Below are 144179 nucleotides of genomic sequence, written 5' to 3'. Positions count from 1 at the left end.
AACAAGGCTTGCACTCTTTGCCCCCCCCCCCCCTCCTCCCTGTGATTCGGTGACATTGGAGAGCCAAGAGCCACTGTAGTGTACTGTAGGGGAATCAGTGGGGTCTGTCCTGTGGCCTTGAGGAATTCAGCAGCAACACAAGTATAAATACAAAACATCAACAACCAGCTGCTCTTTACTGAATCTTACAGTAAATATGTCAGCTGTTTGAGGATATTGCTCTGAATTCCCAATTTAACTCAAGTTGTGTGAAGGCGTTCACTGCAATATGTTACACTTCAGTCATTCAAACAGTCACATTCTTTAAAAAGTTATTCCAGATAGAAAATGACCTAAACAAGATTTGATCCAGCTTTGAAACTCATACAAAAATCACACCATTAGAGGCCTGTTAACCAGACCCATTACAGATCTTTTTTGGGGTCTGCGTGTGAGACCGTCGGGCCGACCCAGTGAACCCGCGGCAGAGATTAAGTGGCGAGGGCACCACTGTTTGCCAACACAATAGGCCACGACCCTGAATCTCACCAATACTTCAAGCAGAGGGCGATCTGGTAATGGGCTCGTGGGGTTATAGGTTCTAGGTTCTGGAGGGGGGGGGCTCGTTGTGTTATTGTCTCTGTCTCTCTCTCTCTCCTCATGCAGACGGATGTGATGCACCAAAACGTCTTTGATTATGTCCATGTGGACGACCGACAAGAGTTCAGAAGACAGCTCCACTGGGCCATGAACCCCAGCCAGCACCACTTAGTCTCAGGAACTGGTGTGTATATAAGTACCAGCAACAGTATGGGGGGGGGGGGGGTTACGGGGGTTTAGTAGAGGGAGGCCCTCTGCCTAGTAACAGAGTGAGTGAGTAACGAGTACTGATTCATTAAACAGACTAGACTGCAACTGTTTATTCGTTTTGAAGAAAAAAGAAGAGTCACTGTTATCAAATGTTATTCTCTATTCACAACAACCAAGCAGACTCTGTGATTAATGGCCAAAGTATGAGTGGAAAGTTCCCACTAAAACTATGATGCCTCTCCACGCCAGAGATGGTGTGTGTGTGTGTGTGTGTGTGTGTGTGTGTGTGTGTGTGTGTGTGTGTGTGTGTGTGTGTGTGTGTGTGTGTGTGTGTGTGTGTGTGTGTGTGTGTGTGTGTGTGTGTGTGTGAGAGAGAGAGAAAACATAATTTACTCTGCAATGTTCACTTGTACGTATTTTTTAGGTCTTGTCTACTGTACAAAACTGGATTTTACATCTGCATTGTAGTGAATATTTGTCTTTTTCTATACAGATGAAGACTTGGTGGTGAGCAGCCTGTTTCATTCTCAGGAGACGGGGGGAGTCGCTCCTGAGTTCTCTTGCTTTCTCAACCGTTGTTTCATGTCCCGCGTGCGCTGCCTGCTGGACAGCACCTCTGGCTTCCTGGTGAGTCAGATGAACCCTGCCAGAGACCCCAGCCAGCCACGATGCTTCTAATGAGAGCTGACTGGGATTAACTTCCCCAGAAGTTTTTGCTGAAATTGTAGCTTGAGTGTAGGTATAAATAGAATGTGCCCCTATCCCTATCCCGCACGTAACAGGCCAAGGGATTTGGTGCTTGGACACAGATGTATTTGCTATTTAGAGCCGTTGGTCCACCTCCCATAGGTCTGACGATCAGTTTGGAGGTTTGGATATAACAGTGGAAATTGATGTGGCTTGAAGTTGGAAAGGTCAACAGAGTTCCTCCTGTCAAACGGTGTCACAAAGTGCATTTTCTTAATCCAAGTAAAGTGACCCAGGATGGTCATAATGGTTCCTGACAGTGTCATAAAGTGTTTAGTCTGAAAGTTATTTCAAATATGATGTGGGAGTAGAGAGAGATAAAAATAAAAATAATGTTTAAATGACTGTACAGAATTCAGTGTCCCGGTGTCACAACTATGGTCGTGCTGTTAATTCTCTAGGCTTGTTGTGACTGAATGAAAACTTGGCTTTGTCTCAATCAAATACGTTATTTTTCCTCATTAATTAAAAGTGCTGAGATCGACAAGTTGTATGCCATAATTAATTTTTGTACATTATTATTTCGCTTCAAAGTATAGGCTTCTAAATGGCATCTGGCAAAAAATAACTTATTTGACATGACCATGTTCTTTAGTGTGCACTAAAACACTTCACTTTGTAACCTCTGACCTCGTCTCCCTCTGACAGACCATGCAGATCCAGGGCCGACTCAAGTTCCTCCAAGGACAGAAGAGGAAGTGGGGCTCGGGGGCCCCGCTACCCCCCCAGCTGGCCCTGTTCTGTGTGGCCGTGCCCCTTCTGCTGCCCTCCATCACTGAGATGAAGATGAACAACATGATGATGAGGGGCAAGCACAAGAGTGGAGGGGGCATCAGCACTACACTAGAATATAGGTAAGGAAGGGGGCATCATCACTACACTAGAATATAGGTAAGGAAGGGGGCATCATCACTACACTAGAATATAGGTAAGGAAGGGGCATCATCACTACACTAGAATATAGGTAAGGAAGGGGGCATCATCACTACACTAGAATATAGGTAAGGAAGGGGGCATCATCACTACACTAGAATATAGGTAAGGAAGGGGGCATCATCACTACACTAGAATATAGGTAAGGAAGGGGCATCATCACTACACTAGAATATAGGTAAGGAAGGGGCATCATCACTACACTAGAATATAGGTAAGGAAGGGGCATCATCACTACACTAGAATATAGGTAAGGAAGGGGCATCATCACTACACTAGAATATAGGTAAGGAGGGGGGCATCATCACTACACTAGAATATAAGTAAGGAAGGGGCATCATCACTACACTAGAATATAGGTAAGGAAGGGGGCATCATCACTACACTAGAATATAGGTAAGGAAGGGGCATCATCACTACACTAGAATATAGGTAAGGAAGGGGGCATCATCACTACACTAGAATATAGGTAAGGAAGGGGGCATCATCACTACACTAGAATATAGGTAAGGAAGGGGCATCATCACTACACTAGAATATAGGTAAGGAAGGGGCATCATCACTACACTAGAATATAGGTAAGGAGGGGGGCATCATCACTACACTAGAATATAGGTAAGGAGGGGGCATCATCACTACACTAGAATATAGGTAAGGAAGGGGGCATCATCACTAAACTAGAATATAGGTAAGGAGGGGGGCATCATCACTACACTAGAATATAGGTAAGGAAGGGGGCATCATCACTACACTAGAATATAGGTAAGGAAGGGGGCATCATCACTACACTAGAATATAGGTAAGGAGGGGGCCTCATCACTACACTAGAATATAGGTAAGGAAGGGGGCATCATCACTACACTAGAATATAGGTAAGGAAGGGGGCATCATCACTACACTAGAATATAGGTAAGGAAGGGGGCATCATCAGTACACTAGAATATAGGTAAGGAAGGGGGCATCATCACTACACTAGAATATAGGTAAGGAAGGGGCATCATCACTACACTAGAATATAGGTAAGGAAGGGGCATCATCACTACACTAGAATATAGGTAAGGAAGGGGGCATCATCACTACACTAGAATATAGGTAAGGAAGGGGCATCAGCACTACACTAGAATATAGGTAAGGAAGGGGGCATCATCACTACACTAGAATATAGGTAAGGAAGGGGGCATCATCACTACACTAGAATATAGGTAAGGAAGGGGCATCATCACTACACTAGAATATAGGTAAGGAAGGGGCATCATCACTACACTAGAATATAGGTAAGGAAGGGGCATCATCACTACACTAGAATATAGGTAAGGAAGGGGGCATCATCACTACACTAGAATATAGGTAAGGAAGGGGCATCATCACTACACTAGAATATAGGTAAGGAGGGGGCATCATCACTACACTAGAATATAGGTAAGGAAGGGGGCATCATCACTACACTAGAATATAGGTAAGGAAGGGGGCATCATCACTACACTAGAATATAGGTAAGGAAGGGGCATCATCACTACACTAGAATATAGGTAAGGAGGGGGCATCATCACTACACTAGAATATAGGTAAGGAAGGGGGCATCATCACTACACTAGAATATAGGTAAGGAGGGGGCATCATCACTACACTAGAATATAGGTAAGGAAGGGGCATCATCACTACACTAGAATATAGGTAAGGAAGGGGGCATCATCAGTACACTAGAATATAGGTAAGGAAGGGGCATCATCACTACACTAGAATATAGGTAAGGAAGGGGCATCATCACTACACTAGAATATAGGTAAGGAAGGGGCATCATCACTACACTAGAATATAGGTAAGGAAGGGGGCATCATCACTACACTAGAATATAGGTAAGGAAGGGGGCATCATCACTACACTAGAATATAGGTAAGGAAGGGGGCATCATCACTACACTAGAATATAGGTAAGGAAGGAGACATCATCACCTGACTTTGACTTTGGATAGACTACCTCCGGGTCTAGTTAGGGACCGTCAATAAATTACATAATGTCAGTGAGACGATATTCTTATGTTGCACACTTTTATTTTTCTCATTAAATGCTTTCGATATTTGTATATGAATTGCTACAACTTATAGTAAGTATAGTAAGTATATAAGTGAGTAATAAGTAAGTTTATAGTAAGTTTGAGGTTTTTAAGTCATTGAAATGTTCAGGTGTTGGAATTTTAACATATTGTCCCTCATACAATGTGTAATTTACTGAATGGTCCCTATCTAGCCCCGATAACGATATCCAAATCCAACCCAAATTTACCAGATTCTTTGCAATCAGGTCGCGTCCAGCTGAACTCCAAATGGATGATTATTGTGTGCTGTCAACTGCGGGCAGGATTGAAACAAACCCAACCTTCATTTACGTTGTTACATACTCTGGTACAAAACTCTGTTTTGGGAGACACTGACTTTATGAAAAAAAAAAAAGATCTTATTTGCACTTTGTAAGCAATTTTGACAGTAGAATAATTTCAAATGAAATGTAAAAATAAATAAATCCTAATATCATGACTTATATCAACATCCTTAGCTTGCCCAATCACTAAATATACTGCTGCAATATGTAACTGTTTTGTCAACTCGACCAAATTCACATAGAAATGTGAATTATAGATCTGTAATTCTCATTGAAAGCAAGTCTAAGAAGCGGAAGATCTGCGCTATTTCTACGCTTCCCGCGCCTAAGTTTTGTTTTTTGCATTTTCTACACCAGCTTCAAACAGCTGAAAATACTATATTTTTTGGTGATGGAAAATATATTTCACAGCGGTTTAGATGATATAATGATTCTCTACACTATACTTGCTTGTTTTGTCACATAAACTGAAACTAGGCGAACTATTATAATTTTAGCAACCAGGAAATGGCAGAGCGATTTCTGCATTGTGCATCTTTACGTGACTCCCAATAGCTTAAGGATGCTAAGCGCTAACGCTAGCTTATGAGCATTAGCCAACCCTTATGCTGAGGAAGACTTAGCTAGTTAGCTACCACTCACCCGTGTTGTAGGGGTGGGATAGGGGTCAAGGGACGTGAGTGGTCCACTTCATTGTGAAATCTCGACCAATCACATCAAGTACTGCGTCACTCCAGGGGCTTTTAGCAGTGCCCTGCTACTGCCTAAGCAGTATATTGTAAAGTTTATTTTTGTTATTAATATTTGGCAGTAAAAAAAAATGAAAATACTGCATAGTGATGTCAATCAATCAATCAAATGTATTTATAAAGCCCTTCGTACATCAGCTGATATCTCAAAGTGCTGTACAGAAACCCAACCTAAAACCACAAACAGCAAGCAATGCAGGTGTAGAAGCACGGTGGCTAGGAAAAACTCCCTAGAAAGGCAGGAACCTAGGAAGAAATCTAGAGAGGAACCATGCTCTGAGGGATGGCCAGTCCTCTTCTGGCTATGCCGGGAGGAGATTATAACAGAACATGGCCAAGATGTTCAAATGTTCATAGATGACCAGCAGGGTCAAATAATAATAATCACAGTGGTTTTAGAGAGTGCATCAGGTCGGCACCTCAGGAGTAAGTTGGCTTTTCATAGCCAATCATAGTTATGTGTGGTTATGGAAACTCATCTCAAAAGGTTCCAACCTGGATCAAAGCCCAAGCCTAATAATGCCACTGTCATTCTCCCTGTATCATCTCTGTCATTCTCCCTGTATCATCTCTGTCATTCTCCCTGTATCATCTCTGTCATTCTCCCTGTATCATCTCTGTCATTCTCCCTGTATCATCTCTGTCATTCTCCCTGTATCATCTCTGTCATTCTCCCTGTATCATCTCTGTCATTCTCCCTGTATCATCTCTGTCATTCTCCCTGTATCATCTCTGTCATTCTCTCTGTATCATCTCTGTCATTCTCCCTGTATCATCTCTGTCATTCTCCCTGTATCATCTCTGTCATTTTCCCCGTATCATCTCTGTCATTCTCCCCGTATCATCTCTGTCATTCTCCCCGTATCATCTCTGTCATTCTCCCCGTATCATCTCTGTCATTCTCCCCGTATCATCTCTGTCATTCTCCCCGTATCATCTCTGTCATTCTCCCTGTATAATCTCTGTCATTCTCCATGTATTATCTCTGTCATTCTCCCTGTATCATCTCTGTCATTCTCCCTGTATCATCTCTGTCATTCTCCCTGTATCATCTCTGTCATTCTCTCTGTATCATCTCTGTCATTTTCCCTGTATCATCTCTGTCATTCTCCCTGTATCATCTCTGTCATTCTCCCTGTATCATCTCTGTCATTTTCCCTGTATCAAATGCATCACACTAATCTCCCTCCCTCTCTCTCTTCCTCCATGTTGCAGTGAGAGAGAGGAGCAGTTGAGGAGGCAGGCTGGCAGTGTCGGGGGGGTAGTCGATGGCGGGGAACCGCTCCTCCTCAACTGCTCCAAACTTGGTGGTCCCCAACATCGCCGCCACGCCCCCTGGACGCCCCTCTCCAAAGACAGCCTCAAGTACAAGACAGAGGGGGGCTATTGTGGACAGGACGAGCCCCTCAACTACTGCAAAACCTCCATGGGCGGCGTCCCCCACCACAAAGGCCCAGGCCTGGACTCCCTGTGGCCCATGCGGCCTGCCTCGGGGCCCATCCGGGGGGGGCAAAGTGGCGGCTACACCCCCTCCAATCGACTCGGGAAGGGTGGGCACTATGGCAAGCCCTACCGCATGTCCCCCAGCATGTGCCATGGAGGAGGGCGAGGTGGTGAAATCTACGTGCCCAGGATGTACGAGAGCCTCCAGAGCCCTGGCGGCTTGGACCTGTACTGCGTGGGAGAGGAGGTGAAGAGCGAGTGCTATGGCAACCTCCTGTTGCCTGAGATGCCCATCAAGGTGGAGCAGGACTCGGATTCGGAGAATGGCTGCGACACGTATGGCCGTCCGTGGCCCTGCCGGGAGCCCTTGGACCATCGCTACCACGACGGCAACAGCTACATCGACAACAACGGCCTCCATATGAAGTCGGAGGCGGACTACTACGAACAGTACTCGTCGTGCCAGAGGGGCAAGGCGGGCATCAGCCCCATCAGCCCGCCCTACAACAACGGCCACTTCCAGAACTATAATAACCTGGCGGGCAGTGGCAGCAGGCCCTTGAAGGTCAATAAGGACCTGTCCCAGTTCAGTCCCCAGAGGTTGTCCCACCCAGACCCCCTGTGTAGCAGCCAGAGCATCAACTGCATCGACGTGTACGCAAGCGGCCCCATGGAGCACAGCAACAAGGGCTACGTGCAGCAGCAGCAGCAGGACAAGTTGAGCTACGAGTTCAAAGGTCACGGACCGCGCCAGACCATCAAGCAGGAGCCCGCGGACTCACCCCAGTGGTCGGACGGCCGCGACATGGACCGCGCCGCGGGACACTCTCAGAGGAGCGTTATGCCTCACCGTGTGATGAATGCTGGGCAGCACAAAGCCAACCCTTGTGTTTATATGCAATAGACGCTGATGCGCCCCATAACTTCCTCATTCAACACATTGGCAGAAGACATGCAGGGTACGGCTCAGGTTTAAAGACTAGTGTGGTGGAGACAATCAAAGGAATGGGGGGGGGGTTTCTATCTCGATTTGTTTTGATGAATGGAATAAATTGTAGTTATTTATCCAAAGCACTTTTGATATAGTGATTCAAGTATTTTCTAGAGCCACATTTCTGTTTGTGCCTGAATTTTCTGGATGTTTATACACGTGTAAATATACACTGTAGAAAATACACAGAACACAGAATTGGGTGATACAGGATGAGAGAGAGAAATAGAAAGAGAAAGAGTGAGAGAGAGAGAGAGAGAGAGAAGGAGAGAGACATTGGAGAGGAGAGAGAGAGGAGAGGAGAGAGAGAGATTTTGCTGTTAATATTTGACCTCAATAAATTATTTTCTGTCAAGGTCGGTTTACCCAAAGAGGTCTGTGACGTGCTCTTTTCAGTCAGGATTTGTAAATCAATTGAAGGATCATTTGAATTACGTTCCAGGCTGAGTATGTGTGTGACGTGTCTATGTGAGGGAGTGTATGTGTGTATGTGTGTGACGTGTCTATGTGAGGGAGTGTATGTGTGTGACGTGTCTATCTGAGGGAGTGTGACGTGTCTATGTGAGGGAGTGTATGTGTGTATGTGTGTGACGTGTCTATGTGAGGGAGTGTATGTGTGTGTGACGTGTCTATGTGAGGGAGGGTATGTGTGTGTGACGTGTCTATGTGAGGGAGTGTATGTGTGTATGTGAGGGAGTGTATGTGTGTATGTGTGTGACGTGTCTATTTGAGGGACTGTATGTGTGTGACGTGTCTATGTGAGGGAGTGTATGTGTGTGACGTGTCTATCTGAGGGAGTGTGACGTGTCTATGTGAGGGAGTGTATGTGTGTATGTGTGTGACGTGTCTATGTGAGGGACTGTATGTGTGTGACGTGTCTATTTGAGGGTGTGTGACGTGTCTATGTGAGGGAGTGTATGTGTGTATGTGTGTGATGTGTGTGATGTGTCTATTTGAGGGACTGTATGTGTGTGACGTGTCTATGTGTGCAGCTCAGTGGTTAGGGAATTGGGAAAGTTTTTTTGTTGCATATCCCACTCTCCCTGAGACACACTGGGACAGTGGGGACGGTTCATATCCAGCTCTCCCTGAGACACACTGGGACAGTGGGGACGGTTCATATCCAGCTCTCCCTGAGACACACTGGGACAGTGGGGACAGTTCATATCCAGCTCTCCCTGAGACAGACACACTGGGACAGTGGGGACGGTTCATATCCAGCTCTCCCTGAGACAGACACACTGGGACAGTGGGGACGGTTCATATCCAGCTCTCCCTGAGACAGACACACTGGGACAGTGGGGACGGTTCATATCCAGCTCTCCCTGAGACAGACTGGGACAGTGGGGACGGTTCATATCCAGCTCTCCCTGAGACAGACACACTGGGACAGTGGGGACGGTTCATATCCAGCTCTCCTTGAGACACACTGGGACAGTGGGGACAGTTCATATCCAGCTCTCCCTGAGACACACTGGGACAGTGGAGATGGTTCATATCCAGCTCTCCCTGAGACACACTGGGACAGTGGGGACAGTTCATATCCAGCTCTCCCTGAGACACACTGGGACAGTGGGGACGGTTCATATCCAGCTCTCCCTGAGACACACTGGGACAGTGGGGACAGTTCATATCCAGCTCTCCCTGAGACACACTGGGACAGTGGGGATGGTTCATATCCAGCTCTCCCTGAGACACACTGGGACAGTGGGGACAGTTCATATCCAGCTCTCCCTGAGACACACTGGGACAGTGGGGACGGTTCATATCCAGCTCTCCCTGAGACACACTGGGACAGTGGGGACGGTTCATATCCAGCTCTCCATGAGACACACTGGGACAGTGGGGACGGTTCATATCCAGCTCTCCATGAGACACACTGGGACAGTGGGGACGGTTCATATCCAGCTCTCCCTGAGACACACTGGGACAGTGGGGACGGTTCATATCCAGCTCTCCCTGAGACACACTGGGACAGTGGGGACGGTTCATATCCAGCTCTCCCTGAGACACACTGGGACAGTGGGGACGGTTCATATCCAGCTCTCCCTGAGACACACTGGGACAGTGGGGACGGTTCATATCCAGCTCTACCTGAGACAGACACACTGGGACAGTGGGGACGGTTCATATCCAGCTCTCCCTGAGACAGACACACTGGGACAGTGGGGACGGTAGGGTCAGTGGGGTCGGTTCATATCAGCCGTTACTGACGGCGACCCTGGAGAGATTAGTGTTAAATGCCTTGTTCAAGGGCACATCGGCACATTTGTCACCTAGTCAGCTCGGGGATTCGAACCAGCGACCTTTCTGTTAACCGACCTCTTAACTGCTAGGTTACCTGCCACCCCTAAGACTGTCTCTAACTCTATGGTCAATATTGCCTGTGTTGTGTTTCATTGTTCTCACTACCAAATCATTCTCCTGCAGTCCCACCCTGACAAGACACACACGTTACTAAACGTTGTGTAAATTGGCAGTTCATTGTCGTATCATTGAAACTGCTGAATAAAGTTAAACACGGTCAAACCCCTGGACAGTAATTCTAGAAGGAACTGTCTGTGTTCAAAATCGTTTCAGTTGCTTTCCATGCGTGCTCTTATGAACAAAAGTATGTTGTTCTGCTCTACATAAAATAAACATGACAATTTCAGTCTTCAACAATACCAATTTTCATTTGATGTTTTCTTTCAGTATTTCACACATGGAGTTACTGTTGCACTACGGGGGACTGATTCATCATCCATTCAATAACTAACGAGACATGATGTCGAGTTGACATGCACATTGACATGCACATTGACATGCACATTCACCTTTGAGATTTAAAATTACTTTTATTTGTGTGTGTTAAATTCAGTAAATGTCCAATGATTCATATTTATTGTCTAGGCAGAAATGTATACTCTCTGTCTATCTTAGCTCTCTGACTATCTTAGCTCTCTGTCTATCTTAGCTCTCTGACTATCTTAGCTCTCTGACTATCTTAGCTCTCTGACTATCTTAGCTCTCTGACTATCTTAGCTCTCTGACTATCTTAGCTCTCTGTCTATCTTAGCTCTCTGTCTGTCTTAGCTCTCTGACTGTCTTAGCTCTCTGACTGTCTTAGCTCTCTGACTGTCTTAGCTCTCTGACTATCTTAGCTCTCTGACTATCTTAGCTCTCTGTCTATCTTAGCTCTCTGTCTATCTTAGCTCTCTGTCTATCTTATCCCTCTGTATATCGTATCCCCCTGTCTATCTTAGCTCTCTATCTATCTAAGCTCTCTGACTATCTTAGCTCTCTGACTATCTTATCCCTCTGTCTATCTTATCCCTCTGTCTATCTTATCCCTCTGTCTATCTTATCCCTCTGTCTATCTTAGCTCTCTGTCTATCTTAGCTCTCTGTCTATCTTAGCTCTTGGTCTATCTTAGCTCTCTGAATGTCTTAGCTCTCTGAATGTCTTAGCTCTCTGAATGTCTTAGCTCTCTGAATGTCTTAGCTCTCTGTCAATCTTAGCTCTCTGTCTATCTTATCCCTCTGTCTATCTTATTCCTCTGTCTATCTTAGCTCTCTGTCTATCTTAGCTCTCTGACTATCTTATCCCTCTGTCTATCTTACCCCTCTGTCTATCTTAGCTCTCTGACTGTCTTAGCTCTCTGTCTATCTTAGCTCTCTGACTGTCTTAGCTCTCTGACTATCTTAGCTCTCTGTCTATCTTAGCTCGCTGTCTATCTTAGCTCTCTGTCTATCTTATCCCTCTGTCTATCTTATCCCTCTATCTATCTTAGCTCTCTGACTATCTTAGCTCTCTGTCTATCTTAGCTCTCTGACTATCTTAGCTCTCAGACTATCTTAGCTCTCTGTCTATCTTAGCTCTCTGTCTATCTTAGCTCTCTGTCTATCTTAGCTCTCTGTTTATCTTATCCCTCTGTCTATCTTATCCCTCTGTCTATCTTAGCTCTCTGTCTATCTTAGCTCTCTGTCTATCTTAGCTCTCTGTCTATCTTAGCTCTCTGACTGTCTTAGCTCTCTGACTGTCTTAGCTCTCTGACTGTCTAAGCTCTCTGACTGTCTAAGCTCTCTGACTGTCTTAGGTCTCTGACTATCTTAGCTCTCTGTCTATCTTAGCTCTCTGTCTATCTTAGCTCTCTGTCTATCTTAGCTCTCTGACTATCTTAGCCCTCTGTCTATCTTAGCTCTCTGTCTATCTTAGCTCTCTGAATGTCTTAGCTCTTTGAATGTCTTAGCTCTCTGAATGTCTTAGCTCTTTGAATGTCTTAGCTCTCTGAATGTCTTAGCTCTCTGAATGTCTTAGCTCTCTGTCTATCTTAGCTCTCTGTCTATCTTATCCCTCTGTCTATCTTAGCTCTCTGTCTATCTTAGCTCTCTGTCTATCTTATCCCTCTGTCTATCTTAGCTCTCTGTCTATCTTAGCTCTCTGACTATCTTAGCCCTCTGTCTATCTTAGCCCTCTGTCTATCTTAGCTCTCTGTCTATCTTAGCTCTCTGTCTATCTTAGCTCTCTGTCTATCTTATCCCTCTGTCTATCTTAACCCTCTGTCTATCTTAGCTCTCACTCTCACTTAAACACTTATGTATTTCCATCTTGTTCTTTTTCTGTGTTTTTCAATGATAAGAATAATAAAACATGATTGTTATTTAAGACGTAGTACCTGCTTCTCTTGTCCTGTTGTCGGACCACAACATATTGAGTATTATATCAATAGATAGTGCACAATGAATGAACTAAATCAAATCATACAGAGATGTTTTAAGAAAGGTCTGTAAAAGGCTCTCTTTAGATGACGTGGTTGTCTTTTTAACTGTCAAATGAGAATATAACCTCGTTCCAGTTTATTATCATGCTATTGTTTTACTTTATTAGTAGCTCTTTGGTGCCCTATATCAAACGGCGGTCTTATGGTCTTTCTCAATTAGAAATGGATGAGAGAAAAATAAGATATGCAGGAGCACTACCCATTTTATGATGAACGCTGCGTGACAGTTCCTTCGCATGATTAGGGAAATGGAACACGGATTTCCTTCCACAGTCTGGGTCAGAGCTGAAACAGGAAACACCTTCTTCAATCAATTAAATACAGTGAATTGTCATGACACATGGCAAGTGGAGGAGGGTTATTATTGCTTGGAATAAAAGCTATAACCTTGACTAACCTTAGGATTCAAAAGACCAAAAACAAAAGAAAACTATCTTTAAACACCACCATACAACTGGATCATTAGTTAGGTCACCGTTCGGACACGTGAGAGAGATTAAAGTAGATGTCACGTGTCAAAATTTTGATTGATGACCCTATGTGAACCTATGTGAACGCTATGTGAACCCTATGTAGTGATGACGTGTGCATGTCTTCTGGTCAGGCAAGCCTGGTTAGGTGGGGGCTATGGGGTGAGTAAGGGTCCATTTGACAGGCCGTTAATGATTGATGACCCAAGCCTGATAGGCAAGCCTGGTTAGGTGGGGGCTATGGGGTGAGTAAGGGTCCATTTGACAGGCCGTTAATGATTGATGACCCAAGCCTGATTTATGACCCTATGTAATGATTTATGACCCTATGTCATGTAGAAGGGTGCATGCCCAGGGGTGTTGTTGGGGTTGAGTAAGTGACCATGTGTCAGGTCAACCTGTTACTGTTTCTCACGGTTTGGGTTGGTTAATGCCCCTTATAAAGCGCCTGAACAATACCTGTTTAAGACTGTACATGATAACCCCCCTGAATATTAAACAAAAATGACACCTATGCCAATTTTAGGGATGTTATGCTCGGCTTGTCATGAACCCAGTGACCAAAGCCTTGAAGAAGTTCTGTGTGAAGCTCCAGAATGTTTTAAAGGATTTTTGGGTACGAGTGAGGGCCACATGTCTTACATATTCCACCCGGAGGATTCTACGGTAAAGATATTCACAGACCGTGGACCCAAACCCCTTTATCCTGCAAAACCTGGGAGTTTTCCCCCGGCTCTGGGGATGAGAGAATGGCTAAACATCAGGCTGGCTCTTTGTAAAATTGTTACAAATGTGCCAGGATATGCGTTGGAAGAACAGGTCTGCGGCCGCAGTGATCTCAAGGCTCTAAGAATTGCTTCAATGGACTATAGCCCTGACAACAAAGTGACAATTTTAGCCTGTGACCTTTATGATATAATGCTACAAAGTCTGTCAATTCTCCTGTAGCTTCCAGAGCACGCAAACATGTAAACTTTTTTATTCCTGTGTTTAGTTTTAAATGGGTGGATTATCCAATTTTCATAACACTTATGAATAAGCTGGACATTCTCTTCCAAAATGGGGAACAGTTAAAGCGCTGGGCGAGGCTTTCCTTGAGACAGAGTCAAGACCAAAAGGCCCGACGGAGGATCTACCCCTGGAGTGAAAACTTACCAAGTGTTGATGGACCTAGCAAGAGAGCCTTGCCTTTTGAGGGTGAACTCGACACGGACAATGGCGGTTGGTTGCATAAGCTCCCAGGATCTGTAAGAAAGGCATCGTAAAATACCTTAAGAATGTAAGGATATAAAATGTATGTACTAAATATTTTGAATGAAATAAATGGTTTTAAAATCAGAATCTCACCACGTTATGAACTCTCGCGTTTGTTCACTCTTAGCGCAGTCTGTCCCTGAGGAAAAACTTGCGGAAAAAGCCATGTGCGCGCGTATGTGCGTGAGGGAGTTTTCTGTAGTGGCTGTGTGTGTGTGTGTGTGTGTGTGTGTGTGTGTGTGTGTGTGTTTCAAAAACAGAAAAAGGGGGGGCGGGTTGTTTGTTAAAAAAATACCCTTGCATGCCTGGTGGGTCGTTTGAAACCAAGGTTTACACTAGCCTGCAAAACAGATGCCTACCCCCCAACAATAATATTGTGTCTTACGACTCCTAATCTTAAAGGCCTTTCATAAAACTATTTTTTTAGGTGGGCTAAAAAGTCATTCATCCCAGCGATGTCGAGACCAACCCACCCCCATGCATCTAGGTGCTAGCACCCCGGAGATTTTAGAAGATCCAAAAGGATCCTAATGTTTAGACACACCCAATACCATGTGTTTGAAATGTGTCAAATATACCATGGGCGGGGGTATAGCCCGAAAAAAACGACAAACCCCAAATGCTATGTAAAAAATCATTCAGGGGTTTTTCTCTAGGTCGTAGGGTACAAAAGCGCTAGAAACCATGGGCAATGTTAGCAGCGTTTTAGTTCCGATGCAAACAGCACCTCCAGAAACTCCAAGAATCGTTATCGGACTGAAGCGTTAAAAAAGATAATCGGGGAAAACAGTCTAATGGATCTATCGCAAGGTGAGTTCTTGAAATAAATCTTTATTAGATTTGGTTGTTGTGGGGAATTGTTTGAAAAGCGTGGGATGTTATAGAAATATTAAACAATCATTAGGATCAGTATGCTTACCGTATAACAAGGCAATATTAGCTAAAGTGATTATAGCTTTAATATTGTCGAATGTTTTATAGATTCTGAAGCATTCACGCAGATACTCCGAGGTATAACTGAGCTCGAACCATCCAATGGGGCTCCGAAACAAAGTGCAGACAAACAAACGCCTGCCCTGAATTGTCAACGTAAGTAAGCTCCAAGAATTCCATACATAAAAATATTTATACCTTAAAAACAAAAAGTGTGGGCATCTTATATTAAAAGTTATTTTATATGTTTACAGAGGACCTAAAGCCTAGAAGGTTAAACGAGGCCCTATGGAGCCTGAACGGTTTCTGCGAAGCATATGACTACGAGACAATTCTGCCCTACTCCCAGGATGTATTTACACAAAAGCAGCGAACAGAGACTTTAAACGGCAGGTCAACTCCCCTTGGCCAGGACAACGTTGTCCCCCATATTTCTAAACACCAAAGGATAATTAGTGCTCAGATCCACAGTTCCGCTTCACCCGAACAATTCTACTTGGCCGATATTCACGAGACGTCGTTCCAAGGACTAGGTATGAATCAATTATATATTATTATTTATATATTATTATTTTAATATTTATATATTTTTTTTATGCCGGAATATGTTAAAACAAGGCCTAATGCTGTTTTTTTTTTATTTTTTTAATTTTATTTTTTTTATTTTTATTTTTTTCAGGCTCACCATCTACCGAACCTGCAGATGCTGTAATACAGGTTGAACAAAGACATCAGCCCCTGGTTTCAGAGCTTCTTCAGAACAGCCCTCGTCAAAAAAGCCGAGGTATTTAATTAATGTATTGTTAATATATAGGCTTATATCTGAAATGTATTTGGCATTTTTAACATATTTTAGGGTTAATAACCTATTTTTGTATGTATTATTTTTATTTCAGACTCCTCACCGGCTTATAAACACAACGCACAAACATCGGAGGATGCCCAGACAAGCATCCCCGAGGAGGCTCCAAAGACACCAGTCAAGAAAACAGCGAAACCTGATGATGTCAAAGATTTAAATGACATTTCTGAGGTAGACGATTTGATGTTCTGTGAAGCTGCCAACCTTCTTGAATCGGCCAATTCTGAAATAGACCAAGAACGTTTTTTCAAAGCGTTTACCCTGGGTTTAAAATCACGAAAGGCTCTACTCCAGAGGCGCATGTGTATTCTACTCGAGCATCAATACAATCAGGATGTGTCATTCTGGCGTAGCGAGCTACCCCGTATGTTAAAAAACATTAGGGCTAAAACAAGCAAATACCGCCGTTAAAAAACACACATGTAAACACACACACACACACATCCTTAATTAGACAGATGGCGCCCCCTATAGACCAAAGTGAGACAATTGAAACCCTCTTAGCCAGGATCCCTACAGAGCTCCAAGATATAGTTAACCATATGAATGATTCGGGGGTAATTGACATAATGACAATAGATGAAAATCTATTATCCCAGATTCCCTCCGAACTCATAGACATTATTACACGTATGAATGAGTCAGGGCCTTCCGAGGAAAACATGTTAACACAGATTCCCGAAACCATCATATCTCTAATTACCCAGCTTAACGCGAGCCCTAGGTTTAATTCGGCCCCACAGACACCTCTAAGACAGCCTTTAACAACATTGTCCGAAGAGTCTGAAAGTCAATATGATGTTTTTGAACAGTTGGACAAATGTCTAGCAAATCTGGAGGGGGGCGGTCTTGAGATCAGTGTACAGAACGAGAGCGCTAGGTTTAATTCAGCACCCCAGACACCTATAAATCAGCCTTTAACACCAATGTCCGAAGAGTCTGAAACCCAATACGATGTTTTTGAACAGTTGGACAATTGCCTAGCAAATCTGGAGGGGGGAGGTCTTGATCGAAGTGTACATGTTTTGCGTCTAAATAAATTCAACAATATTGAGGTTCGCCAGTTTTTCAATTTCGCATGGGGGGGGTCAGATTCGGGAATATGCTGTGTTTTACGTAATGCTTATGGACACTTTGAATGAACTGTTAGCGAGGATTAGAGATTATAGCGAACCTAGGGATCTCTTACAGTTGGAAATTTGTGGAGACAGTCTACAGAGCAAGGTATCGCTTATTTTACAGAATGGTGAAGCAGAGCTTGAACAATTTGTTAAACTGCTAGAACGCCTTGTTCAGTCAAATTTAAACGTGCTAGCAGATAGGACCCTCGAACTTGTAGTACAATTAGTACGACAACCACAAGGGGGCGGGGGTCAGAGACGAAAGCTCGAGAGTTTAATGCAGTCCGAAATCATAAGCAATAAAAGGGCCTATCTCATAAACGTTCACAATCCAGGTAATAAGCTATGTTTTGCCATAGGTTTGGCCCACTTACTCAGCCCAGGATGTACTGATCAAGCCGCGTTACAAAAAGCTCGAGAGCTACAAACTGCGGTGGGTCTCGGTATACAGGATGCTGTGGCTTTCTCAGACATAGTCAAATTTGAAAACTTTCTGAACATCAAGATTGTGGTTTTGTACCACAGTAGGGCTAATGACGCTCTCCTCAAGTTCCAAAATATACCCGAACCACATCCTAAGACTATGTACTTTTATGTGCAAAATGAGCATTACTATGCCGTAACTAACATCACAGCCTTTTTAGGCGCGCCATATGTCTGTCCAGCCTGTCATACCGGCTACACACGCATGGGGGGGCACTCTTGCCGTTACAACTGTTCAGTATGTCTGGATAAACATTGCCCTATGCAGCCGCTAAACTTGACCCCCTGTGCGGATTGTCACCGCACATGTCGTTCGGCCTACTGTTACGAAAAACACAAAACTGAAACATGGCATCCCAAGGCATGTAAATCTGTAAGCAGTTGTGACATTAACAAGAAATGTCCAAAATGTCATTGCAATTACAACCTTAAAATAGATAGCCCTAAACCTCATGTTTGTGGAATTATACACTGCCCAATCTGTAAAGGTCCTTTGAAAAGCAGAGACGCGGAAGCGGTTCAAGAAGTAACACATGAGTGTTACATTCAGCCCTTGGCTGAAGATGAACATACAGAGAAATATGTGTTTTATGATTTTGAGACAAATCAGCAATCAGGGGTTCATTTGCCTATTTTTGTGTCAACCATGACTTTCAAGGGTGAAAAATGGTCGGCCGAGGGACCCAATTGTGCCCGGCTCTTTCTAAAACATTTTAGAAAAGCCCAGTACAGAAACTTCACGTTTATAGCTCACAATGCTAGGGCCTATGACTCCTATCTGCTTCTGAACCCTTTGATACAGCAAGGCGTGGCCCCCAGTGTCATAGCTCAAGGGAGTAAAATATTATGCTTTGTTGACCCCGCCTTCAAACAGAGATACATTGACAGCTTAAGCTTCTTACCCATGAGATTGGCTCAAATGCCAGAGGCCTTGGGTTTTGAAAACTCTGTCAAAGGCTATTTCCCTCATTTCTTCACATCTGAGGAGAATCTACATTATATAGGATCTTATCCAGCCCCCGAAATGTACGGGTGTGATCAAATGTCTCCCAAAGAGCGTGAGAGATTCATGACATGGTACGAGACCGTAAGACATGGCACTTTTGATTTCCATAAAGAGATGGAATCATACTGTGACAATGACGTTGTTATACTTCGTGAAGGATGCCTCAGATTCAGAGAAGAGGTAATCAAAGATGCGGGCATTGACCCCTGGAGCTGTACAACTATTGCATCAGCGTGCATGAAAACCTATCGTACACACTATCTAACTCCTGAATCTATAGCTATCCCATCGCCAGACAACTACCGACGCCAATTCAAGGCCTACTCTAGTGGTTCCATTCAATGGTTGGAGTACTTGGCCCAGGATAAAGATATTTTTATCCAACATGCTTTGAATCGGGGGGAGAAGGCTTTTGGGCCTTACCATGTAGATGGATACACACAGATTGACGGGGTTGAGACAGTGTATGAGTACAACGGTTGTTTCTTCCACGGTTGTAAATTATGCTTTGTCCCCCACACCTTGTGTGTCCTAACCCAAAAGACTTTTGGGGAAATGTACCAAGAGTTTCAAGACAAACTGAATTCTTTAAAGGCTACTTACGGGTTAAAAGTTGTGGTTTTGTGGGAGCACGAATGGACAGCCCTCAAAAAGGCAGATCCTAGTGTTAAGGCCTTCCTTACCCATTATGACCCTCCAGAGCCCCTGGAACCGCGACAGGCCTTGTTTGGAGGCCGGACCAATGCTTTGACATTGCGTTATGTAGCTCAACCCGACGAGACAATAGGCTATGTAGATTTTACATCCCTATATCCTCATGTAATGAGTTCCTCATTCTATCCTATAGGGCATCCTGAAATTATTCACAGCGACTTTGACGAACCCCAAAATTATTTTGGTTTAATCAAAGCGACTGTCTACCCTCCTAGGGGGCTGTTTATACCTGTGTTGCCTTACAAGGGTCCTAAAGGAAAACTTTTCTTTCCCCTTTGTCGCACATGCTGTGAAAACCACAACCAGGAAAACCCCTGTGATCACACAGATCAAGAAAGAGCCCTGACCGGTGTATGGGTCACTGTAGAATTCTCTAAGGCTTTAGAGAAGGGGTATCGTGTGGCCAAAATCTTTGAAGTGTGGAACTTTTCCAGGAAATCAGACACACTTTTTAAAGAGTACATCAAAACCTTCTTGAGATGCAAGCAGATGGCTTCAGGCTATCCTGCATCGGTCACAGATCAAGAAAGTAAAGACCAGTACATTCAAGACTACCATGACAGAGAAGGCATACTTCTTGACCCTGACAGAATAGAGGTCAACAAAACCAAAAGAAATGTGTCGAAATTGTACTTGAACTCCCTTTGGGGGAAATTAGCGCAGAGATGCAATATGCTAACAACTTCGATCATTAAAGACCCCGAATAATTTTTGGAATTTGTTTTTTCGGACCAATACGAAATTTCACATTTTTCCTTCTTGAGTCAAGACATTGCCTTGGTGCAATGGAGGCGCCACCAAAAGTGGGTTCTACCCCCGGGTAATGTAAATGTGTTTCTTGCAGCATTTACCACAGCCTATGGCCGCCTTGAACTGTACACCCTCATGGAACAGCTTCAGAGGCGGGTTCTTTACCACGACACAGACTCTGTGGTCTATGTAAGCAAACCGGGGGATTGGACCCCCCCACTTAGCAACTATCTTGGGGGTTTAACGAGTGAACTCGAAGAGGGTGACCATATTACAGAATGGTCCTCATGTGGTCCAAAAAGCTATGCTTTTAGGACTAAAGCCAATCACGTGGTGTTGAAAGCCAAAGGCGTGACTCAAAACTATGAAAATGCACCGCGTGTAAACTTGGAATCAATCACGCGCTTGGTCGAGGGGTTCGTAAAGGACAAGAATAGTGACTTGGAGATTTTGAGCTCCTACAACAAAATAGTGAGGGATAAAAAGGGGTTCCATCTAAGAAACGCACCACTCACTAAAAGATTCAGGGTAGTCTATGACAAGAGACAGCTATTGCCTGACGGTACCACATTGCCCTTTGGCTACTGACTTATGCTACAAGCCCCAGTGTGTCTTAAAGCTTAAGATATTATGACTGCTGTCGAGGGTTTTGACCCCCGGCTACAATTGCCTTTTTCAGCATTAATTGCAGGCCCTTCAAACAGTGGTAAAACTTTTTTTGTAAAAAGTATTTTAGAGAATTCTGAACATGTGTTATCTCAAAAGCCTGACAATATTGTATGGTGTTATTCATGTTACCAACCTCTGTATGATGAATTATTGAAGACAATAAAAATCAAGTTTGTTGAAGGAATACCCGATTCTCTGTCTGATGATGAACTTCTCCCCCCACATGTAAATAATCTGCTGGTTTTGGACGATATGCTATTTGCTGGTAGCGAACACCCTGAAATTGCACGAGCTTTTACCCAATATACTCATCATAGAAACCTGTCCGTGCTTTACTTGGTCCAGAATGTGTTTCACCAAGGTAAAAATAGTCGGACCATTAGCTTGAATGCCAACTACATGGTATTGTTTAAAAATCCTAGAGACAAACTGCAAATTAGCACTCTAGCTCAGCAGATGTACCCTGGACGGAAATCATACTTTATGGAGAGCTATGAGGACGCTACCAAAGAGCCATTTTCTTATTTAATCGTGGATTTAAAAGCAAATACTCCAGAACACCTTAGGCTACGTACAGGGCTGTTTCCGGGGGAGAGGCCTGCTGCATACCTTCCTAAAAAGTAAACGCTATGTCTCTGCGTTTAAAAAGAAACCTCCCCCTCTTGAGAAGGCTAGTAGGTTCTACAGCTAAAGAACGGAAGGCCATCTTGGGTCGCTGTTCTTCAGATCTCATATTAGCCCTATGTGAGATTGCTTTGAATCTTCTCAAAGGACGCATTCCACTCACCCTGAACCAATTGAAAAAATTAAGGAGACAAAAGACAGCGATCAAACTCTTTGCCAATAAAAGGGCCAGTCTTCAAAAGAAAAGACATAGTATACAACAGTCTGGGGGTTTTCTTCTACCTTTACTCAGTATAGCCGTGCCCTTCATCACCAGCCTTATTGCGGCCAGACGTGGGGGTTGAACACGTGGTGTGATGGCCACTAAAATGTACTTGGTGCCTCAACAAGAGTTGGATAGACTTAAAAAACAAATGCAGGGTCCTGAAGATATCAGACAAACAGCGGAAAATGATTTGGATACGGCCATGAAGGATGTTTTGAACCGAAAAGGATTGAACCCCTATGATAAGATTCAAAAATACACAAACCTAATGCAAAGGTATTTGACTCGGGTAAAGCAAGGGGAGAGAGAGACTAACCATTTAACCCTTTCCCTACCGGACCCTTTAACAGATGTCGAACCTAACGATAGCCATGCCCCTGTAAGGCCTGTACCGTCGATCTTACCTAGTGGAGATAATATGTCGGGTGAAGCTCAAATGCCATTTGAAGATAAAGTTATGCATGACCTACTGACACATGTGCCTTTACGTAACAGGAAGAATGTTAAATACATTATGAACAAGATAAAAGACTCAAAGGGGATAGCTGCTTGGAACGACTCTGGAGAGTTTATCCTTCAGGGCTCTGTGGTTAGGGGGTCCCATATGCAGGACTTGCTTAAAAGTACCACGGCTGCCCACAAGGTTGCTGATGACCGAAGGCCTCCCGGCTGGCGTCAGTTTCTTAAGGCCCTGGCAATCCTCAACATCCCCCTCTCCGGTGTACCCAACCATAAGCTTCGTCAACAGATTCAAGCTTTAAAACAAAAGCCTTCAACGAGATACAGCACCCCTAAAGATGCCCCAACGACACCGGCCCCATATGAAAGCGATGATGCTAACTCATTTACTCCCATGAACGTCTCAGGACCTTTTCCTAAACCCGATCTCTCGGCGTGGTTAGACTTTTGAAAATGACTTTTGAATGACTATGATTAAATTCAATAAATTTTTTATTTGAAAAATAAGCAAGTTAACATTTGTGGCATTCTTGAAACATATGACGTGAGCATACGCCTTGATTACGCGTTCTTAAAGGACACACATTTGAACACTTTTGATATTTTCTAACAAAACAAGATACAAGGTTATCATTACTTCTTAAATCATCCTTATAAAGAGACATAACATCTTCAAAAGAAACTCCCCGGGCTCTTTGGCACAGGTAAAATACACAGTGGTGACCGCATGTAGTGGAAAGGTTATCTTGCACTTGTTTGATGTTGTAGTAGATCTTTGTACCGTTTAGGGTCAAAAAATCTTTAATAGATTTAGGGAAATGTGAAAAACCGGGGGGAAAGCCATAGGAATCAAAAAAAGTTGAGATTTTTCGTCCACCTTCCTGTTCTAATGTCATAGCTAGCCAATGTTCACCAGGCATGTGTTTAGGATGGGTATTGACAATAAACATTGCAGGCCTCTCAGACCATATCTCAATAGGTAATTCATCACAAGCCAACACTCCACAAAATTGTTTTCCAATCAAGCGGCTCATGAGACCGTCCAACTCTTGGGTATTCATGTCTTTGTTCAAAGGTCCTTAATAATAATCCACTAAGACCTGTCTTCGGGCATTCACTTCCAAGATTGAATCAGAGCATGCGTAAACAATCATGCTAACTGTACAGGCTAAAGGTGTACGGAAACGCATTTCCAGCCTGAGGTTACCTTGGGACACCACAGACAGATTTCCTGAGGTGTCATCATCAGGTGATAAATTGAAAGCATACAATGTGTAACCCTCTGCAAAATCATTTCTGTCAATAGGTAAAGAGAGATCTTTTAGATGTCGCCCTGTAGCCAGGAATAGATTGTAAAATTCTCGCACAGATATGTTGTTATTAAATTGTGGTTGGAAAGCCTTCGCCGGAACCTGACGTCCGTCCTGACAGAGCGCTACATACTCTGCATTGAAGTGCTGAAAATTAAAGTTTTTTTTATCTAAACTGCCCGTATTAGAGGCGTGATCAACCAGACCTATAACCACATATCTAGGTAAAGGGCCTAGAAATAGGTTTTCTTGACTGCAGATTCTACTGCCCACAGGTATGCTAAAGGTTTTCATGGTAATTCTTTGGAGAGGGTAAAGGGCATTTCCTTTCATCAAAGCATGTGAGTGACCCAGGCGCACGGCCGGAGATACAGATACTTTTTTAATAAAAAGGGTTGCCCCCAACACTTTCAAACTAAAATCCCCGTCTTGGGGAGACATCAGGCAAAAATCATCCTTGGCCCTGGTTAATTTTAATCTTAAATCAACCGAATTTAAGAGTAACCGTTCTTGAAAGAAAATGTCAGAGTGTATAGGGCCTAGCAAATGAAACTCTCGAGATTCGGCGCAGTAGCGAGCTCGTGCCGCTAGTCCTTTGTTTGCACCGGTGGAAGGGTCTGTCGATTCCATAGAGGCTCCTGCAGTATCCTTGCTAAACAGCCCGGCGCTAAATTGGGTTTTGAGAGTGTCTTCGGAGTAGTTTAGTAAACACTCCATGATGGCTCTATAAGGGTATGTAGCGCTGCTTTGACTGATTAGGCGTTCACCCAAAGTCACATCAACTTGGGAGAAAATGGTGGCCAAGGGGTAATTAATGAGACTCACTTTGGCATCGTCTGCAATATTAGACCCATCTCTTTTGGTCACTTTTAGACGTAAATGCACCAAGGTGTTGTTGAGGTCCAGATAGTTGTCACCATGGCCTGGTATGAAAAATTCGATAGGCCCGTTATCTGTGATAGCAGAGAGAGGGGCTATCTCCACATAACTGGATCTATCTATTGAATGCTGCGTTAACGGTGCCGTGAAAAGATCAAGTTCTGTCTTTATAGCTTCAGAGGACATTCGATGTAAAAGAGCCATGTCACTTATTCTTTTAGAAAATACTTCCTAGTATTCTTTTAGCCTGTTTTGGTACAGACCTCCTCACTTTACCCCGTCTTTGACTTACTGAGGTTCTTTTAACAGTTAACCGCCGCTTTTTAGGTGCCGGTCTACGCCTTAAACCAGGGTGTCTCTTTTTTGGCCTTCGAGACAATATCATAAGCCCCGAGCCTTCTTGATGCTCCACCTCTGGTGACGCCCTTCGGGTCATAGCATTGGCTACAACCTCACTTACTATATTTTTAGCCGCTGATTTTAAATGTGGTTTGGCTATGCTGAAGCCTCTCTTCATAAACGGTAAAACCATCCTGAAGAGGTTACGGAATATACCGCCTATCCCCGAACCATACATTGTCGGCGCTCCATGATATCCTGGTAGTCCATTACCCACTTGATCCACATAGTATGAAACATAACGGTTAGGGTCGAGCTGATGGTGCTCCATAACACTTTTATTTGTATTATGTTTATAAATATAATACAGCTATTATATATGTAGAGAGGTTTTGGTGGGTCTAAAGTGGAGTTTTACAATCGTTTTACCATAAGTAAATTCAATGTTTTCGTTCTGATCCGTTTTAAGCTCAACCAGAATGTTTTCAATATAGTTCTTGCTGACATGTACGTAGTGCGGCTTGTCATAATTGACAGTGACGATGTCCCCATCCTTGCCGTCTATATGAACTGTTCGCAGGAGGGGCACACAGCTGTCTCCGACCCTTTGATAGGTTATGATGTCGGTATAGACAAATATGTTGTAAAAGCCTGCATGTATATCCGCAGGGAATGGGAATAATTTATCGTTCACATACGTCCATTTATTGGGACCCATCCCCAACATGTAGGATAAATTACCGCTGATATAAGAGACAGTAGATCTAGCTGGTCTGTCATATTAATATAGAGACAGTAGATCTAGCTGGTCTGTCATAATATAATAGAGACAGTAGATCTAGCTGGTCTGTCATAATATAATAGAGACAGTAGATCTAGCTGGTCTGTCATAATATAATAGAGACAGTAGATCTAGCTGGTCTGTCATAATATAATAGAGACAGTAGATCTAGCTGGTCTGTCATATAATAATAGAGACAGTAGATCTAGCTGGTCTGTCATAATATAATAGAGACAGTAGATCTAGCTGGTCTGTCATAATATAATAGAGACAGTAGATCTAGCTGGTCTGTCATAATATAATAGAGACAGTAGATCTAGCTGGTCTGTCATAATATAATAGAGACAGTAGATCTAGCTGGTCTGTCATAATATAATAGAGACAGTAGATCTAGCTGGTCTGTCATAATATAATAGAGACAGTAGATCTAGCTGGTCTGTCAATTAATAATAGAGACAGTAGATCTAGCTGGTCTGTCATAATATAATAGAGACAGTAGATCTAGCTGGTCTGTCATAATATAATAGAGACAGTAGATCTAGCTGGTCTGTCATAATATAATAGAGACAGTAGATCTAGCTGGTCTGTCATAATATAATAGAGACAGTAGATCTAGCTGGTCTGTCATAATATAATAGAGACAGTAGATCTAGCTGGTCTGTCATAATATAATAGAGACAGTAGATCTAGCTGGTCTGTCATAATATAATAGAGACAGTAGATCTAGCTGGTCTGTCATAATATATAGACTAGCTGAATGCTGTTTATAATAGAGACAGTAGATCTAGCTGGTCTGTCATAATATAATAGAGACAGTAGATCTAGCTGGTCTGTCATAATATAATAGAGACAGTAGATCTAGCTGGTCTGTCATAATATAATAGAGACAGTAGATCTAGCTGGTCTGTCATATATAATAGAGACAGTAGATCTAGCTGGTCTGTCATAATATAATAGACAGTAGATCTAGCTGGTCTGTCATAATATAATAGAGACAGTAGATCTAGCTGGTCTGTCATAATATAATAGAGACAGTAGATCTAGCTGGTCTGTCATAATATAATAGAGACAGTAGATCTAGCTGGTCTGTCATAATATAATAGAGACAGTAGATCTAGCTGGTCTGTCATAATATAATAGAGACAGTAGATCTAGCTGGTCTGTCATAATATAATAGAGACAGTAGATCTAGCTGGTCTGTCATAATATAATAGAGACAGTAGATCTAGCTGGTCTGTCATAATATAATAGAGACAGTAGATCTAGCTGGTCTGTCATAATATAATAGAGACAGTAGATCTAGCTGGTCTGTCATAATATAATAGAGACAGTAGATCTAGCTGGTCTGTCATAATATAATAGAGACAGTAGATCTAGCTGGTCTGTCATAATATAATAGAGACAGTAGATCTAGCTGGTCTGTCATAATATAATAGAGACAGTAGATCTAGCTGGTCTGTCATAATATAATAGAGACAGTAGATCTAGCTGGTCTGTCATATAATAGAGACAGTAGATCTAGCTGGTCTGTCATAATATAATAGAGACAGTAGATCTAGCTGGTCTGTCATAATATAATAGAGACAGTAGATCTAGCTGGTCTGTCATAAATAGAGACAGTAGATCTAGCTGGTCTGTCATAATATAATAGAGACAGTAGATCTAGCTGGTCTGTCATAATATAATAGAGACAGTAGATCTAGCTGGTCTGTCATAATATAATAGAGACAGTAGATCTAGCTGGTCTGTCATAATATAATAGAGACAGTAGATCTAGCTGGTCTGTCATAATATAATAGAGACAGTAGATCTAGCTGGTCTGTCATATATATAGAGACAGTAGATCTAGCTGGTCTGTCATATATAATAGAGACAGTAGATCTAGCTGGTCTGTCATAATATAATAGAGACAGTAGATCTAGCTGGTCTGTCATAATATAATAGAGACAGTAGATCTAGCTGGTCTGTTATAATAGAGACAGTAGATCTAGCTGGTCTGTCATAATATAATAGAGACAGTAGATCTAGCTGGTCTGTCATAATATAATAGAGACAGTAGATCTAGCTGGTCTGTCATAATATAATAGAGACAGTAGATCTAGCTGGTCTGTCATAATATAATAGAGACAGTAGATCTAGCTGGTCTGTCATAATATAATAGAGACAGTAGATCTAGCTGGTCTGTCATAATATAATAGAGACAGTAGATCTAGCTGGTCTGTCATAATATAATAGAGACAGTAGATCTAGCTGGTCTGTCATAATATAATAGAGACAGTAGATCTAGCTGGTCTGTCATAATATAATAGAGACAGTAGATCTAGCTGGTCTGTCATAATATAATAGAGACAGTAGATCTAGCTGGTCTGTCATAATATAATAGAGACAGTAGATCTAGCTGGTCTGTCATAATATAAGAGACAGTAGATCTAGCTGGTCTGTCATATAATAATAGAGACAGTAGATCTAGCTGGTCTGTCATAATATAATAGAGACAGTAGATCTAGCTGGTCTGTCATAATATAATAGAGACAGTAGATCTAGCTGGTCTGTCATAATATAATAGAGACAGTAGATCTAGCTGGTCTGTCATAATATAAGAGACAGTAGATCTAGCTGGTCTGTCATAATAAATAGAGACAGTAGATCTAGCTGGTCTGTCATAATATAATAGAGACAGTAGATCTAGCTGGTCTGTCATAATATAATAGAGACAGTAGATCTAGCTGGTCTGTCATAATATATAGAGACAGTAGATCTAGCTGGTCTGTCATAATATAATAGAGACAGTAGATCTAGCTGGTCTGTCATAATATAATAGAGACAGTAGATCTAGCTGGTCTGTCATAATATAAGAGACAGTAGATCTAGCTGGTCTGTCATAATATAATAGAGACAGTAGATCTAGCTGGTCTGTCATAATATAATAGAGACAGTAGATCTAGCTGGTCTGTCATAATATAATAGAGACAGTAGATCTAGCTGGTCTGTCATAATATAATAGACAGTAGATCTAGCTGGTCTGTCATAATATAATAGAGACAGTAGATCTAGCTGGTCTGTCATAATATAATAGAGACAGTAGATCTAGCTGGTCTGTCATAATATAATAGAGACAGTAGATCTAGCTGGTCTGTCATAATATAATAGAGACAGTAGATCTAGCTGGTCTGTCATAATATAATAGAGACAGTAGATCTAGCTGGTCTGTCATAAATATAATAGAGACAGTAGATCTAGCTGGTCTGTCATAATATAATAGAGACAGTAGATCTAGCTGGTCTGTTAATATAGAGAGACAGTAGATCTAGCTGGTCTGTCATAATATAATAGAGACAGTAGATCTAGCTGGTCTGTCATAATATAATAGAGACAGTAGATCTAGCTGGTCTGTCATAATATAATAGAGACAGTAGATCTAGCTGGTCTGTCATAATATAATAGAGACAGTAGATCTAGCTGGTCTGTCATAATATAATAGAGACAGTAGATCTAGCTGGTCTGTCATATATAATAGAGACAGTAGATCTAGCTGGTCTGTCATAATATAATAGAGACAGTAGATCTAGCTGGTCTGTCATAATATAATAGAGACAGTAGATCTAGCTGGTCTGTCATAATATAATAGAGACAGTAGATCTAGCTGGTCTGTCATAAATAGAGACAGTAGATCTAGCTGGTCTGTCATAATATAATAGAGACAGTAGATCTAGCTGGTCTGTCATAATATAATAGAGACAGTAGATCTAGCTGGTCTGTCATAATATAATAGAGACAGTAGATCTAGCTGGTCTGTCATATATAATAGAGACAGTAGATCTAGCTGGTCTGTCATAATATAATAGAGACAGTAGATCTAGCTGGTCTGTCATAATATAAAGAGACAGTAGATCTAGCTGGTGTCATAATATAATAGAGACAGTAGATCTAGCTGGTCTGTCATAATATAATAGAGACAGTAGATCTAGCTGGTCTGTCATAATATAATAGAGACAGTAGATCTAGCTGGTCTGTCATAATATAATAGAGACAGTAGATCTAGCTGGTCTGTCATAATATAATAGAGACAGTAGATCTAGCTGGTCTGTCATAATATAATAGACAGTAGATCTAGCTGGTCTGTATAATAATAGAGACAGTAGATCTAGCTGGTCTGTCATAATATAATAGAGACAGTAGATCTAGCTGGTCTGTCATAATATAATAGAGACAGTAGATCTAGCTGGTCTGTCATAATATAATAGAGACAGTAGATCTAGCTGGTCTGTCATAATATAAGAGACAGTAGATCTAGCTGGTCTGTCATAATATAATAGAGACAGTAGATCTAGCTGGTCTGTCATAATATAATAGAGACAGTAGATCTAGCTGGTCTGTCATAATATATAGAGACAGTAGATCTAGCTGGTCTGTCATAATATAATAGAGACAGTAGATCTAGCTGGTCTGTCATAATATAATAGAGACAGTAGATCTAGCTGGTCTGTCATAATATAATAGAGACAGTAGATCTAGCTGGTCTGTCATAATATAATAGACAGTAGATCTAGCTGGTCTGTCATATATAATAGAGACAGTAGATCTAGCTGGTCTGTCATATATAATAGAGACAGTAGATCTAGCTGGTCTGTCATAATATAATAGAGACAGTAGATCTAGCTGGTCTGTCATAATATAATAGAGACAGTAGATCTAGCTGGTCTGTCATAATATAATAGAGACAGTAGATCTAGCTGGTCTGTCATATATAATAGAGACAGTAGATCTAGCTGGTCTGTCATAATATAATAGAGACAGTAGATCTAGCTGGTCTGTCATAATAAAATAGAGACAGTAGATCTAGCTGGTCTGTCATAATATAATAGAGACAGTAGATCTAGCTGGTCTGTCATAATATAATAGAGACAGTAGATCTAGCTGGTCTGTCATAATATAATAGAGACAGTAGATCTAGCTGGTCTGTCATAATATAATAGAGACAGTAGATCTAGCTGGTCTGTCATAATAATAGAGACAGTAGATCTAGCTGGTCTGTCATAATATAATAGAGACAGTAGATCTAGCTGGTCTGTCATAATATAATAGAGACAGTAGATCTAGCTGGTCTGTCATATATAATAGAGACAGTAGATCTAGCTGGTCTGTCATAATATAAGAGACAGTAGATCTAGCTGGTCTGTCATATTAATAGAGACAGTAGATCTAGCTGGTCTGTCATAATATAATAGAGACAGTAGATCTAGCTGGTCTGTCATAATATAATAGAGACAGTAGATCTAGCTGGTCTGTCATAATATAATAGAGACAGTAGATCTAGCTGGTCTGTCATAATATAATAGAGACAGTAGATCTAGCTGGTCTGTCATATATAATAGAGACAGTAGATCTAGCTGGTCTGTCATAATATAATAGAGACAGTACTAAAAAAAAGATCTAGCTGGTCTGTCATATATAATAGAGACAGTAGATCTAGCTGGTCTGTCATAATATAATAGAGACAGTAGATCTAGCTGGTCTGTCATAATATAATAGAGACAGTAGATCTAGCTGGTCTGTCATAATATAATAGAGACAGTAGATCTAGCTGGTCTGTCATAATATAATAGAGACAGTAGATCTAGCTGGTCTGTCATAATATAATAGAGACAGTAGATCTAGCTGGTCTGTCATAATATAATAGAGACAGTAGATCTAGCTGGTCTGTCATAATATATAGAGACAGTAGATCTAGCTGGTCTGTCATAATATAATAGAGACAGTAGATCTAGCTGGTCTGTCATAATATAATAGAGACAGTAGATCTAGCTGGTCTGTCATATATAATAGAGACAGTAGATCTAGCTGGTCTGTCATAATATAATAGAGACAGTAGATCTAGCTGGTCTGTCATAATATAATAGAGACAGTAGATCTAGCTGGTCTGTCATAATATAATAGAGACAGTAGATCTAGCTGGTCTGTCATAATATAATAGAGACAGTAGATCTAGCTGGTCTGTCATAATATAATAGAGACAGTAGATCTAGCTGGTCTGTCATAATATAATAGAGACAGTAGATCTAGCTGGTCTGTCATAATATAATAGAGACAGTAGATCTAGCTGGTCTGTCATAATATATAGAGACAGTAGATCTAGCTGGTCTGTCATAATATAATAGAGACAGTAGATCTAGCTGGTCTGTCATAATTAATAGAGACAGTAGATCTAGCTGGTCTGTCATAATATAATAGAGACAGTAGATCTAGCTGGTCTGTCATAATATAATAGAGACAGTAGATCTAGCTGGTCTGTCATAATATAATAGAGACAGTAGATCTAGCTGGTCTGTCATAATATAATAGAGACAGTAGATCTAGCTGGTCTGTCATAATAGAGACAGTAGATCTAGCTGGTCTGTCATAATATAATAGAGACAGTAGATCTAGCTGGTCTGTCATATATAATAGAGACAGTAGATCTAGCTGGTCTGTCATAATATAATAGAGACAGTAGATCTAGCTGGTCTGTCATAATATAATAGAGACAGTAGATCTAGCTGGTCTGTCATAATATAATAGAGACAGTAGATCTAGCTGGTCTGTCATAATATAATAGAGAGACAGTAGATCTAGCTGGTCTGTCATAATATAATAGAGACAGTAGATCTAGCTGGTCTGTCATAATATAATAGAGACAGTAGATCTAGCTGGTCTGTCATAATATAATAGAGACAGTAGATCTAGCTGGTCTGTCATAATATAATAGAGACAGTAGATCTAGCTGGTCTGTCATAATATAATAGAGACAGTAGATCTAGCTGGTCTGTCATAATAATAGAGACAGTAGATCGGTTATGACCTCTACACTGTCCCCATAGGATGACCCTTTTTGGTTCCAGGTAGAACTCTTTTGGGTTCCATGTAGACCCTTCTGTGAAGTTCTCCTATGATCAGCTTCCCGTCCCCCAATCCTAGCCTAAACCATTATTGGGGGAATTGCCAAACTGACCCAAGACTAGCGTCTAGGGCAGGGTTGCCCAACTGGTGGCCCACGGGCCAAATTTGGCCCACAGGTGGTTTTATTTGGCCCCATAAGCTTTCTGAGCATAGAAATGATGTATATATATTTTTTTATGTTGGACATAAAAGAATGTAAAAACACCAGGAAATCAGTTCCAAGCGGTTTTAATTTAATAAATCTGTTCCCTATTTTCACACATAATATATCGTATGTAAGCAAGGTTTTAAATGATTATGTTTTAGTCAAATATTATATCTGTTTGGGATTCTTGTGGTCAATTTGCAGTCTCCAAATGATTTGTAATTATGTTCCGGCCCCCTGACCATCTACTCAAGAAAAGATCTGACAGTGACTGAATCTAGTTGATGATCCCTGGTCTAGGGGAAACGTCACCTTACTGCGTATGCCTACATGAGAAACAGTGTTCTTTTTAGAAGCTGTGAGGGCCACCACATACATAGAGGACTCGAGTGCCAAAACTAACTCTCTATGGGCCACCATGACATTAATTAGCATGTAATGGTGGCAGCTACCGTAGTGTAGGAACTGTCACTGAGAAACAACATCTACAGAATTGTTGGAGCGTCATTAGTCATCAGTCACTGAGGAACAACACCTACAGTATTGTAGGAGTGTCATTAGTCATCTGTCACTGAGAAACAACACCTACAGTATTGTAGGAGTGTCATTAGTCATCTGTCACTGAGAAACAACACCTACAGTATTGTAGGAGTGTCATTAGTCATCTGTCACTGAGGAACAACACCTACAGTATTGTAGGAGTGTCATTAGTCATCTGTCACTGAGAAACAACACCTACAGTATTGTAGGAGTGTCATTAGTCATCTGTCACTGAGAAACAACACCTACAGTATTGTAGGAGCATCATTAGCCATCTGTCACTGAGAAACAACACCTACAGTATTGTATTGAACTATGGCCATTAGGCAAAAATACATCACTCTCTGGGATAGTAGCATCTGAGTCACTTAGCATTCAAGAACACACACACACACACACACACACACACACAAACAAACACACACACACAAACAAACACACACAAACAAACACACACACACCCACAAACACACACACGCGCACACACACACACACACACACACACACACACACACACACACACACACACACACACACACACACACACACACACACACACACACACACACACACACACACACACTTCCCATTTGTGGTGATATGACTGTAAAATGCGCTGTATAGAGAAGTAAGGTTTAAATGTTTAATCCCTGTCGGCACGCAGGCGAACTTGCAGCACGGTATCTGACAGAGGGGGGCTGTGCAGTTCGGTACCAGAGCAAGAAGCATGGTGAAAAGTGGTACCTGTGATGCGCCCTGACAGCTGTATAGAGGAGGGGTTGATCCATGGAGACGAATGAACAGAAAATAGTTTTTTTTTGCAGTGAGGGTTTGCGTGACTCGTTCGCACCCACTAGTCATTATTCCCTACACAACATTGCTCTCTAATTGGTCACATCAACCGCCACTACCCCTCCCTGCCCCGTCATTGATATTGGTCTTGATGAGCAGACACCTTGGAGATTATGTCACAACCCTCAGATGGAGACTAGCGACCCAGGGCCTGCACGGTGTACATTCTGTCCGTGCTTAAATAGAGCCCTCATTACCAGGTAAACACAATGTGTCTGTAATGTTAGATGGGATGGGATATTGGTCTGTACTGTTAGATGGGATAGGATATTGGTCTGTACTGTTAGATGGGATAGGATATTGGTCTGTACTGTTAGATGGGATGGGATAGGCTATTGGTCTGTACTGTTAGATGGGATAGGATATTGGTCTGTACTGTTAGATGGGATGGGATAGGCTATTGGTCTGTACTGTTAGATGGGGTGGGATAGGCTATTGGTCCGTACTGTTAGATGGGGTGGGATAGGCTATTGGTCTGTACTGTTAGATGGGATAGGCTATTGGTCTGTACTGTTAGATGGGGTGGGATAGGATATCGGTCTGTAATGTTAGATGGGGTGGGATAGGCTATTGGTCTGTACTGTTAGATGGGATAGGCTATTGGTCTGTACTGTTAGATGGGGTGGGATAGGATATTGGTCTCTACTGTTAGATGGGGTGGCTGCTCTTGTGGATGTGGAGGTGCAGAACTGTCACACACCCTGACCATAGTTTGCTTTGTATGTTTCTATGTTTTGTTTGGTCAGGGTGTGATCTGAGTGGGCATTCTATGTTGTCCGTATAGTTTGTCTGTTTCTGTGTTTGGCCTGATATGTTTCTCAATCAGAGGCAGGTGTTAGTCATTGTCTCTGATTGGGAACCATATTTAGGTAGCCTGTTTGGTGTTGGGTTTTGTGGGTGATTGCCTCCTGTGTCAGTGTTTGTACCACACGGGACTGGTTTTGGGTTTTCACATTTATTGTTTTGTAGTTTGTTCAAGTCTAGTTTTTCTTATTAAAAAAACCATGAGCTTTAACCTGCGTATTGGTCCACCTCTCCTTCGACGGAAGAACATCGTTACAAGAACGCTATCATCATCTAATAATGATACATTCCATTTAGCAGACCTTGAAGAGACGTACAGTCGTGTGTGTGTGTGCAGTATACATATTAGGTATGTTCTGGGTGGTTTCAGTTAGAGAGGGCACCGCATGCAATAGTATATAACTCATGACCCAGTTAGGCAAAGCCACAACTGACTGACCCCCCCCCCCCCCCCCCCCCCCCCCACACCCACACACCCCCCTCTGCCAGCGGTCACTCAAGCTAATGGTCAGAACCCAAAGGACCGAGCTTTAAACACCCTAGTGCCTCTTTCATGACCTCTTCAAAGTCAGTCAGGAATATACTTCTGGGGTTGAGATCACATAAACGCACTTTCATGGTTTAAGACTCAACTAATATGGAGATACCAAAAATAGAGCAGAATTATAAAGTTACAAATACATTAGTTTGTTTTCGGTTGTGTTTGTTCATGGATGAACACCTCAATGATACTGTTTGAGGACAGAGCCTGTCTCAGCTCAGTCATCAGCTAAATGCTGCCACCTTCTGACTTAAAAAAAAAAAAGCACCCTGTTCAATTTCTATGTACATTCACTTTAGTTTACTACTGGGTAGTGCCTTGAAAAGACTTTTTTCTTGACATGTGTAAATTACACAAGATATGATTGTGTGTACCGAATTTTTCAACAAGAATATATATTTTTTTAAAGCTTTTTAATTTAATTTATTTTTATTTATTTAAATCAATTTGAAACATCCATCATTGTCAACAGTGTTGAATGCAGCACTTAAATTCAAGAGTACAAGGACAGAGAGCTGTTTGGCATATGTGTTGGCTCTAGGATCATTTACCACTTTAACTAAGACTGACTCTGTGCTGTGGTAGGCCTAAAAAACAAGATTGGAATTTTTCCCAAAAAATAGTTGGCACTTAAATTGTTTAGCTGTTTGATAACCGATATCTCCATATGTTTGCTTAAGAATGTAAGGTTGGCCGAAAATGAGTAAGGGCTAAAGAATCTACATTACTTTTCTTCAGAAGGGGTTTCACCATAGCAGTTTTTAGTGCAGTTGGGAAAATGTCTGTGAATAGGGAGAGCTTAATAACAATAACTTAATTAAAAACTGAAGGTCAAGGGGATAGGATTAAACTTCTCATCAGGTATGGCTTGGCTGATTATCCAGCCTAATGTTGGTTAACTCTGAAATATGTCACAAACTCATCATATTTAGATGAGGAAGGTTCTGTTCTGTGAAGGGAGCAGTATACAGTGTTGAGATCTTCAGTTTCATGGCAATTTCTCATGGAATAGCCTTCATTTCTCAGAACAAGAATAGACTGACGAGTTTCAAAAGAAGGTTCTTTGTTTGACCATTTTGAAAGCGTAATCGAACCCACAAATGCTGATGCTCCAGATGCTCAACTAATCTAAAGGCTGTTTTTATTGCTTATTCAATCAGCACAACAGTTTTCAGCTGTACTAACAAGGGTTTTCTAATGATCAATTAGCCTTTTAATATGATAAACTTGGATTAGGTAAGACAACGTGCCATTTGGAACACAGGAGTGATGGTTGCTGATAACGGGCCTCTGTACACTCATAAAAACACTAAATCAGCAGTTTCCAGCTACAATAGTAATTTACATTGTCTACACTGTATTTCTGATCAATTATGTTATTTTAATGGACAAAGTGATTCTTTCAAAAACAAGGACATTTAAGTGGCCCCAAACTTTTGCATGTAAATATCTCAGCCATTATATCAACATAATATTTCACACTGACTAGAAATAAAAGTTCTTATTTGTAAACCAGGATGTTTTTCTACTATTTTTTTAAAAGGGTGTCATCTTCCCAACCAATCAGTAACCAGTACACGATGCCAACTGTACTGGTGGAGAGGGTGGAGTTCAGAAGGTCAGTCATGTTGGTCAAGGAGTTGGCCAATGCTGCGATAAGATAGAGTACCACAGTATGAGGCATAATGCCCATAAAACCTAGCGCTCAAACAGGGAAACGGTTCCTATTGTTTTTCTACCATTCATTTGCCCCCCCCCCAAAGAAGATTTTAGAAACACTCAAAATAAGGGCTGTTGTGTAGGCTTAGCATCTCTATGACAATATGACTTTTTATTATACACCAACATGAATAACAGTGTTAGATTTGTGCTAGCCGGGGTCCTTGGGATGTCCCTACCCCATTGTCAATGGGTCGGTAAGGGTTATGGTAAAGGGGAGTGGTTAGGATAGGGATGTCAAAAGGAGCCCAGATAGCACTGATCATTTGTACATACATAGTAACTTCGATTTGGAAGTGTGACTAACAAGACCCACACTTTAGTTGATATATACTCTTTACTATTCTGTAAACATAGTTGCTTAATTGAATAGAACAGCAGTATTCAAATCAGAAGACTAGGAGTTCGTAAGCAAAACGAAAAGTACAAAAACACGTTTGAGGATAATGGTATTTGAATTAGGTGGTCAGAAGAGACAAACATTGATCATGGTAAGGTAAAAATATACATCATACCAGTAAGAAAATTCCTCAAAACATCATTTCACCACAAATATACTCAACACATCATTTTTTTGGGGACAAAGATCACCAAGCACAGATGCTGATGTAGCAGCTTCCGTAATATACATCTCTTTAATACCCAAGTGGAATGTCCCATTTACTAAAGCTCCTAAGGGGAGCAGTAGCGACCATAGAACAGAATGCTCTCGGTGTTGTGGCTGATGAAGAAGAGAAAGGGGTGGTCGGCCACAAATTTGGGGGTCCTCAAGGCACAGCGCATCCCCATAATGGCGGCCGTGGCACTCGCCGCCTCTGTGCCCTCCTCGTTGACCTCCACAAAGGCCCTGTGCACCACCTCGGACAGCTCCAAGTCGTTGCTGGGTGACAAGCCAGAGAAGTCTCCCTTTGAGAGGTCGAAGGCGTCCGTCATGCCCATGCTGATCAGCAAGTCCTTCAGGTCAAGGGTCTCCTCCAGCTTGAACTTAGGCAGGCCCACCTGAACCTCCACTGTGTCCATCATGTCAGGCCTGGTCCACGCCACAATTTTCTCATAGGTCAGCAGCTTCTCCAGCTGTGTTTTTTTTTTTTGGGGGGGGGGGGGAGCAGTCATGACTGACACTTCTAAAAATATGAGAATGACAGACTGATTTTGGTTTGAGATAACCCTCTAATTACCATAATGCAGGTATTTGCCGTGCAGTTACCTGTATTGTTTTAGGCCACAAACCCCATGTTGCTGACGGAGTAAACATGTCCTACCTTCTGCAGACCAGTGACGTGGTCCTCCATGTCGTTGGGGAGTATGATGAACATGCTCAGTTCGTTCCCCTCGTATTGCAGACACAGGATCTGGCAGTTGGCCTCAGGGATGAAGGCTAGGGGGAACTTGGCCGTCTGACACATCATTTTCACTGGCTTACACTCATTCTGGATCCAATGAAAGGTGGTGTCAAATTATTGTGTAGTCACAAATTACCATGGTTGCAAAAGTTACTCATTGATTGTCATGAAAGTGAATCAAGCTACACATGGTAAATAAATAAAAATATTATAAAAATAAATATGTGGTTTGGTGAAAGTCACCTCTTTTGCCTTAGAAGCGCAACTCTAAAGACTCATGATGAATGATCACAGGGGGTGCTAACTACAGCCACCAGGGGGTGCTAACTACAGCCACCAGGGGGTGCTAACTACAGCCACCAGGGGGTGCTAACTACAGCCACCAGGGGGTGCTAACTACAGCCACCAGGGGGTGCTAACTACAGCCACCAGGGGGTGCTAACTACAGCCACCAGGGGGTGCTAACTACAGCCACCAGGGGGTGCTAACTACAGCCACCAGGGGGTGCTAACTACAGCCACCAGGGGGTGCTAACTACAGCCACCAGGGGGTGCTAACTACAGCCACCAGGGGGTGCTAACTACAGCCACCAGGGGGTGCTAACTACAGCCACCAGGGGGTGCTAACTACAGCCACCAGGGGGTGCTAACTACAGCCACCAGGGGGTGCTAACTACAGCCACCAGGGGGTGCTAACTACAGCCACCAGGGGGTGCTAACTACAGCCATTAGAACAATAGGTTATTTTTGTCAGGTTGGTTGGTACCTTGTTCAGTTTGAACTGACCATCACTGGTGCTGGCCTCCTTGAACTTCTTACACCAGTTACCTTTGAAGTAGATGGCGTTCACCAACACCAGTCTGGTCAGGTGGTCGACAACCCCCTCCGGCAACAGGTCCTTTATTTTCTCTACAACAAAAATACAGAGACTAGAGGTGATAATTACTTTCTTCTTCTACAGCTTTGTTGCAAACAGCAGATGCATCAAGGACACCTAATGGAGGAAATAAATGTATTCTCAATCTAGTGGTCCCTTAAAGATTTTTACACCCCGAATGAGAATAGTTAAACATTTTAGTGAATAATATCAATACATAGGCTGTTAATTATTATTTTAAAGAAAAGTTAATGTTTTTGTGCAGATGGAGACAGCTTTTGGCCTCTATTCACCAGAGGTCTGCTTCTCCACCCAAGCATTAATGTTCTTTCTAGAAGCCTCCGCGTTGGACTTGAAGTCCACAGCCTCCAGCTCAGCATTGTAGTGCTTCTTGGTGTCCCCGTTGAAAGTCTGTCACATTTACCACAGACGTAAGAGGATTAAGACAGTCAATATCCTAACTTTATAAACCCCTTAGTACGCAAAATAAAGAGTCTCGTCTACAATGGACTAGACTATGTACAGTTCGTCATAGAATGTATAGGACATCCTGGAAATTGCTAGTGTGCTTTACCTCTTTGCATAATGACTTTCTAATAGTCATTGGGGGTCATTTCAGAAAGAAAAATGAATTTGAGATGCAACACTTACTCCACATTGTGGACGTTACCTCAACAAACTGGTAAGACTGTTCTCCGTACAGGCGATTGGCCAGGCTCAGTGAGTATGGGGCTCCCTGCAGGTTCAGGTCATGAATGAGTTTGCCGAAGCTAACATGGATGTCACCCGTAGCTTTGTTGAAGCACATCGTCTAGTGACAAAAGTAGGGGGGGGGGACCCCAACAAAAAAAATCATTTACATGTACCTAATGTGACATTGTGGTTGAATCTTCCTGTGACATCCATTTGTCACTTAGACAAGCCCAGATTACATTCGTGTTGCTGAACTATTTCAAAATGATTGGTTTGTGACCAGAACTTCCCGTTTATATTTCCTTATCAACAATTATAAAAAATAAAAAATAACACATTGAAACCTTGAGAAAATAAACTAGTATTCCCTCCAGTCTCAAATAAAATTGTATTTGTCACATGTGCCAAATACAACAGGTGTTGTGAAACACCTACTTACAAGCCCATAAATCAACAATGCAGTTAATGATAAAAGTAGAGTAACAATAGCGAGGCGATATACACAGGAGCTGCTGCTACATGTGTATAGGGTGAATATCCCATAAATAAAACCACCTGCAGTAGTACCGTGTTCCCAGCAGGGGTGTATTCAATAGTCACACAGTAGCAAAACATTGTTGAAACGGAAACAGTTTACGACAAACTGAAAACGCTTTGCAACGTAAACAAGTTTCTATTGGACAAATTCAGGTAGGTAGAGGTCCCTCCCAGTTTCATTCCTTTGAAAAACGTTTATTTTTATCTATATATATATATATATATATATTTTTTTACAACAGTCCAAAAGTTTTTCTACAAACTGCGACTACCTCACCAAAAGCGCAACAGTATCTAGCGGACAGCCTTTGAACCCCCTAGGTTACTCATTCCTTACTATATACAGGGATAAACACCACCAGAATCAGCAGAAGCTGGGGCTCTTTATGTGGAGTTCAGGTTAAGAAGTCAGAATGCTTCCCATCCCAAACAGTTTGTGCATATATTAAAATGACAACATTTTGTGACGGTCTTGTTGGTCTTTGGTAAGGGGTTTTTCGGCGGTTCATGCACATTGTTTTCTTGGGGCAGCCGAAGCCCACACCCCTTCGCCGATTGGTCAACATTGAATCCCTACTGAAGTGTTTGTTGCCATTCAATGACAGACAATTCGTTTTCATGCACACTCACTTGAGAAATACTGCACCAAACATCTAAGTTGGATGTAAAATGTAATGACTAAGATCCCTACGACTTAACGACTAAATTAATGACAGATTTCTTGAATTATCATAGTTTAATTCGGACTATTTTTAGGAAGTGTATAAAGGCTACTAGAGCTGGGAATTACCAAGGACTATACTGAGGAACATCAACACACCATATTATCACCATACTGAGAGACCTCACCATATTGAGGGACCTCACCATATTATTACAATACTTATCTGCCGATACAATATATAGTGATTCAATTCTGATTTATTGCGAGATGACGGTCCAAACCTATTGCATGTCGGCTGCAGAAAGCCATGAGAAAACAAGGTTGATCAGTTATGGAAATGAAAAAAAAAAAAGCAGAACACTAATTAGCTCCCTAAATAAAAGAAACAAGTTATGAAAAAAAAAAGTTTGTGCAGGTATAGCCAACTAGCACAAAATAATATTGCGATATTGTTGATATGATACAGAGTGACAAACATTCCATAATGTAGCTGTATAGATTTATACCCATCAATGATTGGCTGTAGCATATCACAATGGACTAGCTTTTGTTCTAGTTTTGCAAGAGAAGGTCTTATTAAAAAGGTTTCTTAAAGTAGTGTGCGAGCACACGTTCGTTTTGCTTAGCCGTGTCTGGCTAGGCGCCAGCCGGACCGAAGGCTTTAGCCTCTTTAGGTTTGTGTGCGTCGGCAAAGCAGAGACCCAGGAGACATCAGCGGGACAGAGACCCAGCGGACATCGAAGTGGGTGGAATGACACTTGTAGTGTTGAGTCCTTGACAGGAAATTGAGACCACCCCTGCCATATTTGTTCTGTGAACATTACTCAACAGGAAAGCATCATTAGTGTCCCACCATCACTTACTTGAGACTCATTTTAATGACCTTAAACTTCACACCACCGATCTTGCTTGCATCACTAGAGGTAGGGATTGCATGAACTGAACATAGACTAAGTAGCTTTCCCCCCCGTTTGTTCATGTCAGGGCCTCGCCCTCTAATATTGCAACCCTTGTTTTCCTGTCATGGCTACAACCTAGTCTAAAACAAATAGGAAGAGCCGAGAGCCTGATGAGATATTACCTCACAATATATACAACTACATTACCCTCCATGTTGCCACAGTAAAAGGCAGTGTGTAGGGCTGACCAATAACCTTCATTTTATAGATCAGATGACAAGGACATCATGGATAGGTTAGCCATGTCAGCCACGCCTATTCATCCCAGAAAACCTGTGGGAAAAACCTTTCCAGTGAACGTAAGGGATAACTCACGTAGAGCCTTTAATTTCTCCGATTTTTTATTAATTGACGGAAGTTGAGACGATATAGGGTGAAGAACTATAACAGACAGGACGATATGACAAGTCAAATGCTAGCCACCATTATCCAATCTTTGTTGCTAGTGAACAGTCCAAACTATTTTCATCAAACACATTGAACAAAAATATAAAACATATTTTTTTTTAAACACATGTAAAGTCCATGTTTAGTTTGATGCCTTCACTGTTATTTTACAATGTAGAAAATAGTACAAATAAAAACCCTTGAATGGATAAGTGTCCAAACTGTTGACTGGTACTGTATGTGTGTGTGATGTTGTAGCCAACATAATGTAGTTGTTGTAGATGTAGATGTAGCCAACATAATGTAGATGTAGCCAACATAATGTAGATGTTGTAGCCGTAGCCAACATAATGTAAATGTTGTAGCCGTAGCCAACATAATGTAAATGTTGTAGCCGTAGCCAACATAATGTAAATGTTGTAGCCGTAGCCAACATAATGTAAATGTTGTAGCCGTAGCCAACATAATGTAAATGTTGTAGCCGTAGCCAACATAATGTAAATGTTGTAGCCGTAGCCAACATAATGTAAATGTTGTAGCCGTAGCCAACATAATGTAAATGTTGTAGCCGTAGCCAACATAATGTAAATGTTGTAGCCGTAGCCAACATAATGTAAATGTTGTAGCCGTAGCCAACATAATGTAAATGTTGTAGCCGTAGCCAACATAATGTAAATGTTGTAGCCGTAGCCAACATAATGTAAATGTTGTAGCCGTAGCCAACATAATGTAAATGTTGTAGCCGTAGCCAACATAATGTAAATGTTGTAGCCGTAGCCAACATAATGTAAATGTTGTAGCCGTAGCCAACATAATGTAAATGTTGTAGCCGTAGCCAACATAATGTAAATGTTGTAGCCGTAGCCAACATAATGTAAATGTTGTAGCCGTAGCCAACATAATGTAAATGTTGTAGCCGTAGCCAACATAATGTAAATGTTGTAGCCGTAGCCAACATAATGTAAATGTTGTAGCCGTAGCCAACATAATGTAAATGTTGTAGCCGTAGCCAACATAATGTAAATGTTGTAGCCGTAGCCAACATAATGTAAATGTTGTAGATGTAGCCAACATAATGTAAATGTTGTAGATGTAGCCAACATAATGTAAATGTTGTAGATGTAGCCAACATAATGTAAATGTTGTAGATGTAGCCAACATAATGTAACTGTAGTCTATTCATTCCTGTACCACAACACTGGAAATGTGCCATCTAAATAGGACAAGATAGTTGGATAAGAGAGAGAGATATATATATATATTATATAAAAATAAATACATTTCTCACCTGGCCTTCGTTTCTCAGAAACAAGAATAGACTGACGAAATGCATTAGAAAAGTCTTTGTTTCTGGCCATTTTGAGCCTGTAATCAAACCCATAAATGCTGATGGTCCAGATACTCAACTTGCCCAAAGGCCAGTTTTACTGCTTCTTTAAAATCAGACCAACAGTTTTCAGTTGTGCTAACATAACGCCAAAAGGGTTTTCTAAATGATCAGTTAGCCTTTTAAAAATGACACACTTGGATTAGCTAACACAACGTGCCATTGGAACACCGGAGTGATGGTTGCTGATAATGGGCCTCGTTATAGAATGTCTACATAGCCGTACATTTTAATAAATAAAAAATACGTTTCCAGCTACAATAGTCATTAACAATGTATACACTGGATTTCTAAATCAATTTGATGTCATTTTAAGCTACGTTGTCCTAATTAGATAGCACAAACATGACTGGTACTATATGTTAATTTTGTTGTTGTTGCCATTTAGCAGAAGTTTTAACCCAAAGTGATGTACATGTTATGTGTGTATACATTTTGTGTAGTTGGTCATGGTAAACAAAGCCAAAGTCCTGGCGTTACAAGGGCCATACTCCACCGAGTCATACAGGATAACTACGGTTTTACAGTGTGTCGTATCGACGGAACAACGAAAATAAAACGGGTCACACGGACTCACCTCTGACATCTGAGTAGCAGTGTTGCCCCTGGCACCCAGAAAAACCATGGCGAGGGCAGCGGAGATGCTGAGAGGAGAGTACAAAACATTTCCCTTCTTGTTCTTCTCGGTGATCTTCTTGAACAACGCCAGGGTGAAGTTAGTATTGGCTACAGACACGGCTGCCATTGTAACTGGTGGGAGAGGAAGGCAGGCAGAACTTGGAAAGAAAAGTGAAACGTGTTAGTATCAGTGAAACAGACCAGTCAATGAATGGGACGCAATTATCCATCTAATGCGGATGTTACTTTTGAAAAAAGTACGCAAAAAAAACAAACAAACAGAAAGCAGCTAGTTAACGTTACACCTAAATGATAAAATGTCCCGTCCTCTCTGATGTTACATTTATGCTATTCTCCTGATTTGAGCGGTGGCCAAATGTTTGATCACGTCCAGGTAGCCAAGCAGACATCAATAGTTATGTTAAGTAAATCGGCAAGTAATTCACCAATTAAACAAGACAAAAAGTCGTAGCTAATCGTAACTTCAACAGAAAGTTGTCCAGATCAACAGAGTAAACCTTCCTAAAATATGTTCAGCACCGTCACCAGTTGATTGGGGGAAATAGTATATAGCAGCTACTCACCAAAGACTGGTTATTTGTGAATGTCAGGTGGTCCTTTTCCAGACAGGTGGTTTTCTACAGACACGTTCCAGGGAACCATCTATTAAACAATTAACTGCAGACACACACGGTGGCCTGTCAAAGTGCGCTTTTCAATTATTTTCAGCTGACTACTACGGCAAACCAACTGGATCAAACGAATGTACAGTACTATGAAGTAAAAAACGACATCCAAGCAGTGTATGGTCTAAATATACACAGAGTGAAATAAACAAGAATAATTATTTTGTATTTATTGCTGTTAATTCAAGGAAAACAGATCAACAATTTGCATAAAAACCCAATTCGTTTTAGAAATATATTTGACATTTCCAGTACAATAACATTTACATAAAGAGTACAGTAAACATACACCCGAAGGTAACAGTGAGTGTACCCCATACAGTACAGCCTTTTTTAACCGGGAAAGTTTAACAAGTTTAACTGGCAGGTTCATATGTACAATCGTCCTCCGACCTCACATGGTTCTTCAATCATCCATACAATTCTGTCCAGATGTTTTCTTTCCCCTGTGTTCAACACATGTCCACCCCGTTTTTGAATCAAATTCCAAGTTTGCTTCAACATTTTAGGTACATGTAAGAAATATCTGCTTCCGTCAAATCAAACCGAAGAGATTTAGGGGGGGGGGGGGCAGCTTTTTAATCATGTTTTTGGAGGGAAAGTGTGGCTATTAATGAAAATTGACAAAACTTATCATATCAACAAATGAGTGTGTACTCCGTATGCACAAGTGTAATATACACAGTGGGGAGAACAAGTATTTGATACACTGCCGATTTTGCAGGTTTTCCTACTGACAAAGCATGTAGAGGTCTGTGATTTTTTATCATAGGTACACTTCAACTGTGAGAGCCGGAATCTAAAACAAAAATCCAGAAAATCACATTGTATGATTTTTAAGTAATTAAATGTGCATTTTATTGCATGACGGTGAGGGATCAGCCCAGAACTACACGGCATGTGCAGTTAATACAGGTAATGAGTGGAGAACAGGAGGACTTCTTAAAGAAAAACTAACAGGTCTGTGAGAGACGGAATTCTTACTGGTTGGTAGGTGATCAAATACTTTGCCAATGACCATCTGGATGATCCAGAGGAGGAATGGGAGAAGGTCATATGGTCTGATGAGACAAAAATAGAGCTTTTTGGTCTAAACTCCACTCGCCGTGTTTGGAGGAAGAAGAAGGATGAGTACAACCCCAAGAACACCATCCCAACCGTGAAGCATGGAGGTGGAAACATCATTCTTTGGGGATGCTTTTCTGCAAAGGGGACAAATACTTGTTCTCCCCACTGTACATGCACATCTTTTACAACTTGTAGACCCCAAATCTTAAGACAGACATGAAAGAGTTCTAAATCATTGAGAATTCTCTCAAGTCTGAGAAGGCAAGGATTGACTTTAAGGTCTGAAAAGGCACTTGCCCATTAGGGTAAGTCAAGAGCATTTTTATTTGGTTTACCCGAAGATTATGATCACTTGCCCCCCCCCCCCCCCAGTTACAGGCAGAAGTACCATATATTTCCTGCCTTTCACCTACACATACGGGGGGAATCAAACAGATGTATTGAATTCTTTGCATTTTGTATATCAGTGAAAAAAATCAGAGCGGGCTAAAGATTCCAGACTGCCATAAAATGTCTGTCTTTCACTTTAAACAATGGGGAGGACCAAGAAAGATCAGATTTAGTCTACTGGAATGCTTTGCAGTTTGGTTATTTTCACTTTTTAAAATATTTTTTATCAATCCCTGGAAAGCTACTGATCCTGATACCCCAAACAACTCCAGTCAGACACCTCCATTAGTGCTCACGCTAATCGTGTTCATACTCCACATGAAAACACACACAATTCGTAGTGTGTATGTGCATATTTCTTTGATGTACATTTACCAATGTACCAAACATATGCCATACAGTTAGATCTCACAGCTGCATTTTAAATGAAGAAGTGGGAATAAATATAATGAATCTCCAGAAAAGTTACATGATATCTGCCTTGGCCACCACAGTCCTGTAGAAATGGCTCAAAGAAAATATAGTTATTTTCAGAGGAGAACAGTGTTATCAATAGCCAAATAGTGGCCCCGACTCTGCAGGTCAGGTCAGAGAATACTGGATGTAGGGACAACAGTGTATATTGTCAGAGCTTCACTGTTGCAATAACATCTGGCTCTAGTTCTTCTAGAACTGCTTCAGTGCACTTGAGAAACTTCAGAATTCCTGGTAGTTGTAGTGCATTTTGTCAAAGATTATAACTAAAATAAACACCCAGCAGCATTTAACTTCAACATGACAAACATGATGATTAAAAATGTCTTACTCATTATGCTTCACATTATTATCAAGTGGCAAATGATTTAATAAACATGTTTTGATACTGCCAGATTCCTTACATTAAAAAAACAAAGAAATATGTTGTACATTCATAAACACTGGAGCAAAAAATATTTTTAAAATAATACCAGCTTTTTATTTTTTTTACATTAACTTTTTTGTTTGTACTCATCTTTCGTAGTTGTACAGTTAAACCATTCGAATCCTCGTCCAATAACAATAAGGAGGCATAAATATACCGCTGTAAAAATGAAGTATAGGAAACTCTTTAATCGAGATCACGCAGAATCCCCATGTATTCAGAAAACAAAATCATTTCCCGAGCTCACACACTCTAAGAGACATGGTGTCATTTACCAAGCTCCCATACACTAAGAGACGTGGTGTCATTTCCCAAGCTCCCATACTCTAAGAGACGTGGTGTCATTTCCCAAGCTCACACACTCTAAAATATGTGGTGTCATTTTCCCAAGCTCCCACACTCTAAAATACGTGGTGTCATTTTCCCAAGCTCCCATACTCTAAAATACGTGGTGTCATTTTCCCAAGCTCACACACTCTAAGAGACGTGGTGTCATTTCCCAAGCTCCCATACACTAAGAGACGTGGGGTCATTTTCCCAAGCTCCCACACTCTAAAATATGTGGTGTCATTTTCCCAAGCTCACACACTCTAAAATACGTGGTGTCATTTTCCCAAGCTCCCACACTCTAAAATATGTGGTGTCATTTTCCCAAGCTCACACACTCTAAAATACGTGGTGTCATTTACCAAGCTCCCATACTCTAAGAGACGTGGTGTCATTTCCCAAGCTCCCATACTCTAAGAGACGTGGTGTCATTTTCCCAAGCTCCCACACTCTAATATCAAAAACAAGTTAGTGAACACGAGCTGCTTGCTGTCTTGTGCCAGTTTTCAGTGCAAAATACCAAAAGCCTCTAAGGGATCAGTGGGGGGGGGGTGCGTCTCTATGGAAACAAGACAGCTTCACTCTCAGCTGTGACGGGGACGTAGAGGACGTCTCCGCCACAAGTACTCAGGACCCTCCTCACACACGCTCTTTAAAAAGGTCAAACCAACAATGACAATGACTGAGAAACATCAGAGTGAAACCCTCTTGAAACGGAGGGTTCTCTTGGACCGCTCGTGACAAGGAACCAGATGACGGAACGAAAAGACGTGTTCAGCTGGCGTTGTCTAGTCCTTCTGAAGAGTGGGAGGCGGCGTACTTCAGCCGAAAGCTGCCTGAAAAACAGAGAGGGGACGGCGTCAGTGGAACAAAGAAGACAATACAAAATGGGAGGATTAAAATAACCTCCGAAAAATTAAGCAAAGAGACAAGAAACCACTGAGATGAATTCCCAAAATGCACCTGAGCGGTTGGGATTTTTCTTTTCATTTTTAACTGCTAAGAGAGAGTTTTGAGAGAAAAACGTCCACAGATCTCCTGAGATGAGTGAGAGCACTTTAACAGCAGCTCCTGGCTGTAAATAAGTCCTGCCAATGGAGGTGGGGAGGGTTACTGCAAAGGTGTGCCTTCCCAAACTTGGTCAAGGGTACCCTCTGTGTGGGTGGGTGTAGGGTTATAAAGCACTGGTATGTGATAGAGAGTAAGAGCGGGCTGAGGGGCCGAATGGGTCCATCTGAAGAGGCCCCTGGCCGTGGCGTTATTACCTTGCTGTGATGAATCAACAGAGGGCTGTTTGCAGTCCTGTGCGTAGTGCCCACTGACCCCACAGTTGTAGCAGGAGACGTTGCCGTTGTTCTTGTTGACGCCGACCGCTCCCCCCAGGGCCCCTCCGCCACCTCCCGAACCGGGCACCATACCCACGCTGGAGGGGTACATGTGCGGGTAGAAACGGTTGAAGGGCGACACCATCTGTTGGAGGCTATAGCCTAGCTGGGTGCCCAGTACATGGTCAGAATGGGTGTGCAGCAGGGTCTGGCCAGCGTAAGGGGCGGGGGGGAAGAATGTCAGCTGGGCCTGGCCGTTGCTTTGCGGGGGCGGCTGGTTGAGGTAGTTGCTGGCGCACAGGGACGTGAGCTGGAAGATGGGCGGCGCACCAAACACCTGCCGTGGCGCCATCTGGTGGGGAAAGAAAAACGATGGCGCTGTACGGCTGTTGCCGCAGCCGCCTCGGCAACCGCACGCCCCGCAGCACATGGCCTGTTCCTGGTGAGTTGTCTGCTGCTGCTGTTGTTGTTGTTGTGGTTGCGCCTGTTGCTGGGCGACGGAGTTACTGGTGCTGTTGACGTAGGAGGTGGAGTCGGTCTGGGTTGAGCCGGGCGCTGGGCTGGGGTTGTGGGTGGGTACGGACGGGGGCACCACCGCCTGAACCTGTCCAGGGGAAGGCGCTACCCCTAGTGTGGCCATGACGGAAGTGGGGATGGGAGCCATAGTGTACAGGGAGGGCAGGCCCGAGAAAAGGGACACATCTGGGTGCTTGATGTGAGGGATGCTAAGGTCCCCCAGGGGTACGGATGGGGTTAGGGGGGCGGCAGGGTCTGGGTTGGAGTAGGCAGGCTGCAGGGGTGAGGCATAGGGCGGACCAGGGGTGATGACACTTATAGCTTCCACCAGGGGCTGGTGGGCAGGGAGGGTGGTGACACCCTCAGAGCTGGCAGTGGTCTGTGGAGGGGCTGTCTTGAAGTGCTGGACCGGGAGCTGCAGGGCAGGGCTGCCAGGGGAGTGTAAGCCCAGGGCTAGGGAGCCAAACCCTGGGAGTACCATGGGCACTGCAGCAGGGGCATCCCTCTGCTCTGGATCCCCTGGCACGGGAACTGGCACGGTGGTGGACGTAGGCTCTTGGAGGACCAGGGGCACCTGCATGATCAGCCCTCCGACCACCTTGTTGTCTACCAGGGCAGCTGCCACCTGGTGGGGGGGCATGACTGGCAGAGGGGCATCGACAGGTAGTGCACCGTTGGGCAATATGCAGGGCAGGGTGTGCATGAAGGTGTTTGGGGGATAGTCAAGGCTGGGGGGCTCCCCAACAGGCTTGGCAGAGACCAGGTGGTGGATGGTGGGCATGGCCCCACCGGCAACCTCCTGCCAGGGAAAGAAGGAGTCCGCTGGGCCCTGGGTACTGTCCGTATCTGGGTGAGGGTGAGAGCGAGAGAGAGTGAGAGAATGAAAGCGAGAGAGAATTAAAGAGAGAGCGAGAGAGAGGGATAGAGAGGGAGAGAGAGGGAGAGAATGAAAGAGAGAACGAGAGAGAGGGATAGAGAGAGAGGGAGAGAATGAAAGAGAGAGCGCGAGAAAGAGGGAGAGAATGAAAGAGAGAGCGAGCGAGAGGGATAGAGAGGGAGAACAAAAGTCTTAGTGATGTCCCAAAAATAAGACAAGCCCAAAATCTAATCATGGTATATGTGTCTGTCTCACCTTTATCCTTTTCGTCCTCGCTGTCCAGGCTCTCTGGTTCGTGGTGCTGGGGGCTGAAGGCCGAGCTGTAGCTCTCAGACGAGGTTTCGCCGTATACCTCCTGACTGGAGTCTCCGTCTAGACACAAATACAACCCCAACATTCATTCAATTAGATTTAGTTCAAATATGATTTGCAAACCTTTGATTTACATCAAATCAACCTGAAGGCATATGCGTATGACTGAGACACACAGATAAGCAGATCAGATGTTGACTGAAAAGCTATGCCTTATAAACTTGTACAACATTGCTCTCTGTTGGTTGAATGTAGTTACTACAAGTAGTAAAACCTAAACTCACCAATGGCGAGCGTGTAAAGTGTGTATGATTTATTTTAGAAAGCATTGTTTTGAATTATAATGACCCAACCGAATCCTCTTATAATGACCCAACCGAATCCTCTTATAATGACCCAACCGAAGACTCTGATAATGACCCAACCGAATCCTCTGATAATGACCTAACCGAATCCTCTTATAATGACCCAACCGAATCCTCTGATAATGACCCAACCGAAGCCTCTGATAATGACCCAACCGAAGCCTCTGATAATGACCCAACCGAAGCCTCTTATAATGACCCAACCGAAGCCTCTTATAATGACCCAACCGAAGCCTCTTATAATGACCCAACCGAAGTCTCTTATAATGACCCAACCGAAGCCTCTTATAATGACCCAACCGAAGCCTCTTATAATGACCCAACCGAAGCCTCTTATAATGACCCAACCGAATCCTCTTATAATGACCCAACCGAATCCTCTTATAATGACCCAACCGAAGCCTCTTATAATGACCCAACCGAAGCCTCTTATAATGACCCAACCGAAGCCTCTGATAATGACCCAACCGAAGCCTCTGATAATGACCCAACCGAAGCCTCTGATAATGACCCAACCGAAGCCTCTGATAATGACCCAACCGAATCCTCTTATAATGACCCAACCGAAGCCTCTGATAATGACTCAACCGAAGCCTCTGATAATGACCCAACCGAAGCCTCTTATAATGACCCAACCGAAGCCTCTTATAATGACCCAACCGAATCCTCTTATAATGACCCAACCGAATCCTCTTATAATGACCCAACCGAATCCTCTTATAATGACCCAACCGAATCCTCTTATAATGACCCAACCGAAGCCTCTGATAATGACCCAACCAAAGCCTCTGATAATGACCCAACCAAAGCCTCTGATAATGACCCAACCAAATCCTCTTATAATGACCCAACCGAATCATCTTATAATGACCCAACCGAAGCCTCTTATAATGACCCAACCGAAGCCTCGCTCAATTAGATTGTGTTTCTATTTTTGGGTTAAATCGTTGGCGCTGTAGTCACACAAAATAATATATATTTTTTGTTATTAATCACTTTCTTCTAGCTCCTTTTAATTGGAAGAGTTAGCTAGGTTCGATTAGACCAATTCATCCACTGATGGAAACATTGGAGATATGGACTATCCTGCTAGCATACAGTCCCTGCTCTGCCTGTCCCGTCCCTTTCCTCCCGCCTCGCTCTGCTTGCTCCGCCCTGCTCTGCTTGCTCCGCCCGCCTCGCTCTGCTTGCTCCGCCCGCCTCGCTCTGCTTGCTCCCCCCGCCTCGCTCTGCTTGCTCCGCCCTGCTCTGCTTGCTCCGCCCTGCTCTGCTTGCTCCGCCCGCCTCGCTCTGCCCGCCTCGCTCTGCCCGCCTCGCTCTGCTTGCTCCCCCCGCCTCGCTCTGCTTGCTCCGCCCACTTCTGGTGAGACTGTCGCTTAAGCCTTTTCCTCCAAACAACAACAACAAAAAACATCAAGCCATTTCAGAGCTTTAGGAAGAATATCAGGGCAAAATCATCTCCATCGATACCCACCTTTCCCTGTCGACTGTCGCACTCGCTGAGAGGCTGGTGGCACCATGCTCCCATTCGCCGCCAAGTATGCTTTCTTCCCCTTTTCCCTGAAGGAGGAGAGACAGAGATGAGGGTTCGTCGTCAGCGATACAGGATAAATGAGGGAGGTGAAGAGGAATTGAAGCCTGTTGCTCGACAGACTGGTTGGTAATAGACCCACTTCACCCTAGACCCACTTCAATTTGCTTACCGCCCCAATAGATCCACAGACGATGCAATCGCCATCACTCTGCACACTACCCTATCCCATCTGGACAAGAGGAATAACAATGTAAGAATGCAGTTCATTGACTACACCCCCCCCCCTCCCAGGTGATGAAGATAGGAAACATCACCTCCACTCCGCTGATCCTCAACACTGGGGCCCCACAAGGTTGTGTGCTCAGCCCCCTCCTGTACTCCTTGTTCACCCATGACTGCGTGACCAAGCACGCCTCCAACTGAATCATCAAGTTTGCAGACGACACAACAGTAGTAGGCCTGATTACCAACAATGATGGGACAGCCTATAAGGAGGAGGTGAGGGCCCTGGGAGTGCCTGGAAAACAACCTCTCGCTAAACATCAACAAAACAAAGGAGATGATCGTTGACTTCAGGAAACAGCAGAGGGAGCTCCCCCTTATCTACATCGATGGGACCGCAGTGGAGAAGGTGGAAAGCTTCCAAGTTCCTTGGCGTACACATCACTGACAAACTGAAATGGACCACCCACACAGACAGTGTGGTGAAGAATGTGAAACAGAGCCTCTTCAACCTCAGGAGGCTAAATGCTTGTCACCTAAAACCCTCACAAATTCTTACAGATGCACAATTGAAAGCGTCCTGTCAGGCTGTGTCACCACCTGGTACGGCAACTGAACCGCCCGCAACCGCAAGGATCTCCAGAGGGTGGAGCGGTCTGCCTAACGCATTACCAGGGGCAAACTACCTGCCCTCCAGGACACGTACACCACCCGATGTCACAGGAAGGCCAAAAAGATAATCAAGGACATCAACCACCCAAGCCACTGCCTGTTCACCCAGCTATCATTCAGAAGGCGAGGTCAGTAAAAGTGCATCAAAGCAGGGACCGAGAGACTGAAAAACAGTTTCTATCTCAAGGCCATCAGACTGTTAAACAGCCAACACTAGGACATTTGAGGCTGCTGCCTACAGGCATAGCCGAGGAATCACTGGCCACTTTAAGGAATGGAACACTAGTCACTTTAATAATGTTTACATATCTTAGTCCATTCTGACATCGCTCATCCATATGTATATCGTCTTAATGAATTCCTACTTAGATTTGTGTGTATTGGGTATATGTTGTGTAATTACGCTAGCGTAATGCTAGGTCCTCCCTGTCAGGCCCTGTTGTGGGGGGGATTGATTCTAACGCTCTTCTGTTAGCATGCTAGCTAGCATAATGTTAGGCCTTCTCTGACAGGCACCGCTGTGCTGGTGGGTATTTCCTGAACACAGTCCCACTGTTAGCTTTCTGTATCCGACGTTCCTCTCATAGTCAATCTACAGCCAAAGACAACAAACAAATGTGTCTACGAAGCAACACCTATCACAATGTAGAAACTGTACTGTCAGCAGGCTCAGTGTTGAGCCAGTATGTCTGTGCAGGGAAGTCTCTTCACTGTCAGTCAATGTCAGTACCCTTTTAGAAGGAGGGTAATAATGCCTGTATTCACTGGGTTAAGTGATCGACTGTCTTCGTGCCTCGTTCAAATGCTCTCACTGGCTTTTCTCAGTAGACCCTAGATGTAGAGCAGGGGCCGTTATGTATCCAGAGTCTGATCTAGGATCAGGTCCCCATGTCCATATAATCTCATGCATTGGTATCTAAAAGGCCAAACTGATCCTAAGTCAGCACTCCAACTCCTGATTGCCTGGTGGGTTGAACATTGATATAGCCGGTGATATTACCTGTCTGGTCCCAGTGGCTGCCTCATGCTGGCAGGGTGGTTGCCCCTCTTCTCACTGCCCTGATGCTGTGGACCAGATAGATAGAATTAGCTGTGTTAAAGTAGGGCTGGAGCAAAACCCTGAACACCCATTTGCTCTCTAGGAGGAAGTTACTTGACCCGAGTGTGCCTTTAAAACATATACTGTAGCTCCATTACACTATTTGCCAGAGCAGGAATGCCATAGAGCTGTTGCCTGTTACGTAACCCCTGTCACATGACGAGGGCCCCATGAATGAGGCATTGCTGGACTCTGACCCAGAGCTATAGCGGGTGGGGAGGGGGGGCGGGGTCAAAGGGCAGAGCTAACGCTGATAGCACTCGTATTGCTGCTGAGCTGGACTTGACTTTGGAGCACAAACACAAACATGCACTAACACATGCAACCACGCACGCACACACGCACACGCACACACACACACACACACACACACACACACACACACACACACACACACACACACACACATAGGTACTCTCCCCAACGTATTTGTACAGATACAGCCCTTGGTTCACCCCAGACCTGACTGCCCTCGACCAGCACAAAAACATCCTGTGGCGGACTGCAATAGCATCGAATAGTCCCTGTGATATGCAACTGTTCAGGGAAGTCCGGAACCAATACACGCAGTCAGTCAGGAAAGCTAAGGCCAGCTTCTTCAGGCAGAAGTTTGCATCCTGTAGCTCCAACTCCAAAAAGTTCTGGGACACTGTGAAGTCCATGGAGAACAAGAGCACCTCCTCCCAGCTGCCCACTGCACTGAGGCTAGGTAACACGGTCACCACTGATAAATCCATGATTATCGAAAACTTCAATAAGCATTTCTCAACGGCTGGCCATGCCTTCCGCCTGGCTACTTCAACCTCGGCCAACAGCTCCGCCCCCCCCGCAGCTCCTCGCCCAAGCCTCTCCAGGTTCTCCTTTACCCAAATCCAGATTGCAGATGTTCTGAAAGAGCTGCAAAACCTGTACCCGTACAAATCAGCTGGGCTTGACAATCTGGACCCTCTATTTCTGAAACTATCTGCCACCATTGTCGCAACCCCTATTACCAGCCTGTTCAACCTCTCTTTCATATCGTCTGAGATCCCCAAGGATTGGAAAGCTGCCGCAGTCATCCCCCTCTTCAAAGGGGGAGACACCCTGGACCCAAACTGTTACAGACCTATATCCATCCTGCCCTGCCTATCTAAGGTCTTCGAAAGCCAAGTCAACAAACAGGTCACTGACCATCTCGAATCCCACCGTACCTTCTCCGCTGTGCAATCTGGTTTCCGAGCCGGTCACGGGTGCACCTCAGCCACACTCAAGGTACTAAACGATATCATAACCGCCATCGATAAAAGACAGTACTGTGCAGCCGTCTTCATCGACCTTGCCAAGGCTTTCGACTCTGTCAATCACCATATTCTTATCGGCAGACTCAGTAGCCTCGGTTTTTCGGATGACTGCCTTGCCTGGTTCACCAATTACTTTGCAGACAGAGTTCAGTGTGTCAAATCGGAGGGCATGCTGTCCGGTCCTCTGGCAGTCTCTATGGGGGTGCCACAGGGTTCAATTCCTGTGTATATCAATGATGTTGCAATTGCTGCGGGCGACTCCCTGATCCACCTCTACGCAGACGACACCATTCTATATACTTTCGGCCCGTCTTTGGACACTGTGCTATCTAACCTCCAAACAAGCTTCAATGCCATACAACACTCCTTCCGTGGCCTCCAACTGCTCTTAAACGCTAGTAAAACCAAATGCATGCTTTTCAACCGGTCGCTGCCTGCACCCGCATGCCCGACTAGCATCACCACCCTGGATGGCTCCGACCTAGAATATGTGGACGTCTATAAGTACCTAGGTGTCTGGCTAGACTGCAAACTCTCCTTCCAGACTCATATCAAACATCTCCATTCGAAAATCAAATCAAGAGTCGGCTTTCTATTCCGCAACAAAGCCTCCTTCACTCACGCCGCCAAGCTTACCCTAGTAAAACTGACTATCCTACCGATCCTCGACTTCGGCGATGTCATCTACAAAATGGCTTCCAACACTCTACTCAGCAAACTGGATGCAGTCTATCACAGTGCCATCCGTTTTGTCACTAAAGCACCTTATACCACCCACCACTGCGACTTGTATGCTCTAGTCGGCTGGCCCTCGCTACATATTCGTCGCCAGACCCACTGGCTCCAGGTCATCTACAAGTCCATGCTAGGTAAAGCTCCGCCTTATCTCAGCTCACTGGTCACGATGGCAACACCCATCCGTAGCACGCGCTCCAGCAGGTGTATCTCACTGATCATCCCTAAAGCCAACACCTCATTTGGCCGCCTTTCGTTCCAGTACTCTGCTGCCTGTGACTGGAACGAATTGCAAAAATCGCTGAAGTTGGAGACTTTTATCTCCCTCACCAACTTCAAACATCAGCTATCTGAGCAGCTAACCGATCGATGCAGCTGTACATAGTCTATTGGTAAATAGCCCACCCTTTTTCACCTACCTCATCCCCATACTGTTTTTATTTATTTACTTTTCTGCTCTTTTGCACACCAATATCTCTACCTGTACATGACCATCTGATCATTCATCACTCCAGTGTTAATCTGCAAAATTTTAATTATTTGCCTACCTCCTCATGCCTTTTGCACACATTGTATATAGACTCCCCCTTTGTTCTCTACTGTGTTATTGACTTGTTAATTGTTTACTCCATGTGTAACTCTTTGTTGTCTGCTCACACTGCTATGCTTTATCTTGGCCAGGTCGCAGTTGCAAATGAGAACTTGTTCTCAACTAGCCTACCTGGTTAAATAAAGGTGTTCTCAACTAGCCTACCTGGTTAAATAAAGGTGTTCTCAACTAGCCTACCTGGTTAAATAAAGGTGTTCTCAACTAGCCTACCTGGTTAAATAAAGGTGTTCTCAACTAGCCTACCTGGTTAAATAAAGGTGTTCTCAACTAGCCTACCTGGTTAAATAAAGGTGTTCTCAACTAGCCTACCTGGTTAAATAAAGGTGAAATAAAAAAATAAAAATAAAAAACAGTACAGCTAAAATATTTAATTTGTACTCCAGCATTTTGGATTTGAGATACAATGTGTTATATGAGGTGACAGTACAGAATGTCAACTTATATACAAGGGTATTCACATACATACACTATAAACACTATAAACATACACTATATATACAGCAGTACGTAGACACCCCTTCAAATGAGTGGATTTGACCATTTCAGCCATACCTGTTGCTGACAGGTGTATAAAATCGAACACACCGCCATGCAATCTCCATAGACAAACATTGCCAGTAGAATGGCCTTACTGAAGAGCTCAGAGATTTTGCCCTGCTAGAGCTGCCCCCCGGTCAACTGTAAGTTCTGCTATTGTGAAATGGGAAACGTCTAGGAGCAACAACAGTTCAGCCGAGTACTGAAGCGCGTGGCGCGTAAAAATCGTCTGTCCTCGTCTGTCCTGGAAGCAACGACAGCACAGTATCTGTTCGTCGGGAGCTTCAGGAAATGGGTTTCCATGGCCGAGCAGCCGCACACAAGCATAAGATCACCATGCCCAATGCCAAGCGTTTGCTGGAGTGGTGTAAAGCTCCCCACCATTGGATTCTAGATCAGTGGATACGCATTCTCTGAACAGATGAATCACGCTTCACCATCTGGCAGTCCGACGGACGAATCTGGGTTTGGCAGATGCCAGGAAAACGCTACCTGCCCGAATGCATAGTGCCAACTGTAAAGTTTGGCAGAGGAGGAATAATGGTCTGGGGCTGTTTTTCATGATTCCAGTGAAGGAAAATCTTAACCTTACAGTATACAATTACATTCTAGATGATTCTGTGCTTCCAACGTTGTGGCAACAGTTTGGGGAAGGCCCTTTCCTGTTTCAGCATGACAATTCCCTCGATGCACAAAGTGAGGTCTAATCGCCCAACATCAGTGCCCGACCTCACTAATGCTTTTGTGGCTGAATGAAAACAAGTCTCCACAGCAATGTTCCAACATCTAGTGGAAAGCCTTCCCAGAAGAGTGGAGGCTGTTATAGCAGCAATGTTCCAACATCTAGTGGAAAGCCTTCCCAGAAGAGTGGAGGCTGTTATAGCAGCAATGTTCCAACATCTAGTGGAAAGCCTTCCCAGAAGACTGGAGGCTGTTATAGCAGGAATGTTCCAACATCTAGTGGAAAGCCTTCCCAGAAGACTGGAGGCTGTTATAGCAGCAATGTTCCAACATCTAGTGGAAAGCCTTCCCAGAAGACTGGAGGCTGTTATAGCAGCAATGTTCCAACATCTAGTGGAAAGCCTTCCCAGAAGACTGGAGGCTGTTATAGCAGGAATGTTCCAACCTCTAGTGGAAAGCCTTCCCAGAAGACTGGAGGCTGTTATAGCAGGAATGTTCCAACATCTAGTGGAAAGCCTTCCCAGAAGAGTGGAGACTGTTATAGCAGCAAAAGGGGGGGGGACCAACTCCATATTAATGCCCATGATTTTGGAATGAGATGTTCGACGAGAAGGTGTCCACATACTTTGTGTATCAGTTTTACAGTTTAGAAATGAAAGCACTTTATGTTTTACTTTATTTAATATTTGTATATCTTTATGTATCTAATCCCTCCATTTGAAGGTGTCATTGGTATTTACTCTTAAAGTTAATTTAATTAAATGTAGTCAAGTGTTGTATTTGGTCCCATGTTCTTAACACGCAATGACTCCATCAAGCTTGTGACTCTACAAACTTGTTGGATTCATTTGCAGTTTGTTATGGTTGTGTTTGAACTTATTTTGTGCCCAATAGAAATGAATGGTAAATAATGTATTGTGTCATTTTGGAGTCACTTTTATTGTAAATAAGAATATAACATGTTCACACCCACGCACGCACGCACACACACACACACACACACACACACACACACACACACACACACACACACACACACACACACACACACACACACACACACACACACACACACACACACACACACACACACACACACACACACACACACACACACACACACACACAAACACACAAACACACAAACACACACCCACCCACACATGTATGTTGCTTATACAGAGCATCAGCCCTAATTTGGTCATTGACACAACACATGCTACAGGGGAGAAGTAGAGATCATCCATCTTAAAATAGGACATGTCTGCCTGGTCTAAATGAACTCTTTCTCAGTCTATGTAACCCCACGGCTATGGGGCCATTTTAAAAGTTAAAAAAAACAAACACAAAAAACAACCAATCAAAATGCCTGTTCATACATTTGAACATGATACATGACAATCTGAAAAAACAAAAACAACAATGGTTTAATTGCTTAGCAACAACTGTAACGTCTTTGTATTTGTGAGAATTTGTCTGTATCTCAAATGGCACCCTACTTCCTGTACAGAACCACCTTTTGGCCCTGGTCAACAGTAGTGCACTATAAAGGGAATAGGGGGGCCATTTTGGATGTAGCTTTGTGTAGCTTTGGATGTAGCATGTGTCTGTCTCACCTGCTCTGGGCCCCCAGAGGCCTCCTGATCGAGTTGAAGCGTGTAGGTCTTCCTCGTCCAGTCAGGCAGGCTGTGTGACCCCTTTCGAATGCTCTCTCCCTGGGAACTTTTGGCATCGGGAACGCTGCAGGGGGAAAAAAAGTTAGGGGGTATAAGAATCATTTTCAGGTCTTTCATCAGAAACAAACATATGGTGTATATCTGCACTGGGGGGGGGGGGGGGGGGGGGCTACTAACCACAAATCTAGGATCAGGCTAATCTATCCCCATTCCAAACCATAATCATCAGGTAGTCTCTGGACTTGTGATTAGGAGCAACTTCTACCTTCTAGGGTTGGGTTCAATTCCTTTTCAATTCAGGAAGTACAATGTGAACTTCAATTTCAAATCTCTTCAATGCTTTTCAATTAGGAAAATTTGGAACATAAATGTTATTTACAGTTATTTACAATTTAAATGGGATTGGCCCTGCCACCTACTACGGTGTCGGGACAATAGGGCACCTACCTAATACAGGGTCTATTGCTGACGTGTTTCAATAGGGTGCATACCTATGGCAGGGTCTATTGCTGACATGTTTCAATAGGGTGCCTACCTATGACAGGGTCTATTGCTGACATGTTTCAATAGGGTGCCTACCTATGGCAGGGTCTATTGCTGACGTGTTTCAATAGGGTGCCTACCTATGGCAGGGTCTATTGCTGACGTGTTTCAATAGGGTGCCTACCTATGGCAGGGTCTATTGCTGACGTGTTTCAATAGGGTGCCTACCTATGGCAGAGTCTATTGCTGACGTGTTTCAATAGGGTGCCTACCTATGGCAGCGTCTATTGCTGACATGTTTCAATAGGGTGCCTACCTAATACAGGGTCTATTGCTGACGTGTTTCAATAGGGTGCCTACCTATGGCAGGGTCTATTGCTGACATGTTTCAATAGGGTGCCTACCTATGACAGGGTCTATTGCTGACATGTTTCAATAGGGTGCCTACCTATGGCAGGGTCTATTGCTGACGTGTTTCAATAGGGTGCCTACCTATGGCAGGGTCTATTGCTGACATGTTTCAATAGGGTGCCTACCTAATACAGGGTTTATTGCTGACATGTTTCAATAGGGTGCCTATCTATGGCAGGGTCTATTGCTGACGTGTTTCAATAGGGTGCCTACCTATGGCAGGGTCTATTGCTGACGTGTTTCAATAGGGTGCCTACCTATGGCAGGGTCTATTGCTGACATGTTTCTTTCGGTGTCCCAGAACGTACGGATCCAAATCTGAAGGGTTTGAAGACATTTATTAATTTATTTATTCATTCATAGTTGACAGGAAACCAATGCACTTTAATCAACATTTCACATCAACACTCGTTTCCATACCTAGTGAGATCAGTGAGTAGCAACAGACATTAATTCATTTATAAAAAAGTGGTCAGATTGAAGCAGATGCTAAACTACAGGACTGTATTGCTAGCACAGACTGGAACATGTTCCGGGATTCTTCCGATGGCATTGAGGGGTACACCACATCAGTCACTGGCTCTATCAATAAGTGCATCGAGGACATCGTCCCCACAGTGACTGCACGTACATACCCCAACCAGAAGCCATGTATTACAGGCAACATTCGCACTGAGCTAAAGGGTAGAGCTGCCGCTTTCAAGGTGCGGGACTCTAACCCGGAAGCTTATAAGAAATCCCGCTATGCCCTCCGACGAACCATCAAACAGGCAAAGCGTCAATACAGGGCTAAGATTGAATCGTACTACACCGGTTCAGACGCTCGTCGGATGTGGCAGGGCTTGCAAACTATTACAGACTACAAAGGGAAGCACAGCCGAGAGCTACCTAGTGACACCAGCCTACCAGATGAGGTAAATAACTTCTATGCTCGCTTCGAGGCAAGCAACACTGAGGCATGCATGAGAGCATCAGATGTTCCGGACTCCTGTGTGATCACGTATTTCGCAGCCGATGTGAGTAAGACCTTCAAACAGGTCAACATTCATAAGGCCGCAGCGCTAGACGGATTACCAGGACGTGTACTGCGAGCATGCGCTGACCAACTGGCAAGTGTCTTCACTGACATTTTCAACCTCTCCCTGTCGGAGTCTGTAATACCAACATGTTTCAAGCAGACCACCATAGTCCCGGTGCCCAAGAACACGAAGGCAACCTGCCTAAATGACTACAGACCCGTAGCACTCACGTCTGTAGCCATGAAGTGCTTTGAAAGCATGGTAATGGCTCACATCAACACCATTATCCCAGAAACCCTAGACCCACTCCAATTTGCATACCGCCCAAACAGATCCACAGATGACGCCATCTCTATTGCCCTCCACACTTCCCTTTCCCACCTGGACAAAAGGAAAACCTATGTGAGAATGCTATTCATTGACTACAGCTCAGCGTTCAACACCATAGTACCCTCAAAGCTCATCACTAAGCTAAGGATCCTGGGACTAAACACCTCCCTCTGTAACTGGATCCTGAACTTCCTGACGGGCCACCCTCAGGTGGTGAGGGTAGGTAGCAACACATCTGCCACGCTGATCCTCAATACTGGAGCCCCCCAGGGGTGCATGCTCAGTCCTCGCCTGTACTCCCTGTTCACCCACAACAGCATGGCCAGGCATGACTCCAACACCATCATTAAATTTGCAGATGACACAACAGTGGTAGGCCTGGTCACCGACAACGACGGGACAGCCTATAGGGAGGAGGTCAGTGACCTGGCTGGGTGGTGCCAGAATAACAACCTATCCCTCAACGGAACCAAGACTAAGGAAATGATTGTGGACTACAGGAAAAGGAGGACCGAGCATGCCCCCATTCTCATCGACGGGGCTGTAGTGGAGCAGGTTGAGAGCTTCAAATTCCTTGGTGTCCACATCACCAACAAACTAGAATGGTCCAAACACATCAAGACAGTCGAAGAGGGCACAACAAACCTATTCCCCCTCAGGAAACTAAAAAGATTTGGCATGGGTTCTGAGATTCTCAAAAGGTTCTACAGCTGCTACATCGAGTTGGTGACTGGTCAGTGACTGGTTGCATCACTGCATGGTATTTGCTCGGCCTCTGACCGCAAGGCACTACAGAGGGTAGTGCGTACAGCCCAATACATCACTGGGGTCAAGCTTCCTGCCATCCAGGACCTCTACAACAGGCGGTGTCAGAGGAAGGCCCTAAAAATTGTCAAAGACCCCAGCCACCCCAGTCATCGACTGTTCTCTCTACTAACGCATGGCAAGCGGTACCAAGTCTAGGACAAAAAGGCTTCTCAACAGTTTTTACCCATTTTAGCCATAAGACTCCTGAACCGGTAATCAAATGGCTACCCGTAATATTTACGTTGTGTGCTATTTAAAGGCTATACCACAGCACCACAGGGGCTAGCATTAGCATCCCTAGGGCTGTGAATAGCCTGCGAAGCTAGAGCATGGACGACGGGCAATATATAGCCTCAGAAATGCAAGGGAGAGAGTCAGAATGAGAGAATCAGAGAGTCAGAGAGAGAAAGAGAGAATTAGAGAGAGAGAGAAAGAGAGAATCAGAGAGAAAGAAAGAATCAGAGAGAGAGAGAGAATCAGAGAGAGAATCAGAGAGAGAGAGAGACAGAGCCAATCATATTACATTTGAAATGTCTATATTCTTTTAAAAGAGACAGAGAGAGAATCAGAGTCAGAGAGAGAAATAGAGAATCAGAGACAGAGAGAGAATCAGAGTCAGAGAGAGAAATAGAGAATCAGAGTCAGAGAGAGAGAGAGTCAGAGAGAGAGAGAGAGTCAGAGAGAGAGAGAATCAGAGTCAGAGAGAGAGAGTCAGAGAGAGAGAGAGAAAATCAGAGTCAGTTGAAAATCAGACAGTCAGAGAGAGAGAGAGAAAATCAGACAGTCAGAGAGAATCAGATAGTCAGAGAGAGAATCAGACAGTCAGAGAGAGAAAGAGAGAATCAGAAAATCTGAGAGAATCAGACAGTCAGAGAGAGATAGAGATAATCAGACAGTCAGAGAGAGATAGAGAGAATCAGACAGTCAGAGAGAGAAAGAGAGAATCAGAATCAGAATCTGAGAGAGAGACAGAGAGAGACATATTTCCCTCAGATTACACAGATTCGAAAACAAATCCAATTTTGAAAAACTCCCATATCTACTGGGTGAAATTCCACAGTGTGCCATCACAGCAGCAAGATTTGTGACCTGTTGCCACGAGAAAAGGGCAACCAGTGAAGAACAAACACCATTGTAAATACAACCCATATTTATGCTTATTTATTTTATCTTGTGTCCTTTAACCATTTGTACATTGTTAAAACACTGTATATATATAATATGACATTTGTAATGTCTTTATTGTTTTGAAACTTCTGTATGTGTAATGTTTACTGTTAATGTTTGTTGTTTTTCACTTTATATATTCACTTTGTATGTTATCTACCTCACTTGCTTTGGCAATGTTAACACATGTTTCCCATGCCAATAAAGCCCTTGAATTGAATTGAATTGAATAGAGAGACAGACAGAGAGCGACAGCTCAGACTTTCCGCAAATCGACAGGAGACATAAAATTTGGAGTTAGGACAGACAGTTAGACACCCACCCCCCCTGGTGAAAACTAAATGTAGGGAGTAGGGTGGACTGTGTTGGGGAGTGACCATGTTGGAATGAGTAGGGTGGACTGTGTTGGGGGGTAACCATGTTGGAATGAGTAGGGAGTAGGGTGGACTGTGTTGGGGAGTGACCATGTTGGAATGAGTAGGGTGGACTATGTTGGGGGGGTAACCATGTTGGAATGAGTAGGGAGTAGGGTGGTCTGTGTTGGGGGGTGACCATGTTGGAATGAGTAGGGTGGACTGTGTTGGGGGGGTGACCATGTTGGAATGAGTAGGGTGGACTGTGTTGGGGGGGTGACCATGTTGGAATGAGTAGGGAGTAGGGTGGACTGTGTTGGGGGGTGACCATATTGGAATGAGTAGGGTGGACTGTGTTGGGGGGGTGACCATGTTGGAATGAGTAGGATGGACTGTGTTGGGGGGGTGACCATGTTGGAATGAGTAGGGTGGACTGTGTTGGGGGGGTAACCATGTTGGAATGAGTAGGGTGGACTGTGTTGGGGGGGTGACCATGTTGGAATGAGTAGGGTGGACTGTGTTGGGGGGGTGACCATGTTGGAATGAGTAGGGTGGACTGTGTTGGGGGGGTAACCATGTTGGAATGAGTAGGGTGGACTGTGTTGGGGGGGGTGACCATGTTGGAATGAGTAGGGAGTAGGGTGGACTGTGTTGGGGGGGGGTGACCATATTGGAATGAGTAGGGAGTAGGGTGGACTGTGTTGGGGGGTGACCATGTTGGAATGAGTAGGGTGGACTGTGTTGGGGGGGTGACCATGTTGGAATGAGTAGGGTGGACTGTGTTGGGGGGGTGACCATGTTGGAATGAGTAGGGTGGACTGTGTTGGGGGGTGACCATATTGGAATGAGTAGGGTGGACTGTGTTGGGGGGGTGACCATGTTGGAATGAGTAGGGTGGACTGTGTTGGGGGGGTGACCATGTTGGAATGAGTAGGGAGTAGGGTGGACTGTGTTGGGGGGTGACCATATTGGAATGAGTAGGGTGGACTGTGTTGGGGGGGTGACCATGTTGGAATGAGTAGAGTGGACTGTGTTGGGGGGTGACCATGTTGGAATGAGTAGGGTGGACTGTGTTGGGGGGTGACCATGTTGGAATGAGTAGGGTGGACTGTGTTGGGGGGTGACCATGTTGGAATGAGTAGGGAGTAGGGTGGACTGTGTTGGGGGGGTGACCATATTGGAATGAGTAGGGTGGACTGTGTTGGGGGGTGACCATGTTGGAATGAGTAGGGTGGACTGTGTTGGGGGGGGTGACCATGTTGGAATGAGTAGGGTGGACTGTGTTGGGGGGTGACCATATTGGAATGAGTAGGGTGGACTGTGTTGGGGGGGTGACCATGTTGGAATGAGTAGGGAGTAGGGTGGACTGTGTTGGGGGGGGTGACCATATTGGAATGAGTAGGGAGTAGGGTGGACTGTGTTGGGGGGTGACCATGTTGGAATGAGTAGGGTGGACTGTGTTGGGGGGTGACCATGTTGGAATGAGTAGGGTGGACTGTGTTGGGGGGGTGACCATGTTGGAATGAGTAGGGTGGACTGTGTTGGGGGGTGACCATGTTGGAATGAGTAGGGAGTAGGGTGGACTGTGTTGGGGGGTGACCATATTGGAATGAGTAGGGTGGACTGTGTTGGGGGGTGACCATGTTGGAATGAGTAGGGTGGACTGTGTTGGGGGGTGACCATATTGGAATGAGTAGGGTGGACTGTGTTGGGGGGTGACCATGTTGGAATGAGTAGGGTGGACTGTGTTGGGGGGGTGACCATGTTGGAATGAGTAGGGTGGACTGTGTTGGGGGGTGACCATATTGGAATGAGTAGGGTGGACTGTGTTGGGGGGGTGACCATGTTGGAATGAGTAGGGTGGACTGTGTTGGGGGGTCACCATATTGGAATGAGTAGGGTGGACTGTGTTGGGGGGGTGACCATGTTGGAATGAGTAGGGTGGACTGTGTTGGGGGGGTGACCATGTTGGAATGAGTAGGGAGTAGGGTGGACTGTGTTGGGGGGTGACCATATTGGAATGAGTAGGGTGGACTGTGTTGGGGGGGGTGACCATGTTGGAATGAGTAGGGTGGACTGTGTTGGGGGGTGACCATGTTGGAATGAGTAGGGTGGACTGTGTTGGGGGGGGTGACCATGTTGGAATGAGTAGGGTGGACTGTGTTGGGGGGTGACCATGTTGGAATGAGTAGGGAGTAGGGTGGACTGTGTTGGGGGGTGACCATATTGGAATGAGTAGGGTGGACTGTGTTGGGGGGTGACCATGTTGGAATGAGTAGGGTGGACTGTGTTGGGGGGTGACCATATTGGAATGAGTAGGGTGGACTGTGTTGGGGGGTGACCATGTTGGAATGAGTAGGGTGGACTGTGTTGGGGGGGTGACCATGTTGGAATGAGTAGGGTGGACTGTGTTGGGGTTGTGACCATGTTGGAATGAGTAGGGTGGACTGTGTTGGGGGGGTGACCATATTGGAATGAGTAGGGAGTAGGGTGGACTGTGTTGGGGGGGGTTACCATGTTGGAATGAGTAGGGTGGACTGTGTTGGGGGGGTGACCATGTTGGAATGAGTAGGGAGTAGGGTGGACTGTGTTGGGGGGTGACCATATTGGAATGAGTAGGGTGGACTGTGAACCGGATTGGGTGGGGGGTGAACCGGATTGGGTGGGGGGTGAACCGGATTGGGTGGGGGGTTACTTACACACAACTTCCTCTTGGCTGGATGCCTCAGAACCATCCTCCTTGAAGGACTTCCCCAGAGCTGCAGGGTTACCTGGAGAGAGGCACAGACACTGTGTTTGAGAGCATCAAAACATTAATGCATCATGGGTAAATTGTGACAGACTGATCGACTTTCGACTGCTATGTCGAACGTGCCCTTAACTCGCAATCTAATTCCACCTCAGAATACCCCATAATGACCTTCCCAGAGGAAAACTGATATTGGTGTCAGGTGAACTAGTAAAATGACGCACCAAGTCAGACAAGCCGCCGCCACAGGTAGGGGAAATCGAGGTAGGTGAAACACTGCCTTTAACCACAGAGGTCACACCTGATCTGACCTGTGTCCCTCTGGGAGATGTGTGACCCTCTCCTTCACCACCTGGCCCTTTGATCACTCAGACGTGTGTGGATCACTCAGCACCTCCCAGGGAACCCACAGGGAGGAGGACAGGGTTCAGGGAGGAGGACAGGGCTCAGGGAGTAGGACAGGGTTCAGGATGGAGGACAGGGCTCAGGGAGGAGGACAGGGCTCAGGGAGGAGGACAGGGCTCAGGGAGGAGGACAGGGTTCAGGGAGGAGGACAGGGCTCAGGGAGGAGGACAGGGCTCAGGGAGTAGGACAGGGTTCAGGGAGGAGAACAGGGTTCAGGGAGGAGAACAGGGCTCAGGGAGGAGGACAGGGCTCAGGGAGGTGGACAGGGCTCAGGGAGGAGGACAGGGCTCAGGGAGTAGGACAGGGTTCAGGGAGGAGAACAGGGCTCAGGGAGGAGGACAGGGCTCAGGGAGGAGGACAGGGCTCAGGGAGGAGGACCGGGCTCAGGGAGGAGGACCGGGCTCAGGGAGGAGGACAGGTTTCAGGGAGGAGGACAGGGCTCAGGGAGGAGGACAGGGCTCAGGTGGAAGGTGTTGGACACACAAACCCCCAGGTTATCTGCCCTCGGCTGTCACCCTCCACCGTCACCTGTCTCTCAGGTAGGGCTGTCACCTGTCTCTCAGGTAGGGCTGTCACCTGTCTCTCAGGTAGGGCTGTCACCTGTCTCTCAGGTAGGGCTGTCACCTGTCTCTCAGGTAGGGCTGTCACCTGTCTCTCAGTTAGGGCTGTCACCTGCCTCTCAGGTAGGGCTGTCACCTGTCTCTCAGGCAGGGCTGTCACCTGTCTCTCAGGTAGGGCTGTCACCTGTCTCTCAGGTAGGGCTGTCACCTGTCTCTCAGTTAGGGCTGTCACCTGTCTCTCAGGTAGGGCTGTCACCTGTCTCTCAGGTAGGGCTGTCACCTGTCTCTCAGGTAGGGCTGTCACCTGTCTCTCAGGTAGGGCTGTCACCTGTCTCTCAGGTAGGGCTGTCACCTGTCTCTCAGTTAGGGCTGTCACCTGTCTCGCAGGAAGGGCTGTCACCTGTCTCTCAGGTAGGGATGTCACCTGTCTCTCAGGTAGGGCTGTCACCTGTCTCTCAGTTAGGGCTGCCACCTGTCTCTCAGGTAGGGCTGTCACCTGTCTCTCAGGTAGGGCTGTCACCTGTCTCTCAGGTAGGGATAGGCAAACAGGTTGAGGTGTGTCTGTCTGTGTCCTAAATGGGACCCTATTCCATATATAGTGCACTACTTCTAACCAGAGCCCATGCATCATGAAGCAGCGTGGGAGATCAGAGACGTCAAACTGACTTGTCAATGCTGTTTTCTTGCCAATACTTACACTCCCTACTGTGTCTCCTACTGAAACCATCTGACATCAGAGGCTCCCTCCCAAATGGCACAGGAGTGTAAGTATTGGCAAGAAAACAGCATTGACAAGTCAGTTTGACGTCTCTGATGTCCCACGCTGCTTCATGATGCATCATCATGTATCCCTTATAAATAGTGGTTTCCCATGATGCATCATGATGTATCCCTTATAAACAGTGGTTTCCCATGATGCATCATGATGTATCCCTTATAAACAGTGGTTTCCCATGATGCATCATGATGTATCCCTTATAAACAGTGGTTTCCCATGATGCATCATGATGTATCCCTTATAAACAGTGGTTTCCCATGATGCATCAGGATGTATCCCTTATAAACAGTGGTTTCCCATGATGCATCATGACCTAATCCCTTATAAACAGTGGTTTCATCGTAGTCAGACATCTACCACAGTAGGCAACATTTGATTTTTTTTTATTTTTTTTATAAGCAATCTGTTAAATGCATTATGAAAAGTCCCGATGCCAAGGCCAAGCTCTGGAAGGTCTAGATACATTTTTTTGAGGACATGGAACATTTGCTCCTAATCCATTTTTACAGCACTATAAAAGATTTACCAGCTCAAAAGGATGTTCCAGAAATTGAAGGGTTTATAAGCAGAGGAAACACACAAAGGGGGTAAGGAGACTGACATTTACAGGATTAACCAAAAGGGGGGTAAGGAGACTGACATTTACAGGATTAACCAAAAGGGGGGAAAGGAGACTGACATTTACAGGATTAACCAAAAGGGGGGAAAGGAGACTGACATTTACAGGATTAACCAAAAGGGGGTAAGGAGACTGACATTTACAGGATTAACCAAAAGGGGGGTAAGGAGACTGACATTTACAGGATTAACCAAAAGGGGGTAAGGAGACTGACATTTACAGGATTAACCAAAAGGGGGGTAAGGAGACTGACATTTACAGGATTAACCAAAAGGGGGGTAAGGAGACTGACATTTACAGGATTAACCAAAAGGGGGGTAAGGAGACTGACATTTACAGGATTAACCAAAAGGGGGGAGATATTTCACGGTCTTCGTTCATTTTTTTTTGCGTCAAACTGAGGTACATTAAAAACTTGAACACGTCCTCTGATCCAATGGAGGCTGCTGAGGGGAGGACGGCTCATAGTAATGGCCGGAACAGAACTAATTGGAATGGAATCAAACACATGGATAACAGGGATTGGATGTATTTGATACCATTCCATTGATTCCGCTCCAGCCATTACCACAAGCCAGTCTTCCCCAACTAAGATGCCACCAACCTCCTCCAGTGAGCTAATGGTATGGCAAGAAAAACATGCTGACTGGATATCACTATAAGTGTCATATCTAGTAGTCTATATGATTTCTTCACATTAAATATTTTTTATTTATTTAACTAGGCAAGTCAGTTAAGAACAAATTCTGATTTACAATGACGGCCCTACACCAGCCAAAACCGGAACGACGCTGGGTCAATTGTGTGCCGCCCCTATGGGACTCCCAATCACAGACGGTTGTGATACAGCCTGGATTTGAGCCAGGGTGTCTGTAGTGACGCCTCTAGCACTGAGATGCAGTGCCTTAGACCGCTGCCCCACTCAGGAGCCCCAAAAAATGACTGTCCAGTATGGGTATCGAACCCCCGACCTTTGCGGTATTAACCGGCCTTGCGGTAAAAAATAAAGCAATATGCATTTCACATTTATCTAATGTATTGCATCAGAATATTCAATTGTCTGCATCCCAAATGGCACCCTATTCCCTATATAAAGCCAAACTCTGGTCAAAAGTAGTGCACGATATAGGTAATAGGGTGCCATTTGGGATGCTTGCATAGAGGCTAGCGCCTGCCTAGCGCCCTGCTGGAAGGAACAATGGCCTTACCCATATGTAAGTAGAGGTGGATTGATAGCCAATGGGTAAGTAGAGGTGGATGGATAGCCAATGGGTAAGTAGAGGTGGATTGATAGCCAATGGGTAAGTAGAGGTGGATTGATAGCCAATGGGTAAGTAGAGGTGGATTGATAGCCAATGGGTAAGTAGAGGTGGATTGATAGCCAATGGGTAAGTAGAGGTGGATTGATAGCCAATGGGTATGTAGAGGTGGATTGATAGCCAATGGGTAAGTAGAGGTGGATTGATAGCCAATGGGTAAGTAGTGGTGGATGGATAGCCAATGGGTAAGTAGAGGTGGATTGATAGCCAATGGGTAAGTAGAGGTGGATGGATAGCCAATGGGTAAGTAGAGGTGGATTGATTAGGGTGACGTAGCTCCACCTCTGGACTGAATGTCCCGTTGTTGGGCCTGCTAGGGCACCGCGCTCAGGACCGCTCACCTCAAATGGTTGTCAACGTACATCAGCTCTGCTCCGAAGGAGGGCGTAGGGAGCTGTGGGTGAGTCATGGGCGTAGACACACATACACTAGGCCTAGAGCCCACCTGAACATTTTTACATGTGAGTCATTTGGCAGACACTCTTATCCAGAGCGACTAACAGGAGCAATTAGGGTTAAGTGCCTTGCTGAATCTTTCGGTTACCGGCCCATAACCGCTAGGCTACCTGCTGCCTCCACACATGACATGTTATTATGAGGGTTATGCATTAAGAACAGACATGCTCAAACACACACACACACACACATGCTCAAACACACACACGCTCAAACACTCACACACACGCTCAAACACACACACACACACACACACCCAAACCCACACACACACACACACAGCCAAACCCACACACACACCCAAACCCACACACACGCTCACACACACACACGCTCTCACACACACACACACACACACACACACACACACACACACACACACACACACACGCACAGCACTTACATCTGCTGCAGCTGCAGGAGGAGGAAGAGGAGGACTCACACAGGAAGAAGCAACAGACCTTCCTCGTCTGTCGGAAAGCTTGTGGAGCCGACAGAAACTTCTCCCTGGCAACAGAACAACACAAAAAAGGGGCGTGTAAGTCTAAAACGCCAAAGTTAGGCTGGGAATAGGCCTAAAGAGCTAAACTCACTGTGTGGGGTAAAGAGGGAAGTAGGCTGGAGTTTTAACAGGAAACTCTGGTCCGGTATTCATAGAGAGTCTCAAAGTAGGAGTGTGTCTTCTACATCATAATGAGAGTGATGTTAGCTGGTATGAATCCCCTAAGGGGAAATATCTGTTGATGTGCTCTTGAGCAAAGGCACTTAGCCCTAATTGCTCATGTAGTTGGCGCCGACAGAGAGGGCTGCCTCGTTTCTAGTTCTTAGGAAACTTTGCTGTATTTCATTTGTTTTTAATGTATTATTTCTTACATTGTTAGCCCAGAAAATATTACAACAAATATTTTCGCTACACCCGCAATAATAATCTGCTTAAACACGATTTGTAAGTCGCCGTGGATAGGAACGTCTGCTAAATGACTAAAATGTGTGAGGAAATGATCCTTGATCAGCACTTTTTATGAATTACATCCTGGCTCTGTTTCACCAGGATCCATTCCACTTCTGAAGATCCACTCCTTAGTTTGACTTATACCTTCCTTCTCTGAAGGTAATACTGGATCTAGAACCGGATTGTGAGAGATAAAACGTGCCGAGGCAACACGGCGGAATCTCAAAGGTCAAATGGAAATGATCTCATCTCTTCTATTTGCTTTCAAGTGGGAAGCACACCAGAGTAAACATTCTGTTAACTTTGCAATATCAGTGTAATAAGGACATCTGATCAAACAAATGCTGAATTGATGTTAGCTAGCGGATGAAAGTGTCCTTGTAGGGCTGTGTTTCATCTGTAGCCTGGTTGTCTAGTTCCATCAATATGCTCAGATATTGGACACAACTGCCTAGCCCCTGCCTAGCGCCTGCCTAGTGCCTGGCTAGCCCCTGCCTAGCGCCTGGCTAGCGCCTGCCTAGCCCCTGCCTAGTGCCTGGCTAGCCCCTGCTTAGTGCCTGGCTAGCCCCTGCCTAGTGCCTCGCTAGCCCCTGCCTAGTGCCTGGCTAGCCCCTGCCTAGCCCCTGCCTAGTGCCTGGCTGCCTAGCGCCTGCCTAGTGCCTGCCTAGCGCCTGCCTAGCACCTGCCTAGCGCCTGCCTAGCACCTGCCTAGCGCCTGCCTAGCACCTGCCTAGTGCCTGGCTAGCGCCTGCCTAGCGCCTGCCTAGCGCCTGGCTAGTGCCTGGCTGGTGCCTGCCTAGCGCCTGGCTAGCGCCTGCCTAGCGTCTGCCTAGCGCCTGGCTAGCGCCTGGCTGGCGCCTGCCTAGCGCCTGGCTAGTGCCTGGCTAGTGCCTGGCTGGCGCCTGCCTAGTGCCTGCCTAGCGCCTGCCTAGTGCCTGGCTAGCGCCTGCCTAGCGCCCTGCTGGAAGGAACAATGGCCTTACCCAGCTGACTGACGAGAAGTGGCCGTGTACTTTGGATGTGAAACCAAAGTGTGAATGTGAATGTTTCACTGACCAGGTACACTGTGACATTCATTTCATCCAATCATCACCTAAACATCGAATTGCTCTTGAATAGGCCTACATTGCAAAGAGATAAATGCTAAAACTTGTGTGGTTTGTTTTTTGTTATCTATGAGCAGAGTTATTGGCACTTATCTCACTGATTATCCCCAAAGCCAACACCTTATTTGGCAGCCTTTCCTTCCAGTTCTCTGCTGCCAGTGACTGGAACGAATCGCAAAAATCGCTGAAGTTGGAGACTTTTATTTCCCTCACCAACTTTAAACATCAACTATCTGAGCAGCTAACCGATCACTGCAGCTGTACATAGTCCATCTGTAAATAGCCCACCCAATCTATCTACCTCATCCCCATACTGTTTTTATTTGATTTATTTTTCTGCTATTTTGCACACCAGTATCTCTACTTGCACATCATCATCTGCTAAATTGTAATTATTCGCTCCTATGGCCTATTTATTGCCTACCCCCTTATTCCAGCAGCATACCACCCTGCATACCACTGCTGGCTTACTTCTGAAGCTAAGCAGGGTTGGTCCTGGTCAGTTCCTGGATGGGAGACCAGATGCTGCTGGAAGTGGTGTTGGAGGGCCAGTAGGAGGCACTATTTCCTCTGGTCTAAGAAAAAATATCACGGGGCAGTGATTGGGCACATTGGACACTGCCCTGTGTAGGTTGCCCTCTTTCGGAAGGGAAGTTAAATGGGTGTCCTGACTCTCTGAGATCATTAAACATCCCATGGCACTTATTGTAAGAGTAAGGGTGTTAACCCTGGTGTCCTGGCTAAATTCCCAATCTGGCCCTCAAACCCCCTTGGTCACCTAATAACCACAGTTTACAATTGGCTCATTAATCCCCCTGTAACTATTCCCCAGGTTGTTGCTGCAAATGAGAACGTGTTCTCTTACCTGGTTAAATAAAATGCCTTTTGCACACACTGTATATAGACTTTCTTTTTTCTACTGTGTCATTGAGTGGTTTGTGTTATTGGCGTGTTTATTGTTTACTACATGTGTAACTCTGTGTTGTTGTCTGTGTCACACTGCTTTGCTTTATCTTGGCCAGGTCGCAGTTGTAAATGAGAACTTGTTCTCAACTAGCCTACCTGGTTAAATAAAGGTGTTCTCAACTAACCTACCTGGTTAAATAAAGGTGTTCTCAACTAACCTACCTGGTTAAATAAAGGTGTTCTCAACTAGCCTACCTGGTTAAATAAAGGTGTTCTCAACTAGCCTACCTGGTTAAATTAAGAGGAAATAAATAAAAGACTTTAAGCTTTCATTTTCCAGGAAATGATACTGACGAGAAGTGGTTTCCAGGAGGGGGCACTGTTGTCCTCACAACAAGACACCGCCCCTCACAGTAACCAAGAGAGTAAGTCATTGTACATACAGCACAGAGTTCAGGTGGGCCTTCTTCTTACTTCAGCAAACAAAGGAACAGAGTTTAACAACAAGGACAAAAAAATCACCAGAATGACTTACCGAGAAAAACTTCCAAAAGGACTAATTCGAGGTAACAAAAAAAGAGAAAAAAGAGATGGGAACAACTCAACAAAAAAAGTCAGAGATTGATTTCTGACTGCTCATTTTAATCCATTGTACAGGATGCGGACTGATGTTTCAACGTCAAGCTGCCGTCTTCCTCCATAGTGACCTGGCCATTTCACATCACTCCTATTTATACTAGCAGGTAGCCTAGTGGTTAGAGCATTGGGCTAATAACCTGAAAGTGTTGCTAGATCGAATCCCCGAGCTGACAGCGAAAAAATCTGTAGTTCTGCCCCTGAACAAGGCAGTTAACCCAACTGTTCCTAGGCCGTCATTGCAAATAAGAATTTGATCTTAACTGACTTGCCTAGTTAAATTAATAAATACCTTAGATGCTTATTGAGATAAAATTATATATGTTTCAAGGTAAATGGCAAATTATAGCACAAAGTGGTAGTGTGTCTTTTTTATTTAACCAGGTAGGCTAGGTGAGAACACGTTCTCATTTACAAATGCGACCTGGCCAAGATAAAGCAAAGCAGTGCGACACAAACAACAACACAGAGTTACACATGGAATAAACACACATACAGTCAATAACACATTAGAAAAGTCTATATACAGTGTGTGCAAATGGCGTGAAGAGGTAAGGCAATAAATAGGCCATAGTAGCGAAGTAATTACAATTTAGCAGATTAACACGAGTGATAGATGAGCAGATGATTATGTGGAAATAGAAATACTGGTGTGCAAAAGAGCAGAAATGTAAATAAAACAATATGGGGATGAGGTAGGTAGATTGGGTGGGCAATTTACAGATGGGCTATGTACAGCTGCAGTGATCGGTAAGCTGCTCTGACAGCTGATGCTTAAAGTTAGTGAGGGAGATACAAGTCTCCAACTTTAGCGATTTTTGCGATTTGTTCCAGTCACTGGCAGCAGAGAACAGGAAGGAAAGGCAGCCAAATGAGGGTTAATGTCTGGTTAATCAATAGACCATGTCAACATATACATAGGTGATATTTGGGTGTCTGTGGATCTGTGAACCCCCAAAAAATCAAGGCGACAACATTATAGAAACGAGGACAGTGAGGAAAAAAAAAAAATCATAATTTTGCCCCTTAGGATCCACAGTGGCGGCAGGGTAGCCTAGTGGTTAGAGCGTTGGACTAGTAACCGGAAGGTTGCAAGTTCAAACCCCCATTCTGCCCCTGAAGCACACTCTTGGCATTCTCTCAACCAGCTTCAAGAGGTAGTCACCTAGAATGCATTTCAATTAACACGTGTGCTTTTCTTTCCGACTTCTCTCTGCTGTTAATTTGAGATTGGTGTCAGATAAATTAATTTAAAGAAATGAACTCAGATGAGAGCGTTAGTACTGTTCCAATCCCAGTAGGATGTCGTCTATGTATATTTTCCAAAGAGTGGCATTCTGGAAATATGGGGTTTTCTGGACTTCATAAATGCAGGTCTCTTCCCAGGGTTCCATGGGGCTCCCGAGTGGCGCAGTGGTCTAAGGCACTGCATCTCAGTGCTAGAGGCGTCACTACAGACACCCTGGTTTGAATCCAAGCCGTATCGCAACCGGCAGTGATTGGGAGTCCCATAGGGCGGCACACAATAGGCTCGGCGTTGTCCGGGTTTGGCCGGTGTAGGATGTCATGGGACGGAAAGAAGGTTTATACACACTATTATGTAGGTTCGGTAAGCCAATATAAACTGGATAGACTGGCCGTGGTGTAATGAGAAAAGTCCTTCTTCGTTTCCGTTATCCAACCCTGTGAAAGAGCGTTATCAACGAAGATATCTATGTCCCTTTTCTTTTATGTCCACGGGGTTGTAACGGAGAGGTGCCAGAGAGTTGAGCATAGACCTCACTCCTATATTGTTCCCTGCTTCATAACACAATATCTAGATTGTCTTTCAGGTCCTTCAAAGCATTTTGTTCATCATTACTGAGATTAGCTTCTTGTTTAGGGGTATTGCGGGTCAATTTAGCTAAATCATTTTCTATCAGCCTACTTACTGTAGGTGAGAACAGATGGGAGTCAAATTAGCATAAGGCACAAAACTCAAGTTCTTTTTGAAAGTAGTTTGTTCTCTCACATCAGGAATACCATATGCATTATAGTTTCTGAACTCTGCATTGCCATCACATGCCCTATTAGCACGGAATAAATTAGTTTAATGTAATTGGCAAACAACTTCTAATGCAAAAGGCTCCATCCTATTTGAAAACGGAGAATGAGTCCTTTCCTCAGGACTGTCACTTGGTCAGAGGACTGAGGACTGTCACTTGGTCAGAGGACTGACACTTGGTCAGAGGACTGTCACTTGGACAGAGGACTGACACTTGGTCAGAGGACTGTCACTTGGACAGAGGACTGACACTTGGTCAGAGGACTGTCACTTGGTCAGAGGACTGTCACTTGGTCAGAGGACTGACACATGGTCAGAGTACAGTAAAGTACGCATGCACAGACACACGCACACACCTCTAACAAACAAACACACACACCGACTCAGTCAGTCAGTGGATACTGACTAATGAGGTCTAGTCTGTTATCTAACGGGTTCTAATCTGTTATCTAATGGGTTCTAGTCTGAAATCTAATGGGTTCTAGTCTGTTATCTAACGGGTTCTAGTCTGTTATCTAACGGGTTCTAGTCTGTTATCTAACGGGTTCTAGTCTGAAATCTAACGGGTTCTAGTCTGAAATCTAATGGGTTCTAGTCTGTTATCTAATGGGTTCTAGTCTGTTATCTAACGGGTTCTAGTCTGTTATCTAATGGGTTCTAGTCTGTTATCTAATGGGTTCTAGTCTGTTATCTAATGGGTTCTAGTCTGTTATCTAACGGGTTCTAGTCTGAAATCTAACGGATTCTAGTCTGAAATCTAATGGGTTCTAGTCTGTTATCTAACAGGTTCTAGTCTGAAATCTAATGGGTTCTAGTCTGTTATCTAACGGGTTCTAGTCTGTTATCTAATGGGTTCTAGTCTGAAATCTAATGGATTCTAGTCTGTTATCTAATGGGTTCTAGTCTGTTATCTAATGGGTTCTAGTCTGTTATGTAACAGGTTCTAGTCTAAAATCTAATGGGTTCTAGCCTGTTATCTAACGGGTTCTAGTCTGTTATCTAACGGGTTCTAGTCTGTTATCTAACGGGTTCTAGTCTGTTATCTAATGGGTTCTAATCTGTTATCTAATGGGTTCTAGTCTGTTATCTAATGGGTTCTAGTCTGTTATCTAATGGGTTCTAGTCTGTTATCTAATGGGTTCTAATCTGTTATCTAATGGGTTCTAGTCTGTTATCTAATGGGCTCTAGTATGTTATCTAATGGGTTCTAGTCTGTTATCTAATGGGCTCTAGTCTGTTATCTAATGGCCTCTAGTATGTTATCTAATGGCCTCTAGTATGTTATCTAATGGCCTCTAGTATGTTATCTAATGGCCTCTAGTATGTTATCTAATGGCCTCTAGTATGTTATCTAATGGCCTCTAGTATGTTATCTAATGGCCTCTAGTATGTTATCTAATGGCCTCTAGTATGTTATCTAACGAGCTCTTGTCTGTTATCTAATGTGCTCTAGTCTATCATCTAATGGGTTCTAGTCTGTTATCTAATGGGCTCTAGTCTATCATCTAATGGGCTCTAGTCTATCATCTAATGGGCTCTAGTCTGTTACCTAATGGGCTCTAGTCTGTTACCTAATGGGCTCTAGTCTGTTACCTAATGGGCTCTAGTCTGTTACCTAATGGGCTCTAGTCTGTTACCTAATGGGCTCTAGTCTGTTACCTAATGGGCTCTAGTCTGTTACCTAATGGGCTCTAGTCTATCATCTAATGGGCTCTAGTATGTTACCTAATGGGCTCTAGTCTATCATCTAATGGGTTCTAGTCTGTTACCTAATGGGCTCTAGTCAAGGCCTTTATGGATCACATTGGAAATAAATGGAATCACTTTAACATGTTATCCCCATATCCCCAGGGTCCCCGGGATTGTACGACTTAGTGCATATGTTTACCCAATCAATCAATCCACCAATTAATCAATCAATCAATTAATCAAACAGGTAGGCAGCTAAGCAGAACTCACTTGAGGTTCCTCTCCACCCCCCTGCTCTCGTACTTGTCTCCCTGGTTGAGCAGCCTGAGGATGCCCTTCTCAAATGACTCCGTGGACTGCTCCTTGGGGAGCTGCATGATGGGGATCAAGTTTTAACAGGTTATGTACAGCACCATTCAAACAAATACCTTAAAAACCAGAGCTAGGAGATGTCCTTAACAGTTCATTCAATTCATTAGGTTCATTAACTCATAAAGTTAGTTTATTATCCCTGCTTATAAATCAGTGGGTGAACCTGTCAATACTATGCAGGGAACTTGGGCTCAATTCCATTTCAATTCAGTCCATTTTGGCACGTTGATAAGGATAGCTGGCAGTCTGCAGCATTTAGAAAACGTTAGTTAGGGAAAAGACCTTTAACAAGAGGCTCTCCAGTTCAAGCTGTGTTTTCCTGACATTGCTGGATGAGAAGTCAGACCACTTCACCTGAAAGACAAGATCAAATGTTACACTGTCATCCAAGGGATGTATATTAACGTTACCAGATATTGAAGGGAACATTGGGTAAGGACAAAGACACATTGGGTAAGGACAAAGACACATTGGGTAAGGACAAAGACGCATTGGGTAAGGACAAAGACGCATTGGGTAAGGACAAAGACGCATTGGGTAAGGACAAAGACACATTGGGTAAGGACAAAGACGCATTGGGTAAGGACAAAGACGCATTGGGTAAGGACAAAGACGCATTGGGTAAGGACAAAGACGCATTGGGTAAGGACACAGACGCATTGGGTAAGGACACAGACACATTGGGTAAGGACAAAGACGCATTGGGTAAGGACAAAGACACATTGGGTAAGGACAAAGACACATTGGGTAAGGACAAAGACACATTGGGTAAGGACAAAGACACATTGGGTAAGGACAAAGACACATTGGGTAAGGACAAAGACACATTGGGTAAGGACAAAGACACATTGGGTAAGGACAAAGACGCATTGGGTAAGGACAAAGACGCATTGGGTAAGGACAAAGACGCATTGGGTAAGGACAAAGACGCATTGGGTAAGGACAAAGACGCATTGGGTAAGGACACAGACACATTGGGTAAGGACACAGACACATTGGGTAAGGACAAAGACACATTGGGTAAGGACAAAGACGCATTGGGTAAGGACAAAGACGCATTGGGTAAGGACAAAGACGCATTGGGTAAGGACAAAGACGCATTGGGTAAGGACAAAGACACATTGGGTAAGGACAAAGACGCATTGGGTAAGGACAAAGACGCATTGGGTAAGGACACAGACACATTGGGTAAGGACACAGACACATTGGGTAAGGACAAAGACGCATTGGGTAAGGACAAAGACACATTGGGTAAGGACAAAGACACATTGGGTAAGGACAAAGACACATTGGGTAAGGACAAAGACGCATTGGGTAAGGACAAAGACACATTGGGTAAGGACAAAGACGCATTGGGTAAGGACAAAGACGCATTGGGTAAGGACAAAGACGCATTGGGTAAGGACAAAGACGCATTGGGTAAGGACAAAGACGCATTGGGTAAGGACAAAGACACATTGGGTAAGGACAAAGACGCATTGGGTAAGGACAAAGACGCATTGGGTAAGGACAAAGACGCATTGGGTAAGGACAAAGACGCATTGGGTAAGGACAAAGACGCATTGGGTAAGGACAAAGACGCATTGGGTAAGGACAAAGACACATTGGGTAAGGACAAAGACACATTGGGTAAGGACAAAGACACATTGGGTAAGGACAAAGACACATTGGGTAAGGACAAAGACACATTGGGTAAGGACAAAGACACATTGGGTAAGGACAAAGACACATTGGGTAAGGACAAAGACACATTGGGTAAGGACACAGACACATTGGGTAAGGACACAGACACATTGGGTAAGGACACAGACACATTGGGTAAGGACAAAGACACATTGGGTAAGGACAAAGACACATTGGGTAAGGACACAGACACATTGGGTAAGGACAAAGACACATTGGGTAAGGACAAAGACACATTGGGTAAGGACAAAGACACATTGGGTAAGGACAAAGACACATTGGGTAAGGACAAAGACACATTGGGTAAGGACACAGACACATTGGGTAAGGACAAAGACGCATTGGGTAAGGACAAAGACGCATTGGGTTAGGACAAAGACACATTGGGTAAGGACAAAGACACATTGGGTAAGGACAAAGACACATTGGGTAAGGACAAAGACACATTGGGTAAGGACAAAGACGCATTGGGTAAGGACAAAGACGCATTGGGTAAGGACAAAGACGCATTGGGTAAGGACAAAGACGCATTGGGTAAGGACAAAGACGCATTGGGTAAGGACACAGACACATTGGGTAAGGACACAGACACATTGGGTAAGGACAAAGACACATTGGGTAAGGACAAAGACGCATTGGGTAAGGACAAAGACGCATTGGGTAAGGACAAAGACGCATTGGGTAAGGACAAAGACGCATTGGGTAAGGACAAAGACACATTGGGTAAGGACAAAGACGCATTGGGTAAGGACAAAGACGCATTGGGTAAGGACACAGACACATTGGGTAAGGACACAGACACATTGGGTAAGGACAAAGACGCATTGGGTAAGGACAAAGACACATTGGGTAAGGACAAAGACACATTGGGTAAGGACAAAGACACATTGGGTAAGGACAAAGACGCATTGGGTAAGGACAAAGACACATTGGGTAAGGACAAAGACGCATTGGGTAAGGACAAAGACGCATTGGGTAAGGACAAAGAAGCATTGGGTAAGGACAAAGACGCATTGGGTAAGGACAAAGACGCATTGGGTAAGGACAAAGACACATTGGGTAAGGACAAAGACGCATTGGGTAAGGACAAAGACGCATTGGGTAAGGACAAAGACGCATTGGGTAAGGACAAAGACGCATTGGGTAAGGACAAAGACGCATTGGGTAAGGACAAAGACGCATTGGGTAAGGACAAAGACACATTGGGTAAGGACAAAGATACATTGGGTAAGGACAAAGACACATTGGGTAAGGACAAAGACACATTGGGTAAGGACAAAGACACATTGGGTAAGGACAAAGACACATTGGGTAAGGACAAAGACACATTGGGTAAGGACAAAGACACATTGGGTAAGGACACAGACACATTGGGTAAGGACACAGACACATTGGGTAAGGACACAGACACATTGGGTAAGGACAAAGACACATTGGGTAAGGACAAAGACACATTGGGTAAGGACACAGACACATTGGGTAAGGACAAAGACGCATTGGGTAAGGACAAAGACGCATTGGGTTAGGACAAAGACACATTGGGTAAGGACAAAGACACATTGGGTAAGGACACAGTAAAGAAGGGGAAACAAAAATCCCACCATGGGAATGTTTTTCCTCAAACAAACAACATTTACAAATCTACCATCTTGGCTTTGCTGCTTATACACCATCGGTGTTAAAATCTACCATCTTGGCTTTGCTGCTTATACACCATCGGTGTTAATAGAGATTATCAAGATTATCCCTAGAAGACAATAATAAAGAATTATATCAGCCAAGCGCTACAACAAGATGCTACAAAAGCTCTTTAGTCTGCCCTGCTGTGAAAACTGTTTGGTTTAATCAGATCTTTAGAAAAATATTGTTTGTGTTTAGTCCTGCAGTTGTAAAAGTCTTGTTTGTATTTTTGTACTGACCCGCGGTTTTCTGCTTTCCCAACCTAATGACTTGGATTTACGATGGTATTCTTGGGAGAGTTTCAGGGACTTTTCTTCAGCAGTTCGTTGGCCTACTACAAGCGGATCTGACTGGGTCATTAGGTCACATGATAAAACAGTCCAAAACACAGAGGCCCGGCCAGACAGAGAGATATCCTTTCTGACAGCAGGGGTTTAGGCTAGAGGAAGCTACAGAAGGGCTAAGGACAGCAATTCATATCTAGGCTAACTGTCTGAGGGAAGAGTGACAGACAGACAGACCTATAACAAGACAATCTCCTTGTGCTGCTGCACTAAGCAGGAGGTCTAGCTAAGACTAACTGAGTGATCCAGGATAAACAGATGAAGGGGGAATGACTCACAATGGCAGTCACAAAGCGAGCGATGACAGGGGAACACTGATAGGACAGAAGCCTGTCAGTCACAAAGTGTCTGCAGTCTGTCCCACCTCCCGGTACCTGTGGTCAGTGTGATTTATGTGAGCTGTGGAGCAAGGAGAGAGCCTGACTCTCCTTCATTGTCTCTGTGTGTGAATTTTCAGGGCTCTACAGTACAACCATTTTACTTGCATATACTTCCTAAAAAATAGAAAAATAGATATGTGAACTGAAAAAGCACAAGCGGGAGTTGTGATTTATAGCAAGTTTTGTTTCATTGCTGGTCGCTACAGTACACAAATAACCATAGAAATATGAACAGTTTCTTATTTCTATGCAAAGAACAAGGTAGAGTCCCATAAAACCTGGGGCGCACTGTGAGAGATGTGCTGAAAGATACCGTTTTAGAAGCGCACAGGCATAGAAGTTGGTCGAATTTACCCAAAAGTCTACTGAAGTGTGACTTTGTCCTCGTGTTTCTTGGCTATTTACATCTTCTCTTCACACGCTAGGTTGTTGTTCAACGTTAGTTTGAGTTTTCTCAACTGCTACTAGCAAAGGGATGTCAGACAATCTCGTCTCGAGAGACAGATGGATGGACAGACATGCCAATCCCACCGTTACCACGGTAAGGTCACCCAAGTGGCTCAGATATTTGAGGGTATATACTTTACTGAGCATGGACCACCCCCAAAAAACTTTTACTCATTAACTTTTTGTTATTTCTTATCGTAAAAACACACTTCCTCAAATACTTTCATTGTGCTCTTATATGTCTTTGTGTGCTCCTAAATGTTTTTTTTGTGCTCCTAAATGTCTTTGTGTGCTCCTAAATGTCTTTGTGTGCTCCTAAATGTCTTTGTGCTCTTCTAAATGTCTTTGTGCTCTTCTAAATGTCTTTGTGCTCTTCTAAATGTCTTTGTGCTCTTCTAAATGTCTTTGTGTGCTCCTAAATGTCAGGATAGAGAGAGAGAGAGAGAGAGAGAGAGAGAGAGAGAGAGAGAGAGAGAGAGAGAGAGAGAGAGAGAGAGAGAGAGAGAGAGAGAGAGAGAGAGAGAGAGAGAGAGAGAGGGAGACAAAGAGACAGAGATAGAGAAAGACATAAATGTCTTTATGCGCTCCTAAATGTCTTTGTGTGCTCCTAAATGTCAGGATGGACAGAGACAGACAGAGAGAGACATTTACATAAGCCTTGTGTTAGAGGACTGTGTTCTCTGGGAATGGGAGGACGTGATACGGAGTTGTCAAGGGACGAAAGTCAGCTAGACGACTACTAGATGTGGCCTTGGGAATGTGGTCGGTATCAAAAGCTCTGAGGGTACTAACTCTTTAAAGCATGACGGCTAAACCTATTGACAAGGCCCCTGTTATTGCTATTCCCAAACTGGGGTACGCACATTGCCGTTGGGGGTACACCAAATAAAAATGTGATTCACATTTTCAAACAGTACATTTATATTTTCCAACGGGGCTATACATTTGGGAGAGTTTTGTTTTCTCTCTCTCGCCCGAGTAGCCTCGTTTCACTGCCAAAAATAAAATTCAACCATCTAGTGTTCAGAGAAATAACACAATGCCAAAAACAGGAAGCCTAGTCAAATAATTAACATCCAATCACATTAACCGTTACTCATCCAATCACATTCACCGTTACTCATCCAATCACATTAACCGATACTCATCCAATCACATTAACCGTTACTCATCCAATCACATTCACCGTTACTCATCCAATCACATTAACCGATACACATCCAATCACATTAACCTATACTCATCCAATCACATTAACCGTTACTCATCCAATCACATTCACCGTTACTCATCCAATCACATTAACCGTTACTCATCCAATCACATTAACCGATACTCATCCAATCACATTCACCGTTACTCATCCAATCACATTAACCGATACTCATCCAATCACATTAACCGATACTCATCCAATCACATTCACCGTTCACTCTTGCTCAGACATTTAGAAACTAAACAGGACACTGAATAATAAGGGAGTTTTTAGAGCAGGAATAAAGACAACTTTTGAGTAGTAAGACGTATAAAAGAAACCATTCATAACAAGGGTCTAGAAGAGTCTTATATGGTGAGCTACCAGGTGGCTAGGACAGGCAAGCCTCATACTATTGTGGAGGACTGGCTAGGACAGGCAAGCCCCATACTATTGTGGAGGACTGGCTAGGACAGGCAAGCCTCATACTATTGTGGAGGACTGGCTAGGACAGGCAAGCCTCATACTATTGTGGAGGAGTGGCTAGGACAGGCAAGCCCCATACTATTGTGGAGGACTTGATTCTTCCTGCTGCTGTGGATCTGGCTGGAACAATGCTGGGGGAAAATGCCCCAAAAAACCATAGAGACAATGTCTTCATCAAACAACACTGTTTCACAACGCATCAGTGACATGGCAGGAGATAATTACTGCTTCTCATACAAGCCAGTGAATTCTCTGCGTTACAGCTGGATAAGTCAACAGACGTGGCGGCCTGGCTGGCACAGCTCCTGGTATATGTCCATTACGATTACAGGGGGTCAATTAAGGAAGACATCCTCTTCTGCAAACCAGGACAACAGGAACGGATATCTTTAAAGTACTGGACAGCTTTGTGACATCAAATTGACTTTGGTGTCAAGATTTGTTGGTACCTGTACTGATGGTGCAAAAGCCATGACAGGGAGACATAGTGGAGTGGAAACGCGTGTGCAAGCAGTTGCTCCCAACGCCACTTGGGTAACACTGCAGCATCCACCGAGAGGCTCTTGATGCCAAGGGAATGCCCGACAGCTTGAAAGAAGTTTTGGACACTACAGTGAAAATGGTTAACTTTGTTAAAGTAAGGCCCCTGAACTCTCATGTATTTTCTGCACTATGCAATGATGTGGGCAGCGACCATGTAACGCTTCTACAACATACAGAAGTGCGCTGGTTTTCAAGGGGAAAAGTGTTGACACTTAACATTTTTTTTTTTAAATGTTCTTTACTGACCATCATTTTCACTTGTCTGACTGCTTGCATGATGACGAGTTTCTCACACAACTGGCCTATATGGGTGATGATTTTTCTCACCTGAATGATCTGAATCTAGGATTACAGGGACTCTCCGCAGCTATATTCAATGTGCGGGACAAAATTAAGGCTATGATTAAGAAGTTGGAGCTCTTCTCTGTCTGCATTAACAAGGACAACACACAGGTCTTTCCAACATTGAATGATTTGGGTGCACAATTACGCAGGCACCTTCCAGAAACGGACGACACAAACAACTGGATTCGTTGTCCCTTTCATGTCCTGCCTCCAGTCCACTTATCGATATCTGAACAGGAGAGCCTCATCGACATTGCAACAAGCGGTTCTGTGTAAATTATTTAATCAAAAGCCACTCCCAGATTTCTGGATAGGGCTGCGCTCCGAGTATCCTGCCTTGGCAAATCGCACTGTTAAGACACTGATGCCCATCACAACCACGTACCTATGTGAGAGTGTATTCTCAGCCCTCACTAGCATGAAAATGAAATACAGGCACAGACTGTGTGTGGAAAATTATTTAAGACTGAGACTCTGTCCAATACAACCCAACATTGCAGAGTTATGTGCATCCTTTCAAGCGCACCCTTCTCATTAACCTGTGGCGTTATTCACAATGTTTGATGAAAAAATAAGGTTTTATATGTCATATCTAACTAAATGCTTGTGTTTCTAGCTCCAACAGTGCAGTAATATCTAACTAAATGCTTGTGTTTCTAGCTCCAACAGTGCAGTAATATCTAACTAAATGCTTGTGTTTCTAGCTCCAACAGTGCAGTAGTATCTAACTAAATGCTAGTGTTCCTAGCTCCAACAGTGCAGTAATATCTAACTAAATGCTTGTGTTTCTAGCTCCAACAGTGCAGTAGTATCTAACTAAATGCTAGTGTTCCTAGCTCCAACAGTGCAGTAATATCTAACTAAATGCTTGTGTTTCTAGCTCCAACAGTGCAGTAGTATCTAACTAAATGCTGGTGTTCCTAGCTCCAACAGTGCAGTAGTATCTAACTAAATGCTAGTGTTCCTAGCTCCAACAGTGCAGTAATATCTAACTAAATGCTTGTGTTCCTAGCTCCAACAGTGCAGTAATATCTAACTAAATGCTTGTGTTCCTAGCTCCAACAGTGCAGTAGTATCTAACTAAATGCTTGTGTTCCTAGCTCCAACAGTGCAGTAATATCTAACTAAATGCTTGTGTTTCCAGCTCCAACAGTGCAGTAGTATCTAACTAAATGCTTGTGTTCCTAGCTCCAACAGTGGACTGGTATCTAACTAAATGCTTGTGTTCCTAGCTCCAACAGTGCAGTAATATCTAACTAAATGCTTGTGTTTCTAGCTCCAACAGTGCAGTAATATCTAACTAAATGCTTGTGTTCCTAGCTCCAACAGTGCAGTAATATCTAACTAAATGCTTGTGTTCCTAGCTCCAACAGTGCAGTAATATCTAACTAAATGCTTGTGTTCCTAGCTCCAACAGTGCAGTAATATCTAACTAAATGCTTGTGTTCCTAGCTCCAACAGTGTAGTAATATCTAACTAAATGCTGGTGTTCCTAGCTCCAACAGTGCAGTAGTATCTAACTAAATGCTTGTGTTCCTAGCTCCAACAGTGCAGTAATATCTAACTAAATGCTTGTGTTCCTAGCTCCAACAGTGCAGTAATATCTAACTAAATGCTGGTGTTTCTAGCTCCAACAGTGCAGTAATATCTAACTAAATGCTTGTGTTTCTAGCTCCAACAGTGCAGTAGTATCTAACTAAATGCTTGTGTTCCTAGCTCCAACAGTGCAGTAGTATCTAACTAAATGCTTGTGTTCCTAGCTCCAACAGTGCAGTAATATCTAACTAAATGCTTGTGTTTCTAGCTCCAACAGTGGACTGGTATCTAACTAAATGCTTGTGTTCCTAGCTCCAACAGTGCAGTAATATCTAACTAAATGCTAGTGTTCCTAGCTCCAACAGTGCAGTAATATCTAACTAAATGCTTGTGTTCCTAGCTCCAACAGTGCAGTAGTATCTAACTAAATGCTTGTGTTCCTAGCTCCAACAGTGCAGTAGTATCTAACTAAATGCTGGTGTTTCTAGCTCCAACAGTGCAGTAGTATCTAACTAAATGCTTGTGTTCCTAGCTCCAACAGTGCAGTAATATCTAACTAAATGCTTGTGTTCCTAGCTCCAACAGTGCAGTAGTATCTAACTAAATGCTAGTGTTCCTAGCTCCAACAGTGCAGTAATATCTAACTAAATGCTTGTGTTTCCAGCTCCAACAGTGCAGTAGTATCTAACTAAATGCTTGTGTTCCTAGCTCCAACAGTGCAGTAGTATCTAACTAAATGCTGGTGTTCCTAGCTCCAACAGTGTAGTAATATCTAACTAAATGCTTGTGTTCCTAGCTCCAACAGTGCAGTAATATCTAACTAAATGCTTGTGTTTCTAGCTCCAACAGTGCAGTAATATCTAACTAAATGCTTGTGTTTCTAGCTCCAACAGTGCAGTAGTATCTAACTAAATGCTTGTGTTTCTAGCTCCAACAGTGCAGTAGTATCTAACTAAATGCTTGTGTTCCTAGCTCCAACAGTGCAGTAATATCTAACTAAATGCTTGTGTTTCTAGCTCCAACAGTGGACTGGTATCTAACTAAATGCTTGTGTTCCTAGATCCAACAGTGCAGTAATATCTAACTAAATGCTAGTGTTCCTAGCTCCAACAGTGCAGTAATATCTAACTAAATGCTTGTGTTCCTAGCTCCAACAGTGCAGTAGTATCTAACTAAATGCTTGTGTTCCTAGCTCCAACAGTGCAGTAGTATCTAACTAAATGCTGGTGTTTCTAGCTCCAACAGTGCAGTAGTATCTAACTAAATGCTTGTGTTCCTAGCTCCAACAGTGCAGTAATATCTAACTAAATGCTTGTGTTTCTAGCTCCAACAGTGCAGTAGTATCTAACTAAATGCTAGTGTTCCTAGCTCCAACAGTGCAGTAATATCTAACTAAATGCTTGTGTTTCCAGCTCCAACAGTGCAGTAGTATCTAACTAAATGCTTGTGTTCCTAGCTCCAACAGTGCAGTAGTATCTAACTAAATGCTTGTGTTTCTAGCTCCAACAGTGCAGTAGTATCTAACTAAATGCTTGTGTTTCTAGCTCCAACAGTGCAGTAATATCTAACTAAATGCTGGTGTTCCTAGCTCCAACAGTGCAGTAATATCTAACTTAATGCTTGTGTTTCTAGCTCCAACAGTGGACTGGTATCTAACTAAATGCTGGTGTTCCTAGCTCCAACAGTGCAGTAATATCTAACTAAATGCTTGTGTTCCTAGCTCCAACAGTGCAGTAATATCTAACTAAATGCTTGTGTTCCTAGCTCCAACAGTGCAGTAATATCTAACTAAATGCTTGTGTTCCTAGCTCCAACAGTGCAGTAATATCTAACTAAATGCTTGTGTTTCTAGCTCCAACAGTGGACTGGTATCTAACTAAATGCTTGTGTTCCTAGCTCCAACAGTGCAGTAATATCTAACTAAATGCTTGTGTTTCTAGCTCCAACAGTGCAGTAATATCTAACTAAATGCTTGTGTTTCTAGCTCCAACAGTGCAGTAATATCTAACTAAATGCTTGTGTTTCTAGCTCCAACAGTGCAGTAATATCTAACTAAATGCTTGTGTTCCTAGCTCCAACAGTGCAGTAATATCTAACTAAATGCTTGTGTTTCTAGCTCCAACAGTGGACTGGTATCTAACTAAATGCTTGTGTTCCTAGCTCCAACAGTGCAGTAATATCTAACTAAATGCTTGTGTTTCTAGCTCCAACAGTGCAGTAATATCTAACTAAATGCTTGTGTTTCTAGCTCCAACAGTGCAGTAATATCTAACTAAATGCTTGTGTTCCTAGCTCCAACAGTGCAGTAATATCTAACTAAATGCTTGTGTTCCTAGCTCCAACAGTGTGGTAGTATCTAACTAAATGCTTGTGTTCCAAGCTCCAACAGTGCAGTAGTATCTAACTAAATGCTTTTGTTCCTAGCTCCAACAGTGTAGTAATATCTAACTAAATGCTTGTGTTCCTAGCTCCAACAGTGCAGTAATATCTAACTAAATGCTTTTGTTTCTAGCTCCAACAGTGCAGTAATATCTAACTAAATGCTTGTGTTCCTAGCTCCAACAGTGCAGTAATATCTAACTAAATGCTTTTGTTCCTAGCTCCAACAGTGCAGTAATATCTAACTAAATGCTTTTGTTCCTAGCTCCAACAGTGCAGTAATATCTAACTAAATGCTTTTGTTCCTAGCTCCAACAGTGCAGTAGTATCTAACTAAATGCTTGTGTTCCTAGCTCCAACAGTGCAGTAATATCTAACTAAATGCTTTTGTTCCTAGCTCCAACAGTGCAGTAATATCTAACTAAATGCTTGTGTTTCCAGCTCCAACAGTGCAGTAATATCTAACTAAATGCTTTTGTTTCTAGCTCCAACAGTGCAGTAATATCTAACTAAATGCTTTTGTTCCTAGCTCCAACAGTGTAGTAATATCTAACTAAATGCTTGTGTTCCTAGCTCCAACAGTGCAGTAATATCTAACTAAATGCTTTTGTTTCTAGCTCCAACAGTGCAGTAATATCTAACTAAATGCTTGTGTTCCTAGCTCCAACAGTGCAGTAATATCTAACTAAATGCTTGTGTTCCTAGCTCCAACAGTGTGGTAGTATCTAACTAAATGCTTGTGTTCCAAGCTCCAACAGTGCAGTAGTATCTAACTAAATGCTTTTGTTCCTAGCTCCAACAGTGCAGTAGTATCTAACTAAATGCTTTTGTTTCTAGCTCCAACAGTGCAGTAATATCTAACTAAATGCTTGTGTTTCTAGCTCCAACAGTGCAGTAATATCTAACTAAATGCTTTTGTTTCTAGCTCCAACAGTGCAGTAATATCTAACTAAATGCTTGTGTTTCTAGCTCCAACAGTGCAGTAGTATCTAACTAAATGCTTTTGTTCCTAGCTCCAACAGTGTAGTAATATCTAACTAAATGCTTGTGTTCCTAGCTCCAACAGTGCAGTAGTATCTAACTAAATGCTTGTGTTTCTAGCTCCAACAGTGCAGTAATATCTAACTAAATGCTTGTGTTTCTAGCTCCAACAGTGCAGTAATATCTAACTAAATGCTTGTGTTCCTAGCTCCAACAGTGCAGTAATATCTAACTAAATGCTTGTGTTTCTAGCTCCAACAGTGCAGTAGTATCTAACTAAATGCTGGTGTTCCTAGCTCCAACAGTGCAGTAATATCTAACTAAATGCTGGTGTTCCTAGCTCCAACAGTGCAGTAATATCTAACTAAATGCTTGTGTTTCTAGCTCCAACAGTGCAGTAGTATCTAACTAAATGCTTGTGTTCCTAGCTCCAACAGTGCAGTAATATCTAACTAAATGCTTGTGTTCCTAGCTCCAACAGTGGAGTAATATCTAACTAAATGCTTGTGTTCCTAGCTCCAACAGTGCAGTAATATCTAACTAAATGCTTGTGTTCCTAGCTCCAACAGTGCAGTAATATCTAACTAAATGCTTGTGTTTCTAGCTCCAACAGTGGACTGGTATCTAACTAAATGCTTGTGTTCCTAGCTCCAACAGTGCAGTAGTATCTAACTAAATGCTTGTGTTTTAGCTCCAACAGTGCAGTAGTATCTAACTAAATGCTTGTGTTTTAGCTCCAACAGTGCAGTAGTATCTAACTAAATGCTTGTGTTCCTAGCTCCAACAGTGCAGTAGTATCTAACTAAATGCTTGTGTTTTAGCTCCAACAGTGCAGTAGTATCTAACTAAATGCTTGCTCAGGGGGTACGGGGAAAGTCACATGTGTGGAATGATTATTTATATAAACAACTAAAATGCTTGATTGCATTTCACGTCATGCTTGTATGCTGTATGATGACATGAACTCATACATTGTTGGTTGATACAGTAGCTTAGATATCGAATCATTCCTGGCACCACCCATAACGTACAAATGTACGCACGCATGACTGTAAGTCACTTTGGATAAAAGCGTCTGCTGAATGGCACATATTACCCAAAACCCCACTGAGAGACCCACGACAGGCCATGCCTGGAAAGGGCAGCAATCACTACACATGGAATAGAACCGCCTCGTTTAAAAACAGAGTGGCCAAACTGAAGCTGTCAGTCCTCTGTATCCTTCTCTTTCAATCCCTGTTGTGTATCTATGTGTGTATGTAAATGTATGTATATGTGTGTGTGTGTGTGTGGCACTGTGTGGGCCCTGGGCTGTGCAGTCTTGCAGAGGCCTGTTGTCCCTCTTTGTCTGTCTGGCTGCTAACGCAGAGTGGATGCCCTGCTCTCTTTGCACAGAGGAATAGACAGTTACATCACTCTGCCTCTCACTCACTCTTAGACAAAGAAGCCTATAGGATGTTAGAGTGAGAGGGACAGCGTGAGAGGGACAGAGTGAGAGGGACAGAGTGAGAGGGACAGAGTGAGAGGGACAGCGTGAGAGGGACAGCGTGAGAGGGACAGAGTGAGAGGGACAGAGTGAGAGGGACAGAGTGAGAGGGACAGAGTGAGAGGGACAGAGTGAGAGGGACAGAGTGAGAGGGACAGAGTGAGAGGGACAGAGTGAGAGGGACAGCGTGAGAGGGACAGAGTGAAAGTGAGAGGTACAAAGCGAGGGTGTGTGCGTGTTTGAGTCCTTCCCTGCATGAGTGAGTAAGTGAGTAATTGTGTGTGTGTGTGTGTGTGTGTGTGTGTGTGTGTGTGTGTGTGTGTGTGTGTGTGTTAGTCTTTCTCTCAGTGTGTGTACACAGGCTTACATGGTGCCAGGTCTTGCCAGCCAGCCAGCCATGTGTTTAACGGCCTTTCAACCAGGTTGTATAGTGGGTATCCTGACTGAGTTGACTTAGTTTACCAGCTATGTCCATGGGCCAAGTCCAGAACCAGACCAGCTACATGTCCAGAACCAGACCAGCTCCAAGTCCAGAACCAGACCAGCTCCAAGTCCAGAACCAGACCAGCTCCAAGTCCAGAACCAGACCAGCTCCAAGTCCAGAACCAGGCCAGCTCCAAGTCCAGAACCAGGCCAGCTCCAAGTCCAGAACCAGACCAGCTACAATCCAGAACCAGACCAGCTACAAGTCCAGAACCAGATCAGCTACACGTCCAGAACCAGACCAGCTACACGTTCAGAACCAGACCAGCTACACGTCCAGAACCAGACCAGTTACACGTTCAGAACCAGACCAGCTACAAGTCCAGAACCAGACCAGCTATTTCACCCCAAATTACAGGGTCTGCCTGTTACAGAGCACAGGCAGAGGATGGGTTCACATAGTCCAGGGGTTGGGTGTGCAGCATAGATCCGAGCTGGCCTGGCCAGGGGCTGGGTGGGCAGCATAGATCAGAGCTGGCCGGGCCAGGGGTTGGGTATGCAGCATAGATCAGAGCTGGCCTGGCCAGGGACTGGGTGGGCAGCATAGATCAGAGTTGGCCTGGCCAGGGGCTGGGTGGGCAGCATAGATCAGAGGTGGCCTGGCCAGGGGTTGGGTGGGCAGCATAGATCAGAGCTGGCCTGGCCAGGGGTTGGGTGGGCAGCATAGATCAGAGCTGGCCTGGCCAGGGGTTGAGTGGGCAGCATAGATCAGAGCTGGCCTGGCCAGGGGTTGGGTGGGCAGCATAGATCAGAGCTGGCCTGGCCAGGGGTTGGGTGGGTTAGAAAATGAGGAGATGACTAAAACCGGCATGACCATCTCTCTCCACTGGGCCAGCACAGACGGTCTGTCTGGGTCGCGTCCAAACAGTCTCAAACAGCTTCCTTGCTTCCTTTGTCAGCTGAAAGGACTTGGACCATAGATCGTATAAAACACGAGACCGGTCCAAGCGCTGTGGTATAAAAGTATTGTCAACGTAACGATGAGACATGCCACAACTGTTTCTACTCCTGGTCCTGACTGTGTGTACTGGAGCGACTGGGGTTGATGATGCAGGCAAACTCTCTTGATTTGATTTGGTTGAGGCATTTATGCACAACAGCAATGACACACTACCTTGCTCTGGCCCAAAAAAATGTACTTTTTTTGAAATCTCCAGCACCAACCCATGCATCGTGTGATTTTAACCAATTATGAAGAGGCATTTCCAACGAAATGCCTACTGATGTCACGCCCTGACCTTAGACAGCCTTTTTATGTCTCTATTTGATTTGGCCAGGGTGTGATTTGAGGTGGGCATTCTATGTTTTTGTTTTCTACGATTTTGTATTTCTATGTTTTGGCCGGGTATGGTTCTCAATCAGGGACAGCTGTCTATCGTTGTCTCTGATTGGGAACCATAATTAGGCAGCCCTTTTTCCCTCCTTTCAGGGTGGGAAGTTAACTTTGTTTGTGGCACTAATGCCCTGTAAGCTTCACGGTTGTTGTTTCGTTTGTTGTTTTGTTGGCGACATTTTGAAATAAAAAGGAAAATGTACGCGTACCACGCTGCACTTTGGTCCACTTCTTTTGATGGCCATGACAACTGATTGTCTACTAATTGGTTGATAATGTTATTGGAAACCCATACAGTGCCTTTGGAAAGTATTCAGACCCTTTGAAATGTTCCACATTTTGTTATGCTACAGGTTTATTCTAAAATTGTATTTCTTTGCAAATTTTGCAAAAATTAAACACAGAAATACCTTATTTACATAACTATTCAGACCCTTTGCTATGAGACTCAAAATTGAGCTCAGGTGAATCCTGTTTCCATTGTTCATCCTTGAGATGTTTCTACAACTTGACTGGAGTCCAACTTGAGTTAACCATACACTAAGTTGACTGTGCCTTTAAACAGCTTGGAAAATTCCAGAAAATTATGTAATGGCTTTAGAAGATTCTGAGGCTCATAGATATCATTTGAGTCAATTGGAGGTGTACCTGTATTTGAGTCAATTGGAGGTGTACCTGTATTTGAGTCAATTGGAGGTGTACCTGTGGATGTATTTCAAGGCCTACATTCAAACTCAGTGCCTCTTTGCTTGACATCATGGGAAAATAAAAGAAATCAGCCAAGACTTCAGAAGAAAGTTGTAAATCTCCACAAGTCTAGTTCATCCTTGGGAGCAATTTCCAAATTCCTGAAGGTACCACGTTCATCTGTACAAACAATAGTACACAAGTATAAACACCATGGGACTGCAGAGCCATCATACCACTCAGGAAGGGGACATGTTCTGTCTCCTAGAGATGAACGTACTTTGGTGTGAAAAGTGAAAATCAATCCCAGAACAACAGCAAAGGACCTTGTGAAGATGCTGGAGGAAACAGGTACAAAATATCTATATCCACAGTAAAACGAGTCCTATATCGACACAACCTGAAAGGCTGCTCAGCAAGGAAGAAGCCACTGCTCCAAAACCGCCATAAAAAAGCCTGTTTGCAACTGCACATGGGGACAAATATCGTACTTTTTGGAGAAATGTCCTCTGGTCTGATGAAACAAAAATATAACTGTTTGGCCATAATGACCATCGTTCTGTTTGGAGGGAAAAGGAGGAGGCTTGCAAGCCGAAGAACATCATCCCAACCATGAAGCACGGGGGTGGCAGCATCATGTTGTGGGGGTGATTTGCTGCAGGAGGGACTGGTACACTTCACAAAATAGATGGCATAATGAGGAAGAAAAATGAAGTGGATATATTGAAGCAACATCTCAAGACATCAGTCAGGAAGTTAAAGTTTGGTCGCAAATGGGTCTTCCAGATGGACAATGACCCCAAGCGTACTTCCAAAGTTGTGGCAAAATGGCTTAAGGACAACAAAGTGAAGGTATTGGAATGGCCATCACAAAGCCCTGACCTCAACCCTATAGAAAATTTGTGGGCAGAACTGGAAAAGCATGTGCGAGCAAGGAGGCCTACAAACCTGACTCAGGTACACCAGCTCTGTCAGGAAGAATGGGCCAAAATGCATCTAACTTATTGTGGGAAGCTTGCGGAAGGCTACCCAAAACGTTTGACCCAAGTTAAACAATTTTAAGGCAATGCTACCAAACACTAATTGAGTGCATCTAAACTTCTGACCCACTGGGAATGTGATGAAAGAAATAAAAGCTGAAATACATCTCTCTACTATTATTCTGACATTTCACATTCTTAAAATAAAGTGGTGATCCTAACTGACCTAAAACAGGGAATTGTTACTAGGATTAAATGTCAGGAGTTGTGAAAAACTGCGTTTAAATGTATTTGGTTAAGGTGTTAACTTCCGACTTCAACTGTATAAGAGCAAAGTACAGAGAGATCCTTGATGAAAACCTGCCCCATAGCTCTCAGGACCTCAGACATAGTACTGAGTAAAGGGTCTGAATACTTATGGAAATGTGATAATTTTTTTTGTGTTATTTATAAATGAGCAAAAATGTAAAAAAAAAAAGTTTTTTGCTTTGTCAATATGGGTTATTGTGATGTCATTATGGGGTATTGTGATGTCATTATGGGGTATTGTGATGTCATTATGGGGTATTGTGATGTCATTATGGGGTATTGTGATGTCAATATGGGGTATTGTGATGTCAATATGGGGTATTGTGATGTCATTATGGGGTATTGTGATGTCAATATGGGGTATTGTGATGTCAATATGGGTTATTGTGTCTCGATTGATGAAAAACAATGTAATACATTTTAGAATAAGGCTGTAACCTAACAAAATGTGGAAAAAGTTAAGAGGTCTGAAAACATTCCTAAGGCACTGTATCTTCCTCTATTTTTCCCCTCCACAAAACATAGGAACTCTCCATTTTCACATACTGTATGTTGATGTTGGGGTGGTGCTGGAGACGATGAATATGAATCTGACATTTAAAAAAAACATTTCCCTTTAACACCATGGGCAGAATATAACGTGTCTGTGAGTGTGTGCTTCCTGCTCTGTGAGAAACAGCACAGCAGCAGTTTCCTCATCCCTCATTAGAGGCTGAATCACATGAAGGATCAGAGCATGGCAAAGGGAGGGGGGGGGGGGTGCAACATTGGGCTCAGGCAGGCGGGCTAGACAATGGAAATCGCCCAGCGGAGCACCTCTTTCCTGCTGCCCCCCCCCCCCCCCCCTCTCTCTCTCTGGAAAACCCTGGCCTGGCACCAGCTGCTGAGGTAATGAAGTCAATACTGGCAACCAACCCTGGCCTGGCTTGCGCTGGCACCAGCTGCTGAGGTAATGAAGTCAATACTGGCAACCAACCCTGGCCTGGCCTGCGCTGGCACCAGCTGCTGAGGTAATGAAGTCAATAATTGCAACCAACCCTGGCCTGGCCTGGCACCAGCTGCTGAGGTAATGAAATCAATACTGGCAACCAACCCTGGCCTGGCCTGGCCTGCGCTGGCACCAGCTGCTGAGGTAATGAAGTCAATACTGGCAACGAACCCTGGCCTGGCCTGCGCTGGCACCAGCTGCTGAGGTAATGAAGTCAATACTGGCAACCAACCCTGGCCTGGCCTGCGCTGGCACCAGCTGCTGAGGTAGTGAAGTCAATACTGGCAACCAACCCTGGCCTGCGCTGGCACCAGCTGCTGAGGTAATGAAGTCAATACTGGCAACCAACCCTGGCCTGGCCTGCACTGGCACCAGCTGCTGAGGTAATGAAGTCAATAATTGCAACCAACCCTGGCCTGGCCTGGCCTGCGCTGGCACCAGCTGCTGAGGTAATGAAGTCAATACTGGCAACAAAGACCTGGTCTGGCCTGCGCTGGCACCAGCTGCTGAGGTAATTAAGTCAATACTGGCAACCAACGCTGGCCTGGCCTGCGCTGGCACCAGCTGCTGAGGTAATGAAGTCAATACTGGCAACCAACCCTGGCCTGCGCTGGCACCAGCTGCTGAGGTAATGAAGTCACTACTGGCAACCAACCCTGGCCTGCGTTGGCACCAGCTGCTGAGGTAATGAAGTCAATACTGGCAACCAACCCTGGCCTGGCCCTTGCTAGCACCAGCTGCTGAGGTAATGAAGTCAATAATTGCAACCAACCCTGGCCTGGCCTGGCCTGCACTGGCACCAGCTGCTGAGGTGATGAAGTCAAAACTGGCAACAAAGACCTGGCCTGCGCTGGCACCAGCTGCTGAGGTAATGAAGTCAATACTGGCAACCAACCCTGGCCTGGCCTGCGCTGGCACCAGCTGCTGAGGTAATGAAGTCAATACTGGCAACAAACCCTGGCCTGGCCTGCGCTGGCACCAGCTGCTGAGGTAATGAAGTCAACACTGGCAACCAACCCTGGCCTGGCCTGCGCTGGCACCAGCTGCTGAGGTAATGAAGTCAATACTGGCAACCAACCCTGGCCTGGCCTGCGCTGGCACCAGCTGCTGAGGTAGTGAAGTCAATACTGGCAACCAACCCTGGCCTGCGCTGGCACCAGCTGCTGAGGTAATGAAGTCAATACTGGCAACCAACCCTGGCCTGCGCTGGCACCAGCTGCTGAGGTAATGAAGTCAATACTGCAACCAACCCTGGCCTGGCCCTTGCTGGCACCAGCTGCTGAGGTAATGAAGTCAATACTGGCAACCAACCCTGGCCTGGCCTGCACTGGCACCAGCTGCTGAGGTAATGAAGTCAATAATTGCAACCAACCCTGGCCTGGCCTGGCCTGCGCTGGCACCAGCTGCTGAGGTAATGAAATCAATACTGGCAACAAAGATCTGGCCTGGCCTGCGCTGGCACCAGCTGCTGAGGTAATGAAGTCAATACTGGCAACCAACCCTGGCCTGCGCTGGCACCAGCTGCTGAGGTAATGAAGTCAATACTGCAACCAACCCTGGCCTGGCCCTTGCTGGCACCAGCTGCTGAGGTAATGAAGTCAATACTGGCAACCAACCCTGGCCTGGCCTGCACTGGCACCAGCTGCTGAGGTAATGAAGTCAATACTGGCAACCAACCCTGGCTTGGCCTATGCTGGCACCAGCTGCTGAGGTAATGAAGTCAATACTGGCAACCAACCCTGGCCTGGCCTGCCCTGGCACCAGCTGCTGAGGTAATGAAGTCAATACTGGCAACCAACCCTGGCCTGGCCTGTGCTGGCACCAGCTGCTGAGGTAATGAAGTCAATACTGGCAACCAACCCTGGCCTGGCCTGCCCTGGCAGGACCTGGCGTTCAACGCCCACAAGAGCGGAAATTGACCTTTTTTTGTTGCTGCTGAAATACGATGCCCATAGCTTACCCACGATGTTGCACGACATTTTAATAAATCAATCCTTGTTTTTATTCAAAGTATTTTCCGTGTCAATGCCGTGGGTTTCCTCTACGAGATGACGTACTACTACTTTTCAGTCTACGTTTCTTTTCGGGGGTTTTATTTGAATGTCACTTCCTACCAACATGTTGATTCATCAGAAAACAAAGTTCTTCCTCTTCGTGAGCCAATCAGCTTTTTACTATAGCCGTCTGTGCAAATCAAAATAGGGGGTGCAAAGATACGCACCTCCACTTCTTTACCAGCAAATGATCATAAATCCATGGGATAATTTGCCAAGTTTCACTTATGTTTTAGCTAGCTAGTCTGTATTTATAAATATATATTACCATTTTATAAATGGTAAATTGCTTGTGATATGAATACATTTTGAAACCTAGCCCCCCCCCCCCGTCGCTCCAAGATGAATGGTTTTGACCATGCTCCACTGCTTTGATTGGTGCAGCTAGAAACCACAAGTGTCTATCCTACAATGAAAAAAAGGCATCTGCAAAAAAAAAATCCACAAATGTATCTATTTTATAGTTCTGATGTTAAAAGGGTTAATGTTCTCTTATTTAGAAAAATAGTCCTGATCCTATAGGCCTAAACGATATCCCAAACAACTAGCAACACACTGAATTCATATACACTGTGAACAAAAATATAAAACGCAACATGAAACAATTTCAAATATTTGACTGAGTTGCATTTCATATAAGGAAATCAGTCAATTCAAATAAATAAATTAGGCCCTAATCTATGGATTTCACATGACTGGGAATACAGATATGCATCTGTTGGTCACAGATACCTTAAACAAAAGGTAGAGGAGTTTGGATCAGAAAACCAGTCAGTATCTGGTATGACCACCATTTGCCTCATGCATAGAGTTGATCAGGCTGTTGATTGTAGACTGTGGAATGTTGTCCCACTCTTCTTCAATGGCTGTGAGAAGTTGTTGGATATTGGAGGAAACTGGAACACTCTGTTGTACACGTCGATCCAGAGCATCCCAAACATGCTCAATGGGTGACATATCTGTTGAGTATGCAGGCCATGGAAGAACTGGGACATTTTCAGCTTATGGGAATTGTGTACAGATCCTTGCGTCATGGGGCCGTGTATTATCATGCTGAAACATTAGGTGATGGCAGTGGATGAATGGCACAATAATGGGCCTCAGGATCTCGTCATGGTTTCTCTGTGCATTCAAATTGTCATCGATAAAATGCAATTGTGTTTGTTGTCCGTAGCTTATGCCTGCCCATACCATAACCCCACCATGGGGCACTCTGTTCACAACACTGACATCAGCAAACCGCTCGCCCACACAACGCCTTACAAGCGATCTGCCATCTGCCCGGCACAGTTGAAACTGTGATTAATCTGTGAAGAGCACATTTCTCCAGCGTGCCAGTGGCCATCGAGCGTGGGCATTTGCCCACTGAAGTCGGTTACGATGCCAAACTCCAGTCAGGTCAAGACCCTGGTGAGGATGACGAGCACGCAGAGGAGCTTCCCTGAGACGGTTTCTGACAGTTTATGCAGAAATTCTTCGGTTGTGCAAACCCACAATTTCATCAGCTGTCCGGGTGGCTGGTCTCAGATGATACCGCAGGTGAAGAAGCCGGATGTGGAGGTCCTGGTCTGGTGTGGTTACACCTGGTCTGTGGTTGTGAGGCCGGTTGGACGTAATGCCAAATTCTCTAAAACAACGTTGGAGGCGGCTTTTGTTCTAAAAAAATGTAGCTTAAATTCTCTGGCAACAGCTCTGGTGGACATTCCTGCAGTCAGCATGCCAATTGCACGCTCCCTCAAAACTTGAGATATCTGTGGCATTGTGTACATTTTAGAGTGGCCTTTTATTGTCCCCAGCACAGGGTGCGCCTGTGTAAAGATTATGCTGTTTAATCAGCTTCTTGATATGCCACACTTGTCAGGTGGATGGATTATCTTGGCAAAGGAGAAATCCTCACTAACAAGGGATGTAAACATTGCAAAAATCTGAAACTTTCTGTCCAAAAATGATGCAGAAAAATTAATCCATGCTTTTGTCACTTCTAGGTTAGACTACTGCAATGCTCTACTTTCCGGCTACCCGGATAAAGCACTAAATAAACTTCAGTTGGTGCTAAATACGTCTGCTAGAATCCTGACTAGAACCAAAAAATTGGATCATATTACTCCAGTGCTAGCCTCTCTACACTGGCTTCCTGTCAAAGCAAGGGCTGATTTCAAGGTTTTACTGCTAACCTACAAAGCATTACATGGGCTTGCTCCTACCTATCTTTCTGATTTGGTCCTGCCGTACATACCTACACGTACGCTGCGGTCACAAGACGCAGGCCTCTTAATTGTCCCTAGAATTTCTAAGCAAACAGCTGGAGGCAGGGCTTTCTCCTATAGAGCTAAATTTTTATGGAACGGTCTGCCTACCCATGTCAGAGACGCAAACTCGGTCTCAACCTTTAAGTCTTTACTGAAGACTCATCTCTTCAGTGGGTCATATGATTGAGTGTAGTCTGGCCCAGGAGTGGGAAGGTGAACGGAAAGGCTCTGGAGAAACGAACCACCCTTGCTGTCTCTGCCTGGCCGGTTCCCCTCTTTCCACTGGGATTCTCTGCCTCTAACCCTATTACAGGGGCTGAGTCACTGGCTTACTGGGGCTCTTTCATGCCGTCCCTGGAAGGGGTGCGTCACCTGAGTGGGTTGATTCACTGATGTGGTCATCCTGTCTGGGTTGGCGCCCCCCTTGGGTTGTGCCATGGCGGAGATCTTTGTGGGCTATACTCGGCCCTGTCTCAGGATGGTAAGTTGGTGGTTGAAGATATCCCTCTAGTGGTGTGGGGGCTGTGCTTTGGCAAAGTGGGTGGGGTTATATCCTTCCTGTTTGGCCCTGTCCGGGGGTGTCCTCGGATGGGTCCACAGTGTCTCCTGACCCCTCCTGTCTCAGCCTCCAGTATTTATGCTGCAGTAGTTTATGTGTCTGGGGGCTAGGGTCAGTTTGTTATATCTGGAGTACTTCTCCTGTCTTATCCGGTGTCCTGTGTGAATTTAAGTATGCTTTCTCTAATTCTCTCTTTCTTTCGGAGGACCTGAGCCCTAGTACCATGCCTCAGGACTACCTGGCATGATGACTCCTTGCTGTCCCCAGTCCACCTGGCCGTGCTGCTGCTCCAGTTTCAACTATTCTGTCTGCGGCTATGGAATCCTGACCTGTTCACAGGACGTGCTACCTGTCCCAGACCTGCTGTTTTCAACACAGGAGTGGTAGAGATACTCTTAATCATTGGCTATGAAAAGCCAACTGACATTTACTCCTGAGGTGCTGACTTGTTGCACACTCGACAACTACTAGGATTATTATTATTTGACCATGCTGGTCATTTATGAACATTTGAACATCTTGGCCATGTTCTGTTATAATCTCCACCCAGCACAGCCAGAAGAGGACTGGCCACCCCTCATAGCCTGGTTCCTCTCTAGGTTTCTTCCTAGGTTTTGGCCTTTCTAGGGAGTTTTTCCTAGCCACCGTGCTTCTACACCTGCATTGCTTGCTGTTTGGGGTTTTAGGCTGGGTTTCTGTACAGCACTTTGAGATATCAGCTGATGTACGAAGGGCTATATAAATTAATTTGATTTGATTTGCACAAAATTTGAGAGAAATACATTTTTGTGCGTATGAACAATTTCTCAGATGTTTTATTTCTGCTCTTGAAACATGGGACCAACACTTTACATGATGCGTTTATATTCTTTGTTCAGTGTATTTTCTGTCTTTTCAATACCCCCCAAAAAAATTCTAATCTAGGAGGTATTCAAATAATTTCGCTGTGTATTTTGGATATGGAAACAAGGCATTAGAATGTACCAGAAGCCATCAAAATAGATAAGAGATGGTTGGCAACTTTTTCCTATTTTGACTGGCCATTGTGCTTGTGAAAAACATTGCCTCTTCCCTAAACATGAGTGAAGATTGGACTATAAAATGTGCTTTCCTGTACTATATCACATTCTTATTTTATATTATTTCTTATTGTTGTTGCATTGTCGAGAAGGAACCTGTAAGAAAGCAGTGTTTTCCAAATGTATATAGAGTAGCCAGCCAAATAGTAAAAGTAGCCCTAGGTGCCCTCCCCCTGGGTTTCCCCCCAGGACTCAAAATGTATCGCTAAATGAGCTCTGTTCACCATCTTCATCACATGTTTTCATAAATTATCTGCAGATAATAGCCAAAAAGCCTAGGCCTACCAGTAGCATATGCAAATGATGTCACCGATGCGATTCGATAGGCTACACAGACTGACGAGAAGAGAGTCCCAACTTCCTAGGAAAATAAACCTAGGAAGTAATAGGAAGTAATTCACTGGAAACGCCAAGCTTCCTGACATCCAGAGGAAGGCCCAAAAATGGTCAAAGACCCAGGCCACCCCTGTCATTCTCTCTACTAACGCACGGCAAGCGGTACTGGAGGGCCAAGTCCAGGACCAAAAGGCTCCTAAACAGCCCCGAGCCAATAATAATAACAATAATTTTGCACGCCCAATTTTTCCGTTTTTGATTTGTTAAAAAAGTTTGAAATATCAAATAAATGCCGTTCCACTTCATGATTGTGTCCCACTTGTTGTTGATTCTTCACAAAAAAATACAGTTTTATATCTTTATGTTTGAAGCCTGAAATGTGGCAAAAGGTCGCAAAGTTCAAGGGGGCCGAATACTTTCGCAAGGCACTGTACTTGGGCATTTGTGAAAATTCTATAGCAATATAGAGAGGGAAAGCGGCCGTGCGTTTGGACAATTAATAGACACTGCAGCAACTAAATCCTAATAAAAACATATTGTAAGGACCGATGCTGGAGATGAGAAGCAGGTACATTTAATGAGGAACAGACAGGCAACCGGACAGGAACAGAGTCAGCACACAGGGAAACAAGGACATAAGACAATCAATGCAGAAGCAGGGAACAGAGCGGGGAACCAGACAGATATGGGGAAGGTAATGACAGAGGTGAGTCCAGGTCCAATAATCGCTGATGTACATGACGGGGTCAGGGGGGAGGAGCGGGAGCAGGTGTGACAACATCTGTCTTGTCCAGGAACGGAGCCAATGCAGACCGGTGAGCCATAGCCAATCAGAGCTACAGTAGGCCTATATGCAAATAAGCCATTCGCCACACGGGCCTGCCATCATTCTCTTTGAACTGGACTGTGTGTTTACAGGCAGTAGGGCCTGTCATCATTCACTATGAACTGGACTGTGTGTTTACAGGCAGTAGGGCCTGTCATCATTCACTATGAACTGGACTGTGTGTTTACAGGAAGTAGGGCCTGTCATCATTCACTTTGAACTGGATTGTGTGTTCACAGGAAGTAGCAACAGCGTGACTTTAGATCATTAGAACACATTCACCACAAGCCACAAAATACACCTGAATAGATTTCTGCAAATAACTGTGGATAAAAGGTCGTTCAAGTTCAGCATAGCTAGCAAAGCGATTCACATTTCTTGCTAGCTAACCAAAATGACCCCTGCATCTCTAGCAGTAGGGGAAAAAGTTGGTCACTCAGTCACCCACTCAGAGTTTTTAGCATGCTAAATAAATTGTTGGCTACATAAATAGACACTCGAACCCAGGGGTGTCAAACGCAATCAAACGGAAATGGCTGCACGGGCCATATTGAAAAAAAAACACAACGGATTCGCGGGACCGACATAGCCTATTGATTTTTATTTTTGACAACAAATAAACATGCAATTGCGATCCAAACTGGCCATTGTTTTATTTGAAAAAATATTGCTCTTTAATGTCCACTTATCTACATAGGAGGCTGTATATAACATTTTAACATAAGAAAAGGTATAGAACAAAGTATTGAGATTGACCACATACTTATTTTCCACCATAATTTGCAAATAAATTCATTAAAAATCCTCCAATGTGATTTTCTGGATTTTTTCTTCTCATTTTGTCATTTTCATAGTTGAAGTGTACCTATGATGAAAATTACAGGCCTCCCTCATCTTTTTAAGTGGGAGAACTTGCACAATTGGTGGCTGACTAAATACCTTTCCCCCACTGTATACAGAATGTTGGTGCCTGCGTAGAGGTGGATCAGGGAATCACCCGCAGCAAGAGCGACATCGTTGATATATACAGAGAAAAGAGTCGGCCCGAGAATTGAACCCGCCCCCATAGAGACTGCCAGAGGTCCATACAACAGGCCCTCCGATTTGACACACTGAACTCTATCTGAGAAGTAGTTGGTGAACCAGGCGAGGCAGTAATTTGAGAAACCAAGGCTGTTGAGTCTACCAATAAGAATACGGTGATTGACAGAGTCGAAAGCCTTGGCCAGGGCGATGAAGATGGCTGCACAGTACTGTCTTTTATCAATGGCGGTTATGATACTGCACTGTCAGAACTAGAAGCACAAGCATTTCGCTACACTCGCATTAACATCTGCTTACCATGTTTAACATTTTATTTGATTTTATTTCAACTGTTGACTCATTTATAATCACTTGTGTGTCCACGAGCAATGACTGGCTCAATTATACACCATTTAATTTAATGTCAAGAGAAGCGAAAGTGTGTGAAGACTGAAAACATACCTCAAAATTGTATTCCCTGTCTGTCCTGCTCTGTGACATCCCCTTCAGTACAATCTTCTCTATATGTACAGCTGTAAGGAGTAGAGGGAAGAGAATTAACACATACATTCCTATTAGAGGTCGACCGATTAGGATTTTTCAACGCCGATACCGATACCGATTATTGGAGGACCAAAAAAGCAGATACCGATTAAATCGCCCTAATTTTTTAAAAACATTTATTTGTAATAATGACAATTACAACAATACTGAATGAACACTTATTTTAACTTAATATAATACATCAATAAAATCAATTTAGCCTCAAGTAAATAATGAAACATGTTCAATTTGGTTTAAATAATGCAAAAACAAAGTGAAAGTAAAAGTGCAATATGTGCTATGTAAGAAAGCTAACGTTTAAGTTCCTTGCTCAGAACATGAGAACATATGAAAGCTGGTGGTTCCTTTTAACATGAGTCTTCAAAATTCCCAGGTAAGAAGTTTTAGGTTGTAGTTATTTTAGGAATTATAGGACTATTTCCCTCTATACCATTTGTATTTCATTAACCTTTGACTGTTGGATGTTCTTATAGGCACTTTAGTATTGCCAGTGTAACAGTATAGCTTCCGTCCCTCTCCTCGGTCCTCCCTTGGCTCGAACCAGCAACACAACGACAACAGCCACCATCGAAGCAGGTTACACCAGCCTCATCTCGGGAGTTGATAGGCTTGAAGTCATAAACAGCGCAATGCTTGACGCACAACGAAGAGCTGCTGGCAAAACGCACAAAAGTGCTGTTTGAATGAATGTTTACGCGCCTGCTTCTACCTACCACCGCTCAGTCAGATTATATGCAACGCAGGACACGCTAGATAATATCTAGTAATATCATCAACCATGTGTAGTTAACTAGTGATTATGATTGATTGTTTTTTTTATAAGATAAGTTTAATGCTTGCTAGCAACTTACCTTGGCTTACTGCATTCGCATAACAGGCAGTCTCCTTGTGCAGTGCAACTAGAGAGAGGCAGGTCGTTATTGCGTTGGACTAGTTAACTGTAAGGTTGCAAGATTGGATACCCCGAGCTGACAAGGTGAAAATCTGTCATTCTGCCCCTGAACAAGGCAGTTAACCCACCGTTCCTAGGCCGTCTTTGAAAATAAGAATTTGTTCTTAAAGGACTTGCCTGGTTAAATAAAAGGTATAATTATTATTTTGTTTATTTAAATCGGCGGCCAAAAATACAGATTTCTGATTGTTATGAAAACTTGAAATCGGCCCTAATTAACCGGCCATTCCGATTAATCGGTCGACCTCTAATTCCTATTAGGGGGTTTAACGGTTCACCAAACCTATGGTTCGGTTTTGGGGTCACTGTTCGGGTTTCGGTGCAGTGGGAAAAATAAAGATGTTATAAAGTAATGTTGTTCCTGATTCCATATACACTACATGACCAAAAGTATGTGGACACCTGCTCGTCGAACATCTCATTCCAAAATCATGGGCATTAATATGGAGTTGGTCATCCCCCTTCCCACTAGATGTTTGAACATCGCTGCTATAACAGTCTCCACTCTTCTGGGAAGGCTTTCCACTAGATGTTGGAACATTGCTGTAATAACAGCCTCACTCTTCTGGGAAGGCTTTCCACTAGATGTTGGAACATTGCTGCAGGGACTTGCATCCATTCAGCCACAAGAGCATTAGTGAGGTTGGGTACTGATGTTGGGCGATTAGACCTCACTTTGGGGAACTGTGCAGACCAGTCAAGTTCTTCCACAACGATCTCGACAAACCATTTCTGTATGGACCTCGCTTTGTGGACAAGGGCATTGTCATGCTGAAACAAAAAAGGGCCTTCCCCAAACTGTTGCCACAAAGTTGGAAGCATGGAATCGTCTAGAATGACATTGTATGCTGTACCTTTAAGATTTCTCTTCACTGGAGCTAAGGGGTGTAGCCCGAATCATGAAAAACAACACCAGACCATTATTCCTCCACCAAATGTTACAGTTGGCACTATGCATTCGGGCATGTAGCGTTTTCCTGTCATCCACCAAACTCTCTGTCCATTGGCTATTCTTATTGAGCAGTGGCAACAAACTCTCTCTGTCCTTCGCCGAAGGCAAAAATGTTCCCAGACTGGAGATTTAAATGATGATGGAGCATCCTCGTGTTTTGTCAACCCCACTGCTCACCATCGTAGAGAACTAGTTCCCAGCTGTGTCTCAACAAAAGGACCGTTTCAAATGCGACAGTTAAGATTCGAATTTTGATTAGTTGTTTATTAATGGAATAGCCTGACATTTCTTGACATTTTTTTTTGCTCACATTTACTTGAGGAATACAACGCAGCGTAGACCTATAGGCCGAGGGTTTTAATGTTTTTATGCATTCACTCGGATTCAGTGTGGACCGAACCGAGGTCTCCGTACCGAACAGTTCCATATGAATACATGTACCATTACACCCTAGTTTACTGCAATAGTAGTTTGTCTACAGTGTGTATGTGACTGTGTTGTCATTCGCTTCCCAGTTGACCGTGGATGTGATTGTGCTGTATACGCCTGTCTGTCTATCTGACTGTCTGCCTGTCTGTCTGCCTGTCTATCTGCCTGTCTGCCTGTCTGTCTGCCTGTCTGCCTGTCTGTCTGTCTGTCTGTCTGTCTGCCCGACTGTCTGCCTGCCTGCCTGTATACGCCTGTCTGCCTGTCTGTCTGTCTGTCTGTCTGTATACGCCTGTCTGTCTGTCTGCCTGTCTGTCTGTCTGTATACGCCTGTCTGTCTGTCTGCCTGTCTGTCTGTCTGCCTGTCTGTCTGACTGCCTGTGTCTGTATGCCTGTCTGTCTGTCTGTCTGCCTGCCTGCCTGCCTGCCTGCCTGCCTGCCTGCCTGCCTGCCTGCCTGCCTGCCTGCCTGTCTGTATATCTGCCTGCCTGTCTGCCTGCCTGCCTGCCTGTCTGTCTGTGGCGTACCTTCCCTCTGGGTCCTGCAGCTGGGGGGTGTCTGGCTGGCACACTGTCTCTGCCCCTGCCCCTGCGTCCTCTCATCCAGACTGGCTTCAGTGGTGACGGCAGCTGGGCCCAGGTACTCTGCTTCCTGGGCCTTGGGAAAACACAAAGCAACTAGTGAGTAGAAAGCCTTCAACACAGCAGCTGCACTCAGGCAATTAAATACACGATGACATCCCACAGAGAAAGGACACCAAGATGAATCAAACTATCAAGCTCCCAGAACATCTGTCAGCTGTGCTATCTGTTCTAATATTAAATGTTGCTGCTGGTGCTATCGTCGTGGTGGTGCTATCGTCATGGATGTGCTATCGTCGTGGTGGTGCTATCGTCATGGTGGTGCTATCGTCATGGAGGTGCTATCGTCGTGGTGGTGCTATCGTCATGGAGGTGCTATCGTCGTGGTGGTGCTATCGCCGTGGAGGTGCTATCGTCGTGGAGGTGCTATCGCCATGGAGGTGCTATCGTCGTGGGGGTGCTATCGTCGTGGAGGTGCTATCGTCGTGGAGGTGCTATCGTCGCGGTGGTGCTATCGTCATGGAGGTGCTATCGTCGTGGTGGTGCTATCGCCGTGGTGGTGCTATCGCCGTGGTGGTGCTATCGCCGTGGTGGTACTATCGTCCTTCAGGGACCCACGGTGTTGTTAATGAGGTGGTCTTTGAACAATTGTCTGGTGGATGACAGCAGCTAGCCTCCACACACACACTGGTGGACGCACGGGCACATCACACACACACACACTTGCACTGTTTTGCAGCCCATGAGACGGGGTCAGTCAGGGCTTTGCTCCCCTGCTATCAGTTAGGAGCTGACAAACACAGACTGACAGTTAGCCTCCGCTGAAGGTCAGAGGAGAACAGAGCACAGTTCAGCCCCCAGCGTATCAGTGCAACACAAGCCTCTCACATTCAGTAGAACTTGTACCAGTAGGCCCGTATTAAAATAGCAATAGCCTAGTCCTAGTAGGGCAGTGGCGGTCACGACAAACGTTGTCAGCCGGTGATTGTCAAATAAATAGTTGTCGGGGCTCATGGTAATTGACCATTAATTAACATAAACACATTTATCATCTCCTGGCTTCCACACACAGCCTACAAGCCACTGATGCAGACCTTTGGAACATCTACACTCTAATAAATCCATGTAATATAGCCTACACCTTCACAATAAATCCATGTAATATAGCCTACACCTTCACAATAAATCCATGTAATATAGTCTACACCATCACAATAAATCCATGTAATGTAGCCTACACCTTCACAATAAATCCATGTAATATAGCCTACACCTTCACAATAAATCCATCATTTATTTTAGACGGGTGTAAAGAAACATGATATGAAGAAAAAATATATTCTATTTCAGAAGAACATAATACCATACTCTGAGTTGTCTTTATGTTAGGGCCTGATCTGGCTGTGGGCTACCCTCCATTAGCAGACAAGATTTTGCTTAGAATTCCGTGGCAATATTTTATAGTATGAAGAATACAAGAGAGAGAGAGAGAGAGAGGAGAGAAGAGAGAAGAGAGAAGAGAGAAGAGAGAAGAGAGAAGAGAGAAGAGAGAGAGAGAGAGAGAGAGAGAGAGAGAGAGAGAGAGAGAGAGAGAGAGAGAGAGAGAAGAGAGAGAGAGAGAGAGAGAGAGAGAGAGAGGAGAGAGAGAGAGAGAGAGAGAGAACAAAGCTGAATAAAATATAAACATTTTCTCCAAACAATTTGAGGGAGTGCGCAAATTCAGCTATTCTGTGTTGAATAGTTACCAAATAAATAGGTACACCTAAACTCATCAAAAAAGAAACATCCCTTTTTCAGGACCCTGTCTTTCGAAGATAATTCGTAAAAATCCAAATCACTTCACAGATCTTCATTGTAAAGGGTTTAAACACTGTTTCCCATGTTTGTTCAATGAACCATAAACAATTCATGAACATGCACCTGTAGAACAGCTTACAGATGGTAGGCAATTAAGGTCACAGTTATGAAAACTTAGGACACTAAAGAGGCCTTTCTACTGACTCTGAAAAACACCAAAAGAAAGATGGCCAGGGTCCCTGCTCACCTACGTGAATGTGCCTTAGGCATGCTGCAAGGAGGCATGAGAACTGCAGATGTGGCCAGGGCAAAAAATTGCAATGTCCGTACTGTGAGACGCCTAAAACAGCGCTACAGGGAGACAGGACGGACAGCTGATCGTCCTCGAAGTGGCAGACCACATGTAACAACACCTGCACAGGATCGGTACATCTGAACATCACACCTGCGGGACAGGTACAGGATGGCAACAACAACTGCCCAAGTTACACCAGGAATGCACAATCCTTCTATCAGTGCTGACTGTCCGCAATAGGCTGAGAGAGGCTGGACTGAGGGCTCGTAGGCCTGTTGTAAGACAGGTCCTCACCAGACATCACCGGCAACAACGTGCTTTTCACTGACGAGTCACGGTTTTGTCTCACCAGGGGTGATGGTCGGATTCACATTTATCGTCGAAGGAATGAGTGTTACACCGAGGCCTGTACTCTGGAGCGGGATCGATTTGGAGGTGGAGGGTCCGTCATGGTCTGGGGCGGTGTGTCACAGCATCATCGGACTGAGCTTGTTGTCATTGCAGGCAATCTCAACACTGTGCGTTACAGGGAAGACATCCTCCTCCCTCATGTGGTACCCTTCCTGCAGGCTCATCCTGACATGACCCTCCAATGCCCCCAGCCATACTGCTCGTTCTGTGCGTGATTTAGTAGGCTATGTAAATGTTTCGCAACATGAGCTCTCATGAAGTGTTTGATTAGATTTTAGATCATATTTGCATTGATGTCAGAGTGATTAGAGGGACAATAGAGTGCTGAGTACCAGGCAGTTAGAAAGTTCAGTAGGCTACTAATGATCAGCAGCAGCATCAGAGCTGGGAGAAGCCTATTTACCGTGACTAAACAGTCACGTGGAATTTGATTGACTGCCTCCATGACCCGTGACCTCCGGTGTGGCGGTAATACGGTCACCGCAACAGCCCAAAGCACTAGTTCTATATACTTCAAGTAAAATATACCAAGGGAAACAAACAATCATTGCTGGCATTCAAATGCAGAACGATATAGGCCTGAACTTGGTCCGATTTAAGTGGCAGTGACATATTGATTGATACCGAACGACACTGGGACCACATCAGCTGCTTGAAGGGCTTCGCTTTCCTGTAGCATCTCCTCCCTCTTTTAATTTGACATGTTACAGGTCCAGGAACAACTGGTCTAAAATTGGGGCCTCTGATTTAATTTCGCATTAACTCGACATCTGCTCCTGAGTGGAGAGGTGATTCACCACGAGGTCATCGAGGGATATTTCCCGGAACGAGTCAGTCAGTCAGTGGACGTCATCACTCTTTTTCATCCAACAGACTGGAAAATGAACTACATGTTGAACTGGAGAGGGAGTCCCTCTATGAGCCTGTTTACACTTACAAAATAGTCTGAATTTGTAAAGCAAGATCTTTATCTATTCGACATCAAATTTGCAACTTTTCTGTTTACACTGTCCTCCATATCCTGTACATTGATTGGACACAGACGCAAAGGCTAGAGATCCAGACCATCTAAATCAGAGTTTCCCAAACTCAGTTCTCTGGACCCCAAGGGGGGGGGCATGTTTTGGTTTTTGCCCTTGCACTACACAGCTAATTAAAAATAATCTACTAATCATCAAGACTTGATCAAACAGCTGGTAGTGTCAGGTCAAAAAAAAATCACTGATCTAACCCAAGCAATTACCACCTGTGAAACCTTGGCTAAACAGTGTCCAGTACTTGAGCCATTAGTACACTTTTATGCAGTGGAAGGTTCAATTGTGTTCAGATCAGATTTTCTTGGTGAACCATGGACTGCGTGGTAAAGTGACCCTTGTGTAGCTAGCCTGGGTGACTGAACCCTTGTTAGCTGCTAAACTGTGGGGGTGGAGTGGGGTGGATGGGGACTGCATGGTAAAGTGACCCTTGTGTAGTTAGCCTGGGTGACTGAACCCTTGTTAGCTGCTAAACTGTGGGGGTGGAGTGGGGTGGATGGGGACTGCGTGGTAAAGTGACCCTTGTGTAGTTAGCCTGGGTGACTGAACCCTTGTTAGCTGCTAAACTGTGGGGGTGGAGTGGGGTGGATGGGGACTGCGTGGTAAAGTGACCCTTGTGTAGTTAGCCTGGGTGACTGAACCCTTGTTAGCTGCTAAACTGTGGGGCTGGAGTGGGGTGGATGGGGACTGCGTGGTAAAGTGACCCTTGTGTAGTTAGCCTGGGTGACTGAACCCTTCTTAGCTGCTAAACTGTGGGGGTGGGGTGGAGTGGGGTGGATGGGGACTGCGTGGTAAAGTGACCCTTGTGTAGTTAGCCTGGGTGACTGAACCCTTCTTAGCTGCTAAACTGTGGGGGTGGATGGGGACTGCGTGGTAAAGTGACCCTTGTGTAGTTAGCCTGGGTGACTGAACCCTTCTTAGCTGCTAAACTGTGGGGGTGGAGTGGGGTGGATGGGGACTGTGTGGTAAAGTGACCCTTGTGTAGTTAGCCTGGGTGACTGAACCCTTGTTAGCTGCTAAACTGTGGGGGTGGAGTGGGGTGGATGGGGACTGCATGGTAAAGTGACCCTTGTGTAGTTAGCCTGGGTGACTGAACCCTTGTTAGCTGCTAAACTGTGGGGGTGGAGTGGGGTGGATGGGGACTGCGTGGTAAAGTGACCCTTGTGTAGTTAGCCTGGGTGACTGAACCCTTCTTAGCTGCTAAACTGTGGGGGTGGGGTGGAGTGGGGTGGATGGGGACTGCGTGGTAAAGTGACCCTTGTGTAGTTAGCCTGGGTGACTGAACCCTTCTTAGCTGCTAAACTGTGGGGGTGGAGTGGGGTGGATGGGGACTGCGTGGTAAAGTGACCCTTGTGTAGTTAGCCTGGGTGACTGAACCCTTCTTAGCTGCTAAACTGTGGGGGTGGAGTGGGGTGGATGGGGACTGCGTGGTAAAGTGACCCTTGTGTAGTTAGCCTGGGTGACTGAACCCTTGTTAGCTGCTAAACTGTGGGGGTGGAGTGGGGTGGATGGGGACTGCATGGTAAAGTGACCCTTGTGTAGTTAGCCTGGGTGACTGAACCCTTCTTAGCTGCTAAAATGTGGGGGTGGAGTGGGGTGGATGGGGACTGCGTGGTAAAGTGCATTGCTAAACTGTGGGGTGGAGTGGGGTGGTAGCTGCTAAACTGTGGGGTGGAGTGGGGTGGTAGCTGCTAAACTGTGGGGTGGAGTGGGGTGGTAGCTGCTAAACTGTGGGGTGGAGTGGGGTGGATGGGGACTGTGTTCGATATGACAACACACTAAAGAAATATTAAAATGTTAATCAGAGAGACTCTGATTTTATGTTTAATATTGATCCAAATGGATACGGACCCTGATTTAACTTTCATTGTTAATTTGTTTATTTTTCATGGAAGATTCTTTATCCATAAAATGGTGTGGGCCCGAGAACAAAACCCCTCTTCACATTATTTAAGATATAATTTAAATATTATTTAGACATTATCCGTAAATGTAAAAACTATAAAGGAATACGCGCCATAAAAGTTTTTGACAAATTGAAAAATTTTCTCGATATGTAATAAATTATGGACCACCATAATTTGCAAATTAATTCATTAAAAATCCTACAATGTGATTTTCTGGAAAAAATTTTCTCCATAATTATGTCTGTCATAGTTGAAGTGTACCCCCGTCTGTTAGGTTTATGTACTCGTTTGTATATTTCTGTTTTTGTATTTGTTCGTGTTCATAAAATATATCTACTTTTAAATAATAATAAAAAATAAAATATAAATATATTTAACACACTAAAACCTAACGCCATATCACTTCGGCGGTAACTTCTGATCATAATTGCTGACTATGAGAGCGTAAGCTAATGTGAGGTTGTGTGCTGCTGGCTTCAAACTCTCTTCAAGTGGCTGAATGACATCAGGCAGACACACAATGATGCAGCTCTTTTACAGGTCAAGTGGGTTAAGTGGTTGAGTTGAGCATCAACACTATAGTCAACACGGATGACTGTACAACAACAGTACTCTATTAAAACTAGGGCTGGAGAGGCCAAACATTTAGTTAAAACAATCTATAGGATGAAAAATAGTGTTTTGGAGCAGGTACTGCCGACTAGCGCTAGCTAACGCTATCTAGCAACACATAATTTTTTTAAATATAGATGCTTGGAGTCAAAGTATCGATATATCGTCCAAAATAATATTGTGATATGTAAATGTATCATTTTTCCCCCCCATCACTAATTTAAACTGTACTAGAAAAATAAAGTGTCATTTTTGGTTTTCTAAATAAAGAAAACAAGTGGAAATAGGATGTGACCATGACGACAAGTTAAAAGTATTGAGCGAATAAAACCACGGATGTCTGTTATTTGTCCTTTTCCCAATCGTCTACACAGTGGTCATCTTTGACAAGCACCACTCCAATATAAAGACAGGCCTGCATTACAAGTACAAAGCTAAAAGGAATTAGCTTTCATCCAAATAATCTGTTTAAATCAGTAAAGGTGAATAGATTTTATTTAACTAGACAAGTCAGTTAAGAACAAATTCTTATTTACAATAACAGCCTAGGAACAGTGGGTTAACTGTCTTGTTCAGGGGGCAGAACGACAGATTTTTACCTTGTCAGCTCGGGGATTTGATCTAGTAACCTTTATGGTTACTGGCCCAACACTCTAACCACTAGGCTACCTGCCAAGATGACACCCTGTTAAAGGAGGAGATGAGGAGATGACACCCTGTTAAATGAGGAGCTAGGAGATGAGGAGAGGATACCCTGTTAAATGAGGAGATGAGGAGATGACATCCTGTTAAATGAGGAGATGACACCCTGTTAAATGAGGAGATGACATCCTGTTAAATGAGGAGATGAGGAGATGAGGAGATGACATCCTGTTAAATGAGGAGATGAGGAGATGACATCCTGTTAAATGAGGAGATGAGGAGATGACATCCTGTTAAATGAGGAGATGAGGAGATGACATCCTGTTAAATGAGGAGATGAGGAGAGGACACCCTGTTAAATGAGGAGATTGGAGATGAGGAGATGACATCCTGTTAAATGAGGAGATGACATCCTGTTAAATGAGGAGATGAGAGGATACCCTGTTAAATGAGGAGATGAGGAGAGGATACCCTGTTAAATGAGGAGAAGAGGAGAGGATACCCTGTTAAATGAGGAGATGAGGAGATGAGGAGAGGATACCCTGTTAAATGAGGAGATGAGGAGAGGACACCCTGTTAAATGAGGAGATGAGGAGAGGACACCCTGTTAAATGAGGAGATGAGGAGAGGATACCCTGTTAAATGAGGAGATGAGGAGATGACACCCTGTTAAATGAGGAGATGAGGAGATGATACCCTGTTAAATGAGGAGATGAGGAGAGGACACCCTGTTAAATGAGGAGATGAGGAGAGGATACCCTGTTAAATGAGGAGATGAGGAGATGACACCCTGTTAAATGAGGAGATGAGGAGATGATACCCTGTTAAATGAGGAGATGAGGAGAGGACACCCTGTTAAATGAGGAGATGAGGAGAGGACACCCTGTTAAATGAGGAGATGAGGAGAGGACACCCTGTTAAATGAGGAGATGAGGAGAGGACACCCTGTTAAATGAGGAGATGAGGAGAGGACACCCTGTTAAATGAGGAGATGAGGAGAGGACACCCTGTTAAATGAGGAGATGAGGAGAGGGCACCCTGTTAAATGAGGAGAGGGCACCCTGTTAAATGAGGAGAGGGCACCCTGTTAAATGAGGAGAGGGCACCCTGTTAAATGAGGAGATGAGGAGAGGGCACCCTGTTAAATGAGGAGATGAGGAGAGGACACCCTGTTAAATGAGGAGATGAGGAGAGGACACCCTGTTAAATGAGGAGATGAGGAGAGGATACCCTGTTAAATGAGGAGATGAGGAGATGACACCCTGTTAAATGAGGAGATGAGGAGAGGGCACCCTGTTAAATGAGGAGATGAGGAGAGGGCACCCTGTTAAATGAGGAGATGAGGAGATGATACCCTGTTAAATGAGGAGATGAGGAGATGACACCCTGTTAAATGAGGAGATGAGGAGATGATACCCTGTTAAATGAGGAGATGAGGAGAGGACACCCTGTTAAATGAGGAGATGAGGAGAGGACACCCTGTTAAATGAGGAGATGAGGAGAGGACACCCTGTTAAATGAGGAGATGAGGAGAGGACACCCTGTTAAATGAGGAGATGAGGAGAGGACACCCTGTTAAATGAGGAGATGAGGAGAGGACACCCTGTTAAATGAGGAGATGAGGAGAGGGCACCCTGTTAAATGAGGAGAGGGCACCCTGTTAAATGAGGAGAGGGCACCCTGTTAAATGAGGAGAGGGCACCCTGTTAAATGAGGAGATGAGGAGAGGGCACCCTGTTAAATGAGGAGATGAGGAGAGGGCACCCTGTTAAATGAGGAGATGAGGAGAGGGCACCCTGTTAAATGAGGAGATGAGGAGAGGGCACCCTGTTAAATGAGGAGATGAGGAGAGGGCACCCTGTTAAATGAGGAGATGAGGAGAGGGCACCCTGTTAAATGAGGAGATGAGGAGAGGGCACCCTGTTAAATGAGGAGATGAGGAGAGGGCACCCTGTTAAATGAGGAGATGAGGAGAGGGCACCCTGTTAAATGAGGAGATGAGGAGATGACACCCTGTTAAATGAGGAGATGAGGAGAGGACACCCTGTTAAATGAGGAGATGAGGAGAGGACACCCTGTTAAATGAGGAGATGAGGAGAGGACACCCTGTTAAATGAGGAGATGAGGAGAGGACACCCTGTTAAATGAGGAGAGGACACCCTGTTAAATGAGGAGATGAGGAGATGACACCCTGTTAAATGAGGAGATGAGGAGAGGACACCCTGTTAAATGAGGAGATGAGGAGAGGACACCCTGTTAAATGAGGAGATGAGGAGAGGACACCCTGTTAAATGAGGAGATGAGGAGAGGACACCCTGTTGAAGGGATAGTGTTTGATTCTGGCAATTGGGATCCTTATTTGCGTGCAGTTTGAAGGAAGTTGAAGGTCATTTCGCGTGGGGTATTGCTAACTGCACACAGAGACATACAAATCTGACTCTGGGTAAGTAGAAAAACAGAATCTCCTACTTTAACATGCAGCTCCCCAAGAAGGAAATGCATCCCTATCAACAAACTGAAAGATCCTGGCTGGCCTCCACTTTTCCAGTCACCTTAGTGCTCAGTTGGTTTCAAGCCATTGGCTCACAGCATGGTTGAGGCCCCTCACACTGGCATAACCTCCTCCTCCCCGTAGAGTTGCCAGGCTTGCACTACAGTAGGCCACAGGACCCGAATGCCTCACACGCAGCACAGCACATAACTCTTTGTGAAATGCGCCATAAAAACTAGAAAGTGTATTGGGGGGGGGGGGTTTGGCAGTGGCCTTTTGTACAGTCAGAAATAGCACAGCCAGTCAGTCCCCTGTGACATTATTAAATGCCTCGACTAGAATAGGGTATAGCGGATAGGGGTGTGAACGTGTAAACGAAATTGGGATCCTTAACGTTAATAAGAAATCCCTAACCGAAAAACTACAATTTTTTTGTCTTAACAAAATGAAACTTCAAATCCCAGTGCTGTTGTCACAAAACTACACCAAACAGGTCCCGATCCCGATAATGCATGTCCCGATCATCATCACAACGGGATTTTTTATTTTTATTTTTTACAAATACCTAACTCAACAATGCTGTAACGTTAGTAGGAGAAAGCTTCAATGCATGAGGGAGCGTTAATGAATGAGGGAGCTTTAATGCATGAGGGAGCTTTAAGGAATAATGGAGCTTTAATGTAAGAGGGAGCTTTAATGCATGAGGGAGCTTTAAGGAATAATGGAGATTTAATGCAAGAGGGAGCTTTAATGCATGAGGGAGCTTTAATGCATGAGGGAGCTTTAATGCATGAGGGAGCTTTAATGCAAAAAGGGGATTTAAGGAATAATGGAGTTTTAATACAAGAGGCAGATTTAATGCACAAGGGAGCTTTAATGCATGAGGGAGCTTTACTGCATGAGGGAGCTTTAATGCATGAGGGAGCTTTAAGGCATGGGGGAGCTTTAAGGCATGGGGGAGCTTTAAGGCATGAGGGAGCTTTACTGCATGAGGGAGCTTTACTGCATGAGGGAGCTTTAATGCATGAGGGAGCTTTAAGGCATGGGGGAGCTTTAAGGCATGGGGGAGCTTTAAAGAATAATGGAGCTTTAATGTAAGAGGGAGCTTTAATGCAAGAGGGAGCTTTAATGCATGAGGGAGCTTTAATACACAAGGGAGCTTTAATGCAGGAGGGAGCTATACGGAATAATGGAGCTTTAATGCATGAGGGAGCTTTAATGCATGAGGAAGCTTTAATGCATGAGGAAGCTTTAATGCATGAGGGAGAGCGAGAGGGTCAACGCAGAGTAGCAGTCATGTGAGTGACGAGGGGGAACAGGGACAGGGAGAGAGATAGTCTACCAGCGCGAGTTGACTTGGATGCTATCTTATTGTTATTTATTTATCATGTCATTACATAGATGCTGGATTGGTATAGGGAACATTAGAGTATCATGTAGTATCCTAAACCTATCACTGTTACATTGAACTGGGTGAATGGAATATGAATGACAGTAACCTAAACCTGTCACTGTTACATTGAACTGGGTGAATGGAATATGAATGACAGTAACCTAAACCTGTCACTGTTACATTGAACTGGGTGAATGGAATATGAATGACAGTAACCTAAACCTGTCACTGTTACATTGAACTGGGTGAATGGAATATGAATGACTGTAACCTAAACCTGTCACATCTCATTGAGTACGGTTACATGTTTCGTATTTGTTTCGTAGTAATAATGTAATAATTTGATTTAAACGTTTACATGCTATGCAAGAAGAAGAAAGATTGATCTAATAATCATGTTTACATGGACACATCTGAAATCAGGCTACCTGATGATACTTTGATAGATGCAGGAAATTGCCAATCAAAATAAACCTTCTACCATAGCAACCATGTTATTTTTGCGACGCCTATTTCATTCTGAGATCGGACATTTATAGCGTTTAAATGGGAAAAAACATATTTCTAAAATGCCTTCTTTTCGTTTTTCAGAACTCGCACAAAACAAGGAAGCCCGAAACATGCGCAGGTCTAATACACTGCTTTAACTGAGGAGTTACAGGCCATAATAACACAAAACAAGGAAGCCCGAAACATGCGCAGGTCTAATACACTGCTTTAACTGAGGAGTTACAGGCCATAATAATTCAAAAAGATTCCTCAGAAAACCCGCTGTTTTAATCCTCGTATGCTTACTTCGAATAGGACCTTACGCCGATTAAGATAAACAGAGTAAGGTGTTTACATGACTAATGCCATATTCGACCTTCTGCCATAATTAGTTTAAAAATCAAATGATTAGTGTGCATATTGACTTCTCGAACACCAAACCCCTGCCTGGTCTGTTTCGCAAACGTTCCCGGAAGTCTCGGGATATTGTGCCTCCGGGTTTAGAAACTCTTGTTGTTTAAATATGCGATTGCCCGGCCAATCCTCATGCACTGTTGCACCTATGGAACTAATCTACGGAGCACTATTGGTGCTCCACCCAAGCAAGGCATTTGATTGATTTGACGTGCTGTGAGGCGTCACTGTTTTACACCGGGTTCCCACCCCTATTTAGCTATTCTTCTGCCATAAACTTCCCCAGGCCGTTTTAGGGAAGCCTGTTTTGCAACGAGGCTAGTCGCATCCCTAATAGAGGCTGATATGGCTAAGCTAGAGACCTCTTTAGTGGAGTTTTGCCATATCTAGAGAGAAAGTAAAAATACGAAAAAAAAAAAAAAAATGCAATTTAAGAATGGGAAGCATAGAAATAACACACATAGTATATAACTACCGCTTCTTAGACTTGCTTTCATGGAGAATGACAGATCTATAGATCACATTTCTATGTGAATTTGGTACATATTGCAAAAATGTACATATTGCATTTTTAAAACCACAAAAAAATACTGTACTTGAGGTGGTGTTCCTTCAAACAGTGGTATGGGGAGGGATCCAGCTGTTTGTCCATTTCAACACAGTGAATGGCATGTCTAATAAACTCACAGTAGGCTGTAAATAAAGCCTGGACTCTGTCCTCACATGTAGCGATTTCATTTTTTAATTGCCACATGAGCACAGATCAAAAATATGTTCTTACTGTTTTGAATAAAGTAGGCTATATGAGCCAGAGGAGAATGTTAATCCTTGGTGTTTGTTGTTAATCCTTGGGGATTGTTGTTAATCCTTGGTGCAAAAGAAGATTACATCTGCACAAATACTGCATCTTCCCCCATCTGTCAAATGTCAACTGTTGAGAACTAGCCATACTATTAAAGCCTTTTGTAAAAGATTGGGATAACCTCATCTACATTGTCAAAATGAGCCAATGGTATTTTGAAAGACTCACAATTCGGGAAAAATCAGTGAACAGATTCAAGGGAATAACTTTCCCAGTTGTGTAAATACCCCCCCACTCTCCTCAAAACATGGGCATAGTTCTCATGCAAAACCTCTTTTTTTTGTGCTTATTACAACAACTTTCTTTCCCTGAGGTTATGTGGCAGATGGATTTATATTCAGGGCAATAAAGCAACTGAAACTCATCCAACATTGTAAAAGCAACACTGCTATTTTGAAAAGAAAGCATAAACATGGCGTGTGTTTGTTATTATAGGCCTACTACAATTTCTCTCATACTCTCTCATGAATGAAAAACATGATGCACTTATTAGCCTAGATTTTAGCTGCAGTTTATCTTATTTACTATATGCCAATTTATCTAGTTTGCAAACGTTTACTAAAGCATACGCTGTAACAAAACGCAAGATAATCTGAGAAAAGGTCAACATTTTTTGTAGCTGTGTTGTCAAAGGGCAATGCCCATCCCTAACTTCCCCCTTCGCCTCTCCCGGCTGTCAAACGCCAGAGAATGAAATTACTTCTTGCATACACGTTGGTCTCGCAACCTAGCAGAGACTTTTGGTTTTAAAACATCAGGAACATTAAGAGATGGATGAATATGGACAAAACTGTACTTAGCATAGCATGAAGAGATTCACAATTTGCCTACGCTAGCTAGCTAAATGTACCTAGCTTTACGCCTAGCGTTCATCACCAAGTTAACTAGCTAACTACAGATGTCATCCGAGCTACGTTGGCTAGATCTACTGAACAAAAATAAAAACGCAACATGTAAAGTGTTGGTCCCATTCTTCATGAACTGAAATAAAAAAATCCTAGAAATGTCTTCCGTGCCAGGAAATTCCATTCACCTGACAGGTGTGGTTTATCAAGAAGCTGATTAAACAGCATGATCATTACACAGGTGCACCTTGTGCTGGGGATAATAAAAGGTGCCGTTTTGTCACACAACACAATTGCCATAGTTGTCTCATATTTTGAGGGGGCGTACAATTGGCATGCTGACTGTAGGAATGTCCAACAAGAGCTGTTGCCAACTTCGTTTTTGAGAAATTGAGCAGTAAACCCAACCCGCCTCACAACCACAGACCACGTGCAACCACGCCAGCCCAGGACCTCCACATCTGGCTTCTTCACCTGCAGGATCGTCTGAGGTGTGGGGATGCTGAGGAGTATTTATGTCTGTAATAATTCTGATTGGCTGGGCCTGGCTCCCCAGTGGGTGGACCTATACTAGACCTATACAGTGGGTGGACCTATACTAGACCTATACAGTGGGTGGACCTATACTAGACCTATACAGTGGGTGGACCTATACTAGACCTATACAGTGGGTGGACCTATACTAGACCTATACAGTGGGTGGACCTATACTAGACCTATACAGTGGGTGGACCTATACTAGACCTATACAGTGGGTGGACCTATACTAGACCTATACAGTGGGTGGACCTATACTAGACCTATACAGTGGGTGGACCTATACTAGACCTATACAGTGGGTGGACCTATACTAGACCTATACAGTGGGTGGACCTATACTAGACCTATACAGTGGGTGGACCTATACTAGACCTATACAGTGGGTGGACCTATTCTCCTGCATAGGTCCACAGATTAGGACCAGATTCATTTATTTTCAATTGACTGATTTCCTTTTATCACCTGTAACATCTTTGTTGCGTTTATATTTTTGTTCAGTGTGGCTAACCTGTTGTGCCCATGTTGGCTAACTACAGTACCATTCTTTGGCTAAATGGCCAAACTAGCTAGCTAACGTTAGCGAGCTAATACATAATGATATCTATTTAGCTAACTGTCTTGTCTAATTTATAGTACTCTTTGCCAACTAGATATAATAAACAAAACTTCAATAGCTCGCTATCGGCGTCAGAGCACAGGTCCAAAACTCTTGAAAGTTAAGTCAGCTAACAAACTCACCAACTATTAATCAATGTTACCTGGGTGTTTATTCTGTACGGATTCTGCTGTCTATCCTCTGTGGCAAATTTGATTTTGTCCAGATGCACTAGAAGGGTTTCTCTTTGATGAAAAGGAAACGCTGGATGCAACGAAGCCATAGTAAAAAGCAACGCAAACTGCTCCAAGGGTCCGACTGCTTCCTCTATTGGACGCCCGCAAATATGCTCTGTTCTCCTGAACGTTTTCCCGTCCACACGCGAAGGATGGAACGGGTCCCTGAAGGGAGAAACAGAATAACCGGGATAGTTTTTGTAGAACAAGGAGGGATCCATATGGTTCAATATCTGAAATAGTATTCCCGCACACTCCCTGCTGTCAGATCGCAGAAGAGATAAGCAGACCAGCAGTTTGGAGCGCACCACCGGGTCGATAACATCAGATAAAATGCCCAAATCATTCGGACAGTTCGCCCTGATCTCGACATCCCGTAGAATTGGGTAATCTTTCCGTGCCAAGTCTTCCAGACAGGAGCCCAAAAACCGGAGTTCGAGCGGCTGGCACATATGCAGCAGTCCGCACATTAACTCGATCCGCTTGGCAGGATTTAGATGCAAACCAAACCACTCGAAAACGGTCTCTTTGTCCAATTGAGATGGATATCCTGGGTGTCTGGATGAATCTTCGAGCCTGTCCGAGATCGTGGGAGAGACCGATCTGGGAATATGGAGATCCGGCTGTTCCTCGGCCGTATCATCTCCTGCCTCCGCGGTTCTCATGGGCAGCTTCGTTTTAAGCATTATCGGCTCGACTGGAAAGGCTTCAAGGCGTAAATGACTGTTAAATATAGCTACATCCTTTGATCGTCTAACTGCTGTGTAATGCAGAATCAACAGAAGCAAATCAATTTTTCAGTAATAGTCAGAGAGACTCTCGGGGACAAGCTTTAGTTTTCATTTCTCCTTCACTGTAGACGGCACTCTGATGACCTATCAATCATTCATAAACCCCTCCCCTTTCCGTAGAAGCGTACTGGGTCCTGAATTTCAGCTGAGTGGTAGTTTGTTAATTAATAAAAGTGTCATAACAATTTGAGCTTATCTTTTATTTATCTACAATGTAGGTAGAAGTACAATTTGTAGAGTGGTACATTTTAACATGTGTTTAATGGCGAATCTGTAGGATCTTATGAACTGGAAAGCCTATATTATGGGATGTATGAACTGGAAAGCCTATATTATGGGATGTATGAACTGGAAAGCCTATATTATGTGATGTATGAAATGACAAGCCTATATTATGTGATGTATGAACTGGAAAGCCTATATTATGTGATGTATGAAATGACAAGCCTATATTATGTGATGTATGAACTGGAAAGCCTATATTATGTGATGTATGAACTGGAAAGCCTATATTATGGGATGTATGAACTGGAAAGCCTATATTATGGGATGTATGAACTGGAAAGCCTATATTATGTGATGTATGAAATGACAAGCCTATATTATGTGATGTATGAACTGGAAAGCCTATATTATGTGATGTATGAAATGACAAGCCTATATTATGTGATGTATGAACTGGAAAGCCTATATTATGTGATGTATGAACTGGAAAGCCTATATTATGTGATGTATGAACTGGAAAGCCTATATTATGTGATGTATGAAATGACAAGCCTATATTATGTGATGTATGAACTGGAAAGCCTATATTATGTGATGTATGAAATGACAAGCCTATATTATGGGATGTATGAACTGGAAAGCCTATATTATGGGATGTATGAACTGGAAAGCCTATATTATGTGATGTATGAACTGGAAAGCCTATATTATGTGATGTATGAACTGGAAAGCCTATATTATGGGATGTATGAAATGACAAGCCTATATTATGTGATGTATGAAATGACAAGCCTATATTATGGGATGTATGAAATGACAAGCCTATATTATGTGATGTATGAACTGGAAAGCCTATATTATGTGATGTATGAAATGACAAGCCTATATTATGGGATGTATGAACTGGAAAGCCTATATTATGTGATGTATGAAATGACAAGCCTATATTATGTGATGTATGAAATGACAAGCCTATATTATGTGATGTATGAAATGACAAGCCTATATTATGTGATGTATGAAATGACAAGCCTATATTATGTGATGTATGAAATGACAAGCCTATATTATGTGATGTATGAAATGACAAGCCTATATTATGTGATGTATGAAATGACAAGCCTATATTATGTGATGTATGAAATGACAAGCCTATATTATGTGATGTATGAAATGACAAGCCTATATTATGTGATGTATGAACTGGAAAGCCTATATTATGGGATGTATGAAATGACAAGCCTATATTATGTGATGTATGAACTGGAAAGCCTATATTATGGGATGTATGAAATGACAAGCCTATATTATGTGATGTATGAACTGGAAAGCCTATATTATGTGATGTATGAAATGACAAGCCTATATTATGGGATGTATGAACTGGAAAGCCTATATTATGTGATGTATGAAATGACAAGCCTATATTATGTGATGTATGAAATGACAAGCCTATATTATGTGATGTATGAAATGACAAGCCTATATTATGTGATGTATGAAATGACAAGCCTATATTATGTGATGTATGAAATGACAAGCCTATATTATGTGATGTATGAAATGACAAGCCTATATTATGTGATGTATGAAATGACAAGCCTATATTATGTGATGTATGAAATGACAAGCCTATATTATGTGATGTATGAAATGACAAGCCTATATTATGTGATGTATGAAATGACAAGCCTATATTATGTGATGTATGAACTGGAAAGCCTATATTATGTGATGTATGAAATGACAAGCCTATATTATGTGATGTATGAAATGACAAGCCTATATTATGTGATGTATGAACTGGAAAGCCTATATTATGTGATGTATGAAATGACAAGCCTATATTATGTGATTTCATAGTATTCATTGCTCAATTTATTGCGGTAGTAGTAATTCAGTTTCATGTATCCCTTCAAAATGCTTAGGCCTTAATGCAGAAGTGCTGTTCTGCCTTATTATTATTCGACCATGCTGGTCATTTATGAACATTTGAACATCTTGGCCATGTTCTGTTATAATCTCCACCCGGCACAGCCAGAAGAGGACTGGCCACCCCACATAGCCTGGTTCCTCTCTAGGTTTCTTCCTAGGTATTGGCCTTTCTAGGGAGTTTTTCCTAGCCACCGTGCTTCTACACCTGCATTGCTTGCTGTTTGGGGTTTTAGGCTGGGTTTCTGTACAGCACTTTGAGATATCAGCTGATGTACGAAGGGCTATATAAATACATTTGATTTGATTTGATTTGATTTGAAGTGAAAATGATGTGTGTATTAAAATGTGATCTCTTGATTTAGACATCTATGCGTGTAAAATACTGTGTTTAACACTTTACATGATAGTGGTCTTATTACTGTGTTTTAATTATTGTTCCTATGGGCCGAGAGCGAGATGAGGATTCCTTTAGTCAACACTGACCCCTAGTGGCTTACAAACAACATTGCATAAGTAGTACGTGCATAATACCAAGGCCATGATATATTTTCACTCCTGTTGGCTAAAGACTACAGTACCCTACTGTATGTGAAATATGTCAGATTTAATCATACATCCTTGATAATCCCTGTAGACTTCAACATATTGATGGTAATTTAACATGACATTTGGAGGCAGTGTCAGAGGAAGGACCTACAAATGGTCAAACACTCCAGCCAGCCTAGTCATAGACTCACAACCGAAGAACAGGTGTACGGCGTGGTGTGGGCGAGCGCTCTGCTGAGGTCAACGTTGTGAACAGGGTGCCCCATGGTGGCTGTAGGGTTAGGTTATGGTATCGGCAGGCATAAGCTACGAACAAAGAACACAATTGCATTTTAATCGATGGCAATTTGAATGCACAGAGATACCATGAAAAGATCTTGAGGCTCATTCTGAGGCCCATCTGTGACCAGCAGATGCTTATCTGTATTCCCAGTCATGTGAAATCCATTGATTACGGCCTAATGAATTCATCACAATTGACTGATTTCCTTTATATCAACTGTAACTCAGTAAAATCTTTCAAATTGTTGCATGTTGTGTTTATATTTTTGTTCAGTGTACATTAAAACTCTAAGAAGGCTTTTCATGCTCGGTGTATCTTGATATATATATAAAGAAACAAATGACCTGGGTGTTTCGAGCACTGATCATCAGACCGTATACCACGGGTATGACAAAACATTTATTTTTACTACTCTAATTTAGTTGGTAACCAGTTTATAATAGCAATAAGGCACCTCGGGGGTTTGTGGTATGTGGCCAATATACTAGAGCCCCTCGGACTTAATTGCTTTAAATACATTGAGGGAGGCTGCTGGATGGCTCATAATAATGGCTGGAATGGATTGAATGGAATGGATTGAATGGAACGGTATCAAACACATGGAAATCATGTCTTCCATACCATTCAATTGATTCCATTCCAGCCATTCCATTCAATCCATTCCATTCATTCCATTCCAACCATTACTATGAGCCCATTCTCCCCAATGAAGGTGCCACCGGCTGCCTGTGATATACAGCGTGTTCAGAAAGTTTTCACAACCCTTGACTTTTTCCACATTTTGTTACGTTACATTTTTATTCTAAAATGGATTAGGCAATCAGGTTGACACTTGAAGGTGGCCTAACGGTTGGAGTGTTGGGCCAGTAACCAAAAAGGTCACTGTTTTGAATAGCCGAGAGGTTAAAAATCTGTCGATGTCCCTTGAGCAAGGCACTTAATTCTGATTTGCTCCAGGGGCGCCGTACCACTATGGCTGACCCTGTAAAACACATTTCACTGCACCTATCATACTACTATGGCTGACCCTGTAAAACACATTTCACTGCACCTATCATACTGCTATGGCTGACCCTGTAAAACACATTTCACTGCACCTATCATACTACTATGGCTGACCCTGTAAAACACATTTCACTGCACCTATCATACTGCTATGGCTGACCCTGTAAAACACATTTCACTGCACCTATCATACTACTATGGCTGACCCTGTAAAACACATTTCACTGCACCTATCATACTACTATGGCTGACCCTGTAAAACACATTTCACTGCACCTATCATACTGCTATGGCTGACCCTGTAAAACACATTTCACTGCACCTATCATACTACTATGGCTGACCCTGTAAAACACATTTCACTGCACCTATCATACTACTATGGCTGACCCTGTAAAACACATTTCACTGCACCTATCATACTACTATGGCTGACCCTGTAAAACACATTTCACTGCACCTATCATACTACTATGGCTGACCCTGTAAAACACATTTCACTGCACCTATCATACTACTATGGCTGACCCTGTAAAACACATTTCACTGCACCTATCATACTACTATGGCTGACCCTGTAAAACACATTTCACTGCACCTATCATACTACTATGGCTGACCCTGTAAAACACATTTCACTGCACCTATCATACTACTATGGCTGACCCTGTAAAACACATTTCACTGCACCTATCATACTACTATGGCTGACCCTGTAAAACACATTTCACTGCACCTATCATACTACTATGGCTGACCCTGTAAAACACATTTCACTGCACCTATCGTACTATTATGGCTGACCCTGTAAAACAACACCTATCATACTACTATGGCTGACCCTGTAAAACACATTTCACTGCACCTATCCAGTGTGTGACAATAAAACATGATACACAGTGTGTTTGGAAAGTATTCAGACCCCATTGACTTGTTCCACATTTTGTTACGTTACAGCCTTATTCTAAAATGGCAAAAACAAATGACAAACATGAATCTACCCACAATACCCCCATAACGACAAAGTGAAAACACGTTTTTAGAAATTTGTGCAAACTAATTAAAAATAAAAACTGAAATACCTTATTTATTTAAATATTTTTATTTATTATGGATCCTCATTAGTTCCTGTCAATACAGAAGCTACTCTTCCTGGGGTCCATTAAAATTAAGGCAGTTTATACCATTTTTAAAACATTACATTCACAGATTTCACAACACACTGTGTGCCCTCAGTCCCCTACTCCACCTCTACCACATATCGACAGTACCAAAGCCATGTGTATGTATAGTGCGTATGTTATCGTGTATGTGTATGTTATCGTGTGTGTGTGTGTGCGTGTGTGTGTGTGTGTGTGTGTGTATGCATGTGTCTGTGCCAATGTTTGTGTTGCTTCACAGTCCCCGCTGTTCCATAAGGTGTTTTTTTAATCTAATTTTACTGCTTGCGTCAGTTACTTGATGTGGAATAGAGTTCCATGCAGTCATGGCTCTATGTACAGTAGTACTGTGTGCCTCCCATAGTCTGTTCTGGAACTCGGGACTGTGAAGAGGCCTCTTGTGGCATGTCTTGTGGGGTATGCATGGGTGTCCGAGCTGTGTGCCAGTAGTGTAGACAGACAGCTCGGTGCATTCAACAAGTCAATACCTCTCATAAATAAAAGTAGTGATGAAGTCAATCTCTCCTCCACTTTCAGCCAGGAGAGATTGACATGCATATTATTAATATTCTTTCTCTGTGTTCATCCAAGGGCCAGCCGTGCTGCCCTGTTCTGAGACAATTGCAATTTTCCTAAGTCCTTTTTGTGATACCTGACCATACGACTGAACAGTAGTCAAGGTGCGACAAAACTAGGGCCTGTAGGACCTGCCTTGTTGATAGTGTTGTTAAGAAGGTAGAAACTAGGGCCTGTAGGACATGCCTTGTTGATAGTGTTGTTAAGAAGGTAGAAACTAGGGCCTGTAGGACTTGCCTTGTTGATAGTGTTGTTAAGAAGGTAGAAACTAGGGCCTGTAGGACCTGCCTTGTTGATAGTGTTGTTAAGAAGGTAGAAACTAGGGCCTGTAGGACCTGCCTTGTTGGTAGTGTTGTTAAGAAGGTAGAAACTAGGGCCTGTAGGACCTGCCTTGTTGATAGTGTTGTTAAGAAGGTAGAAACTAGGGCCTGTAGGACCTGCCTTGTTGATAGTGTTGTTAAGAAGGTAGAAACCAGGGCCTGTAGGACATGCCTTGTTGATAGTGTTGTTAAGAAGGTAGAAACCAGGGCCTGTAGGACCTGCCTTGTTGGTAGTGTTGTTAAGAAGGTAGAAACTAGGGCCTGTAGGACCTGCCTTGTTGATAGTGTTGTTAAGAAGGTAGAAACTAGGGCCTGTAGGACCTGCCTTGTTGATAGTGCTGTTAAGAAGGTAGAAACTAGGGCCTGTAGGACATGCCTTGTTGATAGTGTTGTTAAGAAGGTAGAAACTAGGGCCTGTAGGACTTGCCTTGTTGATAGTGTTGTTAAGAAGGTAGAAACTAGGGCCTGTAGGACCTGCCTTGTTGATAGTGTTGTTAAGAAGGTAGAAACTAGGGCCTGTAGGACCTGCCTTGTTGGTAGTGTTGTTAAGAAGGTAGAAACTAGGGCCTGTAGGACCTGCCTTGTTGATAGTGTTGTTAAGAAGGTAGAAACTAGGGCCTGTAGGACCTGCCTTGTTGATAGTGTTGTTAAGAAGGTAGAAACCAGGGCCTGTAGGACATGCCTTGTTGATAGTGTTGTTAAGAAGGTAGAAACCAGGGCCTGTAGGACCTGCCTTGTTGGTAGTGTTGTTAAGAAGGTAGAAACTAGGGCCTGTAGGACCTGCCTTGTTGATAGTGTTGTTAAGAAGGTAGAAACTAGGGCCTGTAGGACCTGCCTTGTTGATAGTGTTGTTAAGAAGGTAGAAACTAGGGCCTGTAGGACCTGCCTTGTTGATAGTGTTGTTAAGAAGGTAGAAACTAGGGCCTGTAGGACCGGCCTTGTTGATAGTGTTGTTAAGAAGGTAGAAACTAGGGCCTGTAGGACCTGCCTTGTTGATAGTGTTGTTAAGAATGCAGAGCAGCGCTTTATTATAGACAGACTTCTCCCCATCTTAGCTACTGCTGCATCAATATGCTTTGACCATGACAGTTTAATCTAAGGTTACTACAAGCAGTTTAGTCATCTCAACTTGCTCAATTTCCACAGTATTTATTACAAGATTTAGTTGAGGTTTAGGGTTTAGTGAGTGTTTTGTTTCAAATACAATGCTTTTAGTTTTAGAAATATTTAGGGCTAACTTATTCCTTGCCAGCCACTCTGAAAAAAACTGCAGCTCTTTGTTGAGTGTTGCAGTCATTTCAGTCACTGTCGTAGCTGACGTGTGTAGTGTTGAGTCATACGCATACATCGACACTCTGGCTTTACTCAAAGTCAGCGGCATGTCGTACTTGCGGAGGACAACCGGATCATTTGCTATGAGACTATAAATTGAGTTCAGGTGCTTCCTGTTTCCATTTATCATCCTTAAGATGTTTCTTCAACTTGATTGGAGTCCACCTGTGCTAAATTCAATTGTTTGGACATGATTTGGAAAGGCACACACCTGTCTATATAAAGGTCCCACAGTTGACAGTGCATGTCAGAGCAAAAACCAAGCCATGAGGTCGACGGAATTGTCTATAGAGCGCTGAGATAGGATTGTGTCGAGGCACAGATCTGGGGAAGGTTACCAAAACATTTCTGCAGCGTTAAAGGTCCCGAAGAACACAGTGACCTCCATCATTTTTAAATGGAAGAAGTTTGGAACTGAGAAACCGGGGGAGAAGGGACCTTTATACAGGGAGGCGAACAAGAACCCAATGGTCACTGACAGACCTACAGATTTCCTCTGTGGGAAAGTCTTCCAGAAGTACAACCATCTCTGCAGCACTCCAACAATCAGGCCTTTAAGGTAGAGTGGCCAGACGGTAGCCACTCCTCAGTAAAAGGCACATGACAGCTCACTTGGAGTTTTCCAAAAGGCACCTAAAGACTATCAGACCATGAGAAACAATATTCTCTGGTCTGATGAAACCAAGATTGAACTTTTAGGCCTGAATGCCAAGCATCAAGTCTGGAGGAAACCTGGCACCATCCCTACAGTGAAACATGGTGGTAGCAGCATCATGCTGCTGGGATGTTTTTCAGCGTCAGGGACTGGGAGATTAGTCAGGATTGAGGGAAAGATGAACGAAGCAAAGTACAGAGAGATCCTTGATGGAAACTTGCTCCAGAGCGCTCATGATCTCAGACTGGGGGCGAAGGTTAACGTTCTAACAGGACAACGACCCTAAGCACACAGCCAAGACAACACAGGGGGGGGGCTTCAGGACAAGTCTTTGAATGTCCTTGAGTGGCCCAGCCAGAGCCCAGACTTGAACCCCTGGAGAGACCTGAAAATAGCTCTGCAGCAACGCTCCCCATCTAACCTGACAGAGCTTGAGAGGATCTGCAGAGAAGAATGGGAGAAACTCCCCAAATACAGATGTGCCAAGGTTGTAGCGTCATACCCAAGAAGACTCAAGGCTGTAATCGCTGCCAAAGGCTCTTCAACAAAGTACTGAGGCCTGAATACTTATGTAAACGTGATGTCAGTTTTTTTATTTGTAATAAATTAGCAAAATGGTCTAAACCTATTTTGCTTTGTCATTATGGGGTATTGTGTGTAGATTGATGAGGGAATAAAACAGTTTAATATATTTTAGAATTAAGGCTGGAACGTAACAAAATGTTGAAAAAGTCAATGGGGTCTGAATACTTTCCAAATGCACTATATATATCATGTTTTATTGTCACACACTGGATAGGTGCAGTGAAATGTGTTTTACAGGGTCAGCCATAGTGGTATGATAGGTGCAGTGAAATGTGTTTTACAGGGTCAGCCATAGTAGTATGATAGGTGCAGTGAAATGTGTTTTACAGGGTCAGCCATAGTAGTATGATAGGTGCAGTGAAATGTGTTTTACAGGGTCAGCCATAGTAGTATGATAGGTGCAGTGAAATGTGTTTTACAGGGTCAGCCATAGTAGTATGATAGGTGCAGTGAAATGTGTTTTACAGGGTCAGCCATAGTGGTATGATAGGTGCAGTGAAATGTGTTTTACAGGGTCAGCCATAGTAGTATGATAGGTGCAGTGAAATGTGTTTTACAGGGTCAGCCATAGTAGTATGATAGGGACAGTGAAATGTGTTTTACAGGGTCAGCCATAGTAGTATGATAGGTGCAGTGAAATGTGTTTTACAGGGTCAGCCATAGTAGTACGATAGGTGTTGTTTTACAGGGTCAGCCATAGTAGTATGATAGGTGTTGTTTTACAGGGTCAGCCATAGTAGTATGATAGGTGTTGTTTTACAGGGTCAGCCATAGTAGTATGATAGGTGTTGTTTTACAGGGTCAGCCATAGTAGTATGTCACACTTGGAGCAAATTAGGAATAAGGGCCTTGCTTAAGAGACATCGACAGATTTTTCACCTCTCAGGTATTCAAAAAAGTGACCTTTTCGGTTACTGACCGTCAGGCTACGTTCAAGTATCAACCTGATTGCCTGGGTTCAATTTACTTTCTCTCGTGAAGGTTCTCAGTCACGGATTACATTTTTGGTTATGAAGAAAAGGTGTTTAACTACTGTAGAAGCCTCATTTTACATTTACAGTAGTGGAGGACATGTAAATACAAAGTGTTCCACATCCAGCCATTTATGCTGTCACGGTCGTCCTCCTCTTCATCTGAAGAGGAGAGGCGAGAACGAAAACAGCGAGAAAGAAAACACTGAACACTGAATACAAAAACAGTAAACAAAATAACAACCGTGAAGCTAATGCGAGCTGCGCTGAAACAAGCCATCAACATATACAATCACCCACAAACAAACAGTGAAACCCAGGCTACCTAAGTATGATTCTCAATCAGAGACAACTAATGACACCTGCCTCTGATTGAGAACCATACTAGGCCGAAACATAGAAATCCGCAAATCATAGAAAATCAAACATAGACTGCCCACCCAACTCACGCCCTGACCATACTAACTAAATACAAAACAAAGGAAATAAAGGTCAGAACGTGACATATGTAACATAAATCTAAAGTTAGACAAGTTATAATATAGTAGGCTACACAGATATTCTCAATCAAACATGTCATAAACTGAAATAAAAAATGTTGCTACATTTCCACTAATTTCACAAAGTCGGGAGTTCCAGTAACAACATGTGGAGGGTCAGATGAGACGTCGCAGGCTCCTGGGGAAACAACATGTGGAGGGTCAGATGAGACATCACAGGCTCCTGGGGTAACAACATGTGGAGGGTCAGATGAGACGTCACAGGCTCCTGGGGTAACAACATGTGGAGGGTCAGATGAGACGTCGCAGGCTCCTGGGGTAACAACATGTGGAGGGTTAGATGAGACGTCGCAGGCTCCTGGGGAAACAACATGTGGAGGGTCAGATGAGACGTCACAGGCTCCTGGGGAAACAACATGTGGAGGGTCAGATGAGACGTCGCAGGCTCCTGGGGTAACAACATGTGGAGGGTCAGATGAGACGTCGCAGGCTCCTGGGGAAACAACATGTGGAGGGTTAGATGAGACGTCACAGGCTCCTGGGGAAACAACATGTGGAGGGTCAGATGAGACGTCGCAGGCTCCTGGGGTAACAACATGTGGAGGGTCAGATGAGACGTCGCAGGCTCCTGGGGAAACAACATGTGGAGGGTCAGATGAGACGTCGCAGGCTCCTGGGGAAACAACATGTGGAGGGTCAGATGAGACGTCGCAGGCTCCTGGGGTAACAACATGTGGAGGGTTAGATGAGACGTCACAGGCTCCTGGGGAAACAACATGTGGAGGGTTAGATGAGACGTCGCAGGCTCCTGGGGAAACAACATGTGGAGGGTTAGATGAGACGTCACAGGCTCCTGGGGTAACAACATGTGGAGGGTCAGATGAGACGTCGCAGGCTCCTGGGGTAACAACATGTGGAGGGTCAGATGAGACGTCGCAGGCTCCTGGGGTAACAACATGTGGAGGGTCAGATGAGACGTCGCAGGCTCCTGGGGTAACAACATGTGGAGGGTCAGATGAGACGTTGCAGGCTCCTGGGGAAACAACATGTGGAGGGTTAGATGAGACGTCACAGGCTCCTGGGGAAACAACATGTGGAGGGTCAGATGAGATGTTGCAGGCTCCTGGGGAAACAACATGTGGAGGGTCAGATGAGACGTTGCAGGCTCCTGGGGAAACAACATGTGGAGGGTCAAATGAGACGTCGCAGGCTCCTGGGGAAACAACATTTGGAGGGTCAGATGAGACGTCGCAGGCTCCTGGGGAAACAACATGTAGAGGGTCAGATGAGACATCGCAGGCTCCTGGGGAAACAACATGTAGAGGGTCAGATGAGACATCACAGGCTCCTGGGGAAACAACATGTGGAGGGTCAGATGAGACGTCGCAGGCTCCTGGGGAAACAACATGTAGAGGGTCAGATGAGACATCGCAGGCTCCTGGGGAAACAACATGTAGAGGGTCAGATGAGATGTCGCAGGCTCCTGGGGAAACAACATGTGGAGCATTCTTTTTTTTCAGAATTTTTTAATAGCCATTCCCAAAACCACTTTGATTACTTTACTTTGTTAGTAATGATCGGTTTTACTGTTAATTGACAGTGAAATGTCATGTGACATTTTGTGATTAACAGCTGGCATTAACTATTGATTCAAATTGTTTGTAAACGTGATGCACAGGTGTTGGTTTATCGCATGCACCTGCAAAGCTGTCTTCTATACAACTTCAGGAATGTCCGTTGCTGTGATTGCGTTCAGATGACAATACATGGTCGATCAATGGTATATTTGCGTTTTGCAGCTTTTCGTACTCATGCAGCCTATAAAAATGCATGTTTTTGATATATGTGGTGCTAGGATTAAACCCTAATTCCCCAACAGGCAAGTTTTTTGTTCTGTGTCATGTCTTATCTAATGCAAGGTGCATGTGTAGCCCATGATGTATCGTTCTAAATCAGGTGACAAGTTGAATTGCAACAGTACAGGCTACTGTGGTAGTAGTCTATATGAGTAGCTGATGACTCGAGAATTTGTCCCTGTACTTTCTTTTCTATTCTGGAGCAATTCGTCAGTGAAGTACGTTATCCCCTGTCGGCTGCTGGCAATTATATGTAACAAAAGCCTGTTCTTGACTTTGAGTAAAGCTATCCAATAGCCTAATACTGACAGTGTTGCGTCATGGCTTGGCATTGAGTGGGAAACCTATGCGTGCCAAGTGGCAATGATGACCTGACCTCATATCTCTGGGCAAAGACAGTGAGACAGCTAAGAGACGGCTAAGGTACATTTACGTTTGGTGTGTTGGTGTATTGGTCATCATGTACAGTACTTTGTTTCTCATGGTAATGGTATTATGAGTTATGAATAGAGCCTTTCTGAATAAACATGTCTGGTACCCACTCAATGCCAATCCATGATGCATTGTGCCCCCCCCCCCTCTTTACACTGCTGCTACTGTCTGTTATTATCTATGCACAATCACTTTAATAACTCTACCTACATGTACATATTATCTCAACTAACCAGTGCCCCAGCACATTGACTCTGTACTGGTACCCCTGTATACACAGTTGATGTCAGAAGTTGACATACACTTAAGTTGGAGTCATTAAAACTTGTTTTTCAACCACTTCACAAATGTGTTGTTAACAAACTATAGTTTTGGCAAGTCGGTTAGGACATCTACTTTGTGCATGACACAAGTCATTTTTCCAGCAATTGTTTACAGACAGATGATTTAACTTATAATTCACGGCATCACAATTCCAGTGGGTCAGAAGTTGACATACACTAAGTTGACTGTGCCTTAAACAGCTTGGAAAATTCCAGAAAATCATGGCTTTAGAAGCTTCTGATAGGCTATTGACATCATTTGAGGACAGGTAGGTTTTGGTCTTTCTAGGGAGTTTTTCCTAGCCACCGTGCTTCTATACCTGCATTGCTTGCTGTTTGGGGTTTTAGGCTGGGTTTCTGTATAGCACTTTGAGATATCAGCTGATGTACGAAGGGCTATATAAATACATTTGATTTGATTTTGATTTGATTTGAGTCAATTGGAGATGTACCTGTGGATGTATTTCAAGGCCTTCCTTCAAACTCAGTGCCTCTTTGCTTGACATCATGGGAAAATAAAAATAAATCAGCCAAGACCTCAATTAGAAAATTGTAGACCTCCACAAGTCTGGTTTGGGAGCAATTTCCAAACACCTGAAGGTACCACGTTCATCTGTACAAACAATAGTACGCAAGTATAAACATCATGGGGCCCCGCAGCCGTCACACCGCTCAGGAAGGAGACACCTTCTGTCTCCTAGAGATGAACATACTTTGGTACGAAAAGTGCAAATCAATCCCAGAACAACAGCAAAGAACCTTGTGAAGATGCTGGAGGAAACAGGTAGAAAAATATCTATATCCACAGTAAAACGAGTCCTATATCGACATAACCTGAAAGGCCGCTCAGCAAGGAAGAAGCCACTGCTCCAAAACCGCAATAAAAAAGCCAGACTACGGTTTGTAACTGCACATGGAGACAAAGATCGTACTTTTTGGAGAAATGTCTGATGAAAGAAAAATAGAACTGTTTGGCCATAATGATCATCGTTATGTTTGGAGGAAAAAGGGCGAGGATTGCAAGCCGAAGAACACTATCCCAACCGTGAAGCACAGGAGTGGCAGCATCATAGTGTGGGGGTGGCAGCATCATGTTGTGGGGGTGCTTTGCTGCAGGAGGGACTGGTGCACTTCACAAAATAGATGGTATCATGAGGAAGAAAAATAATGTGATATATTGAAGCAACATCTCAAGACATCAGTCAGGAAGTTAAAGCTTGGTCACAAATGGGTCTTCCAAATGGACAATGACCCCAACCATACTTCCAAAGTTGTGGCAAAATGGCTTAAGGACAACAAAGTCAAGGTATTGGAGTGGCCATCACAAAGACCTGACCTCAATCCCATACAAATATGTAGGCAGAACTGAAAAAGCATGTGTGAGCAAGCAGGCCTACAAACCTGACTCAGTTACACCATCTCTGTCAGGAGGAATGGGCCAACATTCACCCAACTTATTGTGGGAAGCTTGCGGAAGGCTATCCGAAACATTAGACCCAAGTTAAACAATTGAAAGGCAATGCTACCAAATACTAATTGAGTGTATGTAAACTTTGAATGTGATGAAAGAAATAAAAGCTGAAATAAATCATTCTCTCTACTATTATTCTGACATTTCACATTCTTAAAATAAAGTGGTGATCCTAACTGACCTAAGACAGGGAATTTTTACTAGGATTAAATCTCAGGAATTGTCAAAAACTGAGAAAGTCAGGAAAACTGTAAAAACATATATTTGACCAAGGTATATGTAAACTTCCGACTTCAACTGTAGCCTCACTATTGTTATTTTACTGCTGCTCTTTAACTATTTGTTACTTTACTAATTTTGTAACGGTTTTCTAAGTGTGGTGAAGGAGAGTCGGACCAAAACGCAGCGTGTAGATTGCAATCCATGTTTAATGAAAACGTAAAACTCGAATCAATACAAATGCACTACAAAACAACAAACTTAACGTAATGAATACCGAAACAGCCTATACTAGTGTAAACTAACATAGAGACAGGACAAAGACACTAAGGACAATCACCCACGACAAACTCAAAGCATATGGCTGCCTAAATATGGTTCCCAATCAGAGACAACGATAAACACCTGCCTCTGATTGAGAACCACTCCAGACAGCCATAGACTTTGCTAGATAACCCCACTAGCTACAATCCCAAATACATACACACCAAAACCGCAATACAAAACACACCACAATACAAAAACTCCATGCCACACCCTGGCCTGACCCAATACATGAAGAAAAACACAAAATACTTAGACCAGGGCGTGACAATTTGTTAAATATTTTTTATAATGTTATGTAATTTTCCTGTGTTACTTTTGGATACATTTTTAAAACTTTAGTTTATTTAATAAATATTTTCAGAAACTCTTTCTTGAACTGCATTGTTTGTTATGCGCTTGTAAGTAAGCATTTCACTGTAAGGTGAAATACCTGTTGTACTCGGCTCATGTGACCAATACAATTAGATTTGATTTTGATTTGAATTTGGATGCTGCAACTGTTGGCGCGGCAGATGAGACATTTTACAAATTCAACTGTCGCTGGGCAGAAAAGGACTGAATGCTAAAATATACAAATAAAGATGGACAAACAAACCTAAAATCCTAATAAAATTACAATCCTTTCTTTAAAAGTTGACAAGTTTAATCTACTTGATTTTATAAAGTTTATTGTAATTCCAATTGACTTCACTCTACAATAATGAAGAGTGGCTCAGGAGAATATGTATTTAAATTACTGGGGGGAAATGTTTTGAATTAAACACTGCATTCTCTGTTTGTCTCTGTTTTTAAAGTAGGTCCATCATGTTTCCCATTGTCCCATGCTAAGTCCCAGAGGAATTGCAGCAATTTGCAATCATTTTAGTAGGACAAAAAGCCAGCTCTCCAAGCCAGCTCTCCCCTAGAACGTCTCCATTCAATTGACTGTGTTTTTTTTTTTCTGCATCAATTCCCTGAGATCTCTTTACGCAACATACACACACACACATCATTAACGTAGCTCATTTAAAAAAAAAATCCTTGATAGACTCAATTAGCATTTACTTATTCACAACCGTGGCCCAGTGCAGTTTAGTTACCTTCATGTTGTTTACCCATCCACATTGAGAGGAGCGAAATTAGCGTGCTGAATAAAGACGTCTAAATGTGTAATATGATGTGATTGATTATAATGGAAGTGGTTACTCTGACCGCACCAGTGATTCCCAAATGTCCCCGTAAGACTCAAAGGAACTCAGGTTCGAGGCCTGCCGCTATGCCACGCATGTGTTAATGATCTGTGTAATAACTGATCTGTTTCACAAGGAGAGGCCCTGGGGGACTCTATGATGTCGTCTAGCCCGCCTGGATGGACACAGCAAGGAGAGGTGGCTTAGGCCTGTCTCAGAGGGACATTGCTTATGCACAGCTCATAACAAGGTATTATTTATGAGCTTAAAATGCATTACGAAGAAGGTATTTATAATAAATGTTTCTGTTTGTTCTCATTCAACGGTGAGCATCTGGGACTATCTCAACAGTCTAAAGTGACTTCTTCTCCTAATTTCCTCTCCTTTAGAGTGTAGATCAGTGTAGATTAAGGGAAAGACAAGGAGAACACGGTCCTCTGTAGTTCAGTTAGTAGAACACGGTCCTCTGTAGTTCAGTTAGTAGAACACGGTCCTCTGTAGTTCAGTTAGTAGAACACGGTCCTCTGTAGTTCAGTTAGTAGAACATGGTCCTCTGTAGTTCAGTTAGTAGAACACGGTCCTCTGTAGTTCAGTTAGTAGAACATGGTCCTCTGTAGTTCAGTTAGTAGAACATGGTCCTCTGTAGTTCAGTTAGTAGAACACGGTCCTCTGTAGATCAGTTAGTTGAACACGGTCCTCTGTAGTTCAGTTAGTAGAACATGGTCCTCTGTAGTTCAGTTAGTAGAACACGGTCCTCTGTAGTTCAGTTAGTAGAACACGGTCCTCTGTAGTTCAGTTAGTAGAACACGGTCCTCTGTAGATCAGTTAGTTGAACACGGTCCTCTGTAGTTCAGTTAGTAGAACATGGTCCTCTGTAGTTCAGTTAGTAGAACACGGTCCTCTGTAGTTCAGTTAGTAGAACACGGTCCTCTGTAGTTCAGTTAGTAGAACACGGTCCTCTGTAGTTCAGTTAGTAGAACATGGTCCTCTGTAGTTCAGTTAGTAGAACATGGTCCTCTGTAGTTCAGTTAGTAGAACATGGTCCTCTGTATTCCAGTACTCCAATACTGCAATAATACAATACTCGAATACTCCAGTACTCAAATACTCCAATACTCAAATACTCCAATACTCCAGTACACCAATACTACAACACTACAATGCTAAAATAATACAATACTCCAATACTCCAATACTCCAGTACTCCAATACTCCAATACTACAATACAATACTCCGATACTAAAATACTCCAATACTCCAATGCTACACTGGTGGGAGGAGCTATAGGAGGAGCTATAGGAGGAGCTATAGGAGGAGCTATATGGAATGGCATAAATGGAACGGTATCAAACTCATCAAACACATGGAAACCACATGTTCAACACCGTTCCGTGCATGCAATACAAGCAAAGAGACGCATGAGGTTGTGGAGAAATAGGTGGAACCAAAAGTATTCTACTTGGCCCCAACAGGGTTCTTCAAATGGTTCTCCTATGGGGACAGCCGAATAACCCGTTTTGTTCTACATAGCACCTTTTATTTCGAAGAGTGTATGTCATGTGTACTAGTCCATTGAAGGAAGGGCTGATAGGCAGTGACCGAGGGGAGAAACAAACATTGTTCATTGTCTTTGCAAAACGGGACTAATGTGAAAAGCCTTGAAATAGATTAGGATGTCAGTGACGATGATGTCTTGACCCATGATGATGGGTCAAGAAAGGACATTTGGAAAGTGTTTTTTTGGAGGTGGATATGGCTCCTCAAAATGACTCAAACAGGCCACAATTCATTGACATGTTTTATTTTTTATTCCTGATTTACAGTTATGGTGGTATGATTATCACTGATGGACAACGTGGAGGTTTAGTGGCATCATCAATGTAGTAAGATGAGGGGAAAATGATGCAAAGGGATGATTTACGAGTGAGTGAAGGCTCCTGGGAAAGTCCTGAGTGCCCTCTCCCTCTCCAAGTACCTGCAGTTTAAGCCAGGCTGTAGCATTTTACTACCTGTGCTACAATTTTACAAGAGCGCTGGAGTAGTGAATGGAGGCCAGCATTGGACACGCTGGAGGAGTGAACGGAGGCCAGCAATAGACACGCTGGAGGAGTGAACGGAGGCCAGCAATAGACACGCTGGAGGAGTGAACGGAGGCCAGCAATAGACACGCTGGAGGAGTGAACGGAGGCCAGCATTGGACACGCTGGAGGAGTGAATGGAGGCCAGAAATAGACACGCTGGAGGAGTGAACAGAGGCCAGCATTGGACACGCTGGAGGAGTGAATGGAGGCCAGCATTGGACACGCTAGAGGAGTGAATGGAGGCCAGCATTGGACACGCTAGAGGAGTGAATGGAGGCCAGCATTGGACACGCTAGAGGAGTGAATGGAGGCCAGCAATGGACACGCTAGAGGAGTGAACGGAGGCCAGCAATGGACACGCTGGAAGAGTGAATGGAGGCCAGCAATGGACACGCTAGAGTAGTGAATGGAGGCCAGCAATGGACACGCTCGAGTAGTGAATGGAGGCCAGCAATGGACACGCTAGAGTAGTGAACGGAGGCCAGCAATGGACACGCTGGAGGAGTGAACGGAGGCCAGCAATAGACACGCTAGAATAGTGAATGGAGGCCAGCAATGGACACGCTGGAGTAGTGAAAGGAGGCCAGCAATGGACACGCTGGAGGAGTGAATGGAGGCCAGAAATAGACACGCTGGAGGAGTGAACGGAGGCCAGCATTGGACACGCTGGAGGAGTGAATGGAGGCCAGCATTGGACACGCTAGAGGAGTGAATGGAGGCCAGCATTGGACACGCTAGAGGAGTGAATGGAGGCCAGCATTGGACACGCTAGAGGAGTGAATGGAGGCCAGCAATGGACACGCTAGAGGAGTGAACGGAGGCCAGCAATGGACACGCTGGAGGAGTGAATGGAGGCCAGCAATGGACACGCTAGAGTAGTGAATGGAGGCCAGCAATGGACACGCTCGAGTAGTGAATGGAGGCCAGCAATGGACACGCTAGAGTAGTGAACGGAGGCCAGCAATGGACACGCTGGAGGAGTGAACGGAGGCCAGCAATAGACACGCTAGAGTAGTGAATGGAGGCCAGCAATGGACACGCTGGAGTAGTGAAAGGAGGCCAGCAATGGACACGCTGGAGGAGTGAATGGAGGCCAAAATTGGACACGTTGGAGTAGTGAACGGAGTCCAGCATTGGAAACGCTAGAGTGGTGAATGGAGGCCAAAATTGGACACGCTGGTAGAGTGAACGAAGACCAGCAATGGACACACTGGAGGAGTGAAAGAGTCCAGCATTGGACAAGCTAGAGTGGTGAATGGAGGCCAAAATTCGACACGCTGGTAGAGTGAACGAAGGCCAT

At 43.9% G+C, this 144179-nt stretch overlaps 3 protein-coding genes across 4 annotated transcripts in view; 1 reads left to right on the top strand and 2 right to left on the bottom strand.

The window, feature by feature from the left end:
• The window catches only part of LOC109909829 (uncharacterized), a 126335-nt gene extending 117759 nt beyond the window's left edge, over positions 1-8576 (top strand). For both annotated transcript variants that reach the window (XM_031796861.1, XM_020508873.2), the window contains 4 exons: positions 646-763; positions 1283-1416; positions 2185-2390; positions 6813-8576. In XM_031796861.1, the coding sequence (XP_031652721.1) occupies positions 646-763; positions 1283-1416; positions 2185-2390; positions 6813-7944 (1590 nt within the window). In that variant the 3' untranslated portion in view covers positions 7945-8576. The remainder of the gene's footprint in view (positions 1-645; positions 764-1282; positions 1417-2184; positions 2391-6812) is intronic.
• A 28753-nt stretch (positions 8577-37329) lies between these two features.
• Positions 37330-45435, bottom strand: LOC109909767 (leukocyte elastase inhibitor). Its single transcript, XM_020508783.2, has 7 exons — positions 45298-45435; positions 44673-44871; positions 40139-40279; positions 39762-39879; positions 39358-39500; positions 38512-38679; positions 37330-38323 (listed from the first exon to the last, which is right to left on the bottom strand). The coding sequence occupies exons 2-7, from the start codon at positions 44838-44840 to the stop codon at positions 37922-37924; spliced, it is 1140 nt and encodes a 379-aa protein (XP_020364372.1). The 5' UTR covers positions 44841-44871; positions 45298-45435; the 3' UTR covers positions 37330-37921.
• Positions 45436-45546: 111 nt separating this feature from the next.
• LOC109909764 (zinc finger CCHC domain-containing protein 2) lies at positions 45547-127219 on the bottom strand. The gene is made up of 14 exons (XM_020508782.2): positions 124044-127219; positions 109500-109629; positions 106541-106611; positions 79970-80041; positions 79586-79686; positions 72386-72489; positions 67796-67867; positions 61678-61738; positions 60467-60590; positions 54909-54973; positions 52955-53040; positions 51059-51175; positions 49351-50772; positions 45547-48921 (listed from the first exon to the last, which is right to left on the bottom strand). The coding sequence occupies exons 1-14, from the start codon at positions 124800-124802 to the stop codon at positions 48860-48862; spliced, it is 3246 nt and encodes a 1081-aa protein (XP_020364371.2). The 5' UTR covers positions 124803-127219; the 3' UTR covers positions 45547-48859.
• Positions 127220-144179: the final 16960 nt, after the last annotated feature.

The sequence above is a fragment of the Oncorhynchus kisutch genome, linkage group LG18, assembly GCF_002021735.2.
Source record: "Oncorhynchus kisutch isolate 150728-3 linkage group LG18, Okis_V2, whole genome shotgun sequence".
Classification (NCBI taxonomy): Eukaryota; Metazoa; Chordata; class Actinopteri; order Salmoniformes; family Salmonidae; genus Oncorhynchus; species Oncorhynchus kisutch.
The sequence above is the reverse complement of the archived record's forward strand: the minus strand, read 5'-3'. Positions and strand labels throughout refer to the sequence as shown.

What these genes read in the sequence shown, in the direction of transcription:
- LOC109909767 (XM_020508783.2), bottom strand. Translation starts at nt 44,840, where the DNA reads ATGGCAGCCGTGTCTGTAGCCAATACTAACTTCACCCTGGCGTTGTTC. An exon ending in AGTCTTACCAGTTTGTTGAG is followed by an intron (nt 39,880 to 40,138) that starts GTAACGTCCACA and finishes TAAATGTGACAG; the next exon opens with ACTTTCAACGGGGACACCAA. An exon ending in GTCAGTTCAAACTGAACAAG is followed by an intron (nt 38,680 to 39,357) that starts GTACCAACCAAC and finishes CATTGGATCCAG; the next exon opens with AATGAGTGTAAGCCAGTGAA.
- LOC109909764 (XM_020508782.2), bottom strand. Translation starts at nt 124,802, where the DNA reads ATGCTTAAAACGAAGCTGCCCATGAGAACCGCGGAGGCAGGAGATGAT. An exon ending in TGGAGAGCCTCTTGTTAAAG is followed by an intron (nt 79,687 to 79,969) that starts GTCTTTTCCCTA and finishes CCCATCATGCAG; the next exon opens with CTCCCCAAGGAGCAGTCCAC. An exon ending in AGCAATAGACCCTGCCATAG is followed by an intron (nt 60,591 to 61,677) that starts GTAGGCACCCTA and finishes TTCCCCCTGCAG; the next exon opens with CGTTCCCGATGCCAAAAGTT.